General features: G+C 38.7%; 3 protein-coding genes across 3 annotated transcripts; 2 read left to right on the forward strand and 1 right to left on the reverse strand.

The window, feature by feature from the left end:
• Positions 1 to 3,893: 3,893 nt before the first annotated feature.
• Positions 3,894 to 19,442, reverse strand: LOC139717272 (abscission/NoCut checkpoint regulator-like). The gene is made up of 12 exons (XM_071628766.1): positions 19,379 to 19,442; positions 16,830 to 17,026; positions 15,946 to 16,139; positions 14,681 to 14,766; positions 14,510 to 14,515; positions 13,651 to 13,759; positions 10,337 to 10,465; positions 7,993 to 8,247; positions 6,974 to 7,035; positions 6,256 to 6,351; positions 5,573 to 5,739; positions 3,894 to 4,077 (listed from the first exon to the last, which is right to left on the reverse strand). The coding sequence occupies exons 1-12, from the start codon at positions 19,430 to 19,432 to the stop codon at positions 4,011 to 4,013; spliced, it is 1,422 nt and encodes a 473-aa protein (XP_071484867.1). The 5' UTR covers positions 19,433 to 19,442; the 3' UTR covers positions 3,894 to 4,010.
• A 3,414-nt stretch (positions 19,443 to 22,856) lies between these two features.
• LOC139717337 (arginase, hepatic-like) lies at positions 22,857 to 38,206 on the forward strand. The gene is made up of 8 exons (XM_071628843.1): positions 22,857 to 23,027; positions 26,330 to 26,402; positions 27,723 to 27,832; positions 29,347 to 29,669; positions 30,414 to 30,518; positions 33,295 to 33,371; positions 35,849 to 35,908; positions 37,867 to 38,206. Exons 1-8 carry the CDS (start codon positions 22,857 to 22,859, stop codon positions 38,109 to 38,111), a joined length of 1,164 nt encoding a protein of 387 aa, XP_071484944.1. The 3' UTR covers positions 38,112 to 38,206.
• Positions 38,207 to 49,434: 11,228 nt separating this feature from the next.
• LOC139717308 (uncharacterized) lies at positions 49,435 to 108,911 on the forward strand. The gene is made up of 10 exons (XM_071628799.1): positions 49,435 to 50,474; positions 71,277 to 73,448; positions 82,564 to 82,653; positions 83,713 to 84,039; positions 85,255 to 85,494; positions 86,380 to 86,525; positions 104,268 to 104,435; positions 105,521 to 105,656; positions 106,866 to 107,052; positions 107,989 to 108,911. Exons 1-10 carry the CDS (start codon positions 49,535 to 49,537, stop codon positions 108,263 to 108,265), a joined length of 4,683 nt encoding a protein of 1,560 aa, XP_071484900.1. The 5' UTR covers positions 49,435 to 49,534; the 3' UTR covers positions 108,266 to 108,911.
• Positions 108,912 to 114,018: the final 5,107 nt, after the last annotated feature.

Below are 114,018 nucleotides of genomic sequence, written 5' to 3' on the forward strand. Positions count from 1 at the left end.
GCACATGTTTAATTACATGTCTTACATGCTAGAGTTACAGCATTTTTTTTTGTCTCTGACCTGTGCTGATATAAGATATTATTACATTGATATGTTCATGCACATGATATTACAACAGGCACTTACAATATTGAAGTGGGGGTTTTCAAGCTGTTAATTAGCATAGAAACTGAATATATTGTATTAGAGAAAGAATTACATATAGTATCAAGCATTGTATTGGCATTATACTGGAATAAGAAACTAGCATTCCATTCATACTGTGATTTCTAGATGGTATTTGTAGCTTTTGAACGTGTATTCAAGAGGAAATTTGAAGTTTGCAGTTGTACCATGTGCTCTATGATTTAAAAAAAAAATGCCTATCAAGTATTCTTTGATTGAAAAGTTCTAAAGAAAGAGAAGTATAGAATGAACACATTCCACTCTACTGTTTTTCTTTTAGTTTTCATGCTATTCGTTTGGCAACAGTTTCAATGAATAAATGGTTCAACAATCATTCCCCCCCCCCAAACCTATGCCATATGGTGTCATTGCAAACTAAAAATTTTGCATGATAGCTGATAATTCAAGTTCATGTACTACTGTATAGCAAAGCTCTTTGACTGATGTGATGTACACTCTGGTACTAGAATGCAGTATATAAATTCTAGATGCAAAAATCCCCTTGTGTAAACCGTGAAATACATTTTCTTCTCATTTCAAAGTGTGGAAAAGTGTGCACTGTAAGTTGTGTGATGCAGACAGCCAGAACATTTCAAAGGCAGATAATATGATTCATCTTTGAAGCCTTACATTTCTGTGAGACAGGCCACTTCGCTGATGGTCTACATCTCAAATCTGAGAGTCAACCCTCATGTTCAAGTCAATTTTCATTGCCCCCCCCCCCCACCCATTTTCAAACCGCACATATTTACATGGCACAACAACGTAGATGATGATCAAATTACACACACATCAAATGAGGAGATCATAGTCAGTGCCCTCCCGTTATGACGAACACAGTTATAACAAAATTCCGGTTATAACGAAGTAAAAATTCAGGCTGCAACATTATCCGTTCTTTGTTTTTTATTGTTTTTTGTTCGGGTACTATGAAATTACAATATAACGAAAGAAAACCGCCGGTTCCGAGGACTTCCTTATAACTGGAGTCCACTGTACTACAGTATTATCATCATCTATGGAGTCACCCATTGACCTGCTGCCAGTTCTCCAAAGTCCTGGGATTCGTTTGTTGGTTCTCAATTTTTTTAAAACTCTTTTCAAAGAAATCCAAAGACTTAATCGTACCCTGTACATCAATGTAATTTAACAGTGAGAGATTGATCGAAATTGGACAGAAATAAAGTACTGGAACTCAGAAGCTTTTTTGCATGTATCCATGAAATACAAGTACCGCTGACAATCACATCTCCATAACTTTGGTGAAGTCCTGATGTCTACCCTCAATGGTGTCCCAGCTGCTTATGGATAAAATATCTTCACTTAACTTTCTTCTTTGAAATGAATCCAAAACAAAACAAAAAAATTGTGTCTTTAACAGTTTATAAAGTCTATACAATGTAGATAAAATGATTCGGCAATAGCATGAATACAATTCTTTTAATGGAAGTTATAATATGCTCAGTGTAATCATCAAAGTGTGGGAAAAAAAGTATATTATGTTATCTTGTGAACAGCAATGAAAAGTTTGAGACAATGACATCATTACCTATGCTTTTGTGACACTGAAAAAGATATCACCAATTGGTGAAGGTGTGAAGCTATTGTATTCCAGGACTTTGTGGATCACCACTGACCCTAGGATTACCTTTCCTTGGTGTTTGTTCAATCTATTACTTCAATCTCCCTTCCATACTTGATCCCCTCCCTTCTTATGACATACAACCTACGCTGTACCCCTTTTAAAGCCCCCCCCCCCAAAAAAAAAGTTATATGTTATGCAGGGCTCCACACTAACTTTTTTTCTTGGTGGCCCGATGGGGCCACCAAAATCATCAATTTCCAATTTATTTTTGGTGGCCCATGAGAAAATTTGGTGGCCCCCCAAAAAACAATAAAAACATTAAAAGTCCTGTTTTGTTTTTTTAATGAGTCAAATATTTGAGTTTTATCATAGTAAGAATTGGAAGCTGGATATATCTACTCATAAATAAACCTCAACAAACTCGCAACACTTACTCTCAGACACTCATTCAGTCCTTTTCAATCATCCTTTAAACAAATTTAACTGCTAATTTCCGGCGCAAAAAGTTATGAATTTATTGACATACTTTTCAAAAGATTTTGGTGACCCAAGGCGGGCCACCAAATTTGCCCTTTTTTAAAATTTGGTGGCCCGACTTTCATTTTTGGTGGCCCCGGGCCACTGGGCCACCGTTAGTGTCGAGCCCTGTGTTATGTCTTTGTATCAAAGCTCATGCCCCCTTTAATTCAATTTTACTCCACTAGTTTGCTGTAACTGGTAGAGCAGTTTTCAGCAGCCCTTTTTTTCTTTTTTTTCATTCCATAACTTTCTCATATTTTGTCCAATCATATTTACAGTATTAATGGTCTGTTTGTTTGACTCCCCATACAATTTAGGCCAACTTGAACTTAGTGTGAAATTTCAATTTAAATCTATTCCCCATTTCACCATTTCACAGGGGGTCTCCACAGCTTACAGTTGTTCATAGATATTGTACTACACCAGACATGCAAATAGCTATACACAACGTCCAAAGAAAGATAGTATCAATTATGTCATACTGACATCAACTAGAAAGCATTAGGAAGTATGTAAGGCACAAATCATGGAGCTTGCCTGTACATGTACAACTCAAGTTTAAAATTGCCTTTTGGCACACATTGCATACAACCGTGAATAACAGGACGTGTTGCAAGATTTATTACCAGCACTTCCTTCAGTGCATGGAGGACAATCATTAAAGGACAAGTTCACCTTCCTATACCTGTGGATTGAGAGAATGTACATAGCAATATTAGCAGGACACATTAGTGAAAGTTTGAGAAAAATCGGACAATCGGTTCAAAACTTATATGGATTTTTAAAGTTTCAGTGCCGCCATCACTGAATAAGAAGACTAATGCAGCTTGTAAAGTCATATGTGTAGAATGATATAAAGAAACTATAAAGAAAATTTAACATATTTTCACTTCTCTCACATAAGAGAGTACTTGACTTGCCTCTCTCAGAAGCAGTAGAAATAATATTACCTTTAATATACGTCAGCAACATGTTGAGGAAATGTGTACTTTTTCAAAAGTGAAATTTTGGGGAATTCTCTTTATATTCCTTATATTGTTCTACAAATGTGACATCATAAACTGTAGTAGTCTTCCCGCCCACCAGTGACTGCACAGAAACTTTTAAAGACTCATAAATTATGAACAGATTATCTGATAAACCTAAAACGTCACTGATTTGTTCTACTGATATTGCTGCATGAACTCAATCCACATGTATATTAAGGTGAATTTGTCCTTTCACCACTAACCCCCCCCCCAAAAAAAAAAAAAAAAAAAAAAAAAATGTTATACAGATATGACAATAGCACAGCTCACTTCCTTATCTCAACTATAAACCAGAGGCATTAGCCAGGTTACTTTAACAAATTATCATTATTTTTTGTTTGATGCAGGTTTGAAACCCATCAGTGGTTTAGTCTACTTCTTCATGTTATATATTCATCAAATTGGGCTTTAAAAAACAACTAAAAATAAGTACATGTATAACTTTATGAATCCATATGATTGTGCAAAAAAAAAAGAAGAAAACATCTTCAAATGACCTCACACCATTCAAGAAAAAATAAATGTTCATGCTTTTTATTCAATCTCCATTCATTTTTGCAGCAGAATATATGAAATTTGTTTGAGAAGTTGAAGCTTAACTTCATCAGCTTCTGAAAACAGGAACCCTTGTCACCTGTGATGTAGTACTTAACAGACTCTACACTTGGCACATATGAGAGATACAGCTAACACTGACAGCCAACAAGTTCTGTTCATTTCCGTGATGGTTTGAAGGCTTTTACCTCGTGGCTCTCAATACCATAGTCCCTGTGTCCTTCCCTGTACAAAAGAAACAACAAAATGTTGCAATACACGATATTATGGATTGATCAAATACCACAGTGATTGGATGAACATGATCATGTGATAGTGGACTGTTTATAATGGACAGAACATTCTGGTATGTTCTAGGACCTACTGTGAGAGAACAATTTTATATAGCAAATGGTGAATGATTTCACACAAAAGAATAACAATATATTAAAGCTGAATTGTTACATTAAATTTTTGCGTTCTGTGCAATTTACATCAATGAACACCGATCAACATGTACAGAAATGTGATCTGGGTAAGCAGCTTATTACAAAATTGGATACACACTGCAAGTATGAGGCGTGAACATTATTCATCACATGCTGGTGATGCTGATAAAATAGCTAACTTAGAAAATTGTAGAAGGTGCAGTCAAACCTGTATAATAGTGGCCAGCTGTTGTAGATGAGGTGGCTGCTCTAGATAGGGTCCTTAACATGGCTTTTCTCTTGGGGGGGTGGGGGGAGGAGTTTAGTGGCCATGTACATTAGGTGTCCGCTATAGACAGGTGGCCATTAAAGCAGGTTTGACTGTACTTTCATGCATTGATCAAAAAATGTTTTGACAAAGGTCCAACCCAAATAAAAGAACTAATGCTGACTCCTGCTTTGGGAACATAAAGAATAATCTAATCTCAGGGTTTAAAATGCTTATTTGGGGAAATTTTAAGTCCCTCAAGTTCCTCTCCCTAATAATCATTTTGAACTCTTTGGGTGAGCTGGATCATTCTAAATCTGTGAACATGTATTTCATAGTGAAACCACCAAATTGTTTAGTATGAATATATTCATTTTATTTTGTGGGCCTGCAAGTGTCAACATCTTGTAGAGAGGAAGGTGGATGGAGAGAAAAATGTACATGTACTGGTTTCCAATGACTCCTTGCATCCAAACTGATCGAGGTATAGAGATAATTCCCTACATGAGTGTAGTTCAGGAAACTTTACTGAAACCTGAGCTAGTTGGGGTGGAAGAGGAGGAGAGGTAAGGTTAAGTTTCTTGTCAGACATATAAGGAGAGCCCACTTGAAGCCCTCGTAGGGTGGGTACTCATAGAGTGGGAAGGTGGGCCCGCTTTGAGCATATTCGAGAATCCCCATGACCAATAGTGTGAAGCTTTATCATTGATCTCTACACACAGCTGAAGAATTATCTAAAGACTGGAGTTGACCGTTACCAATGAGCACATACATGTATTCGCTTACATGTGGCTGACGATCGCTATTCGTGGTGTTGAATGTACCTCAGTGAACAGCACATGAAAACCAATGTGATTGAACCACCCATGTTTCAACAAACTACCGGATCTTTAATAGAGGCGCACACACACACAAAAAAAAATTGCTCAGCCTTTACAGATAAGGTCTTACAGTCCAAGACAGTCCACTTCAAGAGGCTGCAAGGTGTGTCTCCACTGTCCCCCCCCCCCCCCCCTCCTTTCCCCCCTCCTTTTCTCTCTCTCACCTGAAGCAACGCTTACAGTAGAGATCACCATCGCAGTCAAGGCAACGCAATGTGGCGTCCTCGTTACAAATGCAACACCAAGGTAGCTCATCCAGATCTGCTGCTGGTTGTGACCTGTCTGGGTCGGAGTCTACCATTTTGGACTCGGGGAGATGGGAAACAGTAGTCTGTAGCATAACAGTGATCAAAAAAAAAAAAATCAAGCCATCCCTTGGTGCTTTGAGAGGCAAGCACATATTCACATAAATTCCTGTAAAAAGTGTCATAAGATGACGAGTACATGCAGTCAATTTGAGTTTATAGATAAACTGTTACACTCAAAAGTAAATTTAAGGCTCAAAGTGAGTGACAAAGCATGAGAGCTTTAAAATCAAATGGATATACTGTTTCGGATATGATCTTCAGACAAATTTGCAATAGAGGAGTAATGCCTTGTTTTCCACGGGAATGAAATCTAGGTTACAACTTGATATTGCATAAACAGATGAAGTGAGCAATCACTTTAAAAAAGTAGACTACAAAACATTACGATACTTCAGCATGTTACTTGTTTCTCTACTTTGTATCCAGTTAAGAACAGAGATGCTGCCTGCAGTGCTCTCTAAAACGACATGATGGCTACTTATATTTTATTTTCTACATAACAACAGCTTTTTAAACAGTAGTAAACCACTAAAACTCACATTCTGGCTGCTTTTATTGCTATCTTTTGGTTTCCTCGTAGGCACATCAAAGCCATCAGCTGCTACATTGTCATCCAACTTGCTCTCCTCAAGGAGCTGGGGGTGCGAAAGTTTGGAGAAATATGAAAATTCAACACCAACAATTGAGAGCAATGCAAGATCAGACATCAAAACATTCAAACAACTATTTCATGGCAAACTGATAGTGGAATCACAATGCCAAAAAAACTCCAAATACAAATACACTGCTTACCAAATAGATATACAGATCACTCCTTATAAAGCCATATATATTCCATTTTCAGAAATGCACTGGGAAGGGTCTATTTTACATTTTGCATAAAATGAATATATCAAAAATACCCCACCCCCCCCCCCAAAAAAAAAAAGAAGAAAAAAAAACCAACAACAACAACAACAACAAGGTGCCACTCATATACTGATATCTAGTCACATGCAAGAAATGGCATTACTCTTTTTTTTTCTTTTTTTTTTGGGGGGGGGGGGGTTATATTGTTGACACTGTTCACAAATCTTTCAGTCTTAAAATACACAGTTTCACACATTAATCATCATCAGTATTGACTTGATGTTGACTTACAATAATTAGTCCTAAGACAGAGTTTGTAGACAATCTTGTGTGAGAATTCCAATACTGATATTAAGTGTATCAATTCAATTTTTACAACTAATTGATCCCCCCACAGGAGATAGTTACCTGTTTGATGAGCCTTTGTGAGGCTTGCTCTTCATCTTCATCATCCATCAAGCCAACATCATCTGGTAAACAGAATGGATGCAAATGGTATTAGATATTCATGATGGTTTGTCATCACACTGTCATAGAGCTTGTAGAGGACGTTGCCATAAGAGATACTATATACTATATACTATACCATAAGAGTTATTTGTATCATAAGGTTGTCTCTCCAAGCTCACTCCAACACAAGGGATGCAATATTGGAGTGATGTTCCCATAATGCATACTACATTTTCAACACTTCTAATGCTTCCTGCAACCTACGTCATTCTCACAGTGAGAGTAAATGCACACATCATGTAGTAAGTACATGTACATGCCTCAAACAAGTCAATGTTAGTTACAAATGTGTACAAAACAGCAACAGAATATTACATCAAAATTTTCTGTGACAAGAACTAACCAAATACACAAAATGTTTATGTTCTGGCACTGATTGAGTCAACCGAACTATGTACATAGGGGCAGAGGATAACACAGACGTTCCAGAAGACTTCCCCGTTACTATATTATAACAGAGGTTTGAATTCACAAACATTTGACTGGCCAGTCTAATACTTTAATGAGACAACCTTTAACACTGCCCCTCACTGTACTTTATGCAATATCGCCCTCTGTTGGTCAATCTTGCACAGAAAGAGACAGTGTCTCATAGAGCAGCAAAACATGAAGCAATAATAAATGACCATTCTAGATGACATTTACAATCCCGACTATATCATCACTAATACAAAGCATTTACTCTACACCAAGATTGAAAAAAAAATGCATGCTTGGAAAGATAATCAAAATATTTCAACAATTTGTCAATACATAGAATTGAATGAAAGTACAGGTAGATGAATTGTGACCCATCATCCTACTGTTAGTTTCACAGATTCTTTTGAATAGACCAATGCAACAAAGAAAGAAGGAGGAAAATGAGGGGAAGAAAAATCCCCCATAGGACTATAGGCCAAGGAGGCCAGACGACTCACAAGAGGCTTCCGATGATTTGTTGGATGACGGGTCTCGCTGCTGGAGCTGTGCGAGTCTGTCGGAGATTGCCGCATCCTTCTTGGCACTCTCCTCCTCCTGGGCAATCTCCATCTTCGCCTCCTCCATCAGTTTCTTGGCCTCCTCCGCAAGTCTCTTGGCGTCCTCCTCTGGATCTCTCTTCTCACCTCCTCCTCCTCCTCCTCCTCTTGCCTCATCATCTCCATTTGCAGGCTGTGACCATGGCTCTGAATTGTCTAGTGATTGGTCATGAACACACAATACACAGATTCTCAGAACGAGTTGATAAAAAAAAAACACAACTTCAATCTTTCATACCTGCACTGATTCAAAACTCAAAGCCAAATCTCCCTCTCATCTGCATGCAAAACATTGCAATTCAGGACACAGTCCTGACTATGAGGGACGACTAGTATACATCTATGACGGAACATCCCATTGAGCAGGAAAACAAAATCCAGCATAAGAATCAAACAGACTAGCCTAGATTAAACTGTCAACAACTTTTCCTCTGTCATCATACAATGATTTGCAGCAAGTAGCAAAGATCTTGGTTGTAGTTCTGGGAATAGCTCAGTGTAATCTGCTCAGGAATATAGACGAAATCATTTAATTCATGCAATTCAAAAATTCAAAGATCTAAAGACTCATAACTGGACGAAACATGATCACAGGTTTGTGATGCAATTACATGATTTGTTTTTATTTTGGAAGAGTAAAGAAACAATTATACTAGTATTCAATGATGATTATCAATATACTTTCTTGAACAAATTTATTTTGCCTTCTACATATTGCTCATTCTACAGGCAAAAGAATAATGTCTTGACAAACTGGACAAACACCTATAACATGTTTCTTCATATACATTCTATCATAGCAGAGATACCACACACTTGATTCAACATTAGTTATGCATTCAATAACATTGGACAAAAGACAGTTACTGTAAAACATGATATATTCGCGGCATGAATTTTTCGCGAATTGGAGCCGACGGCCTTTTTAGCGGCATGAAATTTTCGCGAACTGGAACTGGTATTCAATGCATATAGTGTAGAAAAGAACTTTCGCGTGCATTTTAATTTCGCAAATCTTCGCGCTCGCGAAATTCGCGAAATTAAAATGCACGTGAACATTTCTCGTTTTACAGTACACTGCAAGAGCTTGGTAAATATAATGTCCTTGCTGGCATGTCATGTTTAATTGTTTGCTTTCTTGTTTTCTGCAACTACATTTTGAGATGACTCTGCAATAATCCATTCACCTTCCAAGGCTGGCAAGGGCATTTCATATGTTTGGCAAACATTCCAAACATAAAACAGACATCTGTTCTATCTTCCCTTTGAGCCATGGCTCTGAGCCAAGGAATATCTTAAAGCTGCAAGGACATCAAACTTCAAGGAAGTTTACCAACAAATTTCAATCGATGAGGCCAAACATGGCATGATAATGACATTTTCAACCTCGTCAGACTTGCAACTGAGAAAATCCAACCTCTCTGAAGCAGGCATCACGCTGTCCCAAATTTGAGCAAAGGTGGACACAGGATAAAAGTAATGTTCCAAATTCAGCTCTTATAAACATAGCATACAAATACATAAATATGTAAACAGTGGGTCATTCATTAGGGCATCTTGAGCCATTGTACGACTGCCAGTGGAGTTTTCCAGGCTCCAACAGCAACTTCGTGAGTGATGGCAAAATCTTGGTGTAGCCATTGCATTTTTTTTTTCTTGTGTCCTTTTGGTAAACTTCTAATAATAAAGATTCAAATATTTGTGTAGCCTTTGTGTGTGGTGCAGATGCCATTGTGTGACTTTCTGTGCTTGCTTCGCCTGCTGATTGGCTTTTTGACCATGTGTGGGGGGCCAACTTCATATTCAGGGCCAGTGCGATGGGGGGGGGGGGGGGGGGGGGGCTTGGCCTCCCCTTTTTTTTTGCATAATACATAGAAATACATAGAGTCTAATCACTTCGGGGCGCCTCCCCCACTGTTTTTACCTTGGAAGTGGCACAAGAATTTTTTTTCTTGCTTTAACCCTGGAAGTAACAGAAAATTGTGCTGATGCCCTTTTCTGTTTTGTTTGTTTGTTTTGTTTAATTGTTGTTGTTGGTTTTGTTTTGTCTTGCTTTGTTTTTTGCTTGTGAGCTGATGAAACCCAGAAGCAGCAGCAGCAGAAAATGCAAAGGAATCGACACCAAAAATCAAAAGTGGGTCCCCACTTTTAAAAACGCAGCACCTACACTGCCATTGCCATGTTGTGTCAACTTTGGGACAGCGTGACACCATCTTCAAGAATGAAAAGAAGCCATGCATCCTACCAGGGTGACCTCCAAGCAGCTTCTTGGCATCCTCACTCAGCTGTTGCAACTCCTCCTGGGATGGGATGAGGGGATCCTGTGACAGGTGGGAGTGACCTGGATTGGGGGCGTGAGATGACGCCATGGGCCCTGGACAGATGTTGATGACAAGGTTGCAGGCGAAAGAATACATATGAAATTGTGAGACTGTGACTGAACATTGTAATATCATTTAAGTAAAAAACACACAACCAAGCAGAAATTGTAGTCATTTTAACAAATGAATCATCTTAAAATTATTAGTGATAACCATTGTTACGAGTAAAACTCTTCAAAATGCTAATTGGTTTTTGCTGTAACAATGGCAACAACCTGTTAATTTTTCTTGTATTAACGTGACATTCCACTCTGTGTGCATGTTGTCTTGAATGAATATTGTACAATTGCCCCAACAGAATAGTAGGAGCTTTATCAGCATTGGACAAAAAGACAAAGAAAGTTATGGAACAGTGAAATTTCATATATTCATAACAAAATATCCATAATAAAATTTATGATTTTCATACTTTCATCTAATTTTGATGAAACTTTCAGATTTGAATGCATGATTGCACGTTTGATCCCATCTGGTCAAAAAAACAAACAAACTACATTTCTGTTGTTTGGTGCAGTATCTTTTTTATTCTAACATTTTGCTATTCATTGTTTATGTTTCATACAGTAAAGAAACAGGTCCCTTTCATTTGAGTGCCCTGTAGTTGATGTATCGGAAATCACTAATTTGTTTCTGCTGCAGGATTGTCATAAACCTCTCAATCAATCACTACAATGATAAGAGATACCTAGATTGACAGCACATTTTAGAAGATTGGAGTTCCTGTCTAACTGTACATGCATTACAATAAATGACATATATAGAACATTTGTGTAAACTTCTTCCAGATTCTGAGTGGATTAAATGAAGAAAAAAAAAATCAATTTCCTCTAATCTTTCTCCAAGATACATATAACTTTTAAAACATGGTGCAAATTTAACAAAATGATCCCCCCCCCCCCCCCCCCCCGAAAACACCCCTAGGGCTGGATGTGTTATTCAAAAGTCAACTTAAACGATGGAGTGGAGTTTCCTTTCAATCTTATGCATGTCCACGCATGAAAACAAGCGCCAAAATTCTAACTGTCGACAATTATGTCAAATTTTTCTGCACACTTTCACTCTGACAAGAAAAAAAAAAAGGTCTTTCATGTACAACAAGATTGTACATTTGAAGACATAAACCAGTTCATACATAAACAGATTCATTTCCAGACAGAGAGGCTACAGATAAGTTTAATATATCCACAGTTATGACAATGTGCTAACCAAAGAATGATCAAAAACAGGAAGTAAAAGAACCCACAGACACTCGACGGATAAAAGAAAAGCTATGGATGCACCTTATTTACATGACAATTTACAAGACGACGTGAATGCTGTTAAGATCTGGGCATACCAAAGGTTGAGCCGAGAACACATTGTAAGGCATGGTCTGCAAATATTCAGAGTAAACACCCTTGCATTCTAGCCTCGGCTAGCTTTCTGTTAGATGGTATCTGACATTTCTTTTCAAACTGAAGATCCTTGTTTGTTTTAGCTGCTGCATTGAAATAAATTCATATCAAACATAATATCATCCATAGATATGTTTTTCATAATTTGCTGTCACTGAACACACTCCAATATATTGCATTTTTACACAATGCCATGGCTCCTCTCACGATGTGAGTGCGTACTCAATTGCTAGCATTAGTACATCGTTCAAACGATGATGATATTCACTGTGACACGACATTTGCTCCTGCGACAGCTGCTCTAGTCCTACTATCTCCAAGGAATTTAATAGAGTTAGGGTTGTGACAGGGTTTCAGGTTTAGCTTGATGTGAGGATTAGGATTAGGGTTAGGGTTGTGTTTGTGGGTAGAATACATTTTTGGCTTATCGTGCAGGTATTTCATGGAAGCAATAAATTGTCATAGGAGCAAATGTCACAGAACTGATATTGAAGGACACAATTTCTGATATGACGGGACAGCATGCCTAGGCTGTCTCCTCCAGCATGCTTGAAGTGTGTGAAGCTTCTGTCGAGCATACGCTGTTGATAATAAACATGTGATATTTGCATAAACTTGTACATGAATACGCAATTTCAATGCCATACACATATCATACCCACACAAAGGTGACACAATAGCTTTTGTGTTCAATGCACTCTTTAGAGTATAGAGTGAGAGACTTCATTGTTCAGCACATGCAACTCATTTCTCACATCAGTGGGTAGGAATAAGGGTAGGCATTATTTTGGTGATCATTGTTGCAATGATTAAACAAATACACTATTCAGAGCTTTTCATACTATTTTGCTACTTCATCGTACTGAATTTATATGTAGTTACAACATACAAGTTGTAATAGCGTAGAGTATTCAAGACATGCATAGTTTTTTCTTCGCCTTTGAGGAGAAAGAAACTAGCAATTCAATAGACCACTACATATGGATTTCCACATTTGGATCCAGCATGCCAGCATTAATTGTTGGTGTATCATGTGAGTTAGGTCAATTCTTTTTTTTTTTCAGTTGCAAAGGAACAAAGGTATGCATTTAATCTATCAGTGTACTCATCTACCTGGTATTTAAATACATTTAAACTTGTCTTGGCAGCCATTTTTAACATATTGCCACTCTTACCCACCATCAAATGATAAATAAAAAAAATGCATGAATAAGTAAAGCCAATATTCTAATGAATAATGAAAATGGAAGAAAAAAAAATCAAAATATACCATAAATATTGATAATAATAGTCAACTGTCTTTATTGGCCAGCAGCCACCTAATATGTCTCTCATTGTCAAGACTGTATGAGTATAATTCAGGGAATTGGTGCTTGTAAGACAATTTTGGGGGTGGTTGAATTTACAATCAGGAACTACTGTGACTAAATGGCAGGTTCAGTATCATTTCCTTTTAAGCAGAAAAGTTGGTGACTTCTAACCACAACAACGATATGTTGCGCATTTGTGTTACAAAAGTATATATTTTCACAAGATCCTAATTTTGCGAAGATGAATCAACTCACTAAATCTGAACATAAAAACATTGCAAGGTGTATACCACGTATACAGTATTTCACCATTTGTATATCAGCACAACTGATCTTGACTATAAGCCTTTAGTGCGAGTGCTTGTGCTAATATCTCTGTGCTGAAGAAACTGAATCTCACATAATGTCATTTTCATGTTTAACAAAAGCACATGAAAATGAAATGAAATTACATTTCTAGCCCTACTCCTGTACCTGGCTGGGGGATTTCCCTTCCTTCCAGTTTGGCATCCAGGGCAGCCTCCTCTGCCATCTGGTCCAGCAGGTCATCGTACTGCTCCTCCATTGTCTTGGCTGCCTGTGGCTGAAAAGCCTTCAGGGCATGAGAAAACAGGCACATAGAGGGTCATGACATTGGTGGCCCATTTCATGAAGAAATTTGCGATTATCATTTCGGTGCAATAACACAGCTATCATGGTTGCATCACACACAATGTAAGCTCTACATAGGTTTAAAAGAGTCACATTAATCCAGCATTCTATGATTACAATCATAACATCTTTATCATGGCCACATGAGAGCCACATTCTCTGAAAGAAATGTCAAATCCATTTTACAATTTGTCTGCAATGTCAGTTCAACACGCACACTTTCATAATCATAACAGTTTATCTTTGACCCATGTACATCTTAAAGCATCTACAACCCAAAGTAACAACATATTGGTTACAGGGTCTATGCACTGCAAATGCATGGTGATTTGTGTTGATTCATGATACTCTCATCACATCACATATGTTGCAAAACAAATATCTAGATACATCCCATACATCTTATAATAATTTTTCTACTATTTTTTCTTCATACTGCTTAGATACACCCACAAAAACCCTTCCAAACCAATATTCTGCCAGCGACCTCATCTGTCAATCATTGCTGAAGTACCATCATGTTTAAGTAACAAAAGACATTGGAATGTACCTTCCATTCCACAGAGCATAACTTGCATGTTTCTGTGTTACTAATGTGACTAACAAAAGACATTGCAGGGGAACATACAAGTTATGCTCGGTCTAGGGGAAGGTGCATTCCAATGTCTTTTGTTAATCGTACCAGTACCTTAGCAACTTCAAAGATTATTATAGAATATATGGACTATATCTATATGTTGTTTTGCCACATAAGGGATCTTGAGGGTATCATGAATCAACACCACAAGTCAACATGCTTTTTAATCTAAGTGTCACATTTTTTAACCGTGACTGCTGAATGTCCTGTACTCACTCGTTGCTGTCCTGTCTGGGAAGCTGGGGGAAGGCCTTTAAGCTTTCTTAGTCTCTCTTCTATTTCAGACTCGGAAGCACCGGGTCCTTTGAGCAAAGCAGTGGAAGACACAATTAATGTGGCACATTTGCAAGATTTTCCAACAAGCGGACATCGCTTCAGCATGACACATTGCAGGTTTTTGGTTGAATCAAGATGCTCTGACAGCTACATGTTCAACCTGATTAAAATAAACTATGCTGCTTCTCCTAACTCAATCTGGCATATACTATTATCATGTCCTCTCAACTTGTTATATTCATTCATACCAATAGATATCACCAGCAATTATGATTGCTATAACAATTCAAAAGAAATATTATATTCATAACATATTGCATTTAGCTGTATAAAGTTGCTGTAAAACTACCTGTATGTGAGCGAAAAATCAAAGTAGAAAACCCTTATCAGAAGTGGAGATTTTTCAAACTCTGTGATCTTTTTGGATCACACACACACATACACACACACACACACACACACACACACACACACACAAAGGTTTTTCCCATTCCCAGTGGAAACATTATCAGGCACAAAAATTACAATTATATAACCAATTAGTTACCTGAAATGACAGCGTGGGTGAAATGTCAAAAGTGAACGTCACAGGCCATCGATTTAAATCAAGATGCCATTTTTGGAAATTACTTTCCTTTAAGTCCAACAATGATTTTACTGGGTCTTATAAATTGGACCCCTCCCCCCAACATTTGCACCATAATTCTGCAACGCGCAAAGATTTTGCCACACCATTTCATGACTTTTTTCATATAAACAAGCAAATGAACAAATGAGTGATAAAGACGTTCCAGTCAAGCTTTTCATAGCTTATGACGATCCACACAAATGTATTATAACATATTCCGTGTACAAACTGTGTGCATATTTGTGAATAAAATAATGCATACGCCATATATTTCGCGAGTCTAAATGTTTGCGAATCGGGAATTCCCGACGATTTCGCGAGTGGTTAAATTTGCGATAGTGGAGTCTTGTAATGAATGGAGAAATGTACATGTGCACGTCACATCCACATCGGGATCAGAGTCAATATTTTCGCGTGTCTTTAATTTTGCGAATAGCACCTGACTCGCGAAAATAAAAACCTCGCGAAATATTCGGCGCATACAGTATGTACAGTGTATATATGCACTTTGTGAATAAATCATATCAAATCAAATAGATAACGATAATGATGACTGATATATTCACACTTCTCTCACTTTCTTTCTTTTTCCTGTCTTCCTGAAGCTTTTCCAGCCTCATGGCAATTTCTCTGTCCTGGGGAGACAAGTTCTTGTACTTTGCGGCAGGTTTCCCTTGGGAGGATGACAAGTGGGGCTGGATCTGACCCTTGACCATTGATGACTTGCCCCCAGTTCCTGTCTGCTCTCTCTGCTGCAGCGCTGCCACCCTCCTACGTAACATTAAAGAGAAATGCTAATATTCAAGGGAGACTGAATAAAGATGTTTTAAAAAATTACAAATTATATTCACAACTATCCATGCTTTTACATCACAAAGACATTTCAAGAAAGATTTGTCCATACTCATATTGGTATTCACCTTTAATATTGTATGATAACACATGTTCGCTACAATGATATAGTTTGTTCGAGAGAAAAACACAAGTTAGACCCAATATTTTTTTTAGACAAACAGGCCAGACCAAGTACACATTCTGGATAATGGAAATAGAATATCAAATCAGATCTCAAAGGATGTTTGATATTAAAATTCAAAGCATAAAACACAAAATCTTAATCTGATCACTTGTACATGCCTGTATTGTAGTTGTAAACATTGTACTTTTCACAAACGTACTGACCTCACAGCTAAAAGCAAGCTCAATCATATTGTCCATCAAAAGGGTATGTATTAACTTTTTTTTTTTAGCTAGCTCTGCATATATTAGGTTGAAGCTGCTTGCTTGTGCATGATCTCCATTTTTCATCAGTTGCTTCAATAATGAATTACTATTTTATCCTTCAATTTGGAGGGATTGTTCCAACTAAAAGCAGTGATGCAATTAAAATGTTTTTTGAAATACACACCAAACAAAAATCAACGTGAAACACAGAAGAAAGTCATCTACATGAAGGCATACTTCTTGAAGTTCTCTGGAGGAGAATATCTGGCTTCGTTGTGCCTGTTTTCTTTCTGCGGATCAGGCTCGGTGTTTTGGAGTAACTTGTAACAATCCCGGCAGACATTTTGCTTCTGAGTTGGATCCCGCTTGGGAATGACAGCTTTGTGTGGCAAGCAATTCTTACAGTAGATATGACCACAGTTGTGACATGAATGCTGAAAAAGAAAAGAATATATATTTGTGTAAAGGTGAGGAAGTAGTTTCACATGGAAATTTTCAACATTCTGACTTCTGCCCATCGATTAGTTTGATACTTTTGCCAACTGGTTGACATAGAGCAAAATTACAGTGGAATACATCCTTATCACAGAAGTGTTTCATCAGCGCTCACTGGATACAATGTACATCTCATGACTCAAGAGGAACATTTGGGAAGGGGGGGGGGTGAGAATTAAAAAATCACTGGAGACATTTGCCTGTTATTTTTCAAATGATGTTAAGCAAGGGAATTTTTGTTGTTGATGTTGTTTTCAGAGAGAGTATAGTTACAGCGATTTCCTATTTTTGCTGTTACTTTCTGTGAATAAGACCTTGTACTCGGCCATACTGTATGCTTCTAATCCCAGGCTAGTTCCTTCTCTTTCCCTTGGTGTTCATAGCAGTACAGAATGAGCAGATCGTCTCATTCATGGAACTCTTGCGCCCCCCTCTGGATCCGCCGCTGGTATCTGACATCACTCAAATTTGCTTAAAAAATCAACACCAGCCATCTCTGGCAAGAAGAAAATGAAGTTCTAAGCTTCAGTGCATGAAAAAACTGAGTAAAAAATCCTTGTAAACTTCATCTAGATGAAATAACATACACTGATGCTTGACATCATGGACATGCATACATGTACATGTACATGCATGTAGAAGCATACAACATTTTTCACATACATTATATACAATGTATCTGCTGTAGGCTTTATTCACTGGACACTTTCTCTACTGATTCTCTCTTACCATAGACACTATACCTTATATGTGAGCCAAGTCAATTGTCGAATATATTTATTTCTGCCCAAAGTCCTTGCCCCCATTCGGTGCTTTTAATATCTACCTGTATATCATTTATGACAATCTTACCTCAGATTTACGTAATGTGACAGCGAGAATAGCAAGCAGTCATATTAGTTACCCTTTGAGGTTTAAGCTCTTGTGCCAAAATTTGATCGAGCACAAAAGCATAGGTTTCTACACATGTAGGGGGCGGTCAAATTTTGGACGCCATTATGGTCGAATTACTATGTATGGGCAGCTTGCTTTACAGTGTACATTGTATGCTGCTTCATCATTTCATAATGGCTCACAATGACATCTCACAAGATGCAATGATACTATCGATATTGACCGAAAGATCGGTCTGTATCTGGTCATCGGGGAAAAGTTCTGCGGAGACTGCATCTGGCTTCATGGATCCTCTACGGAAGAGAGCGATAATGTCAAAAAAATAAAAGACTCCTCCGGACAGACAGATCTTTCTGTCTACTATAATTGATAATAGTCATCAATACCATGCATTAGTAGAGAATTACAATCTCTACAACTATGTCAATCCCAAATAACCCTCCCCACCACCATTGCCCCCCCCCCCCCAACACACACACAATATGCAGGGCTCCATGCTAACTTTTATTTTTTGTGGCCCAAAGGCAAACATCCAGCCTTTTTGGGTGGAACGATCAGGCCATCAAATTCTTTATTTCTGAAATTTTGGTGGCCCGACGTGCGTTTATGGTGGCCCCGGACCACCGGGCCACCGTTAGTGTCGAGCCCTGCAATATGTGTCATAATTATTATACAGGATACATGCACATTGTACATGTAAGACCTACACACTGTGTGTAGCTGGAAATTACATTATTATTACATTAACCCCTGGGCGCTGTGGATGTAAACATTCGTGTTGGGGTCGCTGGTGTGGTTAGACATGACATTGTATCAAACCGTGTACATAGAAATTCTTCTTTTGCTAATTAGGGTGAGCATAAGGGAAATTCTATGGAAAAGGGAATTCTTTCCTTAAACTTATAAAAAATTATGTGGATTTACAAATCAAATGAATGCAATGAATGTAGCTAATGGCAAAATAGAGTACAGGTACTAAAAGTAAAATTTACTACAAGTTACAACTCAAGTTAGGTTTAGATGGCATTTACAAATATATAGGAATGGTGTGAGAGGCTGGCAAGGAAGTCTCACCATTAATCAGTACTTAATACGCTGCTAATATGACACAGAGTCTAGAAAATGGAATCTAGTGCAGAGGGTTGTCTAGATCTCTTACTTAGTCTGGCATATTAAACGTTAACCGCGACCGTTAATTGGAAATGAGAAAACGGCACAACAAACATTAGCATGAATATATGGGACTACATATCGCGTAAATTACTTCACTGTTTCAAGCAGTAACGTTTACCACGACTAAACATAACAAAATGAGACACTTTATCAGAACTACGCGTGAGCACTTGATGTTATACTAAATACGAGTTGAAACATCAGCAAAACACCAATGTCTTTACCTCCTTGGTGAAAAAGCCAAACTTCGTTGCACACCCAAAACAACGCCCGTCCATGATGTTTTGACGCAGCCGCCGCTGATCGTGTACAAGAGGAGGTCATTCACCTCTAGTATTTAGTAACTACTGCCAATCCCAAGAAGCAAACATGTAGCACGCAATGTTGTTTCGCAGACTTCTACTAGTGGTGACTGGTGGTGGTGGTGGTGGTGGTGGTGGGGGGGGGGGGGGGGGGGGGAGGGGCGAAAATGTTGTCTTTTCTTTGTCTAATACCAACAAAGCATGGTTATTTTTGCAAACAAAATTATTGCTTCCCACCTCAAGCCGCCATGAGATATTCAATTTAACTTTCCTCAGTACATGTATATCGAAATGATGCTGGAAAGGAAACTCTATTGCATGCTAATCATGAAACCTCATTAAACTGTCAACCAATTGATATCAGTTCACATGACAATACTAGTATGAATAAACAGAAATAGATATTGACTTTATTTCATTATTTTGTTTGTTTTTCTTTGGTTTTGTTGAATTTTTTGTTTGTTTGTTTGTTTGGTTTTTTTTTTTTTTTTGCTTTTTAGGTGGGGTGAGGCACCCAGCCCAAAAAAAAAAAAAAAAAAAAAATCCTCCTCCTCCTCCTCCTACTGCTACCACTATCATAATTTATTATCTTTGTCATCATCATCATCATCGTCATCATCATCATCATCTTCATCATTATCATCGTAATGAAGTGCAGTTATTGTCATTTTGTCCTACCATCATAACAATCTAAAGGCATATTCTAAAAGCATAGTTGATGTCAGTCATGATATCGCTGTTCGTATGTAGTTATGTATCTTACTGTTTTTATGTCTGGGTGTATTTATTTATTCATCCATTCATTCACTAAGTCATTCATTCATTGGTTTGTTTGTTTGTTTGTTTGTTTACTTTCTTTATAACATCCCACGGGGTTGGTCAGTTCAGTTTGACTTTAATAAGATTTATACAGCATATAAATAATATATGCAACATGAATTTATGTGCATGAGTTAATTCAATTAAATTCAATTAAATTCAATCATTTATTGTCTGATTTAAAAAATACAGAAAATCTTCCTCCACTGGCAAGATAACAGAGCATAACACGACAAGAATAACAAACAGATCACATATATAAAAAGAAATGACTGATAATAATTCGACACATTATCAAACAATGTATCGTAACTAATTAAACTGAAATACTTGTACTAATGAATTGAAAAGGTATGTTTGAGACTATAAAAATAGAACATTAGAATATACTATTGATGCATTGAATCTTTCCAACATGCTGACGTCTGACTATGACAAATATATATCAAAAATGCAAAGTCATAAATACAAAATTGCACAGGCCCTAAAAATATGTTGGGAGTGAAACATGTGTGATGTACATAATGTACATTATACAGAACCCAGGGATCACATGTCACATGTGTGCCCAAGAAGAGCAGGAATAAGAAGAAAAGAATAGAGGTGGAAAAGGATGGAGAGGGTTCCATAGAACAGCTGCCTCTATGGGCACACATTGTAATACAGTGTTGTTATGCAAATATGCATGCACACGTATGCGAAAACACAAATAAAGTTATATACAACTGGAGAGTGAATCAAACAATATGAATGTCCCATGCAGATGCAAAGTCAGAATATCAAATACATGTTTTGTGTAGTTGAAATGGGAAGAAAGCCAGCCAGTATCTGCATACACTCAACAAATGAACTAAAAGAGAAATGGCAAAAAAGAAGGCAAGAAACAGAAAAAAAAGGATATAGTTTTTGAACATTGTTGAAGGTATGGACGGATGCATAATTTTGAACTTCACATAGAAGTGCATTACAAGATGTCGTCAACTATTTGAAATATGTTCTTTCCTTTTGTGCTTTTATGTTCCTTCTTTTATATTCTTTACATTAAAATGTCTTACATTGCAATAGTGGGCAAAACAGGACACAATTTTTATTTTAGTGGTAAACTGAAATTCATAAATAGAGCAAATTTACGTACATAGAATGTTGGTAGGCTTATAGTAGATTTCAGAAATTCCTAGGTTTAAAGACAACATTTTGGATCTTTGAAATTTCACATGATTTCATTTTCACAAAACATTGATATTGTTGGAAACTGCAGGTGAGATTATAACTATTTGTGAAAAAAAAACCCTGTATCCCACTTTAATGAGAAATAACGTTATCATTGCTCAGGTAGGCCTGCTATGATTCTACAATAAGGACGTCCTTATCATTTATCATCATTTTATCTTTTTGTTCATCAAGTGAAATAGTGAAGAGTATAATTTCTAGTGCTAGACTTGTGAGGACAAGAAGACCAGATCATCACCATCATTATTATTGTTATCATCACATCTATTATATTACTACCATGGCTGGCGCAGCCGTGGGGGCCGTGGGGGCCGTGGGGGCCGTGGGGGCTCGGGCCCCCACACTTTCTGTGCACCATACAAAGGAATACATAAGGTGTCATCACTTGGGCCCCCACACTTTTCTTAACCCGGAAGTACGGAAGTGGCGCTAAAATAGAAATAGATAGGGATCTTGAAGTATGGTGGCGGTAAGGTTATGTTTTTTCTCTGAAGACCTTTTTTTTTTTTTTTTTTTTTTTTTTTTGCCTGTCATCTGAAGAAACTCGGAAGTGGACGGTGCTTGTTAGCTCATGAAACCCGGAAGTGGGCCCCCACACTTTTAAACACTTACTACTGCCTTGCATCATGAACATATCATTATTATCACCACCTCACCTAATTCGAATAGAACTTCTACTGTCATGGGCAGGTGATTAATATCATCAAAAGCATTCGATAAGACATGGAATTGTAGAAACTTTTCCACCTCATATTAATATATAGCATGTGTTGATTTCACTTTGTTTTTAATAATTATAGTTTCCGTGAACATGCGTCGTGTTTCACCTTAACAAGTAATTGAGTGATACCCAGTAAAAATGAATGCTGATAACATCGCGGATTCCTGCATCAATCAAGCAACAATAAATACTATTTAGTCCACTCATGTGTCACTAAATATGGAAATCCTGAACACAGTAAAAAGCTCGATGACGTCACCAAACTTTGAACCAGTTGTTGACATTCTGCATACCAGTAAGTATTACGCAACAACTGGAGGTGTGACGGAGGCTTGTATTCGGTGTTTACTGCCATAGTTTCAGCGGTTCAGTGGTTCACGTGTATGCATATGCCCGCGCCCATACACGTCGGAAGCGCACGGTACGGTCGCTATATTCATTGTCCAGAAACAAGCTGCACAACGAATTCGTGCATCGCAGTTCATACGTTGTCATCGCATAGACCGCTAGCTAGATTCCCTCTCATCCAACTGCATCATTCGTTGTGTGCACTTGTACCGGTGGCCGGTCGATCTTCGCTAGCTTCGATCATCATCCGTAGCTCTTGTAGTGTAGCGGTGTGGAACAACAATGGCGAGAAACATGCAAAGATGCGTCAAAGGACTTACACGAGTGATAAGGCACTCGTTATCGCCATCATCAATGGCAGCTGCATCATCAGGCCGTGTATGGTGTAAACCATTTTCTTCCTCCACGCTGAGCGATGTTGGTATCCTTGGCGTTCCCATAAACAAGGGCCAGGTCAGTTCGGGAAACCCACTCACAAGGGGGGCCCCTCCTTATAAGTAACCCGTCCCCCTTATAAGTAACCCCGTCCCCCTTATAAGTAACCCCCGGGGCACCCCTTATAAGGAGTCTCCACGCTTTTTTGCAATGCAACGCGAAAATGAAAGGACTGCGGCAATTCGCTTGATTATGTCCATAAAGCTTCACAAGTTTCCTAGTTACTCACGAAATTTGAGCAAAATCGGTTTGAGGCATCATATCTAAAATCATGGATTTAAATGCGATGTCAAACGACCCATGCGAATGCTGAAATGCGAGCGATTACTGGCGCGAGTGTCGCCAGGCGCGGCGGCGCGGCAATGCTTGAGTGCAGACGTGGCGACTGAGTACGTACTCAGTCGCCACGTCTGCACTCAAGCATTGCCGCGCCGCCGCGCCTGGCGACACTCGCGCCAGTAATCGCTCGCATTTCAGCATTCGCATGGGTCGTTTGACATCGCATTTAAATCCATGATTTTAGATATGATGCCTCAAACCGATTTTGCTCAAATTTCGTGAGTAACTAGGAAACTTGTGAAGCTTTATGGACATAATCAAGCGAATTGCCGCAGTCCTTTCATTTTCGCGTTGCATTGCAAAAAAGCGTGGAGACTCCTTATAAGGGGTGCCCCGGGGGTTACTTATAAGGGGGACGGGGTTACTTATAAGGGGGACGGGTTACTTATAAGGAGGGGCCCCCCTTGTGAGTGGGTTTCCCGAACTGAGGTAGGTGTCGACTCTAAAAAATATCTTCTCTGTGTTATCCACGTAGGCCTATAATAAGCAGGCATTATTAATGATAACGTTGCTTGTCGGGAGATGATGAGATAGGATCAGTCTGTCATGGAACAGTTCATTTGAGTTAGTTATTGCGTCATTAGGCCTACAGTGTATTGACAGTGATATACAAACCTACGGTGGGTACAGGGACCTTCAAGTGAGACAAGAAGTAATGTTAGTGTCAATATTAGAGAATCATATGCTGTTCGTGTTTAACATTCTATAACTAGAACCTAACGTTAGTAGATTTTATGTTAATGGTACCTGAGATCTCGTGAGATGCCTTTGATGAAACGGTGTAGCTTGCTCTTTAACCCAGATGAACTGATTTATCTATAGAATCTAACATGCATTTCCCGTTCATCCAAGCCTGAGAATACTCTGGACTAGTCTTCACAACGGGTTAATACTGTACAACCATATGTGTGCAGACACTATGGTGTGGTAATAGCTGCATCATCTGCACTAAGCTGGCGCGGGGCGCTGTTAACCAGTAACTCGGTACGTGTTGGGGTCGCTGCTAACTACACGCAGCCTCTGTCGCGAAGCGACTGCGCCACAGCGGTCTGGTCAGGCTAGGGTCGCTGCATGGTGCGGTTACATCTGCACTGACCATGACAGAGTGTGACAAGTGCTATTCACATACTTCATAATTTACTCCCTACAAAAATCCAATGTCATGTGTTTTCCTGGTTGCGACCTCACCAATTCATGTATGACAATATCTACGTAGAGGAGTGTACAGTAAATGGAGGAAGAAGAACAACAACAACAACTAGGAAATGAGAATGTGCAGTATGCAGTGGCGGATCCAGAGGGGGGCGCAACCGCAGAGCTACGTGTACCAAGTCTCACGCATTCTGAGTGAGACTCAAGCATTTAAGGGCTGTCTCACGATCTCACGCATGGCACCCATTTTTCTCACGTGTCGGGCGAAGTCTGCAACTTTGGCCTATAAGAAGGAGCATAGCTCAAAGGATTAAAGTATAGTTGCAATTGAAAGTATGTTTCCCTTTTGTCTTTCAAACTAAGATAAAATAGTCACGTAAATATGCACCTGGTCGCACCATTAAGAGCTAAAAATTGAAAAAGCTCTCTACCGTGGGAGGCCACAGGGAGGAAAAACCCCTCCCACACCCTCGCTCGCACACACATTCGTGCGCCGAGATGCCGAGTCATGAAAGTCTCACTCATCAATTTTTTGAACTTGGCATCCCTGCAACCGGCGCACGCCCCCCCCCCCTTTATTTTTCGTTAAAAACAAATGAAATGAAACCCGGAAGTGTCACCAGAAATATTAGTCACGCCCCCCCCCCCCCCCTTACAAAATTCCTGGATCCGCCCCTGGTATGTACATGTAGATCTATATATCACTTGAATAGATCAAGATATTAAAGCGCACATACAGCTGTATAGACCCCCTATCTTGTGCAGAGACCATGTAGGTCACTAGTAGTAGTATTGTGAATCAACTGTGCTAGATGTTTCCCATCACTTTTATGGACCAGAGATAGTGTATGGGAATGTCCCATCCCCTGGTCTTTCTAGTACTCTACTTTTTTCCCCCAGGGTGTTATTGGAGCATGCTCACCTAGACACCAGCTAACTGGTGGCAGAAAATGTCCATAGGGTGATAGCAGCAAGTTGTTGAAACATGGACAGCTGTCTCTAAAGGGCTTTATTACTAGGGTCATCCCCTTTGTAAAACAGAATGTAAAAACAGAAGTTCTCTTTCAAATTTGTATGCTTCAGAATCTCAACTACTACAAGAGCTCTCATCTGACATGTAATAGAACCTGTGCTATAGGTCCAGGTGTCCTGATTTATAACTGATTCACAGAAATACAATTGTATGTCAATGGTTCACGTTATTCCAAATGATTGTCATAATTATGAATCTCTGCATACATGTACCATGTATTTGGGGCTTCATACTGAAGATTACAAAATCTTAAAGGCTATTTGTGCGAATGCTCTTGCTCATTTACAACATGTACACATAGCTTGGTCGCTGCTTTCCCTCGTTTTAGTGTTTCCCTGAAAAATTGAACGTATTCTTTTACAACCTCTCACCCACCCCCAAATTCCCCTCCTCCTACTTACTGAGTAGGCTGCCTACAATCAAATTCCAGGAAATGCAGTCATGTAGTCTGTGTGTCAGGAAACCACAGCATGTGAGAGTTGATTAGCCTTTTTTTTTTGGGGGGGGGGGGCGGGCTTGGGTTCTTTTAACGTGTTTTATATCAATGTAATCTTTTTGCTCAATAGGGGAGTTTAATAATGTTTCTGGTTCGTGAATGTACTTTTCAGTTGATCTTTGTAATTGACAATTCCTTCAACTTTAACATGCCTTGTAGCTGTTGTGTATCTTACTGTATGAATGTTTTACGTTAACCATAGTCTGGACCAATTTGCAGTCATCATTTGCTGTTAGATAAACATAGATATAATGCCTGATTTCATGCTGTCAAATTTCGATCCAATACCCCAACACACAGGACAAGGATGGCGTTGTCTATGGGCCAACAGTGATCAGAGATGCTGGGCTGGTGAATCAAATTCAAGGTTTAGGTAAGCATACACATTGATTTTACATGAAAATGTTCTTGAATGTTTCAAACTCATCCATAAATGTAGAAAACCTGGGCAATATTGCGTTTGTTTGTTTTTTTGTGTTTTACCTAGTGACTTTCTGAACCTAATTACAAATTTGCCAATATCACAGTGAGACTGAAAACTTTGTATAGCTGTGCTTGTAATGATTTGCTTTTTACAATATTAATGCTGTATTCTAATCCTGTACAGGTACATTGTACAATGTACATGTACACTGTATATAGGATTATTCGTACTTGAATCCTAGTGTGGGGCAACAGAGTTATCCATTTTTTTTTTCCAGATATTGCTTCTTCTAAACTTCTTAACCATGTTTCAAGCACCATTGATAATATTGGTTGATGTAATAGTACTAACACCAATGTTGTTTTACTAGCAAGGCAAATGTATTTGATGTCTTTTGTCTTTTTTTTTTTTACTGCAATCTTTATGATTGGGTATCAAATGAAATGATATAAAATGAGAAGGTACTAATCACTGAATAATGGCTAAAAGGGTCATTCTCCTGCCATACCTTCCGCAAGGATTTAATCATAAAAATGGGTTACAGGTCAACAAAATTGGCTTTGAGTTTAAGGGCAGAGATCAGTGAACTTCATGGAAGCATGATAAGCCAGTTCGTAATTAGCTCATGTGCACATTGGTACAAATGACCTTTCTTTTTTCTCATTTGGTTAGGAACTTCACTCGTTTTTAAAACAACATAATGCGTACCGGTAAGCTTGCCCGGCGTAACAATTTATGAAATGGAATTCGTGTTGATAATTGCATAGCGAGACCAGGTGACCAAAATGGTCCTTCAAACAACCCTCGAGGGAAGCATCCATTTCGTTGTTTTGTATTGAATGCATTAAGACATGTTTTTATTCCTACAATTGTATTGCCAAATCCAGGCTTCATGTCAGGTGGATGTATTGGCAAGTACCATTTACAAGCATTGCATGAATAATCATTATATGACAGATGCTTATCTCGGTGAATTTAAAAAGCATCATGCGTTTTGGTACGAATGGCCTCTTTCTGCTCATGCACAAAGTAGAACTACGTGTACGAACTGGCTTATAATTAAGGACCATCGGATGCCTAGCAGTAGAATGTAGGGCTTGCATGAGGGTTCAAGAGCATCCGGATAGACAATAGGCTGCAGTTGAATGGCTGTAACTTAACAAGCAGTGCAACCTGGAACAAGTGGCAAAGAAAGCCATCACCTTTGATGCAATTTTTCATGCCTACATGAGCTTGCTTCCATTGTGCGTTTCCATTGTATCCATGCAGGAAGAACAGTCGTCGACCATGGAGACCTTGTCTTTCCCGCCCACGACAATGAGACGGAAACAGTCAATTGTGTCAAGAACGCTGCCTTCTTGGGAAAGGCTCTCAAAAAAGTAAGGAATTGGTTAAAGCAGTGCAACTGCATGCTGATATGCGTGTATAATTCCCCTTATCCGGGCAGTTACCCTGGCTAAATACTGGTTAGAGATAAGATAGAGTAAAGATTAGGGTTAGAGTTAGGTTTAGGATTATCAGTTTGGGTTAGGATTAGATTCAGGATTAGGATTAGGGTTAGGGTCGGGGGAAGGGTCTGAGGTAAGGGGTAATTGCCCTTGACCCATTATTCCCTTATCATCACTTATGTGGCCAAAAGAATATCTAAATACAAACGGGATGAGCTATGTATTTTATGGTAATTTTCCACGATTTTTCTTCAAGTGACATATTTGGATCTGCCAGCAAAAAGCCTCCAAAACAAAGCTTCTGTCAACAACATAATCTGTCTGTTGATCATATCATACTGATATGAATAACAGAAGATAATGGAATGCGCCTTCCCTAAACTGAGCATAACTTGCGTGTTTCCATTGATGATGATGCCCTTTGTATAATATTGAGAACATGGTTGATTTCACAAGCGAAGAATGTTGTCTCTAGATCATATACTGCATAGTAGTGCAGAAACTTACACTCCAGGTTGAACCAAAGTGACGACTTATTGGGAAACTTGGGATGTTGGAGGTGGTTTAAATTATGCAGTAGTGTATGCTAATACATTGTAATTATGTGTTATAAGTCATAGACAGTGCACAGGGAAAACGGTACTGTAAAAGAGGATATCTTCGCATGACTAATTTTTCGCGCTTGGCCGAGTCGGAAGAGTTTCGCGTGTTTTTAATTCCGTGGAATCAAGACATCACGCACAGGCGCTAGGCACATATGGCAAGCAAAAATCAGGGGCGGATCCAGGGAGGACCGCAACCGGCGCATGCCCCCCCCCCCCCCTTTATTTTTTGTTGAAACAAAAAAAAAGAAAAAGAAAAAAATGGGGGGAGTCGTGCGAGCGCCCCCCTTTAATTTTGTAAACGCGCCCCCTCTTTATGGAATTCCTGGATCCGCCCCTGAAAATATTTGCATGCTTTTATTTTCGCACGAGTTTCTGGTTGCGCGAAATGCGCGAAAATTTGAACACCGCGAAAATTTCCACTTTTGCAGTATGCTTCTGTGAGAGGCAAGAGAATGAGTGTGTGTGTATGTTTCTGCACAATGTTTGTTTTTTGAAGCTTTTGATCACGTTATCTATGGTAATATCATCGAGATAGAGATAGCAGATGGATTTTTTCTTTGTTGTGTGTTCATTGAATTTTGCTCATGTACCGGTACCAAATAGCGTATTTGTATGCAAAGTGACCAGCCCAACTACACTCTGTCACATTGAGAATTCGAGTAGCCCTTTGGAAATAAATGTGTACTTAACATGCACTTATGTAGGTCTCCTGTTGCCTCCTATTGATTGTATTTTTATGTCATCGTTATGACATACTTTTGCATACGGATATATGTACTGTCAATAAGTGTACTCCGAAATATATTAATACATGTGTACCTCAATGTTACAATTTGCCAGATCTCCGATGGCGTGGAGAAAATTACCAGGGAGGATCAGCTGTGTGTCACCCTGGGGGGTGACCATGGCATCACAATAGGCTCCCTCCATGGCCACACCCGCTCCAGACCGGACCTCTGCGTGCTGTGGATCGACGCCCACGCCGACATCAACGTGCCGCAGACGTCCCCCTCGATGCACATCCACGGCATGGTGCTGTCCTTCGTTTGCCACGAGTTGCGCCACTACATCCCGCGGCTGCCGAACTTTGAGTGGCTGGATACGTGCATATCATGTCAAGATATTGCCTACATCGGTCTTCGTGATTTGGATAGTGGTGAACGGTAAGCACAGGAGGAAAAAAAAAAACTGGAAGTTTATTAAGTCTCATTTATTTTACCCAACTGCAGTAATATGCTGCCTACAGTTGTCCAATTCAAGCATTTCCAATTATATGAAGCACTATGCCAGAATTATGCTATGAATACGAAAGAAGGACTTCAAATACTCTAGATATTTGCAAGTCATTGTATCATTTCTGTTTAGTATCCTGACAACCATAACATAAGCTTCATGAGTAGCAAGACTGAAGAAATTCTCTCTCTTAGCAAGAGATTACTATAAAAGAGATAAAATGAAGTTTGAGGGATTTTTTTTTGCTTTCTGGCAAAATTTCTTTCCATTTTTCATGCAGAATATCACAAATCCCTGACAGACATTAATCCATTTTTGTGTTAATTAAGTCTGCCCCCTCTGCTTTTCTATATTATTGTTCAAGAATTTGAAAAAAAAAACCCAGAAGGCTCTGAAAGTTTGTGTTAGAATAGACAGAATAGATCTATGCTAAAGCTCTTTTTAAGCTACAAACATTTTTAGCACTATCAGGTTCACTTTGTCATTCTTTTTTTGGTAGGCAGCTTTAGTTTGATATACACACAAATTACTCAAAAATTACTCCTGGCTAACAGGCATATGATAGCTTCTGTACAAAGTCTGAGGAGATTTGATAGTCTCGGATGGAACGAGTTATGATACATTCTGACTATCACGACATCTCTGTTTATCCTTTCATACCATTTGTGATGTAGACACATCATTGAGAAGTATGGAATCAACATCTTCTCGATCCACGACGTCCAGAAATATGGCATATCAGAGGTGTTTGCCAGAGCAATGGAACGCATAAACCCAAAGTGAGTATACTATGTCCTGCCCATATAGGGATTAAATGATGAGTTCAGTTGATTACAAAGATCAACTGAAAAGTTCATTCACGAACCAGAAACATTATGAATCTCCCCTATTGAGCAGCAATGGTTCTTAATGGAGTGTTTGTTTGTTTGGGTTTTTTTTTCATAACATGATGTTTTTGTGAGTGGCAGCGTTACACATCACATCGCTGTGTCAGATCCTCGAAGACTAGAAGTTGAGTCGGGAATACAGTAGATCTTCCTTCTTTGTCAATTCAGAATGAAGCTTAGGTGTGCTGTGTAGCCCTTTCATCTCATATCAGATTTACAACTCTGCTCACATTATCGATTCATTGAACATGTATTATGTTACTGGGAATTCATTCGGATGTGTCATCTACTGTTATGTTGTAAAATAAGCTGCATTTTGCACTGCGTCTTGCACTTTTTCTTTGGCTGTTTCTCTATTTGTCCATTCTGTGTATGGAATGTGCTGCCCTTAATTACATGCACAATAGATGCATATATGATTGATAAATTAGATTTTATTACATAGAAGCCAAAGGTCAAAAAGTGGTTGAAAAAATGCATGAGGGCTAAATATGTGTGTATATTGCATACTCCATTAATTTATGAAAGTATAGTTAGAACATTAGGTTCTTCATGCAAGATTTCATGGTTTCCAAGCAGAATCATGCACTATAGTAAACTGTAGCAAATGCCATCTGATGTCAGTTCAGCCTATCTCACATCCTCTAATACTCTGTACATGATTCAGTCATGGACTGCCATATTACCATGGACTACCTGCATGTACTCAATGCCAGTGACAACTTGAGATGGTGAGAGGGTAAATGGAATCCATTCAAATATTAGTATACAATTATCTCTTTTGCCTTGAGGGTATCTGGTTTGATATCTGGTTAAAACTATTTTCAGATACCTTTCACCAGAAACTGGAAATCAGGCAGAGAATTTTTGTTTTATATTTTGGATTTTAAAAGAAAATTAATAAAAAGAAATGCAAAAAAAAAAAGAATGACAGCTTACCTTTCATTTTGTTCTATTGCTATCTGGCCAGCGGCCACAGAGCTAGTGATCTGGAATTGAAAAATGTAGTAGTAGTGATGCTGCAAAATTCTAGAGTTACCCATTGATGGCAGGCCTTCAAGGTCTTGTCTGGCTGCTGAATACTCATATTGAAGAATTGATTGTTCATCACAAGTATAGCTTTGACATTATTTCTCAAATAGTATACCATGGGATGTCAAACATGCCAACATTCTGAAATGGTCAAAAATACAATAATCATGAAAGCCCTTTCAACCTACAGTGTATCACATGAGGATGAATTTTTAATTTAAAATATAATGATGTCTATTTGCAAATCTATACTCTTCAACATGCCTGTACATAGTGCATGTATGGTTGTCCAGCATTGTTGGAATAGACCTGACCTTCAATGTGAGGCCAAGTAAAAAAAAGAAAGGATTTCGTTGTCTGTTTTGTTGTTGTTGTCGTTTTGTAGGAAAACACAGATAGGGGAGGTGTGTACTTTGTAATATCTTACTGTTTTTTCAAGGGTCTTTGTAATGAGAATTGTGTCTCTTTTTCAGTATTGCTGTGAAAGGCAACGAGGGAGGACTTAAATATTTACTTTATCCAATTTATCAAATGATACCACTTTGATAGATGTGTTATGAGAGACCCAGTGGCAGGTGTATTCCTGGTCTTCACACTGTGTACTTTGAACCATTATTAAATTTATGAATGTTATATGCATCATATTACAACCAAATACCAAGGTTTTAATACCTTGTTTTTCTGTTCTCATGCAAACACAGACAAAGGTATATATTTTGTGGCTGTGGGGAATTCACTCTCTTCGCATATTTTAGGATAGATAGGCCTATGTGCCATTATCATGGACCAGACTGGACCAGTTCCCATGCTATATGATGCAGCAGAGCAGTGATTTTGAATTCTGTGAAGTGTTGCTCAATCAGGGTATTTCTACACTTAGTGGTGAATGTTTGTTATGTAGACTGACCAAAATGCGAGTTTCGTTCAGTCATGTAACATACATTCACCACTAAGTCTAGAATGGTACAACTATGTAATACAGTGTTCAATATAATTTAAGAGCTGTTATTATCTGCTACTTAATGTCATGTCATTTAGTTAGTAACTTTAGCAACAAATTTTCAATTAATAATTACATGTCTGTATTATTTGACCATTATAATAGTTAGTATGTATACAAATTGTAGATGTCAGTCCGGCAATATGTGAATGTACGTTCCCCTCAAAAGTTTCATTTTGGCATAAATCTTAACAGATTGCTTGTTTGTAACAATTTGGGGGCAACGTCCCAAATAGTAAGTATCAAAAAATTGATTTTTCAACTCAAAAAGGATATGGATAGAGACATGAAACATGAATTTAGATATTTTCATTGGTTTTGTAATTGATAAGATGTAGTAAAGAAAACAATGTGCTGATCAAAATCGAATGTGCACAAGGACAAAAGAACTCTGCTTTTACTTTGCCTTATGTTTGTTTGTATGTTTGCTTGTAATTTTTTACCATTATTATTATTGCCATTTATTATTATTATTGTTTTTTGTTACTTATTTATCATATATGTATATATATATATATATATATATATATATATATTCATTTATTTATTTAGCTGTTTATTTATTCATTCATTTATACATGTATACATATCTGTTTATTTATTTTAGTATTTATTTGCCCATCTTGATATTTACAGAGGAACCAGACCAGTACATCTCAGTTTTGACATTGATTCCATGGATCCAGGGGTCACAGCCAGCACAGGAACTCCAGGTAATATTATAGAGCCGGGGGGGCCTCCCAGGGCCCCCCTCCAGATCTCGACCGTCAACCGCGCAATCGCGACGAAATTTGGCACGCACATTGCCTATGATGTAATCTAAACTACCATGAAGTTAATTTTTTTGAAAATTATCATTTTTGCTAAATTATGCTAATTTATGCATAATGATGCATGAAATCAGACAATTTGGTATGAATCACTAAATAAAGCTCAAAACAGGCACATTTTTTGTGTAAATATTCTTTTTAGTGTCCTTAGCAAATGTAAGAGAAAAAAATTGTGCAATCAGAAAAAATTTCTTAAGTATCTTATTGTTTTTTGAATTTCTTATGTATTTCTCTGTTTTTTCGACTTTATGTTTTTCATTGTTTTTTTATGAAATTTGTCCGCGACATTCTTCCAAACAAGAAAATATATTAGGAATTGATTTTAATCAATAAAACCCCAAGATAATCATGCTTTTATGATATTTGCCTGTAAACACAGTTTGCATTGAAATTTTACACGAATTCATGTTTTTGAGCAATTTTTGGTCTGACATGCACGTACATATTTATGCGCAACTTTGAAACCACGCGCCCGGGCATCACAAATTTGGTATCAAAAGTTGCGGGAGACTCGAAAGAAAGAAGTCATGAAACGTCACGGCGATATCTTTTCGCGATAGCGATACATCGCGCTAAACGTCGAGGGGGGGCCTCGGAGGCCCCCCCCCAGCCTAGTTAGGATTAAGAAAGGGGAAGGGGGGAGATAACCCCCCCAAAAAATTACCATTGAAAGAAACCTGACAAAGTTGTGTTGTTATAGTGCTCTGTATGGTTATGGTTCCCCCTTGACAATACTTTTTATCTACCTTTAGTGCCTTTGAACACACAAATGCATATTTACTCTGCTCTTCAGGATATTTACTCGACGAACAATATTCTGATGGCAAGTAATCCTGGCAGGAATAAGAGACCATTACAAATGTGGCCCAGATTATTGACATTTTATTTGCTATTATAATCTGATGTAAATAAGATACTAGGATGTTTATGAAGCACATCACATGCTAATCATTGGGTTTATGGACAAGGCAAACCATTTTTTTTTTTCAACATCAGTATATACTTATCTGTAAGTGTAAGATTTCTAGTGCATTAAAAGAAAGGAAAAAAAACACATTCAAGTCCTGGGGTGTCAACACAAGATTTGATTTCGATTCTCAGTATCGCCAATACCAAGGTGTCGTGTGCAGAGTAGGGTTTTAGATGCATTATTGGATGCTCAGGGGACAAACTTGGCCCAGTTTTGGCTTCATATACACTTAGGTCACATTCTGTCCTTATCCAAGGGTATTTTTTGTTTAAGATTTCTGTGCTTTCTATCATGTGACCAACGCATTGAAGCCTTGTAGTAGTGAACCATGACTCTACTGATGGCAAATAAGTAAAATTTAGAAACTTTCAGCTTTTTTAAAGCTGAATTATAGCCAACGAAAAAGGAAATGGAAAAGCAGACAAATGACTCCATTGAATCGTATGAGACTGCGACACATGCAAGACAACTGGAGGCGACAATGACACAGAGGATTCCCATAGTGCATCTGTAACAGGGCTCTTCATCGTGCACTGAAGTTTTTTTGCGCATTGGCAATACAGGGAATTGAAATTTCTTGTTACTCTTATGTTTAGAATTTTGGTGGAGATAGTGTGGTAAAACTTTCTCTTTTTTTAAATATAATAATAGTGCCATATATCATAAAATATATCAAAAATATCATATTGTTTCAGTGTGTTTTTCAGACAGATGGAAAAGTCTTGTTAGTTAGTTTGTTTGTATTTCATATGAAATTTTTAATTTTTCATGGAATTCAACTCTCACACTAGGAATGTGCAGGAATATTCTAAATGAGGAAGAGAGGTTTGTGCTAAAACCATGTGTATCACCTCAAACCTTTCTTCCAGATAAGTGTGTTTATCTCTTTAATTTTTATGCATTTTGGGAGTATGTGTGTTTTTCTGTCCCCACCACTTAACCTTTTTTTTTGGATGTACCATATCTTACATCAAATTTCTTTTCCACTTCCCCATCCCTCTTCACCCCCCCCACCCATCACTTATTGTAAATTAAGAAGCATTCACGGCACAACATTTCCCAAATTTGAGCCAGCAGCCTTTTTCACAGCATGAAACATAATGAGTACAGTGCACTCCCCTTATAACAAACACAGTTATAACGAAATTCCGGCTACAACGAAGTAAAATTTAGCCTGAAACATTATCCGCTTAATGTATTTTTATTGTTTTGTCTGTTTGGTTATAAAGAAATTCCGAGGACTTAGTCCACTGTATCCTTGTGTAGACCCAAGCTTTTTCGTGCACATTACCTTCACAAAGCTTGGATCCTCGCAAAATTCGCAAAGGTTCCATGCACAAGAAAAATTCTGGTTTTAAAGTGTCTCTCTCTTCCTCTTATTCTGTTGCAGTCCTTGGAGGCCTAACGTACAGGGAAGGCATATACATTGCAGAGGAGATTGCTGAAACTGGTATGATTCACTTTGTTGACGATGACATTTCAAGGATGAAAATGGCTTTAATTAGAATCTGCTGTCACAGCATTCAACTGCACTATGCATACTGGCCTTACCAACATGATTATCTCACGTTCACCTCACCAATTTTTATTATCTTTTCGCAGCAAGCCATTAAAATTAGTGATGTAAGTGACGATCATGACACTGTCCAACCTGTTCAATCATTCAAACTTATACAATGTACGCTCACAGACATGCACATCAACCTCTATATCTATACCCGGAGGGCAATTGCACCCATCACTGAAGGAGAACGCACAATTTCACTTTAGCTGGCATTGGTTTAGGCAAGTTGATGGTTTATCGGTGAAGATTACATTATTGCAGATTCCCCGTCAAGCAGGGATGATAAGAGCTCGCGTTATGAAATGTTCACTGGTTTCAGAGATGGGTGGCCACTGCCAATTTAGGGACTGACGGGTTAAGGCTTACTTTTGACTCTATTAATTTTTCCTCATGAGATTTCAGCCACACGGAGTGTAAAATACAAATTGAAATTTCAATCTTATGACCGTCATGTGACAAATTCCAATCATGTGATGTATCTCAATCATGTCACAGTCATGTGACTAATGGCAATCATGTACTTGGGCACCCTCATAGATATTGGCTTCTATGTTTGCTCAGCCAGTCGTGTTCAGTATTGTATCAGTCTGTTGCTAGGTATGAAATTGAGGCACATGTGTTTCCTACTTTAACTTGTTTGTGTCCTGTATCACAGTACAAAAGTTAATTCAGGTCTAACATCCATGGTGTTGATAGTACCATGTCCACAAATAGACCACTATAATTTTCTAGCATCCAATACCTGAGCACATTTTGCCATTTCTCAAGCATATGTGACCCGCTACAACAAAAGGATCCGAAAGTCGGGAGGACAATTTTCTGAAAATGACATGATCTTGCTCTTCCACTTTAATTTCATGTATAATACAACTCATGAAAGTACTTTTTTGCAGAGATATCGATGATTTCATGAGCGCATATCGAGTGATTTAGGAAATCAGCGTTCCAAGAAAACCGCCTTCAAAGTTTACCTTCCGACACTCTGATGATCAAGGGGAGGCAAGACAGTTTTCACCGCTTGACAATAGGAGGTATGCTCTTAGCAACCTCCACGATGTTCATTCAAGCTTAGCGTCAGCGGTCTACGCATGACCAATCAATAACCAGGATGCCACGCACTGACCAATAAGATCACTCCTTCATTGCTAGGGGCGGAGTCTAGCTGCGGCGCTAAATCCAAATCTTCAGACACGTTTCTGTTCCGTTGAAAGTCGGAAAATCATGGTCCAGAAAAACGCCTTTCTTTGACCATTTAGCTTCGAAATTTCGGCAGCTGATAGACGATACATTAGACTACAAAATTATGCCAAAAACAGAAAACCTATAGTTTTGACCGATTTTGATGATCTGACTTCAAACTCGATTTTCTCGGCTCAGCCATCAGCGACTTTAGGATCCTTTTGTTGTAGCGGGTCACATATGCACAGAAGTAATTAGCTTGTCAGGGTGGACACTTTGGCTGGCCCCTGCAAGTTACATTTATTAGAAAACCGGAGACAGTCTACTGTTGAAATATCACTGCATGAATTATAGGGGCACTACTGCACACACATTGTTCTGTATGATAAGGCAGCCCCTATTGACTCAATTTCTGCATCAGTGAATGCTAAAAAAAAAGAAAGAAAAAAAAATGAGATAAAAATGGTACATATCATCCCATGAATGAAATATAATAATTATGATTTTACCCTTATGGTAAATAACAGCAGTTGTGATAATCATGATATTGAATGGCTATTTTTAAGGGATGCTAGAATTTATTTCTGATATAACCAGGGAAAGTTTTGTGTTAAATTGAAGATGATATGTCAAATCATGGATTAAAAAAAAAAAATTTTTGCCAGGCCTTCTGAGCTCGATGGACTTAGTGGAGGTCAACCCACAGCTGGGCAGCCAGAGCCAGCAGGAGTCTACCATCAATGCCGCCGTCGACGTCATCCTCGCCGCGCTGGGCAAGCGAAAGCAGGGCAACTGCCCGGCCGACTTCGAGATTCCCATACCGTGGAAGGAGGAAGACAGGCTGGAGGCCAAGGCTGCGTCACTGGCGGAACGGGAGCGGCTGAGGAGAGAGACCAATGTTCGTGGGTGACGTCTTTCACCCTTCCTCGCCTCTCACATTTGTATTGTGGATTATCTTCCTAGTGTTGAGAACAAATGGGAACTGGAGGGAAATGGGAACTAAAACTGGAGGGGTTTTTCGGGAGGTGGGGAATTGGCATTTTCAGAGTATGAGTGTGATTTTCATTAGTTCGAGATAGAAAGTGAAGGAGAGAGAGAGAGAGAAGAGGAGAGAGAGAAAGAACTCGGGTGAAATTGGAAAAGAAAAAGAATTCAGTCTGTTTTGATTTATGTTCCAAAAACTGTACATGCTTGATATGCTTTTTATAGACAGCAAAGTGTATGTGTATGAGTGTGAATGGCATTACTAGTATAAGGCTTTGTGAGACAGAGAGAGAAGTTGAAAGTCTTGTTATCATTTGTATTTTTTTTGGGGGGGGGGGGGGGGTTGGGGTGACAATTTTTTCCCCCACTGGGATATTTACTTTTCAATATCAAACATACATTCATTGGAACAGGTAATATATTGTGATATTTCAAACAAAGCACTTTGAAGAGACGGGCAATGAACTGTTGCGACTCAGAAGATCATTACATACGTATCAAGAAAACAGGTGTCTAAATAAACACCATTTTGTCTGAAACATGTGCAGCTTATGATTATTTCTAGCAATAGATTTTTCATTGTTATAATGATTATTCCCTAATGCTATCTGTACTTAAATTACAAGGAGGTATTACTCTTTGTGTTTTAAAGCCCTTGATTGACTTTCTTATAAGCCTATTAACACAATTAGATGCCGAATATTGCTGATACCAATGAAACCAAAATTATTTATTTTGCTGATACCAATGAAACCATATGATTTATTTTCCGTCATAAATGTTATTTCTAAACCTGTTATAGTATTCATTGCTTCAGCTTTTTTCTCTTTTTTTTTGACAATTATATTTAGAGCTAGACACTTTACATTGTATGCTGTGTTCATTGTTGACCTATGTAACTGTCACTTCAAGTTAACAGCAAGAGTGACTGAAATTTAATCAGATGGTCACAAATGGAGAGACATACAACTTGGTTCTCACATGACTTCTAACTTGTCAATATGTTGAGGACGGGAAAAGTGCCAAATAAGTTTAATTAGGTTAATAATGAATTTGATATGTACTGACATAGCTGACAGTTTACCTCTTGTTTGTATTCAAAGTCTTGTTGGATTTATAGTGCAGTTTGTTTCTGGATGATGTCTTCTTCCCCACTCTTTTTTGGTTTTGTTTTGTGTTTTAAATTTAGATTTTTTTTTCATTTTGTTTGTGTGTTTGTTTGTTTGCGGAGGGGGTAGGGGAGGGAGATGGGGAGGGGCTGTTTAGAAAAGATGACTGCTGTATAGTGGTGGCCACTGTAGCATGCAGGATTGACCCAATCATATCTCTTTATTGAAAGGAGTGTCAGAAAGAATTTCTTATAGTCTTGGCGTGTTCGTTTAATTTAGTATACAGTTGAGCAACATGTTGTAATGCCATCAGCACTTACTACATTGGGAAATTTTACCCAGTGGTTTCAATTTAGAAAGCTTTTCATCACTGGCGTACACTTCTTGAGGGTATAGCAATTCTTGCCGGTATTCACTTCTCTCTTGCTCACTTTCTAAACTAGGATTTGCAAGATACACGAAAGTTTTCGTAGTGATATGTCCATTACTTCGTCTGTCCTGTGCACAAGTTTTGTAGATTATGTAGAGCAGTGAAAGTAGATAGAGATAGATTGATAGAGAGATGGAGAGAGGCAGAGAGAGTGAGAGAGAGAGAGAGAGAATTGGAAAATGACTAGAATCTGCAGCTGGGATTAGAAACCAAAATGGTGTACATCATCAAAGATTGCTTTGATCAGTCTGTGAAAGATGGAATATTGGTACATATATACATATCCGTGACCTCACTGAAAATAAGTTTGCTATCACATCTAGATTGCATACAATGCTGTGTTATACTGCAAGCATTTCCTCGCACATTTTTTCCCCCTCATCATCATATTGACAGTTTTATTGGTTTTGCCCTATCTACTCATCATCTTGCGGCATTTGTGTAATTATTTTGACCTCACTGCTGCACAGGAGTACAATTTTGTAGGTCTGTCATGAGAAATGTGCCTGCTAATTGTTCCAATGCATTTCATATTCTGTGTACAGTAATTGAAGGCAGTTTCATAGTTTGTAGAGAAAATGTTTATTGCTGTTTGTGACTCCCCTCCCCTTCCCCTACCCTCCCACCCGCCCCCCCCCCCCCCCCGACTTCATAATATAAGATAGTTCTGTGATCACCTGTTTCAATAATCTTTACCCAGGGTAGCCCCATCAGTTGTTTATGCACTGTTATTCTTTGGAGCCCTGCAACAGAAAAACAAAGTACAACAATTAATTCAAAATACACAAAATAACAAATCAAGAACATCCTGTTGTACGTAACAGTAACAAAACCATGGCATTGCTGTGTGTAAAGTGTAGAATAAGTCTTTGATGAAAATACACAAAATTATTTGAAATAAGAGGACACCCTTTACACAATATAGGGATATCAAAACGACCAAAGTCGACTCCAAGATATATATATATGGTTTTACAAATGTTTTAAGGGAGATGGTATTTTGGGCTGTTTAGCTTTATCAGCTTTCTTAAACACTCCAGGCCCAATTACTCACCAGGAGCTGTCTTTCAAGGGATAGAAAAGTTGACACAAATTTGTCAAAGGGGAAGTGTGTGTGAAAAGGCATCCCTTGATATATTTGTACCTGCCTGGATATTTCAACACCAAAATCAGAAATGCCATCTCTGCATTGTAGATGGAAGCCTTTTGGGAGGGTGTGGTCAGCAATATTTTGTACCTGTATCACTTTCTAGGTTGAACATAATTTCTCTGCACAGAATCGAAGGGATCATCATCAAGGTGAAATCTGTTCCTCCGTGTCATTTTTCATTTCTTAAAAAAAAAAGAAAACAAAGTAAAGTGTCAAACTCAACAATGAATAACCACTGTGGAAATAGATGAATTGTTCATATCTAATAATTCCCGTTCTATTCCTTCCCTCCTTTTTTTTCCCCTTTTTTATTGTTTTCTTTTGCTATTGTTAATGCCATCAATCATACCCTGAACGGGTGTGATGAGAGGGGAAATTGACAGTAGTAGCCTCTATTTAGATTGTTTTTGTTTTTTTGTTTTTTTTCATGGCTGACAGATGTAGAACCTTGATTTCACTCACTTAATGTCACAACAGGTTGATGTATCAACACCTGTGCACTTTAATTGAATATATTTGGGTGTTTTGGGTGGTGTTTTTCTTATGACTTTTTGTCTATATATGCACTGTGTGCATTCACACACACTGGAAATTTGTGTGTGTGTGTGTGTGTGTGTGTGTATGTGTCTGTGTGTTTGTGTGTGTCTGTATGTCTGTCCATCTGTGTGAAGGATGTGAGAATTGGTGTTATGAACAATACACATATTCTGTGGAGTCATGTTTGCTCTGAAATTTCAAATAAGATCAAATGATTCAGTTCCCCCTTCTTATTGCAGTACCAATTGGATTAGTATGTGTTCAAGAGATAAAGACAATATATATATATATATATACTTGTATATATATCTTACAGGTGTGTTGCCTAGTTGATTCTGGGGAAAAGAATTGTTTGGACTTCATGAAAACTAATTATGGTGCAGCTTTCGTGCAGTTTAACTGTGATATACAACATGATGTGTATATAGATATAGAACATATACATGTATTTTTTTTTCTTACAGTACATGCAATGCATGAATTGCTCGTACATTGATAGCCATTTCAGAATCAGTATTGAAGTGGCCAAGATTCATATTAAGTGTTTGTTATGTCCAGGTACATACAACAATACAAAGACATGTAAGCTCTCAAACTTGTAGCAGTTGACCCTTGCAAGTAGCCTTAATGAAGAGGTCACGTCCCTGTGAGAAAATGCCTTTTTTGACGGTCACTCTCCACGCGAGGTTTGCTCTGATTTTGCAGTCATCCCACAGTGACAAGAATGTAATCATTCCTCAATGTTGAGAATGTGATTCATCCCTCAATGTTGAGAATGTGATCATCCCTCAATGTTGAGAATGTGATCATCCCTCAATGTTGAGAATGTGATCATCCCTCAATGTTGAGAATGTAATCATTCCTCAATGTTGAGAATGTGATTCATCCCTCAATGTTGAGAATGTGACCCTCAATGTTGAGAATGTGATCATCCTTCAATGTTGAGAATGTGATCATCCCTCAATGTTGAGAATGTAATCATCCCTCAATGTTGAGAATGTGATCATCCCTCAATGTTGAGAATGTGATCATCCCTCAATGTTGAGAATGTGATCATCCCTCAATGTTGAGAATGTGATTCATCCCTCAATGTTGAGAATGTGATCATCCCTCAATGTTGAGAATGTGATCATCCCTCGATGTTGAGAATGTGATCATCCCTCAATGTTGAGAATGTAATCATCCCTCGATGTTGAGAATGTGATCATCCCTCGATGTTGAGAATGTGATCATCCCTCGATGTTGAGAATGTGATCATCCCTCGATGTTGAGAATGTGGCCATCCCTTGGTGTTGAGAATGTAATCATCCCTCGGTGTTGAGAATGTGATCATCCCTCGATTTTGAGAATGTGGTGAACCTTTGATGTTGAGAATGTGATCATCCCTCGATGTTGAGAATGTGGTCAACCTTTGATGTTGAGAATGTGGCCATCCATTGGGATTGAGAATGTGGCCATGTACATTTGTACTGCTTGTTGAAGTTTGTGGAAAATAATGATTGATGCTGAGTTAACAATACTCCTGTACAGATTTGGCCATGAAATTGTAAAGTAACTACATTGTATACAGTTTGATTTAAATCAACAACACACAATTAAATTTGTTCAGCTGAACTTTCTTGTGAAATTCACAGAGAACAGTTGAACAGACGTAATTACGTGTTGTTATCACACTGTGTGGATGAATCAAAATCTACATCCCTATTTTGATTTGAAATTTTTATTCATATGTTTATGTATTCAAAGATCATGTGTAAGTGCAAATTTTACGCAAATTTACAGAAATGGGCTGTCAAATATGCTTGCGGTGATTTGTGCAAGTACTGTAAGTCATGTAGCCAGAATTCATTCATGTAACTTGCCAGTCGAGGGCTTAAATGTGGTGTCTCACAGCTTCTTTGTGCTTCCTGAAATTATGCTTTAAAAAAAAAAAATGTATACAACTGACGTTCAATGATATCTCCTGTTACAAAATATATGATCACTGAGTTTGATATTTTTGCGATTTCTCGATTTCAAGACTGAATGTTATACAGTAATATATTACTTTCTTGTTCTTATTTGTGGAGTTTGGGGCTGCCTTGTGGAAATATGTTCTGTGAATTCCAGAAATTTCTGTTCAACATTTATCCATGGAGCACTTGCTTTTCTTTTTATCACATAATGGGCTGTTCTGAAGATTGTAACTGAAATCTGTGAAGGCTGTGGTCCGTGCTGAATATAAAGTCAGTGGCATCAATTAACCATGTAATTATCATCCCGATCATATGAGCAGCTTTGTTTGAGAGTATTCATCACCATTTTATTTCCTGTAATTAAAGTACACGTATTTATTAGATGTGTGTCAAAGTACATGTATTCTGTCTTCCTTGCAGGGTGACTTATGAACCTTTTTTTATAGCATGTTGTAGAATGCGGAACACTTAATATATTGACACTACACACCTACTATCTTTTTTTTTTCATTATCATTATTATTGCATATTGTTGATCATGCTTTTGCTAATGCTTCTTCATGTACTTGTATTTCGTTACCGAGATGTTGATGTATAGCCATAGGCCTACCTTTTAACATACAACGCACAAAAATACACATGGTAAACAGGTGAATATGGAGAGAGTTTGATGTGGTAAATTCTAGATATTATTTGAAGATGCACGTTTACCTTTTGTTTTCATCGTCCCTAATGATTTTATGAGGGGTGCAGGCTTCCTCTTTCCCAGAGTGTACCAGATAATGGTAATATATTTCCAAACTCCCTGAAATACCTTTACTGTTACTGCGTCAACTCTCTAACGAAGGATGCAGCGCTAGCGGGCAGCCTACTTTGATCTCTCGTATTATATTCCACTGCACTGACCATGACAGTAGTAGAGTCATGGTATTTGCCACAAAGTTCTCATAGGCCAAGATTGTTGGAATTGTAAAGTGACACCACGTGGGCGCCGAACGTAATGTCTCGCCGCTGGCTGAAAACAGCGCCAATAATTTTACAGAAGAGAATGGCCTGGCATTGCCTGGCAAAGAAATACCGGCAGCCTTCGTTATCAATACTGACGTCATTATCGATATCCTGTACCAGGTGTTTTGCATTTTATAGAGTTTTAGTAGGCATCATTGTATGATGCTTTCGCGAGGCATTCAAAGCGCTGTAATCGTAATCATGATTACACAGTAGTGATATGTGTATGATAACAATGATAATAATCATATTAACAATTTTAATAATAATATTTTTACTCCTACCACTACTACTGCTACTATTACTGCTACTAACGATGATAATGATATTATTGATGATGAGGAGGAGGATTATGGGGATAATGATAATAATAATTCATGAATGACGCCCTCTCATTTTCTTTGTAACCGCATTGGTGTATCCCACAGGGAAGATTTATGGAGCTGATGTCACCGTTTTTCATAAGAACTTTGCAATAATTGGTCAACTTGCGTTACGTATTTTGTCAGCATTAGGCCTTCTTCAAATGATTGTTGATGAATATGGAAATGAGGAATTGTCCAAAATGTTATGACTTTGTTACGTGTCGCTGTAATGAGGCTAATTGAGGCAGAGATATCAATAAACTCGTGCAAGTGAGAAAGTTTATGTACACGATACGCAAGATGTTTTTATTGTCACTTCATGTGTATGTGTTCAACGTGAAGGGAGCACATCACTGTGTGTGTTTGTGTGCATGTGCGTGTGTGAGTGCGCCCGCAAATGCGTATGTGTATTTAGAAGGTTCAAAAGATTGCATGGGGAGGGATATGGACTTGCTAGCTTTGCTTTTGATAAACATAGATTCCCATTGTAATTATATTTATTCTTTTGAATATCGTTTTGATGTATTTTTACTCTCTTTCTTGTGGCAACAGTATGAATAATCAAAGAGTGTGGTTTTTTTTTCATATTTGCTTATTGCTACCTTACGTTAATGATCACATTTTGTTATTTTATTACTGTGAATGTAATATAGACAGTGTATCGTATTTTGCTATTGTTTTATGTATTAGTTGAATAGAACTCTCTGATAAACAGCCTTACCTGGCTGATCGAGGGCATTTTATCCCGTGATGAAATAAGATAGAACAAACAAACAAACTTGATTTAAAAAAATGCTTGGCAAAAAGTGCGTGAGTATAATGTGTGTGTATGAAATGTGTTGCGATTTTTTTAAAGTGTAATAATGCCGTGTCTAACGTATGTGATACGATGTACATGTATTTGTGCGTATTTCATGTGAGTGTTTTAGATTTACCAATATGGAATCTATTGGCATTTAGACCGTGTAAACACAGAATGGGGTCAGCAATGAAAATGGTGGAACAGTGACGATTCCAACATTAACAACAAAATGTCCTGCGGACGTTTCCAGTACATGACTTGTATGTTAGTGCCAAGGAGCTTCAGTATAACAAGAGCCCTCTCTCGAGTAGCATAGGTCAAGTTTCTGACTGAAGGCGTTTTGATGAAATGTACAATGATGATGACGATGATAATGACGAACAGCATTTATATAGTGCCATTTACTCGCCGAAACATTTACAGGCGCTCAGCTCCCACAATATGTGACCAGCTTCGACATCCAAGAGGATCCGAAACCCTTTTTCTTATTTTTTTTCTCTTTAGTAGACTTGTTGAAACTGATTGATTTGATGTATTTCTTTATGTTATCGATTATCGGTTTATGATAACTATTGAAGCTTATCAACAACTGTAAATTTTTTTCTTTTTACCTTCCTTCTCAATCAATCTCTCTCTCTCTCTCTCTCTCTCTCTCTCTCTCTCTCTCTCTCATGGACACACACACTCACATACACACACACACACACTCACACACTCACATACATACATACATACATACATATACATACATACACAACATTCACTCTTTTAAATGTAAAAAAAAAAAATCCAGTCCATAGTATGTCCAACTTGACTGTACTGAAGACACGACATGGAAATCAAATGAATGTAGCATGTCAGAAACTCATCAAATCGGATTTAAAAATAGTCAGACATATACGAATGAAAAGTTGTGGAATTTTAAGGCTTCACATGCACGTTTTCATCGAGACAATGATGTTGCCTGCGACCGCATAAGTGAGGTGACATTGACATTCATACATGCATAAAAATGAAATCGCTGCAGACGTGTACAATGATCTTTACGTCACATCGTATTATATGTATAATGTTTACACTTAATGTTTGTTATTTCTGTCATATACCTGTATGTCCAGCATACATAATGTTGTGAGTAAGTTTAATTCATTGATTTTGTGATGTGTATTGCCGTTGATCCATTACTTTTTTTGTACAAGTGGACAAATTTAACAAACTGAAACTGAAACAGACATCGATTCGGAAGTAAATTGAATAGAGGTGATGAAATCGTAACCAGTGGATTTCATCACCAATGTCTCCGAAAGGGATGCGGAATGTGTATGCTAATCATCAACCAACGCATGATTTTATGGAATCTTATTGTACGGTTTTGAAGCGATGACGTTATCACTTCACAATGTACGTGACTGATATACCAGTTTCATATGAAAACACTTCATAATTAAAAAAATTGCATAAAATGAATAACTATATTCTTGTTTTTGTGCAAGTTTGTGTCAATTTGAAGTTGGGTGCTTCATCTCAATCACCCCTTTGAATTAGACATTCCTGCTGTGATGGTCGTAGTAATCTCTTCATCGGGACTCCATTAATCTCTTCAGCAAATTGAGAGGCGTATAAACCAGGCTACCCTATAAACGCCGGAGGGGGGGGGGGGGGGCACAAACAAAAATGTCATCATAAGAATTTAGAGCCGTATCATAGACATAATATTTCATACACATTCATCCAAAGATAATCATAGGCAGATCCAAAGTTAAGCGATGTCTCGAATTAGCTTTAATTCAGGTGATATAATCTGATGGATAGATATATGGACATCTAAACAACCTTGGAACAGCTCGCTTTAGTAATCCACTTTATCAATCCATAACGCAAGATGCTGGTTAACGCGATGCCCTCATAATTCTTTGGTATTGTGACATGCAGTCAAAACGTGCTTCGGTGAACGTTATTTTCATATGATGTATATATACACTCAGCAAAAAAAGAAAGTAAACACTTCTTCAAGTTCATATTTCTCATAGAAAATTAAGCTGAATATTAATGCTTTATATACCATGTCAAAGGTAGTTTGATTGGCTATCAACCTGGTAGGTCAATGAAAAGACAAACTTTACGCATGAGTGAACACATTCGTTTTTCTCTTTCCAAAGCACAAATGTAAAAATTGTAAAAATGGACAAGTTGTCATTCATGCGTATGTGCTCTTCCATGTGACAATGACAACAAAAGACAATTCAAAACAATGAAAAATACAAATCAAGTTTCAAAAATCATCTTATGATCTCTATAATGACTTCGTAGTCCGCAAAGATAAAGAAAGGCGAAAAAATAGTAGAGATAAAATAAGAATCTTCTGTCAAATCCAAATTCAAATGGCATGAAAGAGGCAATTTAACAAAAATGGCAGAAATTTCAAATGTTATTTCAAATTAAGAACTTTGAAAATGATGTTTGGGTCTTGAATTTGTCTCATGAATTCTTAAATTCCTAGATCAAAAGAATGAAATAAAGAAAGTCTGACCGTTTTATCACCTTTATCACCTTTACTCCCTGTTTCATTTCGAAGTTAGATTCGACATCAAACTCTTATTTCCCCCTTTAGTTTCCCCATTTTGTTTGTGTTTAAGGATATAAAGAGATACAATGGGACGGAAACTTGTTTTTGCTATTACATTCATGTCTCTGATTGTGTTAAATTGGTATAATCATTGCTATCTAGAAGGGCGTTTGCAAATGAACGACAAAAATTTCAATTTTTGCAATTTTTACTTTTGTGTCTTGAATGACAAAAGTCACTGTGTTCACTCATGCATGACATTTTCCTTTGTATTAACCTATCAGGTTGATAGCCAATTAAATAATCTTTACTATGGTATATGACTCAATGATTTTGATCAAAATCTTCTATTAAAAATATGTGCTGGAAAAAGTGTTTACTTTCTTTTTTTTTATTATTGAAGTGATTTGCTCTAAAAATCTTTTGACTGTTTTGAGTTAAGCTTATAGTTATCGATGCACCAATAATAGTTTTTGGTTAATCATACTTCACTTTAATTGTTAATCGCTTTTAGGAATTGCTTTTAGCGCAACACATATGGAAATATGAAATTTGTTATAGATGTTTGTTTTTTTACACACCACCCAAAATCCCAGGGCAAATGATAACGTGATAATCACGCGTCACATTTTGGGGGTTCATGTCATGTCGTGTGGCTGTATACGGGAGACCTGTGGTTGAGAGGAGTGAACTTTTCTTCATTTTTTCCAGTACATTACTTCAATCTACTCAAGCTGTCATTGTGCCAATTATTGCGTTAAAGGCATCAATAATGGAGAAATGGAACTATAGGTATAGATTTTGAATCTCGAGTGCGTCAAAAAAAAAGGCATGTCGAATTTGACGTCGATGTGATTCTCAAATCTGCACAAGGCGACAGCGTTAGCACGTATTGATTATGGAGATTGCATGCTAGAGAATACTCTCCTGAATCAATCTAAACGTCCATTCATGTTATCGTTCTGCAGGTGATTAAAACGTTCCTCATTCCGCTTTTGGAAAAGGCATGTCTAGTCAATTTTTGAGTGAGGATAAACATCGTGGTTTTAAAAGAGAAGAGGTATTTCGAAAGTGAAACTCCGATTGTGAACGAAGCGGTCATTTGTGTCAACAGTATTGCATTACTGTCTGAACTGTTAATCCTAAAGCGGCTATAAATAGACCCTGTTCGACGGGAGGAGGACATGGCAAGCTGCCATTCTTAGCATTGCTGCGCTTGCGCCGGGGCCCCCCGCAGACTGCCATCGCAGAGCGGGGATTGGATGAGCGCGATCTCTCAGCAAGAGGCTGGGGAGGAGGAGACCCGCAGTGGACACTCGGCGCAGCATCCATCGCATCTTCTTCAAAACCATCTCCTTTCTCTGCCGTAGCAAGACGGGCTTGCTCCCGAACCGTCAGTAACCCGTGAAGAACGTAACTCGTCCAGCATGGCCTCCGTACTGCTTTATCCGATCGTGTACGGACTAGAGGTGTTCCTGGCATCGGCGCTGAGCACGCAGATCGCCGTCTCGCTGGCCGCCGTGCTGGTGTCCACGGCTGCAGTAATCTATTGCCAGCGGACCGTTGCCTTGTGGTGGTCGCTGAGGTCGACGACCACGCAGACGAGAACTAGGTTCATCCGACCTCACGCTGTGGTGGAAGTAACGGAAGTACGACATGAGCAAACTTCAGACAGACCGCGAGATCGGGGAGGGGGTGAAACAGCAGAAAACTCGGAATCTGGCACCGAAGAGAAAACGACAATTCAAGAGAAGGCAGTAACACCGACATCGGCTAAAACTACGACCACGGCAGCCGCCACGCGGCATAAATTGAGTGACGATTCGGAAGGCAGTACGGAGGGCAGTACCAACGGGGAAGATAGCGAACATCGAAGAAGAAAGTCAAGTTCGGGGAGCAAAGAAGGCCAACCTGAGCAAAGTTGGTTAACCAGGCAACCAGCGTATATGCACCGTTCGCACTGGGTCGCCAAGCCAGCACAGCCGAGAAACAACCCGCTCATTTTCAAGCCGTCCTTGTTAAGACGTGCAAGTGCGGACAACAATGGTCACCATCAGCATCGCGCCAGCGAGTTTGCGAGGGACACGGATAAAAAACGCGATGATGATAACCACGAGGCGAGTGAGAGAGGAGGGGAGACGCCTTCAAAGCCTAACCTGGACCGAAGGTCATCGTTCCCTTCTTCCTTACCCTCTGCAACCTTTAGCTCCCAACCTCCAAGGACACAGACCTCGTCATCCATGGTTACCACATCTCTGACGTCATCCTCTACGTCATCCGCCAAAGCCACGCCATCTTGTTCGGTGCCCACACTCCAGTCGACGTTTTCTGCAGACGATCACGGTGGAACAATCGAGAGAGCGAGAGGTAAGTCTTGTTTTCATTGTATTTTATTGATGTAAAACTGCGTCTCCACAGTTCAAAAATTTCAAGGACATTAAAACCTGCTCCTGCTTAGTTGTCGTGTTTGAGGGTACCTGGGAGAGAAGCAAGCTGGCCTCGACTTGGCGCGCTTTTCGTCGCTCACCTTGAATCGCGTCAGACGACAGGTCGAGCAAACAACTTCTGACATGAGGCCGATCGGATCGTTTATCATCGCATGCCATCGGTGCAAGCGATAGTCCTGTTTAACGTCAGTACCTTTGCAACGTCAGAGCTTGATTTCTCCCCATTTCGATTTGGCGGATGAATCGCGTCTAAATAGCTTGCATAGCGGCGCCAAGGAAGGATCACATGTCATCGTTGGACGCGGTAAATAACCGCTTCATCGTGCCAGACAAAGCCATGATACCAGCTCAAGACATCAAGTTCGGCTCACATAGCTCTCGACTTGCTCCACAATGTTTGTTACGGTTTCGATATTAACTAACATCTAGGAATAAGCGCTCAATTCAAGTGTTCTTGCACTGTTTAAAACATGTTTTGAAAGAACTGGAGAGAATAAAGCTATCTTTCATTTACCCATTACCAAGGAAGTTCCGTCCCGACTATGTAATGATATATTCGCGCCTTACAGGTATTTCCTCATTGAGTATATCCACTGTCATAGTTACAAGCAAACTGATGACTTAGAATCTCATTCAAATATGCAAGATTATGTAAATTACTCAAGTTCTACTGCCTCTACTCATTTTGGCGATTCCTGTCTATTTACGATTTGTGGGAATTGTTCATGCTTAGACTGCGTTAAAGGAGTAGCATTAGTGAAGGTAATTTTTTAGTAACCAATATTAGTAGCATCATTAGTGAGATCATCTAACCTATTTATTTTTTTTAAGTACAAAATACATTCAATTCCCAATTCCTTGGCAATCTCTCATATTAAATGACACAAACAAACAAGTGACGTGGATAAATTAATCAATCATTAGAAGAGTATTACCAAACTAACCGGTAACATTGGCTGAAATGTTGGTATGAGGAGTAATATTACTTTTCTTTGCATTGTCACTAATATCATTGTCATTGGTAGAAGTCATAATCGTCATTATGATTTAAAAATCATTACGTGTGCTTTCAAGCACTATATTCTCTTGTGTCATTGTCACTTATCATAATAGAATTACAGTCTTATAAATTCATTGGCATTGACTAGTTCCGTATACTCGATATGTATACGCTCTGAAAAAAAAATGTCAAGGTCGAGCTAGAACATAGGAAAAGATCTGAAAAGGTGAAGTGCGAAATATATGGTGTTTAGTGCAGTGAAGGTAGTGATTATCTGTAAGATGATTGTACTTTGCTATACCCCTATAGTCACACCTCTAATATATGCTTCCTCGGATATTAAATGAGATCAAACTAATGCCTAAATGAACGCGGTTGGTCCTTAACAAGGACTATTACAATTTCGCAAGCTTTAGAGATATTCTTTCTAAGATTCGTTAACGATGCCGTGAGGAAGAAAACGGTTTCAGTGTTTTCTTACCTAGGTTGTGGTTTTATTTGAGAGTGGGTTTCTTTCCTTTTTTCTGTTTTTTTTTTGTTTTTTTTTGTTTTTGCTTGTTTGTTTGATTTTTGTTCTCTTCGTGCGTAATATTTCCTTACCGCATGGCGCCTCCGAATATTCTCGCCAATGTCTATGTTCGTGAGCCGAAGTATGAATTCGCACGAGCGCATTGAAGGTATTTCCGGCTCTGGGCAGTGATTGAGTGGTATTGCGCTGGGGATTAATCTATGAACGACACATCAACAACCTCTCATCAAGTCATCCTTCATCAACGACGATCATGTCAAAATGTCGTCGAGATGAGAATGAAATGACTTCAGAGTCTAAACGTATAATGTGACATTTAAACGTTCATGACATCCCGCCACGGGTATACAGGCTATATGCGATATGGATATGTCTTATGTCACCCTCGGGAAAACACGTGAACAAACAAACAAACAAACAAAAACAGCAAACGAAAGAAACATGATTATTCTTTACCTTTATGTACGCCCACAGATATTTCTAGCGGACGTAACTAGCAGATTTAAGGCCAGCATTATTACAGTCAAGCGAGGGAAAGAGAGAGCGCGCGAGAATGAAAGTGCTACGGAAAACGCATGTACAGATAGACAGAGCGACAGGCAGACAGGCAGGCAGGCAGGCAGCAGTTAGACAGGGGAAGCGTTAAAAGATCAAAGAATATATTATCAAAGCTCCATTTCTGGGAGTATTATGCTAATGTTGTCTCAAATCATTTTTTACAAGCTTGAAAATGACCTGTTTTGTGGCTTTAAACCAACTGCCCAACAACGTCAAATCAATCTCGACGATGGTTATGTTTCCACCAGCGGTAACGAAATTACTGTAGTTTCTGTTACACAGCGATACCGAAGTTCTGAATTTCGTTAACAAAACGAAAATCAGGGCGGGGAATCACTGTAATCTTTGTCGATTTTGACTGAAGACTTGGAATATTTATTATTCCCCTTCCCCTCCCCCCCCCCCCAAAAAAAAAGAAGAAGAAGAAGCAGAAAACAAACGCAGAGTGTACTGCGAGACACGAGGACCGTTGAGTGCAAATCATGGGAAATTATGGCCGCTTGATGGTCAGTAGATATATGGCATACCAATGACCACCTCCACTTGTCCTTGTGGTCATCTCAAACGGGCTGAAATATGTGATTGTGACGTCATTTACGTTGCATCCCTCATTGCTATATCAGTCTGGATTAGTCTTGACTCCATATTAAGATAGTGGAATGTCCCATGTTCTAAGGTGAAATGAAAACGTCATCTCATCGGTATATTCTTACTTGAATTCATCGCCAATAAAAGGTAGGGTCTTGTTTTGAAATGGTTTGCTTTATTTCCTGTTTGCACATTTTTATCATGATATGAAGCATAAACTAAACACTGTCTTTCGGTCTAAGAACCAATAGAAAAGTCACCTATTCAGTTGGCAAGGTAACAATTAAACGCATCCAGTGAGGAAGATATAGCTGAAAAGTAGGGCCTTTCGTCAATACTACTTTTCAACATTTGGAGGTTGCAAGAGTTGACACAATTATCAGACGCTTGATGACGTGACAGCCCTTTGGGAGCTACGTAATCGATAATAAAATGGAGGTGCTGGTGCTGGTGCAGGTGCAATCGCAGTATGGTGGGGGGGGTAACTTTGCCCTAGTATTTTTTATTTAGTCATATCAAACAGATATAATAAATGCTTCCTGCATTTTATGTCAAAATTGCGGTGAAGAGACGACCTTTTAATGAGACATTTTACACAAGATACAAAAACTTCGATAGATATTTCATGCACCGCATGGTTTTTTAATGTTTCTGTGTTTTTGGTAACTTTGCACATCCGGGTCTGTGACCACCTTCCTATAAACTGTCTTTATGGTTCAATTTAGTTAAGGTACGTTAAGTGACCGTGTCTAAGGCTATTTCCAATTTCTTCGAATTTCCTCACTCAAATCGGCAAGATAAAGTGCACTCGTCACCCTAGTATTTTGTATATGTTTCTAGGCAAGTCAACCTCCACGTTTTTCAGGTTTTAGTGAGGAAAGAATTACAGTTACAAATAGTGAAATCATCAGGGAGTTACTATATGTGGCCCTCTGTTTAAAAGGAGAAAAGAAATATAAAAGAGATATAGGTTAATTCTTTGAAGTCTATGAAGTAGTATTTTGGTGTATGACGTTGACTCAAATAGCTTTTCAGTGGTAAAGAAAATACATCAGTGCTAAGAGAACAAGACGTCGAAAGTTTGTTATGGGAAGCCGGATTTCCGGAACGGGTGAGCGAATTCTATTTCTGTTTGCTCTTATGGGGGGGGGGGGATGTTTGCGGGGGGGGGGGGAAGGATAAGTAGAACCGAATCAGGGTGCCATCTACCTCCGCTCGTTTAAAAAAAGCAAGTGCGTCACGTAGATCGACCATCCATAGGAATCTGGCCGAAACCACAAACTGACCCACGCCCTAACTCAATACCGAATTCTTGGAAGATAATCGAAACTCTCTTGCCTACTTCCCACATCATCTGTGTGTGTTTGTGTGTGTGTGCATACAATGTATCATTATTAATCATACATCCTGTGAATGTATATGGAGCGAATGTTCCTTTCGATCTTGTTTTCCACGTTACTTGCACATTTAGACATACTCCTCATTTTCATTCATGGACTAGAAAATGGTGTATTTAACCTGTAGCGGCTTTTTGGAGCGGCTGTAGTTATTCCAGGGAGGGATGGAGGGAGCTTCGTCGCTGATTGAAAGTTTTAATTGACACGCCTACTTCGAATGCCAGGGAGCTTCCGAAGATAGGCCATGACGTCATTGTCAGGGTGGACGGGTGCAGCTGTTATCACGGCTTTGCCTTTATACCGTGCCTATACCCACAGCGGCGCTCTCGACGTTTTAAAGGGGATGATTGCTATAGGCAAGCTTCAAATCACATGGTCAGAAGATGAAATGGGGCTGATTGTGAGATAACCATCAATGAAACCTGACTGTAGATCATTATTATGGCAGAAATTGAATTAAATGCAGAAAATCGCTTCGTAACTCAGTCGTATTGTATGATAATCTGAGGTATGCATATGATGAAACATTCAACATTTTCATTATAGTGATGATTACGCTTGCATTATCAAGAATACATGAACACACACACACATACACACACACACACACATGATTATCTGTGTGCGTGTAGAACGAATGAGAGAGAGGAGGAGAGAGACGAGACAAATTACCTAATTATAATACTCTTCAGTATTGCATGTTTTTCATATCTTAGGTGTACTAAACACACAAAAACAGTTAGATGAGCTTACGTTCATTTGAAATTAAAATGCACCATTATAATCATATCATATAACCTTGAACTAAAGTATGAGCAGCTCTTAAGCTACAGACAGATCGAGTGAAATCTCTCCCCACCCACCCCCCCTCTCTCTCTCTCTCTCTCTCTCATTCTCTTCTTTTATTATTTCTGTGCCTGAAAAATATCTGGTACCTGCGGCGTTAACCTTCCTTCTCAGCGTGAAGGGTTGACTGCACTTTTACTTCAGCTGGAACCCTGCTACCAGCCTCGTTCTCTTTTCTACGATGTAAATAATAATAACGATCCTGCGCAAAATCGCGATCGCACGATATTGCGCATTAAGACGGGCCGTGGTCGCATACGAGTTGCCTCCACAACATCAGAGGAGCTTCTGGCGGGAGAAAGGAGGTGTGATGTCACGACAACCAAGATCTAGTTTACCCCTTTATACCTTGGAGAAGCATGTCATTTAGTCAAGCGTGCCGAATTTATCAGTAGTGCAATATAAGCGGAGAAAGTGCTCTCTCTCTCTCTCTTTCCAAAATTGTAAAAGCCTTTTTTCATAGTGCGAGAGAAACTACGAAGAGAAATTGCCCATATATTTTCCCCAGCCCCAACCGTGATGTTAGGAACAATGCAATGATAATTGGGAAGAGAACTCAACAACCTTCATAGCTTCCCTCCCAAATCACAACTCTCCCCCATCCCCCCCCCCCCCCAAGTTCATTCCAGGCGGGGCTGCACCACTCAGCATCGCACCGCCTGTATATGGCTGAACACACACATTAATAATATACTACTCAATTAATCAGACAATGCTGTTACTCTCTCTCTCTTCCTCATGATTTATATGACACCTCATCTTCCGATATGTACACGCACGCAATACCTATTGAACGGTCAAGCTTTGTTTTGTTTTGTCTGTGATATATATATATATATATATATATATATATATATATATATATATATAACTCTTCTTGAGAGTAAGATTGTACGTTCTAACGCTGCCATTGTGCTCTACACTAACCAGCGCTAACAGCTCGAGAAAAATTATGTCACGTGACCTTTGAGGAGACCTTTTAGACAGTTGTTTTTATGTGCCTTTTAGATAATACTTTTCCGCTACATATCAAAGCATGAAATAAGGCGAAGCTTTTGCAGCAATCTCAAATGCACATCCATTGAGAGCTTTCGATTAACATTTTGGATTTAGGGCAATTTCAGATCTATTTAATTAAGTTTGATTTATTTACTGAAACTGCACTGGTGTTAACACTACTCAGTGGATGTTGCCAGTTTGGTTGAAGTTAGTTCAGAGTTCACGTTGATGAATAAAGTGCAGCCATGCTTTCTATAGTTATGCGAAAATATTTGGGGAATTTTTTTTCTCTCTTTTATCCGATTCACGACCAAAGACACCTACATTATATGGGTGTGTATACGTCTATCAAATACATAAATATACACACAACAAATAACATTATGATGTATATGTATGTACATGATACACACACACACACATACGTACATATATATATATATATGTATATATATATATATATATATATATATATATATAATACATATATACATGCATACATACATGTACCGTATCATTATGTGTGTATGTAATGCATGCATTTTTCTGACAAATATATCCCTAGTGCTTTAACATCATGCACCCAGCGAGAAGTTTCTATACCCGTATCTGTTCACTACGTTGTAAAATTCATGATTCATGTTATTATCAGATTCCTGAATTCACACGACGAAAGAGAGGCATTATCTCTTTTTTTTCAGAATTCGTCAAACCGGAGCTGCCACGCTTTGATTGTCAGTTTTCGGCAAACCTGGTATCCCAGATGAAATCTATTTTAAGGAACGCCGTAGCCAGGGAACCAAAGAACTGTCCAGAGATTCTTCGCGGTAAATGGCGGGAGGCGAAAAACAGAGCGTATTGACAGCAGCGGGGTAAAGGGAGAAACTCGCTCGTCACATTGTATGGTGTGTAGGAAATAAGGAGGCGAGTAAATATTCATCTCCCACCGTGAACGAACCTGGAGCGCGAGCAAATTATGTTTTCCAACCGCTGCAGGACGTCGCATGTGCGACAGAAGGTATCTGCTTTCTACATAACGTCAATGTATAGGTTTAGTATGTGGTATATTGCATTTTGAAAATACGAACAATAACTATTTGTGTCTCTGTTCGCCGTACCCGTAGATACAGTTCAAAGTGAGGATAAAAACACGTACAATCTAACTCGCAATTAGACATTCAAAGTTTGTCGTTGGCGTCACCTTATCACAACCGGACACTTTGATCTTCGGTAGATGGTGATGTAGTGATGGTTATATAAGATGCATAAATGGAGAACCATATGATAAAACTATACACTTTTCTCTCAGTTTTGAGCAAAGTTAAGTATATATTGTAGTAGATTTGACTTCTGCGGTGTGAATTTACAACCCCATAAATCTTATTTTGAGCAATTATTGTAGCACAGCAACTAAAATGAGACAGTTTTGAGCGGTTTCCAAATTAATGTTTATCCTCCCTCCTTCCTGCCCCCACACTTATATATACACACGCACAAACACATACACTCACACGCACACACGCACACACTCCTATGTGGAAAGCCGGAAGGTGGATGGAATACTATCCACCGGCCGTGTCACGACTCACTTGCAGCGGGCTATGTAGAGTGTGCTGACGTCACGCCTGTAACCTAAGAACGGCAGGGCGGGCCGTTCGTTTGTAGAGCACACGGCTGTTCGTCCAGGGGCCATCGGTGAGAGTACATGAAACTGTAGAACCTTTATTCTTCTCCTGTTTTCAGACTGCAGCTAATGGTATACCAGTTCCAGGGGAAGAAATAGAAGGAAGGTTTAGTCTTATAAAAATTAATGAAATAGGAGACGGGTTTTGAGTGTGTGCGCGCTGTTATCGGATTGATAGCATCCTGTACTAACAGGAAACATTTGCATTTGGTTTTAGATACAAGAAAGGTAAATGTGTTCTCATTCTTGTGTAGACCGGTAGTAGGCCTACAGGTTCAGAAACTTTTAAAGGGCAGTGTTCATACATCAGAGACCGCGAGTTCTGTCTTTCATCAACCCTTTGCGTACATAGAGTGCCGATAGGAACAGAAATCAAATAGCACTGCACGCACATGCGCTGTCCAAAATCCCTGGCACAAAAAGGGGTACTTTTGACTTCATATATTTTGCACGTATAACTGTAGCCGTGGTGGTAAACTCACCTAAAGGATCCATAATGAATCGCGATGATCTACCACTCTAAATCACAAGTATAGGAGAGAGGGGGAACAGGAATTAAAACAGACAGACAGACAGACAAACAGACGACGATGAACAGATCAACTGCAGTGTGAAACTGGCGGGACACTATAAACAAACAGCCCGCCAACCCCAGCTGACCTCCCTTTTGTATTGCTTCGAGTAGAGAAAAATTATAACGTTGCATGCTGTAAAAGACGAAGCAGAACTGACAGCCAGTTCAACATGAAAAGTGTAGGGACATGCTATAAACATACGATAAAAGAAGAAAGGGTTAACATATTTTTGATGAAAAAAAAGTGCAATATGGGTGAGTTAGCTGTTGTTCCCCATTTCTGTACTTTGATTAGCAACTGAATGATTTTATAATGATTTGCCCTTGTGTGTGTGTGTGTTTGTGTGTGTGTGTTTGTATGTGTGTGTGTTTGTGTGTGTGTGTTTGTGTGTGTTGTCCTTTCTTATTCACTCCATACTGTATAATATTTTGTAACGTGTATTTCTACTCTGCTAATGTATCTCTCTTGACTGCAAATGTTATCTACCAAGATAGGTCTCATAATCGTAAGGCCTTTTCTGATTCTCTCATGTGCTATCATGCACGCATATTTTTGTCTCTTCTCTTTTTCCTGTAAACGTGACGTGCAATATGTGTAGGTAAATTTGCGTATTCTTTTTAGCGTGTTGAATGTATATATTGAATTAAAAAAACGAATTAAAATGATAACTATATCTGTGTTAATCTCATTATCTCAGCGTTTACTCAGATAGAATGATAGCACATGATGAAATTTATTTCTTCTCAGACATACTAATCTGTAAGTTGCTTTCTTAGTGTTGTCAATCGTACATGATAGGTAGGCCTATACTTTCCGTCATCGAAAGGTCTCGAACCTGCTGTATTTATCCTACGATAATTCCCATAGACTGTGTAGCTCGTATAGAACACGTCGATGAAGATTGTTATATTCCTGGCATAATTGGTAGTTTCAAAACAAATTATAAATGTTATCAGCTGAGAGTGTAAGCTCATTACTACATTGTAATCTGAATTTATACGGCAGTAAGCAAGTGAAACCGAAGAGTTACCTATGTGCCAGATTTGTCACAGGGTGACATTATATAGCACTGTGCATATAAACAATCATTGTAATTTTCTGTCTTTTGCCAATATTTCTTTAAGACTGCATGCAAACTCGTAATGGCGGAAGTGCCACAGAGATCGATGGCATTTCAGAGAGCAGCAAAAGATAGTATGTACAATTTGAATTTCTCCCTTTGGGAATTTATGAATGCAACATTCCAAAAACAAACAAGCAACAACAAATGCATTGGGAGAAATGCTACGTTGTTCATCACAGAGATGGCGCCTAAGCTCGGGCGAGGCAAAACAGCCTTTACCCACATCACATGATATACTTCAGAATCCGCATAGTATTATACTGTATACGACCATGATCTGAATTTGTTTGTTATGTTTTCCCTCCTCCCTTCATGGAAGGAAGCAGCTGGCTTTCAATCGGAGAGACTTGAGCCTATATATGGAAAACGCGCAGAATCTCCGAAGAGCGATTATATTTTTCCCGTCGCTGTTTTTGGATTAGACGGGGAATGACGAGAGAGGGGTGGACAGAGAAAGAGAGGGAGGGAGAGATGAGGTGAAAGGGAAGAGAAAAGGGGTAGAGTGTCTTTAGGGTGGGGTATAGGCTACTCCTCCGTCACACGATCCAGAGGCTTGGTTGCGATCTCTCTAGTGAGCTCCTCCCTCGCTCTCTACAGCTCGCTCGGCGGCTAGCATGCTCTCTCGACATCGGCGGAGAATTCCTGGGATGGTTTTCTGACGAAAACAATCAAATAGCAACGGCTACTACCACTCTGGGTTTGTAGTCTGGCCGCTTGCAGACTCAATTAGCGTGGCCATTATGATGCTAGCAGCGATAACCACGAAGCGTCGTAGTAGTGCAATCATTGACGAAATTGCTTGCACTGAACTTTTGGTGACTCCATGCGAAAATGTCGAAATCTATAAACATGTTGAGAAGTTTTGTTAAAAACAGCTTAAATAATCGATGCCAACAGCTGCAATGATTACATTATGCGCGATTGGTTGGTTTTTGTTTCCTGCACTTTTCTCCAGACAGAGCCTAAAAAAAGAGAGAGAAGAAAACAACAACACACCACAAAATGCTTATTATACAATGTTCAACAAAGACAAGTTACAACATAAGCATGGCAGGATTTTCCCTATCCTCAGTAGATATACTCGGCACAGCAAAATGCGATACAGGAAATATACTCATCAACTTCTGGGTGAAATAACTCACGACGACCAAGTGAATAGATACAAACATACGTAGATACAAGCATGCATACATATACATACGCACACATGCGTATATACATACATAGATACACACATACATACATACATACATGCATACTTATACAAATACTCATCATATAAATAATTTTTTCCTCACCCCCCCCCCCCCCCAAAAAAAAAAAAAAAAACAACCAAGTATTGTCAGGTGTCTAGTTTTGGAGACGCTTTCGGATCGGTAAGACTTTATGTCACGATATTTTTAACAAATCGTTCGAAAAATATAAAAAAAGATTCGATTTTTCTGTTGCCGTAAGGTTAAAATGTGAACTGACGCCACGTTGAGGTTGTCTCGGGTAAAATGAGCTGGAGCCAGTGAATGCTCTTACAAATTACGAGGAATTGATGCAAATTAAATGCAAATTGAATGCAAAAAATGCAAATTAAATCATTCATTTTATTCAGTTACATTATGCAGTATTGGCCATAGCTAACAAGCATTCCAATACTTAGCTCATTGTAATCTGAATAAAAATGCAAGATAAATAATTAAACACCATCACTGCATTGCCATTGCAACGCGACTGCAGTAATTATTTCATGCAGAGGAAATTATATTCATATATTTATTTAATGACAGATCCTCAACGCTCCTGAGTTGCAGGTCAACAGGAGAGTGTCTTCTGAGACCATTCATTTCAACTCTATTTCGACTGTATATAGTAATACAGGATGCCTGTACATTTATTGATATTTATTAGCCACCCAGCGGTTTGTAAAAGCTGAATGAAAAACGTATGTAAAACGTTTTGGTGCATCATCATGCAAACATTTTATAAGCCAACAACTTAAATCGTATGCCTTAATTTTTCCGAGTTGTATTTCGATCCATTTAGTTATCAAGTAGATGAAATCAATGTCATCTTTTCTGCGTAAACGGATCTTTCTGCACCTGTTTTCTCATCTTGGTATATCCAAAGATGATTTACCGTCGTGCGTGATTAAAAAAAAAAAATCGGAGTTCAATAACTGACAGCAAGAGGGTTAATCGTAAGTGTTGTGGGCCATGGGCTTTCTCTGTGTGTTTTGCTGGTTGGAGATGTATTCCCATGTCGGTGGAGCATCTACTGGATAAATAGGCGCTCGCCTCCACTCCGGGCCCCTGGATTCAGCCTCCGGGGTCGGAGATATTAATTTAGTGGCAGACGAAAATAATCATGGTCTCTGTAATGAAACACAGCTTGCCCGGGTTCGTGGAAACCGAATTGTTGCCAGGAGTGGACGGAGATATAGCAAGATAGATTGATAGAGAGAGACACTCAGACAGATATAAAAAGAATGTGAAAGAAAGAAAGAGAACGCAAAGGTAAAATCATTCACGTGCCTACGTTTTTCTTCTCTTGTTAAGAAAAGATTCAAAGAATAAGATTTAAAAAAGAGGAACGAAACGTAAGAGTATTGAAGGTAGATTGACGTCAATTACGTTTTTATCAACAACAGCTGCTATACACAAAAACATGGGATAAAATGTACTCAATTTCTTGTTCAATATGAAAGTCTTTATTCATGTTTGGATATTCAATCTAATAATGAAGTAAGAGTAGATACGTGTATGGGTTCAGTCAAAAGGAGGTGAACGCTACAGAACGGACAGAAAATGTACAAAGCGAGGTAAAAGGCAGCGGTCAGCATGTTATTGTTATTACTAGTATCTTGACGATTTCAGTGTTGATTGGAACCCGTGTTATCAGTGTTCCAGGCCGGAACTAATCGCCCAGGTCCATGTCGCTGGATCGCCCCTTGTTTACAAGGCCCGTCTCGTCTCGATAACACTTCGACATCAGCACTAGACAACTCGCCGTCTCGCAGTATGTTGAAAGAACGAACCCTGGGACGAAGTGGTGCGGCGTGAGATAGCGGCGCTTCTGACTGCAGTTGTTCGTAATAATACATGCAGGGGGTGAACACAAAAGAAGTTAAAGATTGAAACGAAGGAAAGGTAGCCCAGCAAGCAAGCTGAAACATTGGCAAACAGCGCAGGAGACAAACAAAACAATAAATCATACTTGGGGCCGGGTCAAATCAAGTACTGGATGTTGGACACAGAGAGAGAGAGAGAGAGGGGGGGGGGGGGGGAGGGGCGGAGAGAGAGAGAGAGAAAGAGAGAAAAAGCAGAGGCAGAGATGGAGAAATACATGCAGAGAAGCTAGTCTGGTTGCGTAAGTAAACTGAAATGAAATTCACTGAGTTTTGTAGGCAGTCGTCATCTCCATTGAACATGATGAATAATATTTCCTTTTTTTATTCAGATGACACTCTGAAGAACTACTGTCCTAACTGACTGATTGCTTGCATGCACTGAATAAAGAAATAACAATAATGCATAAAATACAGACAGAAAAAAAAGACAAGCAAACGCTACAGTCAATGTGGCATGGTCTCAAATTCTGTTCAGTGACAGGGAAAGGAATTTGTGAAACGTTTGTATTTGTAGGGTACATTCATGAAAAGGAGTAGCAATGAGAGGTATACAACAACGATCGTAATCATGGTAACCGAACCAGAGTGTTCGCACCTTCATCAAGATATGGCATGTATGGTATCAGACATGACAGGATAGCGATATTTTTGTCCAAGTGGAGCACTTCCTTTGTTGAATATTTTATTATTACAAGAATGCATTCTTCGCTACAAGTTGTGACACTTTTGTGCTAAGTCAATACTGAACTTCTTTGCTTCAGATAATATTAAAGGATATAATGATAATAAGGTACATGCCCCAAACACACGGAAACATTTTTTGTCGGTTGCATGGTGTTCATTTCAGCAAGAAGTCATTCTGATGGTATGTCCATGTCCTGGCCTGATTGTCCTTTGCAAAACCGTCACTAACAGAGTCGTATCAATCTATGCGAATATGAGGCAGATTATGCATTGCTTTTGTTCATGCAATAATGAGGATCACATGGTAAACATGAAATTGCGGAAGTGCGGAAATGATCGGTTTGAACAGTGTTTTCCCTAGAGTGCCAAAAGTAAACCTTCAAAAATGCTTAACAAATTGGATTTCATGCACGCTGATTTAGGGTTTTTCTTGTAAAGAAGTTCACCATGATTTATATTCCAAATATGTATTTAATCTTCCAGCGCACCGCAACCCTCTGATCGTTTTTGTTTTATTTTGTTTTTGTCGGCTTTGTAGACTTTTTAGTTTTGACAGCCAATTTACATTTTGATTTAATTTGGTGAGCAATTGCATTTTACTGGTTAAATATTGCGCCAAATTTTGTGCGATTTAAAGGAGTGGCCGAGATTGAAACCAACTTCTTTTTATCGTTTTTAGACGGTACACTCAAGGTTCATATCGCTGAAATGTATGTCAACGTATGTTATAAAGTTTGAAGCCTTGACTTGCAAGTTTACAAATCTCATACAAAAACTATAATCACGAGATATACCATGATATGGGATATTGCTTAGAATGTTGTCCACAGAACTTTCATGATACGTGTATGAGAAAGTTTTGAAAGTAACGCCTGAGGAGAAATACAAACAAAACTAGGCAGATTTCATATGGAATAAATGGAAGGAACATAGGGGGATAAAAGGAAAGCTCTTGGAATATAATAGAATGAATAACAGAAGATGCCGGAGGACGATAAGAAACAGAATGGAGACGTAACAGAAGATAGACCTTAACAGTGACACGAGGATAAGACAAAAACAAGATTATTGCTTGATTCGGGCTTTATTTCTGCATGGCATGATATCAGTTTGGATAATATGTCTGTGTGAGCGGTAGTATAAAGACAGCGATATGATGTCTGTGATATGACGAGGTTACATATCGCCTGGTGACGTCTGCGCACGGAGTAGTGTCGTCAATCGCTGCACCAGCGGTATGTCCGGAATGCGGTACTACTTCCATCGCGCTGTCGAGCTCTTGCTCGGCTCGGCTCCTGACGGCGCAATATGGGACAAGCACGTACCATCCACGGTACATCCGGACTTGTTGCGGGATTCGCCCAAAATGCACTCACTCCGCCCAGATTTAGCTTCCGCTCTGGCAGCTCGATCTCCGAAGATGTGACATTCATAGAATGATAAGGCTTGTGTTTTATCTCAAGCGCGTTCCAGAGACATTATATTCGTCAGAGTCATTTCTGGAAACGATTTTTTTTTTCAGCTGAAAGTAGGTTGTCAAGACACTTTCTCATGGTAATTAACGTGTTTTTTTTTTCAGAGGATATCTTAGAAGGATAAACGCATATTTTTCAGTCAACATGAATAAGCTTTAAACAGGCAAATCCTCGCTACGAAATTATAGAGAGCAGTTGAGCAGTTGGTTATTTTCCAACAATTATGTATGAAAACAGTCCCTATATTTCCTGTTACGGTAGCTTTATGTATAGTACAAACATGTATGTTTGACACACAGACACATAGGTTGCACATGCAGAACTACACAGCATCTACTGTATAGTTGCTACACAATGAGTTCTGTTGTTCCCTCGGAAGTTGCGTGTTCTTTTTTTTTTTATCAGGTCTTGTATAATTCAAGACTTGGGATCTGTTATCAGAAATGCAATCAGGTGATGTCGTTCAAAGGGGAAATCCAGTCCAAATATAAGTTAGTCTGATAAGAAAGAGTAAACTATTATGAGTTCAACGGTATAATTTTGATCGAAATCGGATGAAAAATGAGGAAGTTATGACATTTTGAAGATCCGCTATTTTGGGGGGAAACAGTTTTTCAACAGTCAGTATGAATTTGCAAATGGCAAAGTGAGCATGTCATTCCCTCACTGTAAATTCGTTGGATTAAAAAGTAATTTAATAGACCATAAGGAGGGACAAATTACTATGTTGAGTCTAATTGATTTAGAAATTAAATCCATTAGATTTGAAATTAATAATCTTATTTGGATTTGTCCCTCCTTATGGTCTATTAGATTACTTTTTAATCCAACGAATTTAGAGTGCTCACAACTTACCATAAAATCATACTTTGTATATAAAAATTTGAAATTTCCAGGTTTTCATTCAAACGCAATTATGCCCGAGGCTCAAATCCTTGTATATCTAACTGATCACTATTCTGAAGTTATTCAACCAGGAGTAACATCATGTTTCAGACTCCAATGACAGAAACATTGAATTTTCGTCTTTTTTTTTGTGCACGATCAATGGAAAATTGTGAGGGTATGACATGCTTAGCTCACTTATTTGCGTATTCATATCCACTGTACAAGACCTATTTTGCAGAAATGAGCAAAACTTCAAAATGTCATAACTTCCTTATTTTTCATCCGATTTTAGTCAAATTTTTACCGTTGAACTCGTAAGATTTTACTCTTTTTTTATCAGTTAAACCTATATTGGACTGGATTTCCCCTTTAAGACTTTATATACGACCCAGGCGGCCAGCCTATGTAAAATGTTCATGGCCGGTGAACGCAGTACAAGATTTCATCAGGCAGTGCGTCTTCAGTTAAGACTAGCATTACCCACAAGGACCTCATTATGTCAATTAGCAATCGCAGAACCCACTTCTACAACATTGGCCGCGCGAATCATTAGGACTCCAGCGACGGTATGGATTCTGGTTGCAGAATCTAGATCCATACCTACGCGTTTTTATTCGTCGTGATCAACAAACCTGATTCTATTTTAAGTAGCTGTGTGTTTCTATTTGCTCAAGGACAAAAGATGGGAAATACTTGTGGCACACAAATAAAAACAGGGGAGTTGGTACTTGCCAAAGTAATAGATTCGAATCTATTCGCTTGTGTATTATGATGACCAAACGTGTCATCCTGATCTTTCCATATCCTTTTTTTTTTTCATTGCGTCCAACCACCCCACCCCCGTATTACAGGGAAGAAACCAGGTAATCATTGGGAACTGACGAAAGGTATCCCCCATGAGCAACATCTTATTGAAAAATAATAGTGATTCAGATATTTTTTTTTACACGTGATATTAATTCTATGAATTGTGAGAAATTTGTTCAAGTGGTTAGCAACACGTGTTGGAATATTACACATGATAACTCAAATGATGCTTATAATGATTTTATTGAAAAGTTGACCAAAATATATTATGATTGCTTTCCTGTTAAGCGTGTTACAAATAAGAAAAAGTATATGCATAAGCCGTGGTTTAACACATCATTACGTAAACTTTGTAACAAAAAATGTATATTGTACAGGAAGTATGTTAAAAATCCAACTGAGTACAGATGTTTTAGGTACAAGCAATACAGAAATATGGTATCAAAAGAAATAAAGAAGGCTAAGATTTTGTATTTTAGAAACAAATTTGAATCAGCTACAGGTAGTATGAAAAAAGTGTGGAATATAGTTAATGATATGCTTGGTACAAGAAAGAAGTCAAATGCCCTACCTAATGTATTAAAGTGCAATAGTAAAACTGTAACTGGGCAAGATGATATTGTATGTTCTGCTTTTAATCAGTTTTTTATTGATATTGGGCCCAAACTTGCCTCATCTTGTAAACGAGTTGGTAATTATATGAGTAATATTAAAAGAAATGCAAGTAGTATTTTCTTTGAGCCATGTTCTCCTGATGAAATAATCCGGATTGTTAGTAATATTCAAAATGGTAAAAGTCCTGGGCATGATGAAATTGGTGTTCTGCCTATTAAAAAAGTTATTCATATTCTTTGTATTCCTTTATGTTAAATTTGTAATTTATCTATGTCAACTGGTGAAGTTCCTAATAATTTAAAAATTGCAAAAGTTATACCCTTCATAAAAATGAATCTAAGGACGATATATCAAATTATCGCCCTATATCTATTCTTCCTTTATTTTCAAAAGTTCTCGAAAGATGTGTTTTTAATCGAGTAATAGATTTTTTAGAAAAGTGTAATATTATAACTGACAATCAATTTGGGTTTAGGCCAAAGTATTGTGTATCTTATGCATTAGTTGACTTTCTTTACAAAATATTGAATGCATTGGAAAAAAAAGAAATAACAATTGGATTATTTTTAGATCTTAGTAAGGCTTTTGATTCCCTTGATCATCATATTCTTCTAGATAAACTTTATTGTTATGGTATGAGAGGTATTGTATACAAATGGTTTCAAAGTTATTTGGATAATCGTAAACAATATGTATCAATTAATGGTTATACCTCTAATCAAAAGACAATTAAGTGTGGTGTTCCACAGGGGTCTATATTAGGCCCTTTGTTATTCATTCTGTATATTAATGATATATGTAATGTGTCTGATCGTTTAAAGTTTATTTTATATGCAGATGACACCAGTGTGTTCATGTCCAATTCTGATATACAAATATTACAGGAACAATTTGCAAGTGAATTAAAAAAGCTAGTTTATTGGTTAGATATAAATAAGCTTGTTCTTAATATAAATAAAACAAATTTTATGTTATTTTCAAACAAAAAAGTACACAATGATTTTGTTTATATTAAAATCAATGATGTTTTTATTAAACGTGTTCCATATGTTAAGTTTTTGGGTGTAATAATTGATGAAAAATTGTCTTGGAACCAGCACACTGATGTTGTCTGCAACAAACTTGCAAAAAATATTGGTTTATTGTATAGATTTTATTCGTATCCAAAAGAAGTTTTATTATTATTGTATAATTCTCTAATTCTGCCTTATTTGAATTATTGTATACAAATCTGGGCAAACTGTAGTGAACAAAATATGTTGAGGCTTTTAAAATTACAAAAGAAAGCAATCAGAATTGTATCTCATAGCGATTACCGTGCTCATACAATGCCAATATTTGATCGTCTGAAAATTCTTAATATTTATAATATGTATATATATCAAAGTGCAATATTTATGTTTTCATGTTCTCATAATATGCTTCCTGGAGTATTAACTAATTACTTTAAGCTCAATAGCCAGGTGCATACATGTATAACAAGAAACTTTTTTAATTATCACTTGCCATTTGTAAGATTAAGCTCGTATCAAAAGTCAATATTTTATAATGGACCGAAAATATGGAATGAGTTACCAGAGGAAATAAAGTCAAGTCAGACTTTTACGATTTTTAAAACCCATCTTAAGCAGTATTTAAGTGACAGACAATCTTTAGAATAAATGTATCATAAAAAATATTTTTGATAAGACTATACATATATTTTTTGTTTAATGTGTTTGTGTGTCTATGTTTTGTTTTGTTTTTGTTTTTGTTTTTGTTTATTTGTGTTTTTTTTTTTGTGCTGCTGTTTGTAACTTTGTAATATATATGATATTCGTTTGGTACATGTTAAAGGACTTGGCTTCATATAAGGCACCGCCTTCCTGTCAAGTTCCTAATGCTTCATGATTTCTTATGTTGACGTTTATATTTTGTATCCGTTGCAGTCATATCAGTTATTTTATACAAATTTGACGACATGAATTTAAATGTAATGTATTTGTACTTATATGTAGTGTATTTTCTCTGTTTGTTTGTATGGTTTTTATGGAGTATTGAATAAATAAATCCAATCCAATCCAATATAAAAAACAAACAAACATAGAGAACGGTGGATGAAAGAACGATGCTAGTCTAAGAGGTCATGATAGAAAAGGGCAAAACAGTTGAGAAATAGAGAAGTTATGCATCAACATTCGAACATGGAAATACAGCGATTGAGAAGGCAAAAATAAACTTGCGTTCCCCATTTGTACAAGTAAGCTAGTGTAGACATGTAAGTGATAATATCTCATGTATACATTCTAGGTAGAAAGATATAGATAGATAGATAGATAGATAGATAGATAGATAGATAGATAGATAGATATCATGAAAATGGACAAATAGACGGATCGGAAGTTTGGTAATAGATGAATAGATACTCAGACAGAAAACTATACATATAGTTTGTTACATGAAGAAATGAATAGGCAAATAGACAAAAGGTTCATATAGGTTTGTATAGATAAGAAAATGAATAGTCAAATAGATAGGCAGTTTATCAGAAATAGGTAGGTTGGTCATATCAAGATAGATTTAGAGATTCGGATCTATATCTATCTGCCTCATAATAAGTAAACACTTTATATTTACCTGTCTGTTACCTCTTGACAAGGAAATCAGGACAGGATTTTAAAATAGGAAGTTTTATGCTGTCTTGGCTTGTTTTATCTGTACTCGCATTTTGTGATTGTACCATGATGTATAACGTTACTTGAACCTGTCTATAAGAAACATTTTTATACAGGACTGAAAAATAGCAATAGTCAGGCCTATAGCTAAAGAAATTAATCACTTTATGTAAGTAGTGCAGGTTACACTGATTTAGATAAAGGGGAGGGAAACAGAAGAAAAGGATAGAACGAAACAAAAAGATGACAGCCGAAAGCTGTCATGATGATAGAAAGAAAGAAAAAATGTAACAACATTGCCACAGTGAGGGTTTGAAAATACCTTTAAAAAAGTTTAAGACGGGACCATATGGCAAAATGAAAAATAACACTTCGTGTTCACGTGTTCGCGTTTATTGGTACGGTGGAATTACGACTGAAATAAACGTCTTCGCCCTCCTAGGTTGCCTTCAGAAACCAAAAGCAGGAATTAATACCAATCTCCGATAAATCCCGGGACCGCACCAGGGCGAGAGGTTAATGTCGTCAATGACCTGCGTGGAATGGAGACACGCAGCATGATTGTATCGAGCCCGGTATGGGTCCCGGGTGCCGCGGCAATACACCAAGCTGCGGACAATCCTGCCCGATGATAACTTTGCAGCAAAGCTCAAATCGCAGCCATCCGCCATAACAACCACGGGCTCTTTCTGCAACGTCGTGCTCTCGTCGGCGGGCTATCCTCGCTACTCATAGGCGACTTGACTCCAAATAGCTCAAGCGCCGGAACATGACCTACATCCCTGCCGCAGCGGAGGGAGAGCAATATTTCGGGATGTTTAATTGACGCAGCAATCTATCTTGAAGATGTTTACGTCACATGCCAAGCTGTCAAGCGCGCCCATCTCAGCGCGAAGAGACGGCTAACAACAATCGTGGGTAGTAGCTGTGCCACAAACGTCCGTGATGATTAAAGATTTGAGCTACGGGGTCAAGCGGAGATAACTACCAGTCGTTTGCAGGGTCGATTTCCGTCACTTATTTCCACTGGCAAGTTGCCAATGCATCTAATGAATATGCCATGATTGGGATTCTTGAAAGTTGACAAATCTATTTTAAAGATACTTTCCTCTATTGTGTGCAACAAAGTCTTACAATGGAGATTTATCATCCTCTTTTTTTTTTCTTCCTCTCTCTTGACAGGTGAAGCGAAAGAAGAGTCAAGCAGCGTCAAGAAGCTGGGGCCTGAGACAAGTTGCCCTTCACTTCCAGTTGTGCCTTCTAATCTAAGCGAGGATTCCACCAAAAGTGCTGCGCAGACAAAGGGTTCTTTACCATCTATCTCTGTGATGGCCCCTGCCACCATCCACGAGGAAACCGAGTCAACGGAACCGTCTACGATACCAAAGAGTGTCCCAAAGGTCAAACGTGTAATTCCACGACTCTCCTTTACAACGGAAGTGACGTCATCTTCTGTGACTTCATCCTCTGAACCGTCATCACCGGAATATAAGGAAAAAAGGTGCAAAATATCTACCAAAACGAAAACGCATATAGATCAGCCGCCTAAAACGAGGGTCATGCCGATAATCTGTGTCGTTCCAGAATCTGATAAAAGCGACAGTGAAGGTCAAATGCCAGGTCAAAATACCACACAGAAAAGTGGCTCTCCTCCTGTCGAGAAAAGCAATGAACTTCATGTACAGTTTTCGGTAAAGCAATCATTTGAACGTCCAAAGGGTGTTCCGCGCCACGAAAGTCTGGGCATACCATCTGTTGTTACAGGGGAGATCGCATACCCCGGGGCTCGGAAGAAACGACCTAATCAGAGAGAGTCTGAACCATTGACAATTACAGTTCAACCTCCTGCAATTTGTGAAACCGAGCAAGCTAAGGACCAAAATATTACCCAGGAGGTGGTCAGACCTATTCCTCAGAGGACTGACAGTCTAGGAATTCCGCAGGTTTTCACAGGTGAGGCATCTTTTCCCATGAAACAACCGCAGTCTGGAATTCCAGATGATCGAACACTTGCAACTTCTCAACCCAAAAAGCCTCCAGGGGCCAGGAGGAAAGAAAGTCTGGAGGTCCCTTCTGTTCAGATTGGAGAGGTTTCTCTCCCTCCCGTAGAAAAGACATTAATGGGACCTCCGCAAGACAGACCAGTCAAGCGCCATCGTCCTCGAAGCTTAGATATTCCATCCTTGTCAGCTTCGCCACCTGTCGACCCTACCGTCGGTGACCCTCCAATGTCCGCTCCCTCTTCAAAAAGGAAACATGCTTCCATTTTGAAACATGGTAATAGTCAGGAAAAACCAAGTAGGAAGAAGTCCGTCACTTTTTCGCCAACTGTTTCACCCCAAGAGTTCAAACCGGAGTTCAGCTTCGATCATGAATCTGATGGCGCCATATACGCAGCCCCAAAGCGGCCCAAGATGTTCCGCCATTACAGCATTGATGCTTCCGAAAGTTCATACCGAAAGGAAAGATACCGGGCCTCCGGAAGACAGATTGCAGAAGCAAAGGAAGCTGGTATTCTCTTCACGGAAGACATCCCAAACATTACTGGTGTGGCTAGGACTAACGACGTCAATGAAAACAGTGCTAGTCATGAGCTTGATTCACCTATGGAGACAAGGTTGGCCTCAGCTGAGGAGAAGGATGACGACGAGGAAAGTGATGATGTGTTTGTGAGTACCAGGTCTATTGAATTAAGCAATGCCAAAGCTCGTTTCCTTGCTGCAGGAGGTGCTAAGGCAGTGATGTCCGTATTGTGCACGCAAGACTCATGTGACTCCCACGGTCAAGGGACCAAGTATTCTAGTGTTGACCTCCTTGAGGCGGAAGCGAAGGCTATTTCACATTCTCTGACCCCACCAAGTGAGCCCGAGGAGACGCCCTCCAGCGGTGATACTGCAACTGAAGACATCGGCGACCAGTCACCGGCGGAACCATGGAGATCTTCCAAAACAGCACCAACCAAAGAGAAGCTGTCTGGCATCGTTGTGTTGCAGGACACCGAGTCAGCCAAAAGTACCACTACTCTCTCCTCTCCGATCAGAGAAAGTAGCGAGAGGGGTGCCAGTCGGTTCTTTTCCAACGAAGACTTGAACCTCCGCGCGTCACTCTTGTTCGTGGAACCCGTGCGTAGTTCCATGGAATCCGACCTTTCGGAGGGTCGCTTCAGCCATTCCTCTGAGGAAAGCGAAGGCTCAGTCAACGACGAGCTGGAGGTTGTACAGCCTGTGTCAACGAGTGCCAAGAGCAGATTCTTCCTGTCGTGTCAGAACGTTGAACCAGGACCCAAGATCCATCGTATCCATAGTGACGACATTTGGACGACCCCAACGATACCAGAGCTTCCAGAGCCTCTAGGTGAGTTACATGAACCGAGGATGGGGATGTTGTCTTGATATGTTTGGTCTTGACATAAGTGACGCAATGATTTTTTGAAAGGTTTGATGAAAAACATGAATGACGATATGAAAACAGACAGTTCTGTATTGTCACTAAACCATCCTGGAATAAGCACTTCTCCAAATAGGGTATTGTTTATGTATAAATATAGTGCGATGTTTTGTTAATTGATCTTTCCTAACCTTACTTATCTACCCCACTTAGAGCATGTACATCACTTTCAACCAAGCTCACCCTCTGAGCACTGTTCCAGATATCACTCAAGCTGTAACGTTTCAAAACAATGCTGTGTTCTAAAAAGAAATTAATACCATAACTTGATATCATTGTGTACAAGCTGCTGAGGTGATAACGCAGGTTTACCGTCATTTTTTCTTGTCAAAGGGGATGGCTAGTAACTGATCAGTGGGAATGCTGGGGGATGATTGTTTCAATCCCTGTGGGATTCATTTAAGAGTACATTATATATCTATTGTTGTGTGAATATTATTTGCTTCAGAATGTTCTCATATTCAAGTAATGTGCAGTTTAATGTTCCCAGGTTAGCATGCCTGTACAGTGACGGGGCGATCGTTGACGGTCCGTTAACGATCGCCCGTCACTGTACAGGCGTGAGACCATTCTGAAGCAAATGATTTCCACACAACAATAGATATATAATGTACTCTTAAATGAATCCCACAAGGGTTAGAACAATCATCCCTAGCATTCCCACTGATCAGTTACTAGCTATCCCCTTTAAGATTGTCCTAATACCACGTGTTACTGATATCTACAAACATTCAACACAGCCATCACTGTTTTGAATCGGTTTCCCCGTACAAAAGAAAGTTTTACCTTTGTTCTACCTTGCTTGGGTAAGATTTAATTGTCATTATCTATCTTTTCATCATCTATATATATATATATATATATATATATATATATATATATATAAGTGTGTGTGTGTGTTGTTTGTTTGTTTTATTTTTTCCCCATTTTTTATGCTTGAACACACAGTGTGGTCTATGTCTGGTTGATAAAGGCTATGTTTGGCCAGAAACTATGATTATACGTCAAATTATGCACAGAGAGAAAAAAAAATACGTTGGTACATAACGAAAGGTATATAACAAAAGAAACAGCAACACAACAGAGTACGGGTCTCTCTATCTGTTAAAATAATTTCAGATGTCGCATGTCAACCTTTGTTTTGTTCTCAGTATAGAGAATACTTCATTTTGAAGAAGTAACAAAAGTGCTGGTAGTACGTAGCATAAGTAGCAACAAACAACATTATTCTAGCTTTATCACAAGAGCATTCAGTTTCCAGCAGCGGTGACATTTTCTTTTTCTGTCTCGTTCTTGTCCAGACTTCTAGAAGAAAAGCTCCGCTTAAAGGGCAAGCTCATCAAAATATAGGTGTAGATTAACGAATGCAGCAATACTAGTGGAACACATCATCACATCAGTACAGTTTGACGAAAATCTGAAAATCCGTTCAAAAGTTATGAAATTTGAAAGTTTTGAGTTTTGGTGCAGCTGTCGCTGGATGAAATGACTTCTGCAGTTCGTAATGTCATATAATATCATTATGTACAACGCTATAGAAAAAAAAACAAAGAAAATTCCACAATCTTTCATATTGTATGACAAGTACACATTCCCTCGACTTGTTATCAACGTTTTTAAAGGCAATACCATTCCCTCTGCTTTCTTAAAGAGATGAGTGAAGTGCTCTTTCATTATGCGAGAAAATGGGGTAATGTTATGTTGTCTTTTTTAATATATTTTCTTTGTATCACTGTGCATACATGACGTCACAAAGTGTCGTAGTCTTCTCATCCAGCGATGGCTGTACCAAAAAAAAAAAAAAAAAAACTCATGACTTTTGAACGGATCGTCCAACTTTCCTCAAACTTTCTCCAATGTGTTTTACTGCTATCGTTACGTTCACTCAATCCTCGTTTATTTTGGCGAACTTTTCCTTTTAAAGAGCTGTTGTTCAAGTGATATTGGTAACAACAAAAAAAAGAAAGAATGTGTGGCCATGATGTCTAAAGCGATGCACTGCAAGCCGCTGCATAATCATGAATATATACCAATCATAAAATATAGCATACGTAAAATGTACTGTCATGAACGAGCAACAGACCGATTCTGGTAATGTATTTAGATTTTATGCATGATTTGTTCACAAAAGTTGCCCTTAAAGACCACAAAGCTTGCCCGACTTAGCAACAACTAAGCAAAGAAATGCTTCCTTACTGGGCTATTGGAAGAGAAACATCCATATTTTTGTAATAAATTACAGAAATCTAAAGTCTAAACTCGTTGATTTTTCAATCAAATAATTGGGAGCAAAATGCAGGAGACCAAAGGAACAACTTTGCACACAAGACATCCAGTGCTCAGCTTAAAGGACAAGTTCACCTTCATAAATATAAGGATTGAGAAAATGCAACAATATTAGTAGAACACATCAGTGAAAGTTTGAGGAAAATTGGACAATCGATGCAAAAGTTATGATTTTTTTTTAATTTTTGTGCTGGAACCGCTGGATGAGGAGACTACTTCAGCTTGTGAGTCATATGCGTACAACAGTATAAAGAAAATATAAAAGAAAATTCAACATATTTTCACTTTTTTCGCATAATAAAAGAGCAATTGACATTTTCCTCTTTCTAAAGGCAGGGGGAATGATATTACCCATAACATTTATCGGTAACGAGTCAGGGGAATATGTATTTTTTTCAAAAGATGGAATTTTGTGAAATTCTCTTTATATTTTCCTTATATTGTTGTACGCATGTGACATCTAAGTTATTCATACACTGCAGTAGTCTTCTCATCCAGCGGGTACTGCACAAAAACTTCAAAAATTCATAACTTTTGAACGGATCGTCTGATTTTCCTCAAATTTTCAATGATATGTTCTACTGATATTGCTACATTCTCTCAATCCTTATGTTTATGAAGGTGAACTTGTCCTTTAAAGGACAAGTTCACCTTCATAGACATGTGGATTGAGTGAATGCATCAATATTGATAGAACACATCAGCACGAGTTTGAGGAAAATTGGACAATCCGTTTAAAAGTTATGAATTTTTGAAGTTTCTGCTCAGTTACTGCTGGATGAGAAGACTACTACAGCTTGTGATGTCACATGTGTACAACTATATAAAGAATGTATGAGGAAAAATGAAGATATTTTCACTTTTCTCGCATTATAAAAGAACACTTGACTTCCCTCTTTCAGAAGGCAAGGGGAATAATTACCCTTAACATACGTCAGTGATGAGTCGAGGAAATGTGCGCTTTTTTCAAAAAGTAACATTTTGTGAAATTCTCTTTATATTTTCCTTATAACGTTGTACGCATGTGACATCATACACTCTAGTAGTCTTCTCATCCAGCACTGACTGTGAAGATACTTTAAAAATTCATAACTTTTGAACGGAATGTCCGATTTTCTCCAAACTTTCACTGATGCGTTCTATAAATATTGCTGCATTCACTCAATCCACATATATATGAAGGTGGACTTGTCCTTTAAGCTGATGGGCTGAAAAATTTAAGTAAGTTCAGTGTATCATTAGTCACAATAAATAATTCCCATCCCTTCGCTTTTGTTTCCCTCCCTGAAATGCTGAGAGACTGTAAATATGATTCGTTAATAGTGAAACATTTTGACGCCAGTTTCAAGAGTATTGGTGTTGCTGTTGTTGTTTTTGACTTATGTGCCAAATGTTTTAATGTTATGTTCTTGGCGGTACATCAAAACAGCGGCATGAATAAATGTAAAATACGAACAAAGTGATGATAAGTTGCAAAGCTCCATAAAATGAATGTTTGATTTTGACATTTGTGATATCGGGGTTAATAAAAAACAAACGGGCAATCAGAACTTAAGACCAGGCGTCCACTAGGGCGCGGACAAGACGCGGACAAGCCCCGGAATGCAAATTTGGTATTCCGCACTCCTTCGGGAACCTGTCCGCACGTTCCTGAACGTGTCCGCTCACTGTCCTAAACATGTCCGGGCGTTTCCGCACCTTCGGGAGAGAGAAAAATGTCCGTGTCCAAATTTTGATCGAGACCAAAATTTGGACGCGGAAATGAATTTCCTGACACCTTCGGCGACTTGTCCTGACGATGTCCTGAGCATGTCCCGCTTGTCCGGAACCCTTCCGCTCCTTCCGCACACGCTCCGGAAAGAATCCCGCGGTGTGGGGAAGCTTCGCGAATGAAAGCGGAAGACACCAGGAATGTTTTAGGACAGCGCGGAGCCGATGCGGATCTAAATATGCAAGTGTCCGGAACCGATGCGGAAATTTTGTGATCCAGACTCGAAAATGTCGACACTTTCCGCGAGCGTCATGCCAATGAAACGCAAAATGAGCAAGAAGGGAGGCGAGGCCCCCATGCAAATATCCCTATCACAGGCACACCTTTCGTCTGGTGATGAAGAACAGTTAAATCTAGGGAATTTCCGGTCCCAGAAGGCAAAGAAGAAAGTAGTAGAGACTGTGCCAAAAGCAACCAGAAAGAAGTGAAATCAGTCCCCCTAACTTCCTAGTAAGGTTATGTTGATTTGATCTTTTCAGAAATTATTATTTTTTTTTTATCTGAGTGACTTTCCTGGTTCCTATTACTTACTATGGTACATTTTCCTTTATGTTGTTTTCGTATTTTATTTGCAAACAAACTAGGTTGTCCCATGTGACAGCCCAGCTGAAAAATCACAAAAGTAGGTGGAAGTACACTCAGAAAAAAAGCAAAAATTTTTTGGCTAAATGTTAATGTATTATATAAACATGTTGTTATTCATACGTAAATGCTTTCTAATAATACAACATATTAGAACAAAAGACAAATTCATCACACTAAAAAGCATGAATTCAATTGCAAAGATATACCTGTGGTCTCATTACAATGTAATATCTTTGAAGCCCAAAATAACGAAAGCTAAAGATAATGGAGGAAAATGAAGAATTTTCTGTCAAACCAAAATTCAAGTGAAATGAGAGAAAAAGCCATAAATGATGAACTCGAAAAAGTGTTAAATTTCTGTCTTTTTTTTTTTTTTTGCTGAGTGTATATATTAAAGTACACATTAAGCATCACAAATCATTTCAGAAATATTCTTTACCTGAATGATTTTCGTAGTTGTTATTACCTAATAATTTTATCTTCTTTTTTTTTGTTTTAGTTGCAAATAAACTCGATAGTCCAATTTGACAGCCCAGCTGAACCCCCCCCCCCCAAAAAAAAGAGTAAAATTAAAGTAGGTTAAAAATATTTCCCCATTTTTACACGTTATTTACAATAGGCTAGTAAGCTGTAAGCATGGAAAAAAAACTTCTCGGACTCGAATCATTGCAAAATGTTCAGAAGTGATCAAAATAAGAGAGATTTAGAGATGCACAAGGGTAAAAATCAGAGAAAGAAAAACAAATTTAATGATTAGGATCATTTTGGCATGCTCTGCAGAAGTATCAGACAAGACATGTATATATTTCACGATGAATAAAGCACAGGTCTAAAAAAAGGAATAAAGAATATATATATATATATATATATATATATATATATATATATATATATATAAGTAACAAAACTGCAACAAAGTTCAGGCTGTATTCACCAACGGTTTATTTCTTGTGAAGAAATAAACCGTTGGTGAATACAGCACGAACTTTGTTGCAGTTTTGTTACTTATCTTTTAATCTTGCCAATACGTGGACTACCTTATCAACATATATATATATATATATATATATATATATATATATATATATACATATATATGTATACACATTTACATATTTTTGTATATTTTATATATATATATATATATATATATATGGTTCAAAAATTTTGCGAATATCATCCATGTGACTGTAGGCAGAGAAAAGATTGTTCTCCCAGATGAGACAAATAAAAAAAAAAAATGAGTCGTCAGCCGACATGCAGACAATCCTATTCTTCGACTTTTGGTGGTAACATTTATAAAATAATATTGACCAATCATATTAATATAATATCAGCAGCTACTGCGTCAGCGCCAAATTCATACCTTTCCATTTTCCTGGTATTGTCCGCAGTTTGTCCGCATGCCTAACTTGTGTTGTCCGGAAGGCATCCTGATTGTCCGCGTTCATTCCTGGTGTAATCCTAGATGTTTCCGCGCTCCCCGGCTACGATTAGCATATTCCGAGGTATTTCGCGCTCTTCCGGAGTGATTCCTAGGAATGTCCGCAGTCAGTCCGCGGACAGTCCGCGGACAGTCCGCGGACAGTCCTAGGAATGTCCCAGGACAAGCCGATTCACAAAGTTATTCCGCGTCTGTCGCGGACAGGATGCCGAAATGACAACATTTGCTTCCGCAACCCTTCCGGGGCTTGTCCGCGCCCAAGTGGACGTCCGCCCTAAGCTGTAATGCTTTGCGTCGAAAATATGGTAGACACTTAGCATATCTGCTCTTTGATATTAACATATAATTTGGTATATTAGATAATATCAATTGCCGCCCAGAGGACTGAATCGGTGCAGGACTTGCTGACATACAAATTTCATCTTACAATTTTGCCCCAGCTCTGCGGATGTAGTCATCATGCTACAGAAAATCTCGCGTGGAAATTGGGAGAAGGAGTTGGGGGGGGGGGGTGCCATGTAGGTGATTGCTCTGTGAAAGATTAATGCGTGGCGTGCATGGTGTTGTTGGCCGACACACGTGAACCTGTCACAAGAGTTCATCTTCCTTGTGAGTCGCGCCACGGGCCATAAGTTCGTACGTGTCGCCGGCCACTGACTTCCGCGGCTGCTGCTGTCAAGCGCCAATATAAAGCGATTCACTGGACAGCAGCTTCCGCGTGTAGCGCGAACCTTACGGCGTATTACGATAACGACCAGAACAGATGACCCGCCCGCGAGCCAGATTTAGAATCCTGCCTATACATGAAAATAGCAGTCCATTTATATTTCCAGATGGTTATATTTAGCCGCCAAGGACGGCTTGATATACGAGAGTTTTTAAACTTGGGCACTTTATGGGCTCTGCTGGCGAAAATATGCCTGGAATTAGCCGAATGCAACCGCACTTTTTCACTGAAGCGACCATACGTCCATAAAGGACTACGAACGTATCACAGTGAGCCTACAGAAACTGTGTGAAGAAATTTTATGACGCGGTACTAAATGTCATCGTCTTGTATTGTGTCATGTTGCTTGTAGATGTGCGTCTTCAACTGTTTAATTGAAACCAGCTGAGGGCAGCATTATTCGCATCTGTTCAAATCAATTTTTATTCTTCAATGTGTTACCGCGGGAAGAAAGTTCACTTTACAAAACTAAGTATGTTGTCTGGACCAGTTTTATATTAGAAAACGGATCACTGTAGTTGAATCTCGTGTCTGAATTTCAACCCTAATCAGCGGGCAAGACATGGTAACTGGACGTGGTTTTTTTTTTCCTATTTAAAAAATATATATATCCTTCCCAATTTGCAGGTACATTTTTAGCAACAGACTTATCTACTTAGATTGTTATACAGAGTTTAACGCGAGGTTTTTAATGTTCGGCAGATCTGTAGGAATGAGAATGAATAGTCCTGTACAAAGCACGATGTCGGTTCACCAAAATATTCATACCGTCATAACGACTCATTTTATCCTCATATTGCCGGGCGTATGGTAGTGACTTCACCCAATCAACATATTCATCAAGATACAAACTTCCGAAGAATGAAAGCATCAATGACTTGCCCCTTCTCCGTTTCCTTTCTCAATTTCTTTTCTTCCTCTCTCCATCTCCCCTCTCTTTCTCTCTCCATCAATCTATCAATCTACACACACACACACACACACACACACACACACTCATATATATATATATATATATATATATATATATGATTATATATATATATAATATATGATTATATATATATAATATATATATATAACATTATCTTTCTCACATCATTCAATCATCAAGGCTGTCCGACCTGTCCGATGAAGATGTGAACTTATCCGGAACAAACCTTTGCTTCTTGGAAGAGTCAAGGGAAAGGGGTGTTATTATGGCAGTAAATGTTTGAACCGGAAAGGCCGGGGGATTAGTATGGGGTAAAAATAGCGGTCGTTTTTGTTTGGCCAAGACAGGCTGGACGAGAGATGACAGGATGTCCGCCTTTGCACGCCGGCCATGTCGGCGGTGTTTCAACCGGCACCAGTGACCGTTGATTACTCGCATTCCAAATAAACTATCTGCGCCACTCGTCATCATGTATTAAAAACTAAAAAACTACCGTTCACTGTGTGACCCCGATATGATTAGAGGTAGCTTGTCACACAAACACACGCACACACACACACACACACACACACACACACAAGGAGGCATATATATATATATATATATATATATATAACGATAGATAATAGACGCATGCATGAAAGTGGCACGACATTTAAAAATGTTTAATAAGTGTTTCAAGGGATAGACTTGACATATACGGTTTTCGTGGCCACACACGTGAACGTAACAAATTGGCGGACTCACGGCCTTCATCAGCAAACACTTACATGACTTAACGTCATTTAACATGCTTGTACCAAACGCTTCCATTGTATAGCGACGTTTATTGACAAATTAGCGTGCATGTAACTGCGGTGGATTTGATTATGTTAATCATTATGACGGGAACAGACGTCATGATTTCGCTGATTTCATATGAAAATGCAACACTAGATAGTCAGTGGACCTGGAATGGTTAAAATGATCTTACAACAATAGCACAAGATGTTCTAAAAGCAGCTTATGCAATTACTGCAGAAGAATTGCGTGTAACTTTAATTTATGAATCATTGTAAATTGATACTAGCAAAGCTAGTTTCTTGGAAAGCTTTGTTCAGATCCTCGAACAAATTCATCTTACACATTCATCTCAAGTCTGCTTAAAGGTCTTTATGTATGAAAACAAAATGAAGTCGCATGATTTTAGTCCATTTCTCCTCTAAACTTAGCATTCACTGCTCAGTCCCACGTACTCTTCGATTCATTGGATTTTTTTTTTCAAATTTCTCTCAGAAATCGACTCGCAGGATGAGGAGTCGACCTCAGCTGCCAGGGATGCCGACATTGATGAATCGACCTCGACGTCCAGCTCGCCATCATACAGTATGTTGAAGTAGATCCCTCGATTCTACCTACAAGTTGTCCATAAGCTGTTTTGACAGTCCTAATTTCTACAAGGCCTGAAATAAAGTTCCTGTGATTCAGAGTTGATTTTATCGCTACCATGCACTGTCGTATTTATCTAGTATATTACCATCGTTATTGTTGTTGTGGTGGTATATGGCAGTAGGCCTAATAGCAGCAGCAGCAGCAGTAGTAATAGTATAGATGGCTTGTAGTAGTTGTGTAATCTGTAATGTGATCGTCTCTATTGTCGTCGCAGCTATCTGAGTTTTATCATTCCTTCAAGATCGATAATTGTATATTTTAGGGCTTAGTGATTTGGTGTGATCTAGGATCATTAATCCCAAGTTTACCGCAGTATCACGTTAAGATTAAGAAATGAAATTGATCAATGAAAAATCATTTACCATGGCGTTCAGTAATTCCTTCGAAATAGCCAACTTGTCACATGACTGTGGATCTTTCTGACTAACACTTCTCTCTCTTTTACCCCCAACAAAAGAACAACAACAACAAGTTCACTTTATAACTAAGTTATCCTGTTCACTCGAACTTATATTGTGTCGGTGACATATTCAGAGTGGAACAATGGGAATAAGTATATACTTTAGGACAGAGTAGAATATTCAAGAACAAATAAAGAGCTTTTCACAATCATGTACAGGAACCCCTGACAATCAAACTATGGGAATAACCTTGATGTTTATCAACATTTTTCATAGTGAGTACTTTTGAATTAGTTGTTTAATCCACGACACTTCAATCAATTCAAGCAAGAGTTCTCACGTAGTGTTTGTCATCATGATAATTTGTCTGCATTGACATAGAATCTCACTCTTTTTCTCGTGTTTTCAAACATGGCTTTCAAATCGGATAACTCTCTCCCTATAGTATATATCTCCTGTATTTTTCTGTGTTTTTTGTATTTGTTTGCTGCTGTTGTCGTTGTTTTCGCATAAGTATCTGGTTCATTACTCCTCTAGTTAATTCCTTCACACCATTCACCACTCACAGTGACTGTTTGATGCTTGAATACAGGCAGTAGCTGGTACGGCTTCCTCGAGCTCGATCCGAACAAGCCTTCGGCAGCGAACCTCGGCTTCGAGCTCGTCGAGAGCACGGACAACGACCTCTTGGCCGCATTCAGAGGCGACGACGATACCGGGGACGAGGTTGAGTACGATGGCGAAAGGAGGGAATGCGAGCCGGAGAGGAAAAGACGCTCGGAGGGGAGGTCAAGTGAAACCGACGGCAGGGAGGCGGTAGTGACCTCGTCATTCTCTGTCCCAGAGTTTGCCGGAGTCGGGACTGGGTCAGAAAAGGATGACGTCATTCGTCACCAGTGGCAATTAGCGACGTCATCAGGTATGGTTTGTGACGTCAATCTTTATGAGAAGCATTAAAAAAGGAAAGTCCGGTAGCCATAAAATCTTTCCTCAAAGATATCATGTAGGAATGTTTCTGGTATATATCGAGGGGCCTTGTGTAAATAGAAGAAAAGGTCAGGTTGTGAACAAATGGATAGCGTCGGATATATGTCGGTACAAACCGGCCTGCTGACAGTTAATGAGGCTAGATACCGCCTCTGTCATAGCCGAGATATTTACTGAGGGAGAAAGATCGTGCAGAGAGAAGGTCACTGTTATCTACATGTCTAGGGGATGATCGGTATTAAAACCAAGGATCGGGTAGATATCTTTTCTTTTCATCATCTCTTGATATTCCCCGAAAGAAAGACGCTCAGCTGTCTAGAGATGTCTTCCGTGTTGCTTTGATGGTTGTTCGTTTTTATTCATCAATGAACAATTTTGAGTTTGTTTTCTTTCTGAGGCATGTTTATTTCGACTTCTGTCGAATAATTTTTTGTAAGGGCAATGTGTGCAGGAAATCACCTTTCATTCATAGTCCAATAGCCTATCCAACACCCAGCTCTGCTCGCAGTTGCTCACATTGTATAATGATGAATTGTCAATATGATGTGATATCTTGTCACTTTCCTGCAGTTTGCTTCCCTTAGAACAGATAAATCTGACTCAATTTTGTGTAATCATGTGTATTTCGATGTTTATTTTCAGTTCCATTTTTGTGGGAAATAAAATGAATACTATTAATTTGTGGATTCCTTCAGTGATCACGTACAAAAAGTACGAACACGCACAAAATGATAGCCATCCACAATTCTTATTCTATAAGAGAAGCGTCAAGAGACTAAGACACGGTGACCCCGAAACATGATGGCACAAGAATCCTGATATGATTAGAAAGATTTATGATGTCATGTCAAAAATAAAAATGAGAAACGGGAATAAAATTGCACAAAAAATGGTTGAACTTGATGTAAATGCATTTGAGTTCTAAACTCAATATCCATCTCTTATCTCTTCAATTTAAAATTCAAACCCACAATTTTACGAATGAAAAGAAACAGTAAAACTGTCTGTGTTTTGGAGAATTGAAGAAAGAAGGGATATCTTTCATGATTCGAATCATGTGATACATGTAGTATATCGTGAAAGTAAGAATGGACACTGTTGAGGTCCTTTAATCGACTTTAAACAATCACTTTTCTGCGATGATCAGCTTCTTCTGCATCAGCACCGCCTCCACGCCGTCTCTACAACACGCCCGTCGTCATTGACAACGGTTCAGAGGTGATAAAGGCCGGGCTCGCCGACGGTTCCACTCCTTCCGTGACCATGCCTGCAATGGTCGGTCGACTCAAAGAGGACATCGAGAGCTTCCGTCAACGCTCCAATGTATACGTTGGCGGCGCACTTTCGAAGAAGTATGGACTGGTGTGCGTCAACCATCCTATGTCAGGTATCACCACAATTTTAACTATTTCATTTTTTTGTCTGACAGAAGAAAATCGAAAAAAGGAAGAAAAATAGAGGAATGTCTCTCTCCTTATATCATCATCAGACCCGTGCTTGTCTTGAGTATGGTTGTAATGAGGTCACGTGGAATTATGATTTGATCTATCTGTCTATGTATCTATTTATGATATTTGTAGTATAAGTAGCAGGATAGTTATGATAATACCTGTAATGATAATGATAATGATTATATTACATATGCGCGCGAGCACACACACACACACACACACACACACACACACACACACTTAGATATGTACATATCTTGCATGTGTGATACATTATGTCTACCAGACTTCTATTCATAAATCAATATTGCAATTGCAATCCAGGATCAGAGAAGACTTCTATTCTTGAGTATGAGTCAAGCAGGCATTGACGACACATGCGTCACAGCATAATCAGGACATCAACTTTAGCTTAAAGAAAACATTCGTCTCTTTGGTTGATTTATGGTGAGATCCATTCAAGGCCGTGATTTCCACGATAAAAATAATACCATGGAGTAATCCACACTTTCCATAATGTACACGTTTGTTGCTTTTATCAGATTATGAAAATTAGAATAAAATTACTGTATACAATACGGTATACACTTAAAATGCATCGATACATTGACAGTAAAATGATAATGCTTGAAGTATGATATTGCTCTAGTAACTTGTTTCAAGAAAGAAGCTATCACTTTAATTTCAATTTCAATGATTTAAATGTAATTCAGCTTCTTGAGCTAGCACTCGTTCGGTCTTGCGTACTTTGATGGGTTCATGTTAACTTTTCTTTATGCCATGTAATATTCTACATCACTTTCACTTGCGCAATGTCGCAGATGGGCTGGTGGACAGCTGGCCGGATCTGGAGAAGGTCTGGGATCACGTGATCAGGGAGGAGCTAAACGTCTCGTGGGAGGAACACCCGATCTTATTGACGGAAATCGCCTCGGCTCCACGAAGGCAGAGGGAGAAGATGCTGGAGGTGACAATGATAATTTGACCTTTGACTCCAACGTTCATTATTAAAAGAAAACCCATTTTGAGGAGGAGTATTCAAATTGGCAACGCTGTCCTAGAAGCTGCAATACTAAGATTTATTTATCTATTTATTTATTTATTCGTTTATTATTTGTTTGTTTATTTATTTATTTGTTTATTTATTCAATTTTTATTTATCTATTTACTTATTTATTTATTTATTCATTTATTCATTTATTTATTCATTGTAATTTCTCGCATGTACTCGCATCACTCCATGTTTTTTCAAGTTCCTTACTTGCAAAAGAAGAATTACCTCGCATGTACAGCGCATTCATTTCATGAACATTTCAATGGTCAATAGGACCGTCCAAATTTGCTCTTAAATGGGCAAAGTCTCTGCAACGACCAGTTTGCTGTCATATAATATGCAGATGGTTCTATGAATTTGCCTGGCTATTTGGTCCTTTCTTGTGCAGTACTCGCAGTTGCAGAGATTCCTGCATGGCAGGTCAATATGGGGACAGGTCACATGACTTGAAGTAACAGGCGGTGATGTGTGTATTCTGTGTATGAGAAATAAATATTATTTTTGCTCTTCTTCCTTCTCCTCTGTTCTCCACCTGGTCTCATCTTTCCTGTCTCGGGGTAGGGTTTTTTTTTTCCTGGCTGTATAATCATGTTCTTCTAATTGTGTATTAATTTCCTCCTTTATCGATGAGTATCCTGTGACTTAATAATCCTTCAAGGCCTTTGCCATTTATCGGTCTTTCTCGGTCGCTTTCTTAATGTGTGTTGTACCGTATGTGGGCACGCTGTGGCATAGTGGATTCCAGTGCCGTATATAAAGAGAGTCTGGCCAACTCGGTTTTCGGCTTATGAGATTTGAAGCCTGTGATTGGTCAAGCTGGTCCCATTATCTACAGGCGCCATGTCGTCACCAAAGTCAATTACGCGGGCGAGAGCATAGCTCACACGCAGTGCCCATTGTTCGTTTCGCGCAGCTACGCGCTAATATTGCTTGCCTTTAGGACGTCCCCAATATTGGTCACGGTGCAGTGGGGATAATAATTGTCATTGCCGTTGTCTGCTTTATTGAAGTAATAATAATAATAATAGTGAGACTCTTGTAGAGCGCACATTTCTACCTAAAAAAGATACTCAAGGCGCTATAGAACAGAGTACATATTGTGTCACGTTACAACAGTATCACAGAAAATAATAAGACAATAAACCAACAAACAATATATACGTACACATACATTACATACAGGCATACAATATTGTCAATTCAAATTAAAAATATACGTCTTGAGATTCTTTTTGAAACTATCAATGGAAGATGCTTCTCTAAGAGATTTTGGTAGGCCATTCCATAGTTTTGGGCCCATATATGAAAAAGCCCGATCCCCCCAATTATGCTTGATTCGAGGTACCTGTAATTTTAGCGAGTTTGATGAACGTAGATTACGTGGTGGTTGGTGAAGATGAAGAGTATTTTGAAGGTAGACAGGGGCAAATTTGCGCAATGTACGGTAAACAAGAAGAAGAATCTTGAAGTTAATACGTTTTTCTACAGGAAGCCAGTGTAGGGACCGAAGTATTGGGGTAATATGCACAGTTTTCTTCTTGAAAGTGAGTAATCTAGCGGCACAATTCTGAAGACGTTGCAGTTTACTGAGTTCTTTTTGTGGAAGACTGCAAAACAGAGAATTGCAGAAATCTAGACGAGACGAAATAAGAGCATGCATCAGTTTTTCTGCTACTGATCTAGTTAAATCTCCGAATTGAGCCCAGGTTACGCAAATGAAATCTTACAGATTGGGATACATATGAAATGTGGTCTTTGAATGTCAGATTTGCATCATAAACAACACCAAGATTACGAACTTTGTTCGAAGGCTTGATATTACTATTGCCGATTCTAACAAAACATGTATCAGAATTCACCTTAGACAACATCTGTTTGGATCCTATCAGAATAAATTCTGACTTACTGTCATTAAATTTGAGACCATTTCTTTCCATCCATGCCTTAACATCATCAATACATAATTCCAATCGTTTTACAGCTTCAGTGAGTTCAGTCCTGGTTGGTGAAAAGGATACAAATATTTGTATATCATCTGCATAACAGTGATACTGAATGTCGTGTCTTTCAAAAATGTGTCTAATCCTTGAAAGATATAGTGAGAATAGAAGTGGTCCACCTACAGACCCTTGCGGGACTCCGCAAGTAAGTGCAGCCGGATCAGAGTTACTGTCATTGATCTTAACATATTGTGAACGGCTGGCAAGGTAAGATTGAAACCACTCTAATGCAAGTCCTGTGACACCGACAGATCTGAGTGTCTGGGTGAGAATGGAATGGTCAACAGTATCAAAAGCTGCCGACATATCAAGTAAAACAACAGCATTGATATTCCCAGCATCCATTTGTCTCAAACATTGATCAGTTAGGTCAGTAAGTAATGTCTCTACACTATGATCAGGGCGATACGCTGATTGGTGGCTATCAAGAAAATCATTCTCCTGCAAGTAGTCTCGTAGGCGTGAAAAGGAAACACGTTCCATAACTTTGCTAACAAATGGCAGGTTTGAAATTGGTCGATAATTGTTTAACATGTTCTTATCTAAATGAGGTCTTTTGAGGGTTGGAAATATCACCGCTGTTTTCAATTCATTTGGCACAACACCTGCTGCAAAACTGCCATTTATTATGCTCGTAATGGCAGGGGCAGTCACTGATACACATTTTTTAATCAGATCCGTACAAAAAGGGTCTAATTCACATGACTTATTTGGAGACTTCATAATCATATTCTTAACCTCAGTTACAGACGTTGGATTTAGTGAGTCTAATTTTGAAGTAGTTGCAACTTCAGCTTCACTTTTAACCACACTGACACATGGTAAGGATAAGCGTATATTCGCTATCTTATCAACGAAAAACCGATTAAACTCGTTAGCCAACTCTTTGTCAGAATCATGCTCAGAGGGGATTTTTGTTTTCTGCCGAGAAGAAGGTATACACGAAAGATATTTTGATATCTTATCTAACTGAAGATTCGGCATGCCTTCCTGCGCAGCATGGCGTTGCGCAAAATAACCTGTCACAAGTGTAATGACGCACCGCTTTCCGACAGATCCAAAAGGAAGGAAAAAGTGGGAAATCGGAGTGCGACGAGAAAGCAGATCCAAAAGGAAGGAAAAAGTGGGAATCAGAGTGCGGCCAGAAAACTGGTAAGCGAGTAGCAACTCGTTTCTGTTCCAGGCGAGATTCATTTTACAGGTCAAAGGATCAATGTCAGGAAAATGTTGAAATTCTACTATCTACAGGTGTGATCTATTGTTGAAATATAATTACACAGTTCCTTCGTACCTTGGGGATTACCCAATGCTCAGTATTTACAGTAAATAGTTTGTCCAATATTTACAGTATTTGCATGCCACCATTACTCCACAATGACACGTACGGAAAGATTTTGGCTAAGATGGTCAAAGGTCAAGTGAAATACTAACATGACTGGATTTTCCCCATATTTTTAAAATGACCGATCAAAGTATTGTCATAAGAATATATTGGTCAAAGTGAAAATGCTCAAATTCCTTAATGTTTGCTCAGTCAACGAGTCTTTAACAATAAAAGTCCATCCATTCACACCTAGTTTAAGGAAAGTAAACACTCGACGCATTGAATTTTGTGACAAACATGGCATTTTTTTTTCTGCCAAGTATGTGAAACTGTCGTATAACATTGTAGAGACGTACTCAGACCTGTTAAGAGAACAATGTAATCTGGCGGAGGTATACCAGTCGCCATTAGGACATTTTCATTTTTTTTAATTACTTACTTCATATCTATTCAATGATCTAGCCATGTAATTCTAATTTGGTGCGGATTTCACCGAGGATATCCCTCATAATGTAATCCAGGTAAATATACTGTCTTGTGCTTTACAGTTCAATTTCAGGTCTTTCTCTTTGAATTATTTTAAAACAATTTGAAATCATTTTACCTACCTTAATACGCACTTATCGACGACGTTGTCATGTTGTACATTGTACATAGGTGTATTCATTTTGAATTACTAGTAGGCCTTCATGTCAGTTTCATACATATGGGAGTAAAAAGCCCCCCAAGCGCACGCGCTAAAACCATAAGCGCACTGTACGCTGGATAACGACATGGCGTCCAATTTATGAGTTGGCCAGACTCTCTTTATATGATGATGATGATGACAGGCCCGTAGCCAGGATTTTTCAAGGGGGGGTGCGGTCACTAAAAAAACGGACCTTCGGTACCAATACCAATGATGACACACACACACACACACACACACACACACACACACAATTATATACCGGGTGTCCCAAAAAAAGGGGAACGGTGGATTTTCAGTACCTTGCGTTCTAAAAGTGATATATTTTTCGACAACATTAGAAAGAGCATCTTCCGCAGAAGACCATGGTACCAAAATCATTAAATTTGGTTCAGTACTTTTTATTCTACGCCAATTTATGTAAATGCAGTCATTTTCAATTTTTTGCGACTTATGAGATAATAATTTGGGTGCGACACGCGTTCCATACGGTGAATTGTGTAAGCTCGTTGATCCATGTCAACAAAAGATAACGCTTTCATATTGGGAGCGCGCGCGCACACACACACACACACACACACACACACACACACATACACACTGTTTTTTCCTGGCCCGTGCCCAATGTAAAAGCTGTATCTTTTGTTGACATGGATCACCGAACTTACACAATATTCACCGTATGGATCGCGTATCGCACTCAAATTATCATCTCATAAGTCGCAAAGATCCGGCGAAATTTGAAAATTACTGCATTTTCAGAAATTGGCGTAGAATAAAAAGTACTGAACCAAATTTAATGATTTTGGTATCATTGTCTTCTGCGGAAAATGCTCTTTCTCATGATGTCAAAAAAATTTTCACTTTTAGAAAGCAAGGTACTGAAAATCCACCGTTCCGCTTTTTTTGGGTCACCCGGTATATATATATATATATATATATATTCTTTGGACGACCGAACTACAAAAGTTGTATAAGAATTTGCGCGCGAAGCGCGCCGCAAATTGTGAATTTTGACTGTTTTAATGACGTTTTAAAGTCTCGAGGAAATTTGTATTTTTGTCTGTTGCATGCAATCGCGTTACGGTATTTCATCTAGGAAATAGTACACTGTTAGAACGCTGTGTAAAATTTCGTTGTTTAAAATATTGTTGTTTAAAATTCTAAACAATGTTGTTTAAATATAGAAAATTGGAGCTTGATTGCCTTAAACAGCGGTTGTTTAAAAAGAATTCGGAATGATTGTCCAAACAATTAAACAACGTTGTTTAGAAATTGATGGGCAAAAGTCATGTGATAGTCATGAACCAATCAGCGGGCCTGCATGTATCCTTTTCGTCGCAATCGATCGCCGCCGGGCGGCCACCGCTCCTCACACACACACATACATCACACGTTTATGTACGTATAGCTACAGTATACAGTAGCGCATAGCGCGGCTATTCATCATGATGGACGGCGGTGACGATGACTGCAATGCAGCTATATCATGGAGTCACGAACATTCTCAGCAAATGGGGTCTAGCTATAGAAGAACTTTGCCAGTCATTCCAAGGTATTTATTTATTTAACTGATAGTTATATATCGCTTCATGCCCATCTGTAATTTGCATGATGTATGAAGCTAGTCACGGCTCACGCTTTGGGTTCTTGGCCGGGCTGCGCTACGCCTCGCCTTCATGCATGTAATGTAGATCTAACAAACTGTTAATGTTTAAGTTAGGTCGTCTGTACCGGTACCTACATTATGTTTTTCAACCAACTCGTGCTTGTATAAACACTTGCATAATTCAATCCTTACATACATTTTCAAAACTTCAGATAAAATACGAATTTCTTTTACAGAAACTAATCATCTAAATCAGCGTACGGAATATTCCCATTGTTGACACAGTACAGTAGCCTATTCGTTGTACAGTATTCTAAGTTGTAACAGGCACCGTATCTCATCATGCACAATTATAGGCGCAGTGTCCGAGTTCGATGATGTAGAAATCTAACATTCAAGTTAGTTTAATAGGCATAGGGTCTAACGTGACGGTTAGGGCCTAGCTAGGTAATGCTAGGGCCTAGTCAAGGGCTAGGGCCTATATTTTAGACTGCTAATACCGTGCTAACTAAGTTCAATTACACAATGACCTGTCTCGATCATTTCCTACCTCATAATTTAGAACTTATGCCATGGTCGGCTGTATGATAGCCCTATACGACCACCCTCTTGTAATAAACCGACCGTGTATTAATTGGCGCACTGAACGCATAGTACGCACTTCACTGCACGCAAAGCACATAAAAATGGATTGGCTTTGACTGTTGATGAGGATGGTGTGGGAAAACGCGAAAATTCACCGTTCATTAACAAAGTTAATGGTTTTAATCAAGGGCAAAATTTTGAATGAATATTTTCACTGAATCATAATGTAATGTCTATGGAAGTTTCTAAAAAGCTTCGTACAACACGGTGTTCACAACTCGGTTTGCGTGCATTGTCAATGCAAAAACAGCGGTCGATCTCAATAAGGAGCGTTACCGCGGGGAGCCTCGCAAGTTCGACGGCGATATTTTTGCACTGAAACTTCGAATTGAAAAGGGAACAAAGGCATTTGATAGCCTATATAGCTCTGGATTTTCTCAATCACGTAGGTCAAGTTTTTTGCATGAATTTCAGTGTTAAATATTCTTATCAAGCAAATAAACATTAGGCGGTCGATGAGTAGTAGGTCCAACCGTACAATTACTGTAAACATAACGAACCCCCTAAAATCCAATACTAAAATGCAAGTTAAGTTCTGCTACTTTTGCTGGAGCAATTCATTCTTTACTGAGCATCATTGCCATCAATGATGTTCGATGAATTAAGGTCTACGTAAGCTTCCAGTAGAAAAAAGAAAGGCCTAGAACCCCTATAGAAAATGAAGATAAAGACAGAAAACAGATTGTGGTGTTTTTAACGCACAATATAGTCTATGCACCACACGTAAACTTAATGCCTGTAGTAATAATATACCACCTTAGTAGAGTTCTATTTGTTTCGTGTAGGTAGGTGGTTTGGAACCAATTTTTGGCACTTTTGTCACTTTCGAATAAGTTTCTATGCAAAGATTAGGAGCTTTCTTCTCAGTCTGTCAAGATTTCCATGCCAAACGAAGCACATTGTGCAAATTCACTCAAACTTGTGAGAAAAATGTTTATAATGAACATTTTTGCAGAAGCTAATGATCATGCATAATTCACTCCATCATTTATGTTTTTGTTATTAACTTGAGTATTATAATTTTTTTCCCCATTTGGTTTATAGCATTCTTTCTGGGCCACCCTTAATATGATTACAAATGCAATCTTGTTCCCTAATTTGTACAGATCAAGCAAGACTTCAGCCAGGAGATCATGGCTGAAGACAGGATGTTTGCAGCATGGCCATGTATGCTGACAAAATACTCTAGTATGGGGAATCAAGATGTCCATCGTAGCAAACGCTGCTTCTTCGTCACACGGGTGACACCGCTGGCCTTTCCCAAGGTACATTTTAAATAGTATTGCTCTGTGTAGAGATTCTAATCTACAGCCCCAGTACTACCCTTTCCTTTTTTGCATTTGAGTTGAGGTGAATTTATTAACAACATTAACAAAATACTTACAGTATGTACATGACTATAAAAACAAAAATTGTTAGACCGAGAAATTCATTTAATGCTTGTTAATTAATTTCTAAGACTTTTGCAAAAACCTGCAAAAACTGAAGTGGATCTGTAATTTCAAAGCCAATATCAAAGAGATCACCCGGGCTCTTGATGACTCTTCTTTGTCCATCATTCAACTTGCATGTCATGTTCCCGTATTTGGTTTTGTTGCCGATTCGACATCATGAGCTTCCTTGGCATTTATCATGCACTGATCGAGTGACACATTGCATGCCTTTAGATCTTCATTGATGTACACACTTTTCATGTTCTCTTTTCCTTTCAGACTAGAATGCCCAGAATACAGTTTGTTCCTTTTGTTTGCAATAAAGTGGACTTTGATCTGCCTGCTCTTTCCTTCTTGCCTTTTCCCCAAGCTGATGACAAGATCATGGAGATGAGATGTCCTCTTTCCAAATGTCTAAGCCAACTTCCTTGGCAACATTTGACTCGCCCTCAGTAAGTTCTTCCTCTGTCTCCTCAGCCCCCTCTGGCAGGCCAGTCAGGCAGAGATTGTCCCTCCTTAGCTCATGTTGGACCTCGTCCTGCTGGAACTGAATCCTCAAGAGATGACATGTGGATTCAGAACATCTTTAATTGTGCTCATACAAGCTTCTTTCGCTCCTTGTATTACATGCGGTAGTGCAGCTTTAATGACTGTAAATACAGCTTGGACAATTATTTGGGAGAGGCTGTCTCCTGCCCCTCTCTCACATTATAGCACCCCACGGCCACACAGTTCATGTACCCTGAAACTTCTGGACGGTTTGTCCTTGCCTCCTTCATCTACCATTCCCCTTTTCTTCTCCACTGCCTGATCAACTCACATGATAATCAAGCTTTTGTCATTATAGGATAACATTAACAGAGAAGTCTTTTATGAACTATTAAAATTTTTGCATTCTTTCTCCTACTACTTGGAATAAAAATCACTGGACCTTGAACATCCCTTGCTCTTGCTAATCTAATTAAGATATATGCATATTAACTGATCTTGCTTTATGCAATGCCAGAATATGACATGAACCTCCTGCAAAAGCCCAAATGTCATTCATATTGCAATAGTCTTTGTTAAGCACTTAACAGTAGTTCAAGATTATTCTTATTAAGGCACTGGCTGTCAACACCATTCAACATTCTTTCATCCAAGTTCATGGTAACTCTGATTGCTGCTTTGTAGAATAGCATGATGATTATTACAGCATTATAATTCTAATGCTTGGCCTTACAAGTTTGGCTCTACTAATCCACAATTACTTGCCCGTCTTGGTAGTAAATGCCGTTGCCAGAATCAGTCCCTCATTCAAAATGTGTAGTATTTTCTACAATACCCTCCAAACAACTTTAAAACTGCCCCTCCCCCCCCCCCCCCCCACACACACACACACACATACACACAGTTAGTAATCCTGGTTGCAATCAAGTACAATATAAGTACATAAGCTAGCATCTGAATATGAGCTGATTCTTGTCAGCATTTCTCTTTATCAGCCTTGATTGTGTTAATATTTTTAAAGGGTATATTTGTACTTATCATTCAAAATACTCCCCCTGTGTCATACATTTTGCTCCACAGAGGAAAAAGAGACGCTTGCATTCAGCATGCTGCCGCTAGTTTGCCGAGGCTGGACTGCGAGGGTGTGGGGCAAGTGCTCCTTTCAGGAGTCGTTGGAGTTATTCTGCGACTTTCAACCTGTAAGTACCTAACTGTTCGGAGGCTAATCTTCTAAAACAAGTGATGTGTTGCCCTCTTACTAAAATGATGAGATGGACTTTGACATTGCAATACAAAATATAGAAATCATCAAGCTGTGGTCCATAGTTACAGAAATTCCCAGTTTATGCTGTTTCATTTGTTAGTTTAGTCCATGGATTCTACATATTTATGCAAATTTACTATTTTGGTAATGTATGCTGTGAATCACAATTTTTTTTATGAAAAAAAAAATCTTATATTACATAGTCAACATACACATTTACTTTATTTTGTGCCTGACTGCTCAATCACACACTTGTCCAATATCAATATGTCCTTTTCATTTTGATAGAAAGGGGAAAAAATTCGCATGAAATGCAAAATTGGTCACAAATGTCGCCAATAAGGAATATTCCATTCATTAATAAATATTGCACTTGACCTATGGTATCATTATATTCAGGAAGATGCTGGAAATATATCACCTACCACTCATATACATCCAATGTGATACAGGGTGTCTCCCCCCCCCCCCCCCCCCATACCAAAAAGAAAAAAGACCTCGCATACTCCTTAATGTTCCTACAATGTAAGTGGACACAATTGTTATACTACTAGTATTGGAAAGAGTAACTTACCCAAAATAATGAAATGCAATTCAGAAGTAGTTTTTGCTTGATAATACTTTTTGCCTGGGCTTGCCAGCAATAAAATTAATTACCTTTCAGAAGTTCCCATAGGCCACACAGTTGAAAATTCATTCAGCCAGGTCATGGTTAGCCCTTGCAAGACTAGAAAATGTAATACATGGATCTTATATACTACATAAAATACCCAATTTAGGGTATATGTTTGCAAATGAAATGTTACAGAATTTGGCCAGGCACTTTATTATGAACTCAACATTGAACATTGGAAAAGTGTGGGAAATATATCTATTCTGATGGACTTCATTATACCAATGCCTCAACCCAACACTTCTGCGTAGATTATTTCAAGATTTTATTGAGATGTATATGCATGTTTCTTTTCCACTTCCATTTCATTTTACAGGAGGGCACAGACCTGGCTTTCTACATTGGACAAATTGACAGGAAGCAGAGACCACAGCCCTTCATCTTGCTGATGGGAGGATCCTGGAAGAAGCCACTGCAAACCTTTGTGATTAGGAAGTTTTCGCTACACGACGCGAAGACCGAGAATACGAGGAAGCGATCACTTGTGACAGTCCCCGTACTCTGACTCCCGTCCCCATATCTATGCAGTTTCGCTTTCCTGTACAAGACGGAGGCGTGGGGACAAGATCGCTGATTGGATGGCTGACTGGCTGGCTCACTCCTGCCCAGCATCGGGACCGAACGCTATTTTGGCCAAGTACCGTACTCGTTTTCCCCCGGACGGGACGTTCCTCACATTTGATCATGTGCAGAAGCAAATTTCGCACATGACACGCTTAACTCCCGGCCGCGTTGTGCTTGCGAAAACTCCCTATTGTAGAGAGACAGGGATTCTTGTTTCCAACTTTGACAAAGGCTGTGGACTGTGCATTCAAAGTGCATTATGTCCTAGATGTAGATTACCAGGCTCAATGTTTTGCTGCCTTGCAGTTCTTGGAGACAGTTGTGTACAAAATGCCTGGTAAAGTGACGTCCAGTTCTGTGAGAGAGATCAGGACATACCTGAACTCTTCAAATCAGGAAGATTAGATGCGTAGAATGAGATTTTCATGGTCATCAGAAGTTTAATTGACAAAGTTGACTTTTAGGTCATTCGTCAAAGCAAAGGTTTGGTATCTATGTTTTATTTGTTTATAACTCAATAAGTAATGGATACATGTCACATGGAAAGATCAAAGGTCATGAGAAGATTGTTCTATTAGTGGGTAATGTTGGCCCTTGAAAACTTGCGATAAAGATGGGCTAGAAATGAATTAAAAAGGGTATTTTGCATAGTAATGACTTAATGAAATATTGGGCAAGATCTTCACTGGTTTATACTGAAGCATGACAGTCAATTTTCAGAAATATAGCAATTGTGAAATTAAAACCTCATATCTGTTGAGCATAATGGAGGTGACACTCTGTACTGATGTGACCTTCATAAAATTCAAGATGAACTGTTTTGTAGAATGTATATTTCCACTATGAATTTATTTCATTGTATATAGAGTAATCTTCATTACTGCCATCTCTATCACAGGAGTGACAGAGATGATCTTTGCTGGACAGATGTGCTGTACTTGGCACATCCCAGTTATGAAGAAAAAAAAACTATGTGTTGGTAGCAGGTATGACTTCTCAAATTACACCAGTAAACAGGAGTAAGTTTCATTATAATTACAATGTACTGTATATGTTATTTGGTCTGTTCAGATATGCTGAATATAGGTATGGAGTAGAATTTTCACAAGAGATAAAACTTATTTCTTAATGTGAATGGTTTCTCCATCTGCAGTATATTTACAGTCATCATTGTACTGTCAAGGAAATATAATCTAATAACCCCTGACTTACTATTGCAGATGTTCCCCAAAAGCATTGCAACTGAAATGATTCAAAATGTTGTTACATCAAATTGAACATTGTTAAAAATGATCTAGTTAATAGAGAAGCTGTGTAGTGCAATACCTTCAGTAATATTTTCTTAGTGGGGCAACAAAGTACAGTATTGGGACAGAAAAGCAAATCCTTAGAGGGCCATTCCCTTAAGCTTCGCTTATGAGATTTCCAAGCGCATGTAATAGTGACAAACACTTCAAGAACAAAGTAAGTGGTTCTAAGAAAATCAGATACATGTAATTATTACAGGAAATAAGACTTATTCAAGATTTATCTTGTCTTGTCAGGGTATGATCACTATAAAACTGGATAATGTGTCTGTAAGGTGTGCATTGGACTGTAAAAGCATTTTGAAAAATTACATTCTCTGTTTACTGTTCATTCAGTTAGCCCTTTTGGACCCATCTGAGGGCAACTGATGGTCCCCATGCACCCACACAATATGAGAAATGAAGCAACAAAATATTCAATGTGGCACAGGTATAGATAATCTCAAGCTGAACACATCCATGTTATGCATAATAATTAATTCTTTAATTATTGCATATTTCCAATTCAATTTGCCATTGCAGTTTAGTTGAAATATTGGGAAATGTGATTTTTACGGCGTTAAGCGCCCCATTTGTATGTAAGTGGAATCAAAATGTACATTTGACAATACACTAAGCTTTAGATGAGTCGAGGTCAATTCAGCTGGGAAATCACTTAACTGAAGCATAGCAAAAGCTCGTGATTTTTCCTCTGCAGTCAAACTGCATATTTTTACTAAATCCGCGCAAGTCGACACATTTTTCTCGGTTCTCGAGAACTTCGACTTATCAAAGGTTAACTGTATAAGAAGAATTGTTACTCTGTATATATTCTGAAAATGGATGAGACAATTCTTGATTGGCTCAATTTGTTATTTGTAATAAGTTTGCACATCGACGGACAGATTGACTGATTGAAGGTTTCTAATACGCTGTCAGTGATATAGACAGTGAAAATGTGCAGAAATATATAATTGGCCAAAAAAATAAACATTTGTGTTATTGTGCTTATATACAAGTGAGTTGTACAGTAATATGGGATTAAGAACTGTTTAAATTCTAAAATGAATATGTAATATTTGCTTTAAACAACCCAGTTGTATAAAATTACTTTTAAACAACCCGGTTGTATAAAATGACTTTTAAACAGCAGTTGTTTAGAGTTTTAAACAACTTTTTTTAAACAACTCAGTTGTATAAAATCACATTTAAACAACAGTTGTTTAGACTTTTAAACAACTTTTTTTAAACAACCCAGTTGTTTAAAATGACTTTTAAACAACAGTTGTTTAAATTTTTAAACAACTTTTTTAAACAACCCAGTTGTTTAAATTTCTTTTAAACAACAGTTGTTTAGAATTTTTAAACAACAAAGGGTTAAAAGTTTAAACAACTACGTGTTGTTTAATTTTTAAACAACAGTTGAGCGATTCACCGGTTAACTTGTGGTTGTTTAAAATTTTAAACAACCTTGTTGATTTTTTTCTAACAGTGTAAAAACTCATTTTGCTAGGAAGTTGCAAAGTTTAATTGTGTTCGAGACTCTGCGCGCGTAGCGCGCCGCAAAATTGAGAATAGTGATTTTCCTGGTGTTGTTTTAACTTTTATTTTTTCTATTGTATACCCGCGTTAGCAGGCCTGAAGCCAGGATTTTTAAAGGAAGGGGGGATTGCGTTAATTAACAAAACGGTCCTTTGATACTGTCCCGGGAGGGGTAGCGACAATTAAAAGGTGGACACCATGCTCATACATGGACTTTCAAAATGGCCCCTAAACGAGTAATGATCATATGATTTTTTCGGGCCTTAAAAACAAGTATTCCTTAAATGTTTCCTGCACCCTAAAGAAGTACTTCATCATGATTGAACAATATACCATTTTCCCAAATTTCGGCCTTTTTGATACCCTTTGATTATATACGCTCGTACATCACACTTTCCATCTAATCCGTGAGAAAAAAACGACCCCTATTACGCGTTTTCTTTAGCGAGTATGGTCACGGTGTCCACCTTTCAGTTGGAGTTTTCCATCCCATTGGATGCTGTTTGGAAGATGAAACATTCACTTTACTATACAGTATATCAGCCGTTGGTATGCGAGTTTGTCAAAAACGAAAATAAATAAGAACATTTTTAAAACAAAATGAATTGTAAATGTGAACCATTTATATTTTGCCTCCTTGTGGTAGGATATTTCCAGCATTTCCGAACTTTCAAATAATAATTTTAGATTTAATAATATTAAAGGTAGTAGATCCGATTCGCAAACATCTCCAATATCAGTCAAAATGTCATATTAACCATCATGCTAAGAAGGTTTTCTTTGTGAAATTTGGAGGTCAGTGAAATTCAAAAATTAAACATCCGTTAGCCATTGGAAGAAGTTGAGTGCAAATTCAGACCTCAGGCTTAGTGCTCAGATGTTTTCCTATTTGATTTGATCTGTCTTACTGTGCACACTAAGATACATACTGGAATGGTTATTTCTTATTTATTAAATTATAGTAGCATATTTGGTTACTAGCTTCTACAAAGCTGTAAGTGAGAATTGTAATCCAATCCGACTCATTACCTAAGATATTTATGAAAATATATGAATAAAGAATGTAAATTAAATAACGATGCGTCACAATGCAGTCTAACGCTCTCACAATGCTATAGGGTTTTTCACTGACTGTTTTTACTCCGGAGCTCTTGCAATATTCAGGCTTTTGTAATACTATCTGACAAACTTTTTACTTTACCATTTTACTTCAAAGCTCAGCACTTTCCATTCTCTCTCATACCCTCTTACCCATTACATTTAAATGAAATACAACTAAAATGAGTTTGCGTGCCTGCATAATACTCTTTGGAAATTATAAGTGAGAATGTTCTTAGGTTTTGGCTCACTTTAAAATGAGAACCAATAGAACTGTCACAACATGAGAAAATGTATAATAATCAACAGTACATTTCCGAATTTGGCCTGCAAAGAAATCCGCTACCTGTAAGTTAGAAAAGAGATTAGTAAATAATGATAAAATAAACAACAAAAAAGAATGAGTTTCTACCGCCGTATCCAGAACAGAGCCTGAAACGGTGCAGGCTCAAGAAATCGTTTGTACTAATACGTCTTGAAGTACTGTGTGATACTGTTGACTCAGACTTCTACAAAGCTGTAAGTGAGAATTTTAACCCAATCCGGCTCATTACCTGTGTTTTTTATGAAAAATATGAATAAAGAATGTAAATTAAATAACGACGCGTCACAATGCAGTCTAACGCTCTCACAATGTTATCATACATATGGTTTTTCCCTGACTGTTTTTACTCCGGAGCTCTTGCAATATTCAGGCTTTTGTAATACTATCTGACAAACTTTTTACTTTACCATTTCACTTCATAGCTCAGCATTCTCTCTCATACCCTCTTACCCATTACATTTAAATGAAATACAACTAAATTGAGTTTGCGTGCCTGCATAATACTCTTTGGAAATTATAAGTGAGAATGTTCTTAGGTTTTGGCTCACTTCAAAATGAGAACCAATCGAACTGTCACAACATGAGAAAATGTATAAGGGCCATGGCATGCAGTGCCAATATGATAATAGCTCGCACAAATTGATACATAACATTTGTGTTTGTGTGCATGGGGACGATCCGATGGTTCATACAACAAAAGGGTTTCGTACAATTATTTTTAACATTGTTAAACGTACTCTTCCACATTTACGTAGCATATAATGTGTCTTTATATTTATTTGGATTGTTATCTTGAGAATTGCTAAAAACCGTTATTATGAAAAAGTGGACCTTTCAGAATTGGGGGGGGGGGGTGCGTACGCACCCGACGCACCCCCCCCCCCCCCCCCCTGGCTACGGGCCTGTGATGATGATGATGATGATGTTCGTCCTTTGCTGGCGAAGACGACCACAACTTCTAGTAACACTACATTCCGTGAGTGCGAAGATGGCTTATCAGTCCGATGTCCGATCCTTGCCCTAAAATGCCTGGTGCAGTGTGGACATGGAAATGCCGGAGGTACGCCAAGCTGCTGCCGTTTTTGCTCCTGCTCCTCCACACGTTTCACTTCGTAGCCTGACACACCAGAGCTGACCACGGATCGCCAGGCAGATCGGTCTTGCGCCGTTGTTTCCCATTTGTCCGGGTTGATGCTACAGCATTTCATGGATGCTTTGAGTGTGTCCTTGTAGCGCTTCCTCTGACCTCCATGAGAGCGCTTGTCTTCCACCAGTTCACCGTAGAGCAGTCGCTTTGGCAAACGTTCGTCGGACATTCGAAGTACATGCCCCGCCCATCTGAGTTGGGAGCGCTTGAGCATCGCATGAGCACTCTCCATTTGGGATCTCTGAAGTACTTCGGTGTCTGGCACCTTGTCTTGCCATTTAACATGTAGCAGATTTCGGAGGCATCTCATGTGGAAGGAGTTCAGCTGTTTGGCAGGCGTACAGTAGAGAGGGCAGGACGACTGCTCTTTACACCTTAAGTTTGGTTTGAAGACTTATTCCTCTTCTCTTCCACACCCTGTCTCTGAGGCTGCCGAAGGCCGAGCATGCCCTGGCAATTCTGTAGGAGACTTCTTCGTCGATGTTGATATTGCGTGACAGGGTGCTGCCAAGATAAACAAATTTGTCTGCCACTTTCAACTTCTCGTCGTTGACTGTGACGGTTGGCTCTGTGTAGGAAGTTGCAGGAGCTGGCTGATGCATCACCTCAGTTTTCTTTATGCTTATCATCAGACCGAAGTCGTCACAGGCGTTGGCGAATAGGTCAATGCTTTCCTGCATGTCAGACTGGGTACTAGCATACAGGGCACAGTCATCAGCAAAGAGAAAGTCACGGGCGATATCCTCCTGAACTTTCGATTTTGTCTGCAGTCTCCGTAGGTTGAAGAGCTTTCCATCAGTTCTGAATCTGAAATCGACTCCGATGTCACCTTCACGAAAAGCATCTGTCAGCATGGCTGAGAACATCATACTGAACAGGGTAGGGGCGAGAACGCGGCCTTGTTTCACGACGTTTGTGACAGGAGAGGGCTCTGAGCGTTCACTGTCATCCTGCACGCTAGCTTGCATGCCGTCATGGAACTGTCTGACCAGTCAGGTGAACTTGGCAGGGCAGCCAAACTTGGCCATGATCTTCCATAGGCCTTCTCGGCATACAGTGTCGAAAGCCTTAGTCAGGTCTACGAAGGTGGTGTAGAGACCGACATTCTGCTCCTGGCATTTCTTCTGAAGCTGACGTGCTGCGAAAATCATATCCACTGTGCTGCGTCCCTGTCTGAACCCGCATTGATTTTCAGGTAGCAAGCCTTCCTCTTAGTGGTCGATAAGGCGGTTCAGCAAGATTCTGGACTCAAGACTCTTTATATACGGCACTGGTGGATTCCCGACTCCCATTCGGAAGACCCGAGTTCGAATCCCGCCTAGTGCTTACGTTCTTGGACAAGATGTTTTTACCCACTATGTCCCTCTCGACCCAGGTGTATAAATGGGTATCGACCTGGCAACGCTAGGATATAGCAGGGCCCTCTGGTAGAGCAGTGGCAACACTGAAGAGGCTACCCTTGGTAAATGAGACAATATCATTATCATTATTATTATTATTATTATTATTATTATTGTTATTATTATTATTATTATCATTATTATCATCTTATTATTGCCGGTCTCCAGACTCTCTTTGAGCAGTATCACGTCCCAGCGTGTTACGTCATCAACCAGGGAGCCCTAGCACTCCACGCCAACGGGGAGACGTCGGGTCTGGTGCTGAGTAGCGGCAGCGGCGTGACCGAAGTGATCCCGGTTTACCAGGGGTGCACCGTGTCCAATGCAGTGGTAACGGTAAGTCTATAATAAGGTGGAAAACGCTGGCAGTCAAATATAACAACAACAAAAACAAAAACAACAACAACGAGGCACACACATGATACTTCAAAATGAAATGACTCTGGATCATTACTAACTGTTTGAAAGGATCCCCTAAAAAAATGGCCTCCGTTCCAAATAGAACATGATCGGGAATTTTCAGACTAACACATAAATTGATAAAAAAGAAAAAGCAAACAAACAAACAAACAAACGAATATATGATTATGGATTTTCGTTTCAGCAAAATATTCCAAGCGTAATCTTTGTACTTTCATTCTGATGTTTCTATTAAGAATAAAGTATTAAGATGAATGGAATCGAATTGAATTGAATTGGATTGAATTGAATTGAATTGAATTGAATTGAATTGAATTGAATTGAATTGTTTTCAAAACTACAGTGAGGGAAACTCACTGGAAAACTACCGAGTACTGAGTGCTTGTTTTGCCCGGTGATATTCGTTATTACCGAAAGTGCCATATAATAGTCCGAAAATGAAATAAATTTCGTTATCCGAAAATGGAAATACATGTATTTGCGTTCTAACGAAATTTAACCATTTTTTTTTTTTTTTTTGGGGGGGGGGGATTACGAATCTTCGTAATAACAAGCCTTCGGAATAACAAACCTTCGGGATAGCGAACCTTAGGAATAACGAGTGGGCCGAAGGATATAAGTATTCTCCGTTCAGACCATTTGAAAGAAAATGCTTTAAACGGTGACGACGTCATTACGTAACGCTAGCATTGAACGTCACTGTCACAACCTAAGATAACCACATTTCGTGCAGAGACATCCAAAGGTGTAGATTTCTTTAAAGAGAGAAAAGTACGCATTCAGCGAATCAGATAGGACAGCCAAAATAGTGTGGTCAAGAGCATTTGCTTGATTGGTCAACATTCGAAGACATGCTAGCTGCTGTGATGGGGAGAGAAAGAAAGAAAAAAAAAAGATATTTCCGTCAAAGCTTGATAATCCCTTGTGATGCTTTGCATAGATACAACACGTGACTGTGAAAGGTTTATGTTATTGAACTCAATGTTCTTCACTCCATGTAGCTCGACATAGCGGGAAGAGGAGTAACGCGGAAGCTCCAGCGAATCCTGATGGACGAGCACTCGTTCACCACGTCGACTCCGTCCGATCACCGCATCGTAAGGGAGATGAAAGAAAACATGGCTTACGTCTGTAGTGGTAAGGCGCTTATCGGCACTTCGTTGTTCGTTTACGTTATGTGGATGATATGTGCAAGTGTGACTAAGAATATGAGAAAAGGGGCCAAACTTAATCATCATCTCTGCACCATTTCTTCTTGAAGTAAACGAGTTTGTCTCATTTTCTTAACACAACACCGATGAAAGAAGACAAGGCGATAACATCATTTCTGTGTTATCAATCGTCTCAAACTGGATGATTTGTAGCAAAATTGAAACTACAATGTATTCTTTAAACTCTATGCCCCGTGGGTTTCTTTTCCACACCGTGCATCGGGATTTTATATGCACAAATCTCTTTGGTTATGACCAACAGCGCAGCAATGGGGTGACGAGACCTTGCACTCCCTCTCCTGGTTGGGCGCTCACTCCTTATACCTCGCCAATCGCCCGCACCGTTATAAACTAAATGCATGACTTGTGGTCTCAAATAAGTTGGGGAATTGTAGAATATAATTATACCTTAGCCACCAGGCCTGACTAAGTTCTGCATGCCGCAATGATACGTGTAACAATGTCATTTGTCCCCTCGCATTTGTTGCTCCAATTCTATAGTCGTGTTTCTCAAAGTCGCATGTACACAGTAAACAATATGGGTATTTATACACTTACAGTATTTGCTCACAATAGTTTCACTGAAAGATACGTTTGTCAACTATGAGGAATGTTGAATTCGTAGTGTGCTTGAATTACTAACCAAATGGTAACCTGATACATTTTCACAGTTTCCATTCCAAAGTCCCTAAATGAAATATAACAATGCTAACACTGACACGTAAAGCTTCGCAAGGATAGGTACCCAACTCGGATCTATAGAGCATGATAGGTCAGGAATAAGAAAAAAAAAACTGCATTAAGCATTGTTTGTTTCTGACTGCTTGCACACTTAAATTGTGGATTCAAGTTAAAGTTTCTCTTCAGTTATGTTTCGAAATTATTGATGTCCTCCCACTAGAAAACGAAACGAGCAGAGTAAAAGCAAACACATAACTGTCATCTCACGAAAAATATATGTTTCCTATAACTTCCTATACCAATCCAGATATAATGAGACATGAAAATATTTACGGAGAGTATTATGTTGTGACTGTTTTGATTACAGCTCGATTCTACAAACGCAAACGTGTTTGTATATATGCGTGTGTCTATTTGTCTATTTGTTGGTTTCGATTGTCATTGATTGTGGCAGATTTCGAAAAGGAGCTGCAGCAGGTTGATCTGACGACTCCGATCAGATACGCCCTGCCGGATGGGTCGGCGGTGTCGCTGCGACGACAGGACCTCTTCCACTGCACCGAGGCGATGTTCAGACCAGACCTTTTCAGCCCTACGCAGCAGAGAGGTTTGCTTGACGTGATCCAGGAGTGTCTTAGCAGGTACAACGTCCTCTTTGACCCTTGTACTCCATTTTTGAAATATGAATTTAAAATTCAAATTCATTTTCAAATCAATTTTTTTTTCAAGCGGTATATTCATACATAACTAAAATTCCATGTAGGCCTACAATAGTCCGATAAAAGAAAAGAAAAGATATGCTGATTTAGAGTTATTTAGGATAGACAGGAAAAAAAAAACAGTGATTTGAATGGATTATGGTAGGATGTATTGATAGTACTGGAATGTAGACTGCTGTCTTTGAATAAGTGAATAGCTTGAAGACAACAGCCTGTTGAAAAATAAAGCGTATTAGCGTATACCTGTATATTAGATGTACAAAAAGAAGTCAGTCCGTCATAACAAGATCATGATGATAATCTATCAACGACACTGACATCTTGCAATCGATGCATACTTTTATTCAGTAATCATCGGTTAATATACACATTTCAGTTTTGATGCGCAAGTTGAGGGGCAAAATGAAGATGCACGCTATATAGCGTAGGATAATTTTCATGCTAATCATTTCTTTAAAAAAACACACAAAACAAAACATTATAGTGATGATATCAAATATGAGAGTATTATTCAATGGCATGCCGTCATCAAAGTTACATACATGTATGACGAAAAAGGAGAGGTTAAGTCTGGGATATCTACAGCAGTGATAGAATCTATAAACTGCACCATTGTCATTCAATTTTATTAGTTTTGTTCTAGGTCTCCTTGAAATAATGCCGGGGACAACCGTTTAAATTGTTAGCCAGTTAAACTGGGGTTTTCACCTTCCACAAATAATGCCGGTAAGAGGTCTTAAATGTACCAACGTCAGCCGCGAAAACCGCTTCTCTGAATACTACAATGTAGGATATTTGCTCCTAGCCAGTCCAACAGATCTGCCCCATGACCGTTCTCACTGTCCTTCCTCTTCCTAGGTGCGATAACACCTTCCTGGAGAGTATCGACCCCACCATCCTCCTGGCTGGAGGCAACACCAAACTCCGCGGCTACGCCGAGCGACTGCAGACCGAGATGACGTCGCGCAACATCCGGAGGACGGTCGTTGCCCATGACAACCGCGACATCACCACGTGGATCGGCGGTGCCATCCTCGCCTCCCACTCGAGCTTCCAGGAGCGATGGGTCAGCAGTCAGGATTACGAGGAATGCGGGGCACGCCTTGCGCACAAACAGACGCTCAGAATATCGTGATTGTTGCTTGATTGTTTGGTCACTGGTTGGTCGCAGACCACTTTGGGGAGAAAACGTGTATGATGGCATGCACTCAACACTAGGACTGCGGAAAGTACTGAAGTTCTTACCATCAAGCGGGAAGCATAACATCTGCAAGAAACCTCAGAGTCTTTATTTCATCTACTGTATTTTATTAAGTGAAAGCCTGAATAGTGTCATCTAGTAATTGTTTTTCATTGCTTAGTCAATCATATCAGCTACTTGAAAAAACTGCATAAAGATAATAAAAAACCACTATTATTCGTCGTCATGTTCTATTCTCGAACATAGTATACTCCACTCCATACAATCAATTAAGCATATTTCTTTGTATTATTTCTCAATCTTCCTTTCTGTTCCTCCCACAACGCATTTCTTATTTGGTTAATCTTCAGAGTCGTGTTCATTATCATCGTAATCATCCTTTTCGTTCCCAATTTTTACTCTGATTTTATATGTTTATGTTAAATCACTGTGCAGATTGCCACTTGAAGATTGCTCGTTTCATTAAGCGTTTTTTTTTTCGTTCGTTTGCAGATCGTATTTTTCCCGAATCTCTCTCCCGCCCCATTATCTTTCTCAGTCTATCTATCTATCTACCTACCTATCTATCTATCCGTCTATCTATCTATCTATCTATCTATAACTATCTATCTATCTATCTACCTACCTACCTACCTAACTATCTACCTATCTATCTATCTATCTATCTATCTATTTATTTATCTATCTATCTATCTATCTATCTATCTATCTATTTATCTATCTATCTACCTTTCTCTTCATCCCCCACTTTTGTAGCAGCTCGCTTCATTGCCTGTATAGGCTTGTAACAATTATGTAGTCTTTCGCAAGATGCTCGGGCCTCAGTGTCTCGGTATTCTATGGCTCACCACCAACTGAAGTTAAAGGTAGCACTCACTCCGCGGGTAATTAAAACTTATTTGATTTCTCTAAACAAAACATCAGCTAAAGGAAAAAGGCTTGTATTATATGTTTGTTTTGTTGACCTCCTAATAGGATATTACACCAAGGCCTCACGAAGTTGTGAAATTGCGCGCCACTTTCAAAACGAGCAAGAGAAGGCCATAACAACAACAACAAATGACCAAAAAGGAAAAAAAAAACAAGAGAGAGAAAGAAAAGTCGTTGATTTCTCCGCAAGAGGTCCGGCGAAATTAAGCACGGTCGTCTGCAAGAATGAGACTTAAACGAAACGTGAATTGCGATATGACGAGGCATTCATGAGTAGTGTTTGCGTATGACGAGTGCGTTCATAGGCACAAACTTGCAATCATGTAACGTATAGCTATTTCATAATATCTAAGTTATATTATAAAGACGTTATTAAGTATCTCATATGTGCCATGTAATATGCTGCGATTGGAGATAACTAAATGGACAAAACGAAGATCATTTTTAGTTTCATTGTGCAACCGCATTTTACCTACTTTCCGCTGCTTTCATCATTGTTGATACTTTGTCTTTTGCTCCCATCTTGCCAGTTAATATCAATATTTATCCACTTTTTGTGCTTTCAAATATTATGCTCTAAGATGTTTGCAGCATTTTTTTTTTAGTATTGATTATTGTAATTTCTGGTTCGTTTTACACTGTTAGTCTTATTCAATTGAACAATCGGCTTAAACACAATTAGCCAATATCTTTTCTCTTTTTGATTCTACCGTCAGTTCTGAAGTTCTGAACTTTGTTGTGTGTGTAATCTTCTAAATCGCTATTCCTTTCTTTAATCTTAGAGATTTGTTTTGATTGTTGAAATAACTGTAGACGTGTAACCCATTTTGTAGATAAGCAGTCAGTGGCTATAAGGATCAACTATGCAACACCAGTAATCAACTTCTATTAGAAGAGCCAATGTATGATTGGACACTATGTCTAGTTTATCTTTGTGAACATCTATAGGGTCGTGCTGCAATCCGCGTTCTAAGAACGTAGAATGGTTACGAGATTCACAACCATAATAATGTTTACCTATAAATATATAGTCTTGTACCGTGCCTTATTGGACAGTTAAACACCAAATCTATTCATACATGGACGGTCAGACAGGAAGACCAAATTGTTTATGAAGAAAAGAAGATTATTACTGTCTTCCTTTTTCTTGTTACGAGGGAAAACGCGCTTGATTGTGAAAATTATTAGCAGAATCTCTATCTTGCGTTGAAATAAGTGTACATAGACGCGTTTCTATAGGTGTAAATGATCATCTTCAGATGCAGTGACCAATACTCATACTGGCTATTTGTTTTCGCGCATTTTGTATAGAATAATCCATGCACTAATTATTTTTATAACAAAGAGAACTTTCACTGCATTTTTAGACAAGTATCATAACTTCCCTTGCCATGCTTATTTTGTTGATGAAAGTAACATATATATTTTTTTCTGTTTAATGATTTATCAATTCGCTTTAATCTAATATGGATGGTTGATTTTCTTTTTGTCCTCTAGATGGGAATGATTTTGATAGAATAATGAAAAGATTTTAAGTCCTGCGATGTACATTAACATGTCATATCTGGAGTGTTTTAACAAATAAAAGAAATATTAATGTAATTTAGATGGTGTTATCTATTGTCTGTTATCACGATGGCTTCCAAGATTAAATGCTTTGTTTCTGTGCAGTTCTGCGATTGAATTTGCATTGTAGGGGTGGGGGGGGGGGGGAATCTGCGAATTAATGTCATGTGAAATTTTAAATGGCCCTAGTCAGAACGGATAATGACTTGGCAGAAAATTACGTTATTGTTGATTTTAGCTATTATCAATGCTTTTGCAATTAGGCTCGACCCCCTGTTCAAATCTACGTTATTGGATATATATATATATATATATATATATATATATATATATATATATATATATATATATACACACACACACACACACACACACACACATATATATATATATATATATATATATATATATATATATATATATAATACGATGAAAGTTTTTTTCATCAGCTCTCGTGGCATTTCATAGTTTCAGGGTGTTTTTTTTTTCATGAAGCGGCGATAACGGTCATATATAATCGTTTCAATGCCAATTCCATTTGATATCTGTCGTTTAATCACACGCTTACCCATTGACACATATAGCACGATCTTCTAAAATGATGATGGCAACAAAAATATTACGTGTGGTGGCAATAATCTAGCGATGATGACATATCAAAGAGAGCGACCTATCATATTTGCTAAAGTATTATGCACACTAACTGACATTTTTATAAGCAAATAAGTGTTGTGTTTTAAAGAAAGGAGAGAGAGAGGAAAAAAAAGCAAATAAGACCGCGTTTACTTTTCACATCTGAGTAGGTCCAATTGCAACATTTACTGGAGATACTACACCCACTTTTCACCAACTTGAATATGTAAGTGGGGTTTCCTTACATCCCTTGTCCACAGACTGTTTAAAGAATGCTATATGGTTGCGATGGTCTTCATCAAATTTTTGAATCGGATCAACAGTCTCTCAGTGGTCTCAAGAGGGCAGCAGACTTTTACATGAATGCTCAGCGATCTGTCCACCACTCGGCGGTCCGCGTCAACAAATTTAAGGCTTTTAGTGAATTTCCGCCGAAATTTAAAGAATCAGTGACAGATATCAGTGGAAAAGTTACAGTACAAGACATTGAAATACTGCACAGGGGAAGACGTTGCTCTCCAAAACGGGACTCATGAGACATCGGCGAGAATAAGGTCCCTAAAAAAGTGCAAAAGGGTCTCCAGAATGTGCTGTAAGAAACTGCTATCATTAATTTGTCGACCTCCGTATTTCTAAGATCACAACTGCTGATCTGCAATTCTTAACACGGAAAGAAGGAAACCAGTGGGATTCGAACCTGCCGTCTACTGCTTTCATGGCAGCGACACTACCACCGGGCTATCCCTAGTTGCCGGCAGTGACACGATGAACTTGAAACAAACACCCAGGCTTCGAAATGCCGACATTATTACATCAGCAGTAGATAACAAGTTACAATCCTACTAGTTTCGTTCTCTCCATTGTGTTTGTTAGTGTAGATCAGCAGTAGCGATCTTAGAGATACAGAGGGTGACAAATGCTAACAATTTCTTACAGCACACATCTTTCCCCCTCTATAGCAATATTCTCTTTCGATCTCCAAAACCTTTTTTTTTTTTTTTTTTCTGCTGTTGTTGGTTATTTCCTTGGTTTGTTTATTATACCCCCGCATACACGAAGTGTATAAGGGGGTATATATATATAGGAATCAGCGTGCGGTCGGGCGGTCGGGCGGTCCGTTGCAAATCTCCTGCAGTTTTGAAGCAATTTCGATGAAACTTTGGGTACATAACATTAAGGTGTAGATGTGCAAGACATTTTGTGTGTGTGTGTGTGTGTGTGTGTGTGTGTGTGTGTGTGTGTGTGTGTGTGTGTGTGTGTGTGTTTGTCGGAGAAAGCGTTGCCATGGTCACCACAATTTTCCCAAATCCTTGTGGAGCGAACTATTTCCATAGTATATTTGTTACCTATAATGATCTACAGGTGTAGTTATGCAAGACATACTTCGTGTTTGTAGCCGACCAGGTGTTGCCATATTCTTCTTTAAAATCTTGTGAACTAGGGAGCCTACATGTACTTCCACAATTTTGAAGCAATTGGAATCAGATTTGGTGTACATGACACTGAGGTGTAGATCTGCAAGACATTTTTTTTTTTTTTTGGTGTGTGTGTGTTTGTCGGAGAAAGCGTTGCCATGGTAACAATTTCCCAAATCCTTGTGGAGCGAACTATTTCCACAGTATATTTGTTATCTATAATGATCTACAGGTGTAGTTATGCAAGACATACTTTGTGTTTGTACCTAACAAGGTGTTGCCTTTTTAACTGCATATTTTCTTGAAAATCTTGTGAACTACTTCCACAATTTTGAAGCAATAGAAATCAAATTTGGTGTACCCGATGACGAGGTGTAGATGTGCAAGACATGTTTTTTTTTGTCTTTGTCGGAGAAAGCGTTGTCATGGTAACCACAATTTTCCCAAAGCCTTATGGAGTGAACTACTTCCACAACTGTGAAGCAATCAAACTCACAAGGTACTCACAGAGTATTACACACACAGACACACAGACACACACGCAGGCACACACACAAACAGAATCTTTAACTAATCCTGATTCAATTCTTTTTCATTAGAGTCTGAGCTGCCTGAGCGGGGGTACTCATCACCTTCAATAGTTCTAGTTGTTATAATTACTTTTTTTTTTTTTTTTTTTTTTTTTGGGGGGGGGGGGGGGGGGGGTTGGGGTTGGAGACTACCGAAGGATTTTGTACGATTTTTGTTGCCTAATGGTAGCCCATAGGTCTCCTGCATGAGTAAAAGGACCTTAACGGAATATGAAAGTTGAGATGAAAATCAATGGATGATGACAGCTGCAGAGATAATCGATCGTCCATCAGCATGTCATGTCGGATATTATGGGAACATGGCGTTCTGAAACGTCCAAAACACATGAATGTTGTCATGGGGAAAGAAGGGAATATTAATAATTATGATGATAATAATAATGATAAATAATAGTAATAATAATAACGACAGTGATAGTCGCAATAGTAATCATGAAAATGATAATACTTGTATATAATAAACTACAGCACAGCTATACAGCTCGTGAGGTTATGCACTTCTTCCACAGACTTGGACAAACAAAACAAAAACAACAGGATTCTAAATACTCCC

Source organism: Diadema antillarum, unplaced genomic scaffold (assembly GCF_040938485.1).
Source record: "Diadema antillarum isolate AM-2024a unplaced genomic scaffold, OU_Dant_1.0 scf00000074, whole genome shotgun sequence".
NCBI classification, from domain to species: domain Eukaryota; kingdom Metazoa; phylum Echinodermata; class Echinoidea; order Diadematoida; family Diadematidae; genus Diadema; species Diadema antillarum.

Bases quoted from the DNA above. Each gene is read 5' to 3' on its own strand.
- LOC139717272 (XM_071628766.1), bottom strand. From the start codon at position 19,432: ATGGACGGGCGTTGTTTTGGGTGTGCAACGAAGTTTGGCTTTTTCACC. The intron at 10,466-13,650 runs GTACAGGAGTAG...ACATCTGTCCAG, and splicing joins AAGGGAAATCCCCCAGCCAG to GGCCCATGGCGTCATCTCAC. The intron at 4,078-5,572 runs GTGAGAGAGAGA...TCTTTTGTACAG, and splicing joins TACTGTAAGCGTTGCTTCAG to GGAAGGACACAGGGACTATG.
- LOC139717337 (XM_071628843.1), top strand. From the start codon at position 22,857: ATGGCGAGAAACATGCAAAGATGCGTCAAAGGACTTACACGAGTGATA. The intron at 33,372-35,848 runs GTAATATTATAG...ATTCTGTTGCAG, and splicing joins AGCCAGCACAGGAACTCCAG to TCCTTGGAGGCCTAACGTAC. The intron at 35,909-37,866 runs GTATGATTCACT...AATTTTTGCCAG, and splicing joins AGAGGAGATTGCTGAAACTG to GCCTTCTGAGCTCGATGGAC.
- LOC139717308 (XM_071628799.1), top strand. From the start codon at position 49,535: ATGGCCTCCGTACTGCTTTATCCGATCGTGTACGGACTAGAGGTGTTC. The intron at 86,526-104,267 runs GTGACAATGATA...GCCGGTCTCCAG, and splicing joins AGAGGGAGAAGATGCTGGAG to ACTCTCTTTGAGCAGTATCA. The intron at 105,657-106,865 runs GTAAGGCGCTTA...TGATTGTGGCAG, and splicing joins CATGGCTTACGTCTGTAGTG to ATTTCGAAAAGGAGCTGCAG.